Source organism: Metopolophium dirhodum, chromosome 4 (assembly GCF_019925205.1).
Source record: "Metopolophium dirhodum isolate CAU chromosome 4, ASM1992520v1, whole genome shotgun sequence".
NCBI lineage: Eukaryota > Metazoa > Arthropoda > Insecta > Hemiptera > Aphididae > Metopolophium > Metopolophium dirhodum.
Genome location: NC_083563.1, coordinates 6,540,413 through 6,671,716, shown reverse-complemented (window position 1 = coordinate 6,671,716; position 131,304 = coordinate 6,540,413). Strand labels below are relative to the sequence as shown.

The 131,304-nt window shown below is 30.2% G+C and overlaps 4 protein-coding genes across 16 annotated transcripts; 3 read left to right on the top strand and 1 right to left on the bottom strand.

Moving 5' to 3' along the window:
- The first annotated feature begins 15,317 nt into the window (after positions 1-15,317).
- LOC132942305 (F-actin-monooxygenase MICAL3) lies at positions 15,318-58,089 on the top strand. Of its 12 annotated transcripts, none has more exons than XR_009664272.1 (19): positions 15,318-15,636; positions 36,495-37,245; positions 39,515-39,661; positions 40,240-40,338; positions 42,672-42,764; positions 42,910-42,981; positions 46,528-46,620; positions 46,698-46,837; positions 46,909-47,006; positions 47,233-47,304; positions 48,026-48,185; positions 48,637-48,889; positions 49,127-49,352; positions 49,426-49,538; positions 49,827-50,009; positions 51,070-51,408; positions 51,513-51,716; positions 51,821-51,942; positions 54,061-54,889. XR_009664272.1 is itself a non-coding variant. In XM_061010596.1 (19 exons), the coding sequence occupies exons 2-19, from the start codon at positions 36,523-36,525 to the stop codon at positions 57,614-57,616; spliced, it is 3,336 nt and encodes a 1,111-aa protein (XP_060866579.1). In that variant the 5' UTR covers positions 15,319-15,636; positions 36,495-36,522; the 3' UTR covers positions 57,617-58,089. The 12 variants fall into 12 exon arrangements, 9 of the variants coding, with proteins under 9 accessions (XP_060866579.1, XP_060866578.1, XP_060866585.1 ...); XR_009664274.1 differs by having other exon boundaries at positions 51,821-51,989; XR_009664273.1 differs by having other exon boundaries at positions 51,821-52,042.
- A 4,629-nt stretch (positions 58,090-62,718) lies between these two features.
- On the top strand, positions 62,719-65,516 carry LOC132943827 (lathosterol oxidase-like). Of its 2 annotated transcripts, none has more exons than XM_061012946.1 (6): positions 62,719-63,043; positions 63,232-63,413; positions 63,503-63,751; positions 64,266-64,449; positions 64,616-64,788; positions 64,881-65,415. In XM_061012946.1, the coding sequence occupies exons 1-6, from the start codon at positions 63,004-63,006 to the stop codon at positions 65,076-65,078; spliced, it is 1,026 nt and encodes a 341-aa protein (XP_060868929.1). In that variant the 5' UTR covers positions 62,719-63,003; the 3' UTR covers positions 65,079-65,415. The 2 variants fall into 2 exon arrangements, with proteins under 2 accessions (XP_060868929.1, XP_060868930.1); XM_061012947.1 differs by having other exon boundaries at positions 62,720-63,072; positions 64,881-65,516.
- A 15,938-nt stretch (positions 65,517-81,454) lies between these two features.
- Positions 81,455-82,190, top strand: LOC132942488 (uncharacterized). Its single transcript, XM_061010903.1, has 2 exons — positions 81,455-81,912; positions 82,018-82,190. Exons 1-2 carry the CDS (start codon positions 81,471-81,473, stop codon positions 82,188-82,190), a joined length of 615 nt encoding a protein of 204 aa, XP_060866886.1. The 5' UTR covers positions 81,455-81,470.
- An 11,070-nt stretch (positions 82,191-93,260) lies between these two features.
- Positions 93,261-94,195, bottom strand: LOC132942271 (uncharacterized). Its single transcript, XM_061010542.1, is given in 2 exon segments — positions 93,261-93,608; positions 93,610-94,195. Coding segments are annotated over 2 exon segments (726 nt in total). The 5' UTR covers positions 93,999-94,195; the 3' UTR covers positions 93,261-93,271.
- Between the last annotated feature and the right edge of the window lie 37,109 nt (positions 94,196-131,304).

Here is a 131,304-nt window from a genome sequence, read left to right as displayed (position 1 = left end):
ACTTTGAATTTGTATTATTAAATACATTAGTTTTACGTTGTACTAATCGTTTAGTCACTAAACTTTAGTGTATATTTTTAACTAATTTGTACGATACCTAAATTCTATGTACCTAATTTAAATATTTAATAAATATCTATACTTAGTACTTACCCGTCTGCGATATATTATACACGACCACATTGAGTAATGAATTAAATATTTGTTAAGTGTTTTAATTACATTCATGATTCATTACTTCAAGATATTTATTAAATACCCATAAATTAGTTTTGTATTAATTTAACAACGATAGTTTATAGTTTGTATACTGTATATTCTCATTACATTTTAAAAGGTATACATTTTGATTGCATTTGCTGCATTGTTGCCTGTAGCAAATAATATATAATATATTCAATTTAGGGACTTAAAGTATATCCTATAGTAGTTTAACTTTTTTTTACTGATTTTAATTTATATAGTAAGTGGCAATATATAAATATATAATATTCCATTATAGTTAATATTAATGATAAAATTATTAGATTGATTTATGATGTTAATTGTATTAATTATATTCATAACCGATTTGATTTATGTTAGGTAACTAAAAATGTATAGTATAACTATTGGATTATTGGATTGCTGTATTATTTTGTATTATTATTATTGTTATTTCTATATGAAATAACTTTATATAATATAATTTTATATAGAAATAACAATAATAATAATAATAATAATTAATATATCACTTTTGAATTTTCCCATAATATTCATAATAATATTATTATATATTATATGTATAGATAAATACAATAATTAGGTAAGTACTCTTACTTCATATTAGTATATTTGAAATATTTATATTTTATAGTATTTATTATAAATACAATTTTTAAACACTGAACATAGGTAGATATTTAAGATGTACCTATACATACTTTTCGATGTCCCAATATTTTCAAATACAAATTTCGTGCTATTATATATTTATAAAAATCTTTTATAATCAACATAAAAACTAAACAACTGTTAGAATAAATCGTAGTTTAATTTAATGAGAAACCAATGTTATTTTAATCCATACTTGTTATACATATTTATATCATGAGTCATAGTATTCCTACTTTTTATTCTAATTTTGTTTTTGATTTAATTCATATTAATATCACACCTTTGTTGCGTGTTGGAATCTGAGCTGTATTGTGATCAGATCATTTAAATTTCAGTTTTTGGTTAAAAGATTTAGTAGGTAGTACATTAAAAAGTTTAAAACGGCCAGTACGTAACAACAATGAAAAAATTATAAAATATAGAAATGTATTTTAATATTTTATATAGAAAATAATATACATATTTGTGTATTATTGTTTAGAAGCTATTTCAAATTTATAATTATACTTAAAATTATCTTCAATACTCAGTTCACGCATCAATTGCTTGAGGTCATTAAAAAAAAAGAATTAAATAAGTAGAAATAACCTAGAAACAATGTAAAACTTACAAGGTGAGATTATTAAAGGATTTTAAATTACAAACAAATCATAATATAAAAGTTAATTAGAAAATATTATTATTATTGATAATAATAATAATAATTTTTATTTATCGAAATATATTAGGAACCTACATATTAAGAATTTATGGATAATATAAGAAATTAAATTTATTAATATCAAATTCAAATATATCAAGTTAAAATAATAAAATATCATTAAAAATAAATTATTAATAATAAACTGAAAGCATATTATAATAAAATAACGTAAAAGTAGTATATAATATTTACATCATTAAGTATTTCATATTTGTTAAATTAAATAAAGTAGTGTTAGATAAATCTAAATTTTGAATTGAATTCCTCGTGGACAAAAGATATCATATATTTTGACATTTTTGGTTTACGCCGAAATTTAAACGCTCAAGTAGTTCAGAGCTGTAACTAATATTATGTTATAATTTAAACAAAAATATATACACAAAACACTAAATCTTTTATCTAGAGTCACTATTTTAAATAATCTACAATTATTATCAATCATCATATTCAAAATGAGGAATTCTTTCAATGTGACATTTATAATATGATAAATATCATAAGAAGTTATTCTGGACTGAAAATAAACTTTGATTTTGGGTGACATTATCGGTGATCTAAATTAAAGACGCATTATCAAAATGAAACCGAATTATTGAAAAGTATAGAATTGTAAGAGTTTATTCGTTTATTTGTTGTTAAAATCCTTGCATACATATACTTTTAAAAAATCCTAATTTCATAAAAGCTTTATTCCTAATTTAAAAACATACTGATAGGAGGAAATTTTCGAATCAAAACGTGTCGGGACTAAATTCTCACAAGTTTTAATAACCATATATATTATTTTTTTTTAATGAATAAAGTGGGTAGTGACAATTCGCCGCATAATACTTTGAAATGGCAAACAATAAGTACAGTGAATATCTATACTTTTAAGCTGATTCCAGGCGTACCTACTATTTGGTCATACGTATAAGTTTCCATTTTAAAAATAGCTCCATTTTGTATTTTCTATAGATAAAAATAATAAAAGTTTAAAAATACTGTTTCTAAAGTATTAGTTGTGTTACATTTCCAATACAGAAAAGTGCTAAATGTTTGGCTTTAAAATACTAAAAAGTGTTTATCGAAAATAAAGTATACAAGTACCTACGTCCTACATTATTGTAAAATCAATGCATTCATTATCCTCCTCATCGTTCTACTCAAAATCTATATTATGCCAAACTATAGAATTTACGTCAGTTACAGTGTGTGTATTAACTATGCGTCTAATAGCTGTGGCGGCTATATAGTTTAATAATGACGTGGTAATTAAGGAATTAGTTTACTAATAAGCCACGAGGCCATGAGGGAATCAGGAAGTTAAGTACAGAAGTAACAATATAAGAAAGAAGAAATAACCAGAGTTAGTCAAAGAGACTGTCTAGACTGTCAGAGAGTGTGGAGGCAGTCAGAGACTAGATGGATGAACCAGTCAAGTAAAGAATAATGTAATTAGTATTAAGTTAAGTATAAATTGTATTTTTAATATTGATATAAATTAATTTTTTATATAAAAAATATAAATAAATTGTTATGAATGTAGCATGTTTTAAGTTTAATTATTGTCATTTGTTTATTATTATTATCTATTTGAATTATTATATTACATATTATTATGTATGATGTATCCAACTCATATAATATAGAAGCAAAGCAACTGTACCGTATTGAGGCCGACATCCTAGGCGGCTAGGCCTCGCAAACAGTTGGAAACTTTGTACTATGTGTGAGAGAGGAGACGTTACCTTGCATACATTTATAAATAATACACTATAACTATTAAACTATTGGTTTTTACTATGATATGGGTGAATCCGTGTGTAAAATAATTACAAGATTATAGGCTCTAACTCTTAAAAATTGACTTCGAAAGATTAAAAGGCTAACGATAAACATGCATAGTTTAAATGTATTTTGTAGTAGGTATACTATTTAACATAGTATAATTACTAATTACTATTTCTGGCTCAATGATTCAATAATCGTCTGGTGAAATGAAGCAATCGGCGTTAAATGTTTTATAGATGGTAGGCCAACCATACAGTTGTTCCTTGTATAATATTATTTTATTTTTTTAAAAATAAACTATGATTGCACAACACTGTGCGGTTTGCATGAAGTCTTTTGTTACTATTTTAATGACTATTTAATCATTACGTATACTTCCAATATACTAAAATTATTTCACTTTACAAATTATTATAATTTTTAAGCATATATAACTATGAATGTGTAAAATATCGAACTTATGTAGACACCCCATAGGTACTTTTGGCATGTTTGGAAATGTTCTTGGTGTTAAAATGTGTACATAATACCTATTGTGTTATGACAGTAAGATTAAAAAAACGTACTCGAACATACCGTTTGCGTAATGTATACAGTACATATCTACGCTATTATCGGGACAACTCACAAAAAAAAAAATTTCCACAATAGTGAAATTTCAATTTTTATTTGTAGGCACCTAAATATTTTATCATGACAAAATAAGCCTTAACCTTGTTCTTCAGAACACACATTTTCCAAGACCCATCGATGATGTACCTGGCTTACGTTATAAATTATAATATCCATTATTACCTATTCAACAAGTATCGGGTATCACTATCAGTTATCACTGTACATTATATTAGTATAAAATGTACCATTGTTCTAATAATGCTTGTTTAACGTTGTTTCGCAATTAGTTACAACCTTTTCGACAGCTTACAGTCATTTTACCTATACGGCTATACCTACACGTTGTCAAGCTTTAATGTACCTACAACCTACTATGTTTTATCTCATTATTATTATTTATTATCTACAGTATATTATATTCTACATACTACGTTGTTTTTAACCATACACCGGTATTTTACGGGCCCGTAAACATATAAAACAAAAGGGGTTGAATGTTTCGTTCTATAAAAAATACATTTTCATCCAAGTGTAATATAAATTCTTTTTTGTATTTATATTTGCGTTTCTTGTGAAGTTGTGAAGGTATCTAAGCACTTAAGACATGATTATTCACTTACGAAAAAAATAATAATATATTTTATATGTTGCAATCATGTCAGGTGTATCCACCTATATTATACTTGATATACCTACTAAAGCAGAAAGACTCGTTGGATTTCTCGCTGTAATTGATCAACAAAATTATCTCAAATAAAATATAATCTTACTTCATTGTATGATGTTACTATATCGTTTTAAATTTTACATACCTACCTATGTATTGTGTGTATATTATATATCATTCCGTAATACAGCTCTCGTTACCATTGAGCATCATATTGCTGGCCACCCCTGAATCCTATTTCTAAGGTGTAACAAATATATATATATAATCCCAACTCCGAAGAAAAATTCTAATTAAAAATTCTTATACTCGAAAGCAATTAATTTACTAACTTACTTTACATGGAAAAATTATGAACGGTTTGTACGTTAACTAAAGTTGATCACTACATATATATCATTTTAATATTTAGTACAAGAAAGTTATTGTTTAATTATTATACATTTTTTGTCCTTTTAATAAAGTGTTTTTTATGAACATTTTATTCTGTATTAATTATGACCTATCAAATTAAAGTTTTTTTTTACGTTCATTCGTGTACAGCAACCCATGATTATTGCCGGATTATTACCGAGTACTTTTTCTACTCGTTAGTATTCCTATTCACATGGACGCGTATCATACGCGACGTATCGTACGCGCGCGTTTTCAGTTTACATTGATTAAGTTCATACCTTAGGGCTTAGATCATATACTATGTGGATGGAGCCACAGCGTATAACACTTATAACCTACTGTACAGCAGAGCGACATCCACTTACCCACTTTTTTTATGTTAAAACTTGGACGAAATTATATATTTCAGCGAAGAAGAACGGTTTTAGTTTTGTGTTATATTTAAAAATATTATTCATGGGTAGTTGAAACTTCTTAAGTATATTATTATATACAAATATGATAATAATAATTTAACTTAACTGGCTACCCGGCTACCGTAATAACAATATAAAATATATAATATAATATATGCTAGGCTGACAACCCATCTCCGCTCAGAATCTTTTTTTGTATACAATGATATTAAATCATTTAATTCAAATTTAACACCATCCATTACATTGACCCACTTGTAACCTACTGCACAGCAGAGCGACATACATTTACCCGCTTTTTTTGAAATTGTTTTATTATATTACGCTATGTTCTACGTGAACGTAGCAAGTGCGGGTGAATTGTAATCTGACATGTTCCTAACGCGGCAAAATACAAGCTGTTTTGTTTATCTTCGCGTTCACGTAGGACATATCGTTATGTTGGCGCCGTAGTTTTTATAAAATTGCTGTAGAATAATAATAGAATAGAAGTGTAACGCCTGTTAGAGCGGCAAATTAAATTACTGCCGTGTAGACTCTTAGTATGTATTTTGCAATAGCAGGTTCAATCAAATAAACAAATACTATATATTTTGTTTTTTGCTAATAGAATTGTTGACATAATATTATAATCTAACATTTTTCAAAATATATTCAAGATAAGAATAGTTATTGTTCGTTGAGTTTCATAAATAAGTTTATAATATGTACTGTACTCTAGGGATCACCAATTAATATTTTTGGGGGGCCACATTGGGAATTTTAAAAATTGTCGGGGCCATCAAAATTCAAAACAAATATTTTTAACATATTATAATATTATAATGCAAAAGTAATATAGTGGCCTAGTGGCAATAAAATAATAATGAATAAAATAAAATAAAATAAAATAAAATACATGTTTATAATAATTATAAAAGAAATAGAAAATTGGGTTAAAATACTTAAAATTATTGGGAAAAATGGCAAGTGTTTATCTCAACTAACTGCATGGAATTTAGTGTATGATTCATGCACGTTATATTCTTGCACTTGATATTTTATACACATGTTCTCAATTTTTGATTTATGGAGACATGGAGTTTACTACATACTGGACATTTTGATTTAAGTAAATGATTTAAGTGAAGTCATATAATGACATTTAATGTTGAAAACTTTAAAAACAGCTACCTACTATCTGGTGGCAAATCGAACAAACTATTAAGGCCCCTGAGCCTACCTATGTCCTATGCAAGGTTTAAAGCACGGAATACTACATGTAGTAAAATAAATATTGTATAAATACAATTTAATTAATGTTTAATAAATCAGAACACATAACTAAAAAATATAGGTAGGTGATTATATATATATTATTATTATTATATTATAATATTACTGTATTATTTTATTTGTTTATTTTATTTTTTACAATAAATTTTCCTTGCGCTATCTATATCTAGTGATAAATTTATATTAAATAAATATATCCATGTTTTTTTTAGCTTACTACGTGCAAATTTAAGATGACTAATTTAAATTTTAAATAATAATGGAATAGTGAGTAAGTGATTAGTGGCTTAATACTAATGGTCATAACTCATAATTTAAACATGAGGCCGTTATAATATTATTATACATAGTATATGTTATATAGGTACCAATGTACACCATTATAGAAATAAAGCTTTGCTAAGTGATTACATTTAAACTTTTCTGTACTAAAATCAAATATAGTTAAGCAAAACAATTTTTTTCGGTAAATAATTCAATTTTAACCTCAATAAATAAATTAATGTATTTTCAATATTGAAACATAAATATTGGTTTATATAATTTAAAAACGTATGTTTAAAATTAAAATAGAGGAATATAATATGTAACACATTCAATTCTTAATGTGATTTTGTAATTTAACTTTTTTTACTGCTCCTAAATAATAGGTAGGTATTACAAGTACAGTATACTTTAAACATTACTGCATGGTACTTTCCATGGCAGTTTGGAAGATAATAATGCTAAAACAAAAAAAACTGTAAATAGACGTTTTATCAGTTATACACTTATACAGAATATGATAAATAATTAATAATTATTGTGTTACTGTTATTGAGTTATATGTGTGGGTGCCGAGTGTCAATTATTTTATCTTCGGTTTATTATTTTTGTGTTCATTAGTTCATTATATGAATCATTGATTTAATATTTAATAACGTATTAAATATGGTTTGAACTAGGCATTAATAATGTATAATATAATATTATTATTGTAAGCATTATACAGACATTCTTAAACCAATTATTTTGCCCCATGACAGAGTATGTCTAACCTTAGATAATATTATAATGATAATATGACATAAAGATGGCCGATTAGATACCTAGTCTACCAACTTGAAGACTTGATTGTCATTTAATGTGAGCTAAGGCGGCGAGGAAACTTGCAATGTTAAATCTTAAATGTCATCATAATATGCCAAATATATCAAATCAAATATTTACGATTTTCACTTACGGAATATCGTTGTTATAAACTAAAGTCTCAACCTATAGGTATAATAGCGTCATATAGGTTCCTATTTGTCTTGTTATGATTTACGAAGTATAGCAATCGCGATATATATCGAACATATACATGAGTATAGATTATATTGTATATATCACTATAGCTAGTAAAAGTATATTTGACCTGGAGAGTGGATATGTGTGAATAGACTTTAACTCGATATAATAATATATTTACTCACTTTAAAACAATATAACAAGGTAAAATATTTTATAAAACTATTATGGATTTAATTACCTTTTTTTCTTTTGGTATCGAGGACCGGAGAAGGAACCATGTTGCCAGTACTTCTCCTCCGGCCCCCAAGGATTTAATTACCTACTATAATAATAGTATGACTCATTAGTGATTTTAAAATTATATTTTAATTTAAAGTACCTATTTATAAAATTGGTTTGTACTGAAAATATTAATACTTTTTTCGATTAACTGAACAGTGATTATTTATACATTAAAATATATATAGACAACTGTCACCATAAACAGCTCATACTATTTTTACACATTACCTACACTGAACATGCAAAATCTAGGGACTATAGTTATAGTTATAGAATTTTTACAGGAATCCTATAATCACCAAAATATCAAAGCTGCGAATTTATAATGAAAAGGCCATGGCCATTCAATTATTGTAATCCAAAATACAAAAAAAACATGGCATTTTGGACGCATCTATATATTATAAGAATAAAATATAATTAATATTTAAACTAATATCGGTTTGGAAATTTGTTATTAAAAGAAAACTTGTATAACTACAGACGGAAATCAATAGGTATGACACCTATTCTTAGTACCGTAGGTACCCAATCTTTGTATTATATTAATGTGCAAGAGGTATGTATAATGATTAATGACATGTATTTTACTGTGGTGTCCTCGAGTGGCGAGTAACCACTGTATGTGTATTAGGTCTAATCCACATCGTATAGAGAAGAATGGGCGAATTGGTCATTCTGAAATTCTGTGGTTCAGACATAATAAGGGAAACTGTCAATATTTATCTTAATATACTTTTTATAACCAGAATACTGAATAATAATGGTTAAAATAAAAGCGTTGATTTCATAGGCGTAATCTGGGGGAGGCAACTGCACCATTAGATATTTAACCGAGTGCAAAATAGGCTTCACTTAGATGAAGGCCGGAATTCGCATATTGTTCTTTATGCCAGACTCGTATATAATATTATTAATTGTTACCTATCATTTGAAACCAGAAAAAGCGGGTATTCAGTGTCCAACCTGAGTCCTGAATACAAAAAGTTAATTTAAAACAAAATTAATTTGTTCTATACAAATAAAAATAAAATACATATATGTATATAAACATATTCCATCTTTATTGTAAATTAAGTCTATTCTGTGATGATATAATTGCTTTGTGTTATCAGTTTTATGTTTGGCGATGCTTTAATATTTGTCAATCTAATATTTTTTTTATATTATGTACCTAGTCTTAGGTATTTATTGATAATTATCGATCAATGTTTAACTATTATACCTATGTCCAATACATAAGATCCACACCATAAGAATTCAGAATATTGCGATATTTTGTGTACAATCTCAACTAATTCTCAAGGTCCAAGGACGCATTTTCCATAAATTTTATTTCAGAAAACAGAAATTATATACTACATCCATGTAGGCAAAATAAGTAATAAATAACGTGCTGTTATCAGAAAATTATATTAAACATTGTTATTACCCTATGTCCCAATAAACAGAGCAACGGCATGTTAAAGTCAACTTACTGTTGATAGACTTACCCGCGAGGCGTGTTGAATGTAAAAAATAATAACGATCTAAAATAACATGTAGGTAAATTTACATTAGGTACGCTTCTTATAAATTTCTAGTATTTAAAAAAAAAAGCAATTGAATGATGGATGGTGTAATATTGTTTACGGAAAGGCATTAAGCAAAAAATATAGTTTTAGTTTCATATTGATTTATTTTTATATTAAGACGTTTTCAGTTCATAGTTCATACAATATCTCCATGCTTAATATAACGTACGATTGCATGAAGCTATCCACCACATTCCACATATCACATAATATGTATAATAATTATTAATTAGTAATTACTAATACCCGTAATATATTAAAATAATACCGCAAAAACCTACTACCCAGGTCCTAGAATTTAGAATGACAGTAAATTATAAATTATAATTTATAATAGTATTGTAGAAGGTTAATATATAATATCTATCTATAATATACCTCACTATACAGTAAATACTAAACACATTGATTAATTATGCTTGTAATTAATCAATGTTATACATAATTGATAATACACCTTACACGTAGAACTATTATATAATATACATAATACCTACAATTAGAGTGTAATACAGGGTGATTCATCAAGCATGCACACCCCCATTTTTTCTTAAAATATAATAAAATTATTTAAATTCTGATTTTTCGGAATTTTCAAATATACTCGGACTATTTTTAAATTCTTGAATTTTTTTGTAGTACTTAAGGAATAAGGACTAAGGAGTGTCCTGTGGTGACTCAAACTTTTGTTTTTCAAATGAGAACCCTCTTTTCGATTGCAATTTATTTACCATATAATTTCCCTGAACATTTTGACGTATCAGAATAAAATTCAAACAATAGTAGTTTTTAAGTTATTTAACTTTGTGTACCAAGGATGATAGGTCCAGGATAATGGGTTTGGAAGATATGGGGGCTATGGTGATTTAAAAATGTCGGTAATTAATATTAATTCATCAATATTAATAATTTGTAAAAATAGTCCAAGTACAATAAATACTTGATCCAATATTACATCTGATTTATACTAGTAAAACCACTTTTAAAGACTATTATCCTTAGAATAAACATTTTAATAGCTGACTGTTCAATACTTTGAAAAACAGAAGTTTTTATCGCCACAGGACACTCCTTAAGTGGTACAAAAAATGTCAAGAATTTGAAAATATAGTCTTTAAGCAAAAGTATGTATATCGCTGAAAATCCAACGTACTTATTAACAGATGATGTAGTGACAAAATATTTTATTTGGTCAAATATCAATAACTGTTTAATAGTTTCCGACATTTTTGTTTGTGGTTTCAATGAAATGTTACACAATAGTGATACTGATCCCACTTGTGTAACAGAAATATTAAAAAATTCTTTAACTAAACCTACGCAATGTGATACTTATATCACGGAATTTAAAAAAGAATTATGGTACCTATCGTTTTTCAAAAATAATTGGTACTTTGTGTATGAAAAGCCTACAACAATTACAATAATTTGTAATAATCGATCTTTTATTCGTAAAATTACATTGAAAAGTTCTGGCAAATTATTTCTGAAAGCTGGGTGTCAAGCTCATACTTCTAAAGGCGTATTAATAACAGAGCAAACAGTAGAATCGTCTTTTACAACACTACCTTTAGAGTTAAGTATTTTAAATGATTCATGTTGCAATATTACACTTAATCAACGTTATCCAAAACCAATTCATTTAGATGAAATAAAAAATTTTAAATTCGACAAAGAAGCTTTTTTAAAAATCATTTCAAAGTTAAATACACAAGATGAATTACTAAATTCAATATTATTAAACAAGACGTATGAATTTGTATATACAAACAAATATTTAATCATTATAATAGCTGTTATAATATTATACGCGAGTCTAAAATTCGGTATAAAAAAAAAAAAATATTTCAGCTTTAGAAAATATAAATTTAGGCTATTGTCCTGTGCCCATTGCTCCACCAAAACACTAAACTTTACTTTACAATTTATACATGTAAATTTAAATCTCTTATACATTTTTTCATACTAATAGTAGGTAGTTATACTTTATTTTTTAAAAATACAGATTTTATCGTATCCACGCATTTGTTAAATATAAGTCTTAGAAATTTAAATGATTTATGTGTATTTAATATTTTAATATTTATATAATAATTTATAGTTATTTGTACAGTTAATAATTATGTAATTACTTAGTAATTTAAACGATTATAATATGACATTTCGTTAGTAAATAGTAATAATTAAATATTTGTAATTTGTGTACAATACGTTCAATAAATGTTATAACTTATAACATTTGAATTAATTTTGTTTATTTTTTTTTTTACAAAATACTCTCCGATACCATAGTTTATATTTTAATTATTGTAATAATAATTTATTCATTCAAATGATTATAATATAATTATTATATGACATTTAATTTTGATTTTTTAGATTCTGAGCGAAGCGATAAATGTATTGATTTTACAATGATGTGTGTTTTATTTTTAATTTTTTTTTATTATTTTTTTTATTTTTGTGTCTGTCATCACCTTTTAGGACAGTAAAAGTGCTTGGATTTTCTTCAATAGTAACTTTTCTGATAGGAAAGTGAATCTAGTTGGTCCTTTGGGGGATCAAAAGTAAAAATTTCTCAGTAGTTTTCACAAGCGACGTGAAAAACAAAAGAAAAATTAAGGAAAAACGGGAATTTTTACGCAAAATCTGTTTTCGAGAAAATCGATTTTAGTTTTTGGTGTAACTCTAAAACAAATGACCGTAGGGACATGAAATTTTGACTGAATGTTTATATTAGCATTTTCTATACACCATAAAATTTACAAAATATTTTGACTCTTTTTGAGCTGTTTACGGCCATTGTCAGTTTTCAATTTGTTTAGTTTTTTTTTTCTATAAATATCAATAAAATTTTATCTGTTGAGTAAAAAAGCTTGAAAATTTAATAGAAGGCTCCTAGGTTATTGTTTCAAAGGCAGATGAAAAAAATTAAAAATCCTTAGTCACCGTTTTTAATTATAAGCATTTAAAGTTCAAATTTTGACAAAATACGGAAAAATCACGAAAAATAGCAAATTATTTTGATGAGAATTCATAAAAATTTTTCTTTTTAAATCTAAGATTTGAAAATGTAATATAAGATTACTCATAAGTTTGTCTACCTTTACCAAAAAAAAAATGTCTAGAAGAAACTTAAATTAAATTTTTATGAGCGTCTGAAATTTATATTTTTACAACATTTGATATTTACTCGATTTCTCATGTAACAATTTTCTTATTTTATTGTAATTAAAAAACGAATGACTGTAGATACTTGAAAATTTCACTGGATGTTTATATTAGCATATTCTATACACCATAAAATGTTGAAAATATTTTGACTCTTTTTGAGCTGTTTACGGACATTGTCAGTTTTCAATTTTTTTAGTTTTTTTTTTCTATAAATATCAATAAATTTTTATTTGTTGGGTAAAAAAGCGTGAAAATTTAATATAAGGCTCCTGATATATCGTTCTAATAGCAGTTGAAAAATATTAATAATACATAGGCACAATTTTTTTTTTATAAGCATTTAAAGTTCAAATTTTGACAACATTTATGGCTAAGGATTGAAAATTTAAAACAAGGCTCCACGTAAATAGGTTATATATAAATTACTTTATTCACAATAATATCATCAAATATACTTGGTAAAATCATAGGCTGACTGACCGTTTTCGCTCAGAATCGTTTTTCTTATACAATGATATTATATCATTGAATTCAAATTTAACACCATCCATTACAGTGACCCACTTGTAACCTACTGTACAGCAGAGCGACATCCACTTATCCACCTTTTTTTTTATATAATTATTAATTATTCCGATATCGTAATAAATAGTATTTTTATCATACCCAAATAGTTCGATAATTCAAGTAATACGGCTTATTGAAGCGGTTTACAGCAAAACTATCTATTACAAAAATTGTAGAGAAGAACTTTTCTAACAATCGTAAGAAACCCGAATTTCGATATTTTTATAAATTAGTTGAATAATTAATCGATAAAAAGTTAAAAACCGTGTTAATTTACCATGTGATATTGGACGATTGGAATACGATATCAAAAATCGGGTTTCTTACGATTGTTAAAAAAGTTCTCGTCTACAATTTTTATAATAAGTAGTTTTGTTGTAAACCACTTCAATAAGCCGTATTACATGAAGAACAAAAGTATAGTTTTTATTTGTATAAAATTCGAATACGAAGAGGGCGCACTATAGAAGACAAATATGGCATAAAAACATGGTTTCGTAATTCCAGTAATACGGCTTATTGAAGCGTTTTACAGCAAAACTACCTATTACAAAAATTGTAGAGAAGAACATTTTTAACAATCGTATGAAGCTAGAATTTCGATATTTTTGTTAATTAGTTGAATAATTAATTGTTAAAAAACGTTACATATTCGTTACAGAATATATTAATATATATTATATTAGATGCTAGATAGGTATTTATGAGGCCAATGGAGGGTCCGTTTAAAAATATCATTCAACCAATTTAGGTATGTCATTAGCGATTACTATTATGTGTTTTGTTTATTTATTGTAATTTAATATTTTAATACTATCTTATAATGTTTTATATTTTTGAATAAGTATTTACAATTTACTATTTAGTAATAAATAATAATAGAACCATCGAATGAGCTTAGGTAGCTATTAATGTTGGCGTGGTAAAATAGTAAGTGTGCTAAAAATGCAATTTATTACGATCGCAGGTGAAATAAAAAATATTCACACATTAGATATAGCTGGTAGTCTAAAGTACTTTGTGTATGTTGTATACTTATCGTAGGTACGTTATATGAGAACCATTATTAATTCGAATTTCTTTATAATTATTGCACTCATTCTGACATTCTTCTTCCTAGTTAATTACCCGTACCCACGTCATGAAATATACAGGTATGTATTTATATAGTGATGATAATAATATATTATTGTAGAATAACTAGATTCCTAGATATTACACCGAGTATTTAGGTACATAATATCATAGTGGATTACATGCATGTGTCTACGAGAAATTGAGTGTTCGTCATAACAATACGAAATCTCATTTTCCCCGCCCACGAGTTACAGGAAAGCCAAAGAGTTCGAGACGGTTATTTTTTAGGAATACGCGTATCTACGTTACCCGTCGATGCAATACACAGATATTATAATATAGATATCAGATATCTGTGATGCGATATTGCGATATTGCGATGCCGCCATGGTGCCAGTAGTTGCCGCAGTGCCGCCTGCCATTTAATCTATTCTGTGGTGCTACCGCCATCGCCGCCGGTCGGTGGTCACCGTCACCAGAGGGAGCATTGCAGCGGTAGCGGCACTTGTTCTATGGTTGTAACCTGCCGGACGGGTATCGCGTCTATTGACTTTTTCTTTTACCGTACACGCTGGTCACACTGCGCTTCAGTAGTCATTCGTTTTTGGCTCGCAAGGGAATTTTATATTACTATTTGCTATCACTTTTATTGCCCGTCTGTTGCACTGTAAATTCCACTCTGCTGCAGTCTCCAGACCGCGGCCGGTTCGTTAGTCTTGTCATTACTTTCGGGCTGTGGTGTTTGGTGTTTTTGTAGTTTTTTTTCTCGCTTCACACGACTTTTATTAGATTGGTGAATTCGACTCGCAGTATTTATATATTGTTATATTTTTAAAATTAATTAACACATAAATGTCGAGAAGTTGATAAAAAAAAAAAACCAACATTGTATCAAGTGCAGTGTGCGGGCGAGTGTCGGTTTTGCTGAAAATCCGACTTCAAATATTTCAAAGAAGTATTACTGTAAGTGATCGAAAAATATAATATACTTGATATTACTTGATAGGATAATTGGTACTTGATCTTGACGCATAAACTCGACGGGCTTATGTTTTAGACCGGTGTATTTTATATATATAGAAAAAACTCGTTTTTATTTAGTTACACTTAAGGTCTGCTAATAGTCTGGTTAATTTTAACAAATGACGTAACACAATGTGTAACGTATACATTCTTAGCGTTTTAAAAATAAATCGGTTTCATATTTCAACGTGTATACACTTTGAGACGTGTATTCAAACGTAAGTACTTACCTACCCCTACTGGCTTCTTATGATTTTGCGTATTTTCTCGAAAATGGATTTCCGAATACCAAGCAATCCACTTAATATTGTTACTAACTATTATAATTATTCTGTTAGAACGTCTCAATATTCGTGTACAAGCCATAGTAATACGATAGGTAGAATGTAGGCGTAGGTACACACATTTCATTGTTTCATTGTGTACAATGTCAGCGCTAGCAATTGTCAAATGGTATTCTATAATAGTTGCAGGGCATACGTTGGGAGAGTGGCAACAAAGCAATATTTATTTTAGATATATAACTGAACAATGTTTATAACAAAACCTGTTGAATAATATTAATATTACATTCACCTCTGTATATTACCTACTATGCAGAAATGACATTTTATTGTATTTATTATTTGCATTTATTCATATTTTATTATAATTGATAATACATAGGTAGGCACAAGGCACCTATTACATTTTAGTCTAATTGAATATGGTAAGGTTTGTTTTACTGAGCATGACAATATGACATATAGGTATAGCTGATAATAGGTTTTATATTAATACGTATGTGTGGTATTCAAATTTTTAAAAACAATTTTTTTAGTTAATTAGTAAAGCTTTATAGTTTACCTACATTGTACATAATATACTAATAATGTGTGTATGTAATAATACGTAGGTACCTACTACGTAGTATTGATTTATGACTGTTAATGTAAATTATCTATTGAATATTGTTTATTACCTACTTGGGTATACTTAGAGGTATAAGTATCTAATTATTAATTCTTTACTTTGAATATAAATTTATTATATTGAATCAACATTGAAACCAATTAAATCTTTCCAGCATAATTTATTCTGATATTTATCTTGTTTACAATTTAATTGATTGTGATAAACGGGATGATAAATTATGGTGTTTAAACATTATTTTATTTTTAGTTCATCTAATCTGCTTCAATGTCCAAAATGTTGGAATTTTGATATCTAACTGTTTTAACTTGTTAAGGATAGATAAAACCGTATACACAGTATTAGTTTAAAATAAATACATTTTTATCATTTAGTTTAATTAGTTTAAAATTCAAATTTACAGACCAAAATAGTAGGTGAATCAATGAAAAAAATAATTTACAAATTGTAATAAGTACCTATTAATATATTTTTTGTTCTAAAATTAAAAATGTAATGGTTTTTTTAAAAAAAAAAAATTAAAATATGGTACCTACCTTCTGAAGTTCTGAATAATTTTTTTACTCAGAAATATTTGAAAGGCAATAATTATGTAGGTATATTTGCAAAGTTAAATTAGTTTGGTTAAAACGAGGGTTAAAACTACTACAGGTAGTGAATAAAAAACTTTAGTTTAGGTTTGATGTAAAATCTATTGATGAGGAAGATAATGATAATTCTAGGTTGATCTAGTGTACTCACTCACAAGTGTTCCAAAAAAAAGATCTTTGTATATAAGTACAATGGCAGAGGAAAGGTTATTATCGAAGGGTGATGTTCAAAGATTATTAATACATTTGTAAGTATTTGTGTGAAATGTTGTGAATCACAAATTTACAATAACTAACTAATACATTACCTATATTAAAATTTATAAGCAATAACAAGCCAAAAAGTTATGTCTATAGTCTACATCAGTGTTTCTCAACCTGGGGGTTACCAAGTAATTATTTAGGGTCACCAAGGTATGAATTATATCTATCAATACAAAAAATTAGGAATTTCAATAATTAATAAATATATCATCCTAATCATATATCATGTCTAAATTGGTACTTACCTGTTATACAAGACTACGGCTATTGTCGCGACTACCACCCAAGACTACCTCTATTATCACGACTACCCCGAATGTTTTGTGAAGCACTTAGATCATATACTATGGATGGAGCTACAGTGTATGATTTTGTTGCTGATATAGCGACGAGTCACCGAATTTGGTAATCAATGTGCGCAAGCGCAATGCAACTCCTCGCATAATTATCCATAGGTACAATAGGTATCTGTGGATAAATATGCGAGAAGTCGAGTTGCACGTGCACATATCACCCACCTAATTCGGTGACTCGTCGCTATATCGGCAACATTTTTTGTATTGATTTAATACTCTGTGGCTCCATCTATAGTATACTATCTAAGGTGAAACATCACAATCCTAATATCACAGACTACCTTATTTTTATTTATATTAATAATTAATCATATTTAATTTATTGATACCTAGTTTTGGTTTGAATTTTTTTGATATACATGGTTCAATCAGGAACCTGGACCTGGAAAACTTAAGTTTCACGACATAGTCCTCCTTAAATCCATTGTTGCGGAAGTATTCTGTCTGCATTATTTTTACGCTTGGAAAATAAGCATTTATCTATTTCAAACATTTTTCCTTGGTTTCTTGCCTCAATACTGAGAACACGTATTTGCCGCAAATAGTTATTCCAGTCTATGACAGTATTTTGTTTATTTTAAAATGTTGTTCGCACCATTTTATAGCAGTTGACACTTCAGTCCAAGCAAAAATAAATATAATAACAGTAACAAATGGAAGACGATTGTGTTCAAACCAGGTGCTATTTCAGACACTTAAATATTTTTGGCAATTATTAATATTAACAAAATACTTACAAAAAATGAGTTACCTAACCTCTAAATTTTACAATTATGTAAATTAGTTTAACAAAATCTATTAATCCTTTCACTGCTCCAGACATACTATTACATCTAGAATAATTACACCATTCGCTGCTTCAGACGTACTATTATGTTCCAGTATTTTATAATATTATAAATTTCCAGTAACAGTACACTTTTAGTAAACCCTGGCTCGCACTATTTAAACTTAAATAATTAGATCACATAGATTTCAAAATTAAAAATATTTTACTTTATATATTATGTAGCATACATATTACATAGGTTGCAGAGCATAGTGTAGCAGTGATACAATGTATGCAAAATATAATCTCTGAGACGTTACATAGTCATCTCATTAAGCAGCAAGATGTACAAGTAGGGAGCCTACTGAAATAGTTAGGCCAGAGATAGACAGAATGATTTCAGGTCATCAACAACAACATAGCCATTAAGAATCTTAATTTTAAAATGATTATTAATATTTAAATATTTGTTATACTTACACAATTATATTTATGGTAAAACAAAAAAATGGGTTTAACGGTTAAAAAACAGCTTCTGTATCTTATATTTCATAAGTACTTGTTGTATTAACTATTAGATAGATACTATATAGTATTTATTTTTAATCTATACGTCATCTGTGTATATAAATTATATATTTAGGATTAGGTGTTGGTAAAAAATGTAATACTCATTTGGTAGGTTGCCACAATAAAAAGGTTGGGAAACACTAGTCTACACAACCCTAAATAAGATTGCAATAAAGAAGCTGTAGAATAAATGCCTACCAACCTATAGCATTTTGATGTACAATACAATTATTTTCATAAATTTCATATCATCAACAAGTATTGTCTGTGATTTAGTTTTTTTTTTATAATTTTAATAGGTAGGAACAAAAATTTTATTCATCATGAACAATTAGTTGAATTTTAAATATTCTTTAAACAAAAAGTATTTTCCTACTGCCCAAGCTACTACCTTTCTAGACTTCTAGTACAGGTACATTAGTGTACACAAACTAACTTTAAGACCATTGAGGTAGAATGTTACAGTAGAATTAACCACAAGAGTAGGTATTGAGTTCCCAATCAATAAATGTGATAGGTCTACAAACTGTATTACAGGCAATTGTAAATTATGTATTAAATAAATTTAAATGTAGCTGTGAGCCAGTAGATAATATTTTTAATATTAGGCTCAAGTAGGTACCTATTTACAATTTAGTAATAAGCACTACATTTTAATATAATATTCTTTGTAATATTCAATACAAAAGTTATTTAAAATAATTTTGTTTAGTTGACAAATTTAGATAAAGGATTTTGATAGACTTAGTACCTATATATTTTATCTAATTCCTCATCTAATTCTTTGACTTTAGGTACCTATTTTATATAGCATTTAAGTTTATTTAAGTTACTAAAATTATTTTTTTTTTTTTTTTGTTTCAATTTAAAAAATAATAAAATAAATTTAATTAAAATAACTCTCAAACTACTATCAATATTATAGGTACTTGATCTATGAGTTAAATGTAAGTACCTATATAACTCTTTGATTTTGGAAAATTAATGATCCTAGTCAAACTTATATTTAATTTCAAGTAGCTATTTATAACACCACATCTTTGCTAAAAATTATAATTTTTTTTCCATTTTATACCTACCTACCTATTTTTATACATAATTAGTTTTTTTTTAAAATGACAGAATCGTAATTTTTGTTTTATATTTTGACGCAAGACATTTGTATGGATATTACGGTTTATAAGTTAAAAATGCTTTATTGAAATATTAAGTAATTTTTTTTTTAATATGAATTCAAAGTGTAGGTGTGTTGACCACTGGACAGTGTATTACAATTTTGCAGTGTATTTTTCTATATAATTTTTAATAATTCAAAATAAAAAACTAAACAATTTTTCTTATTAGTAATGATTGTAAATAGTATGTATATACCTCCTACTCAAACTTATATCATATATTAATAATCAATGATATTAAGTATGGATAGACTATAGCCTGTAGGTAATAGATAGGTACTTACCTAGTTATGATCGAATAATTTGATGTCATTATAATGTATTCAACAATTTTTATGTATATTATTCTATTACTTGACTATTATTTAACAATTTTTAATAATTTAAACAATTTAATATATTCTGATATTCATACTTGAGTATTATCTATTATCCTTACTTAAACACTAGCAATTAAAATGTATCACACGTTTGATTAATTCATCTGTCGGATATCTTGTCTGTGGAATAAATGAAAGCTTCCAATTTAATTAAAACAATGGCTTGAGTGTTAAGTCCTTTCACGAGTGTGAAATAATATTGTCTAGGTACTGTTGATTACTTTCATGTACATTATTATAACAGTTTAACCTGGTTGAATTGTTAAATTGCAATTCAATTGTGTTGACTAGAAATGTGTTATGTTTTTACATAAAACCAATTAATAGTACATAATATTATCTTCTATAATATTAATACAAAATAAATCATTGAAAACAGTAAGGTATATTATAATTTATAAGTAATATTTGTAACAGTTTACAGTTCTTTTTTAATTCTTGTTACTAAGATATCAGTAATAATTTAATTTAAGGCATTTTCTATTATTATTATTTTTGTAAATTGCTTAGTTTTTATAAATTTGTAAATAATATTTTTGTTTGTAAATGGTACATGAAATTGAAAATATAATACTGCTATAAAAAATGTTTATCGTAGCCCTTAGGGACTTTTTGCATTAGTTAGGTAGGCATATTATTATTTACTAGACAAAATTAAATTTTCAAAATATTTATATCACTTAAGCTATTTATATTTTGTACCACAAACCTATTCACACTATGCGGTTGCTGTACATTGGTATTTCCAATAATATTATTATTATTTATAATGATAAATAATAATTAATAATTATTATAACGTATAACTTTTCATCGACCTTTTTACTGATAGTAAAATGAATAAATTATAAAATATCTTTAGAAGTAGGAATTACATGCTGAGATAGCGTCACTGATCAGAATCGTTTTTCGCCTTTTCGTATACAATGATTTATATGATTCAAATTATACACATCCATTACAGTGATCTGCTCAATTACGAGGTTTACTTGAAACCTACTATACTATACAATGCCTCGGTCTTTTTAAGCAAAAGTTTTAACATTAGGTACTATATTAACCGGGATAACCTAACAACTATCTCTAATATCGCGTTATTTTGCATTTTTTTTAAATGTTATCCCGAAAATTACTTACAATTTAAAATAAAACCTGTTAATAAATTAGATAACTAGGTACTCTTATAAAATAATTCTTATAAATAGGTACATTCGAGGGTACATTATATTTTAACATCCAAAAATGTTTTATTATGATCAGAGTTATATATTCACGTAAACACGTATAGCCGTAAATATAATACTACTGTAGTGTATTTACCTATTAGATTTTGATTACAGTAAAATATTTTATAATTTAATTTTTTAATTAAATACTTGCTTACTTGATCTCGTGAGCTGTTAATAATATATAAATATTAAATACATTTTATATTGAACGTTTTACCATCTGTTAATTTGAATAGTGCAAATTCATAAGTTTTACCATTGTTTGAGAAAAAATTACTCCTCATGTTTCTTCTGCGGCTAACATTGACCCCGAGAAAGGATGAAAGAAAACCGGTTCGCGATGCAGGTTTTGCCTGTGAAGTATTGTGACTCGGGAGTTTCTGGTTGAAAATGTTATCGTGGCACACATTGTTTTGTGTTGCCAAAGATGTAAAACAGTAAAATGCATGAGCCATAAAATATTTCGAAATACGCACATGTAGATTTTATATTTCTTAAATATTTAAAGTTTGTTCTCAAGAAATGTTTTAAAATATTAATTAATTTTTTTACGTATCTGTAGACTTACAAAACGTGCCGAATATTCAAAAAATAAATATATTTTAGTAAAAATTAAAATAATTATTTAACAATCTTAATTTACTATTAAAGACGTTCTTTTCTTTTATACTATTTTATTCCTTGAAATTTAATGACCATATCAATGTCCTTCGATAGAGATTTTGGCACTTGGCCTTGTTAGCCGTTATAGTCATTTTTTAAATATACCTTTAATGTATATTTCAATCAAATTCTACTTGTAGTATATTATTCATTATCTTCCGGCTATGATATAAAGTGTAATATTATTAATTAGGTATTATTTCTTAAAAGTATTTAAGTTAGTATAATGATATATTCATATTGGACACCTACTTGGTATATGACTGCAATTAAATGGAATAGTCTATTTATAGGTAACTATATTTTTCAAGTATTCAATATACCTACCTTTTTTTTTTAAAAAAAATGAAAACCGAGTACTGTAATAATAATTTTAGTCAAAAAAATAATTAGTTTTTAAATTGAGCTCTAGATTATGCCAATCATTTGCTATCGACATAATATTTGTAAACTAATAGCAGAAAATTAGCGTTGTGTATTATTATGTAACGTGTTTTTACAATTATGTTTATTTCTTAAATAATAATTCATGTCAATTTTGTCGAAGATACCAATTTATTTAAAATTGTACGTGAGGCGGTATTACTAAAGTATTTAATTTTTTAATTTTTCTAGTATTTTTAGATTCTTTATAACTATTATAATACTTAATTTTACATGGAAAATATCATATACTTTTATTATATATATGCGAGATTATATGTTTTTAAATGGTATTTAATATTAATGTATAAAATCTAGACAATTGCAATATTGTATGTCCGTATGACTGTACAGCTCCGAGTATAGTATAGTCTTATACGACGTGCCGCTCGGTTGACGTTAACCGTTAATGCTTCTGATGCAGCTGAAGGTCAGTAGTTAGTACTGCTTTCTGCTACCTATAACAATAATAATATATTCTTCCGATTAACTTTAAAAATTGTACTTACAACCATTACATGCGTAATATTGCAAAAAAAAATTAAATTGTATAGATACACAAATGGAGAAGTGTACATATTTTATTTTAGTTTTTTCTATTTCTTACCGTTATTTCATGCTTATTACTTTGGTTACGATCACTTAAAATATATTGAAATATTTTTCTCGTATTTTCCTATGCCATCAGCTATTCAGCTGTCACCTGGTTTGTATTTTTTGTTAATCGTTTAATATATTATTAGTATATTATGAAGAAGCTTATGTTAGATGTTTACAATTTTTGTAAACTGAAAATTAACTTATTTGTTTTTTAAAATTGTATGCACAATATTATAACTATGTGGTTGGTAGAAAATATCTAAACATTCTAGAGAATTAAAAAATTATAAAACTTGGATGTATATTAGTACTCGATATGTAGCTAGTACAATACTTAATATTGCTATTTTAATACTTGGATCACATTACTACTAGATATTGATTATGACCACGAGTGTAATATTTTTGGAATGAAATTAGAAATAAAATGGTATATTTCGTTAAAAGAACACGAAAAATATAACAATCTACCTACCAATATAAAAATATATTTTGGTTCAGTATAATCTAGGTATAGATAAGTTATTTTGTTTCATATGTATTTTTAATATTATGTTCTATGAATATATGATTTATTACCTAATATCTAGTAACTAGTGTAAACTATATTTATAGTTTAAATGATTGTATATATCATGTCTTATGTACATTGTACATACGAGTATACCTACACAATATAATATCATATTATATTATAGTTAGTGACGTACAGTTTCGTGAACATTTTCAAATTGGAAAATTATTAAAATTTTATAATTTCTCATATTAACTTCTTAACAGATAAATACCTCGATATTATGGTATATAGTATAATATTATAGATATTATATACTATATAGCTATAGTACCTATGTTTTAACCTACATAATTATATTTAAAATTGTGTAAGTACTACCATTTGCTCAATTTAATATTATTCTGTTGAACATAATAAAGAAAATCCAAAATCCAAATAAATTTATCGTGGTAATAAATATATATCAAGCTTACATATATATAATATGTGTGTATAGGTGGGGTCCTACGACCGGTAATACATGATATGGCCTAATATTCGTCATTGGTGGACAGTTAATTAATTTATTACAATATCTAGTAGGTATTTATAACCAATTATTATAGTTTAAATAATATTTATTTATGTACAATATATATAATATTATATTTTTCAATTTTATTATGTACCCATTACGTAATTTTCGTACAACCAAAATATCCACAACTATTATGACAACGAATTTCATATGGATCGTGTATATTAATTATTAATATACTTGATATTGTTACTGAATAATTAGTCTATGATGACTGAATTGTAAAATGTATATCTACAGTATAAATTACACCAGTTTATTATTGCCAATAATTTAGAATAAAGTAATTTAAAATTACTTTATTATTCCTAAAATGTATTATACAAAACTGGTCTTTTATGACAACTCGTGTGCCTCATTTAAAATATTGTCTTTTATTTAAGTAAAACTAGCCAGTCAAAATGCACTTAAATTCTGAACTGTTTTACACAAATAACGGTATAATCATTACATTTAGATAATAACTTGAGCAATCGTGTAAAGGTACGTATGTGGTATTAAAACTGGACTAGTAGGTATCTGGTATAGTATATTTTTTCGCGTAAATATAAGAAATACGCAGAATGGTTTAAATAAACTCCGCTTCAAAGAAAAAAACAATTTAGCTATTATATATATTATATTTCACGAGCCGTTCAAACTAATTTTTAGTGTTATACATTATAATATTAAATTATTTTTTTATTTGAAAGAATAGCAATTATTATGTGTTGTGTGGGAGTAAGTACTTGCGTTAATTGACAAAGAGCTAATACGTATTTCATAATTCCCACACTATTATAAAAACAGGTTCATCGTTCTGGAACTACCCCAGCTGTGATGCACAATTATACACATTGGTTACTCCTATTAGGTATATACCAGCTAAACACCAAATTATTCTTCAGCTTGAATATTATAGTATAAAATACGATTTTTGAATTTTGTAGGTACTTATACAAAAATAATTATTTGTAACTAATGGCCTATGATGCCGGGTTGAAATAAATAAATAGATCAATTATTTGTGATGAGCTGACTATCTAATATCAATATTATTTTATACTTTTATAATTCAAATACTGATTTAGGTTACGTAAGAGTATATAATATAATTATACAATTAAAGTAGATAGTGCTTTTGATTAAAATACATATTAAACAGAGGCGTTTGCAGGATTTTTCAATGGTAGGAGGGGGGTATTGGAAATTTATGGATAATTACTCACTAGATAAAGTTTAAAAAATAAAGTAGATGCTTTCTTAATTCTTATTCTGGTTCTTACTAATAGGTATGAAACATAAAATATACTTTGAAAAAAAAACTTAATCATACAAATGGGCAATAAAATACAATTTTATTTTTGACAACTGATCCCGCGCAATTCGTTGCCCGTAAAAAATGACAACTCTTAAAAAAATTGTGATAGTTCAACTCCTTTGTGTAACTCGCTGTAGTAAGTGCAACTCAGCCACCCTGGTCCCTGGTAGGCAATCCGACGACGTCATGGACAACGCCGATGAGCGGCTTTAAGTACCACCTTGGTATGCAATGTGCAAAAATTCGATTTGATGCATGCTTGTTCCTGATCTGCTTGATTAACCAATGGCAACCAATAAAATAATAAATACTAATTTCTACAAATTATTTCTTCTATAACCAATAGCAACCATTTATAAATAAAAATTACGATCGTAAATCTCAAAATCCCTGTTACCAGACGACATTTTAAGTGTTTACTTATCATTATCTAATTATCTATTTTCTTATACGTCCCTACCATGAGCTATATATGTATTTCATTTTATGTATCAGGTTTTCACTAAATATATATTACTCAGTCATAGTTATTAGAACTTGGTTTTTAATACTTTAATTAAAATTGTTTTTATGATGGTGTACCTACAATTTATTCTATAATATGTATTATGTATAGAAATAAACGAGGAAATAAACAAATAAATATTTCTTTCTGGTAAAATAAATGTAAGTAACTTATAAATTGCATTACCATTATTTTTAATAAATATATATTTTAGTAATATTATATATTACTTACATGTTTTTTATTGGTTTTTGTTGTATAATATAAATATAAGTATATTTTGTATCTTTTCGTTCAATGTAAATATCCGCTGTCAAAAGATTTTTGGTCCTTGGCTAGTTCAAGGATTCTTATAAAAATTGTTTTATGTTGGAAGTTATATTTTGAATGGTTCAAAGTATTATACTAAGCATATTAATGCATTTATAATGAAATATATTTCATAAATTGGACCACAATTATCTGAATAATTACGTCTTTTGATGTATTTTTAGGACTATTGACTATAATTGTCTGTGTAATAGAAGATAATTATTAAGACCATTGTAAGCACATTTCATCATTTTTAATGAATATTTTATATTCTTAACAATATGTGGGTTACTTATAGTAAATTGGTTCTGAATGCATATTATTTACTCTCAAAAATAATCAAAATATTTTTTATATTTTTTTTAACGGATGTTTTCCTAATATTATTTTATAGAATTAACTATTGATTAATGCCCGTAGCAGTAAATTCAACTATTACTTTTTAGTTAGTAGGTATTTAATAACTATTAAAATTTACCTACGTACGTAAATTATCGTAAATCATATTTAATGTAATGATTCACAAATCAATTTATTTATCAAATCTAAAATTATTACTCTCATATTTAATAGCATGTACCTAACTCAAAAATTTGATAATATTTAAAATGCATTTAATTTATTTATAGTGTTAATTACTTTAAGCTGTATATTGGAATAATTGATTGCATATTGTCTTATTTTATTGCCCGACTTATTGCTTATGAAAATTATTCATTTTAGATTATATATATATATATATATATATATATTATAACAATAGTTAAATGATCACGCCGTGTACAAGATTATGACATAGGTATTGTTGTAAAAGTTTATTATTATTGGGATTAGAAAAAATTAGATATTTATAATTAAATCATTGCAATGTTATTTCTTATTAAAGTCGTAATACTTTTTATTTATTAATGACTGTTCATCAATAGCTTATAATTTTATATTATATTTAACTCGATAGGTACCTATTGTAGGAATATAAAATTGTATTATAATTCTGAACAATATAGATTATATATTTATAATATTTGAATTATAGCTTTATCTTATATACCTATATTTTTTTAAAGTATTTTTAATTTAAAAATATTAAGAATAATATAATAAATAAACGTGCCTTTTCTTGAAATAATATTTGTGGTTTATATTAATAGAATTTTATAAGTAGAGCTCAAAAATAAAACATAACATATTTTTATAATGAAGCATGAAACTTGGTTGGCATCAATCCACATAACCTTAAATATTTAATTCTTGACCATACTATAAATCGCATATTATTCTTCTCAATATTTCTACTCTAAGAATGATAATAAACACATAATTGGTCACAAACAAAAATGTTAAATAATAATGAAATTTAAGATTTAAATATTGTCCCAGGAAAGTTCCATGTTCTAGTACTTGGCTACTACTGTTAAATAAGATTAAAATAACTAATATTTAAGTTTGCCAACTTAACAGTTTAAGTTTAAAAAAATTGGTTTTGACAGTATTAAAATTACCTACATTTTTTAAAACTTTTAACGCACATTGATCTTTTTAATATTATTTTAGCTAACTTTTTTATGAGCATTTGAAGTTAAATGTTTTTCTATATACAAATTAAATTTATCAATATAATAATTAATTATGGTTTATTAACTAATTTTAAACAGTTATAATTTGAATTCATTTTAGTACTGTTGATTCTAATTATAATTTAGTTCAGTTGCATTTATTTTAAATATTCTAATTTAATATATTAAGTAATTAATATTAGGTAGGTACTCATCTAGTATTTTTTATTTTTTATAAGCACATCTGTTTTACATATTATTATGTTGATGACCATTATATGCGTTTTTATTATTGGGACTTGCTTTAGAATAATGGATATATCACCCGATTAAAGTGTTGACATTTTAGTATTTCAGAACCATCCATGAGTTTATAAGTAATAGGTACATATGATATTATATATTTTATAAATTGATAGTGTTAATTAAATTTTATCTACTAATAAAAATTATAATTTTAGTTTTTATTGTTTATTGACCCATAGAGTCATCGCCTTAGTGCACAGTAATAGGAAATAAATTAATAATGTTATTTTTTATCGAGTTAAGTGTTACTGATGGGTTGCTCCTTTAAAAAAACCTTAATGCCTGTACCATAATATACTATATTAACGCATATACTTATGGAACATTTCGGTGTACCTATATAATATTACTTACCTATTAGTTATTTCAAATAAGAATTTAATACAAAAATGTTATTGTTGTGTATACTGAAAATAACTGTATTTGTTATGCTCTTGTAATCTTATAACAATATGGATAAACATTTATTTAGCAATTTTGGGCTTATCTTCTATCTTATTACAATGTTTACTATTTTATTGTATTGTTAAACGTAGTCGACCTATATGTCATTTTATATTTTATGTCCAGTAGGTAGGTACCATAGTTTATAACTACTATTCATATTATTACATCAGTTAGTTAATTAAAAACATTTTTAAATTTAAATAAAAAAATGAGTGAATTAAATTTTTTGTCTTATGCATTTATATTAATTTATTGTAACCTCTCCCACAGTGAAAAATCTGACTACGTCATTAATAGCATGCGTGTCATTAAAAAGTTAGAGACGAACACGTGATATAATAATTAGAAGATTTTAGACCAGCACAACCTCATATGTATATTTTATAGACTTTATTATTCCAAATTAATTAAATAAATATCTTTGATATTCTAGCTATTATTGAATTAATATTTTGTTGTAATAATAATACTTACGTTTAACACGAGAGCTGAGTGCATAGTATAGGTTGTACTACATTCCCACAGGCTACCACAACACTAATTGCTCACTATAGTGTATTTCGGGTAAGAACTACCTATGCATGTACTATCATAATTTTCCTATACACGCCCAACGGAGGATAATAAATAATTATAAAATATTTTATGGATAACATTGTGGTAATTTTGTAGTAGCTATTGGCTAGGTATTACAATTTGTTCTTAACTGTTTCAGAAATGTTGTATATATACTTATTATAATGCGGTAAGAAATTGTTGACATTCTTTTCTGTGGGAAATTAAGGTATATCTTGAAAACGTATTTTGTATACTACACACTGTATAGTATACGATTGTGTAAGGTCCCTTACACTGTAATACTGTACGACTCCCATGTAAAAGCATGTTTATTCTAAAAATCACGTTCTGTACCAAGAAATTCGATACCACAAAAGAACTGCCCTAAATGTGTGTGTATTTTATAGGTTTCGTTCCTTCAGTTAGTTCGGAATTATGTATTAAAATTATCATTTTTAAATGTTATTTAGAAGTCGCACTATTTTTGTTGAATATAAAAATAAATAAAATATGTTAGTATACTTAAGTAAAAAAGTATTTCTATACGTTTATAGTAACGTAATTACTAACTATTGAATCAGAAAGCATAAAAATTAATCTCTATTTATGCGTATGCACACATTCACGTGTGCATCGTATCAGCTTCTTTCGTCGTTCATTTGAATGTACACATATAAAAGTACAAGAATGTTGTCGGCAGTGCCAAAACGAAAATATCTTTGGTAGAGAATTACATAAAGAAAATGTTCCATGTCTCAGATTCTTGGCCTGTATGTTCATGCATAAAACGCCTAGTACAATTATTATTGTACGCAAGTAGGTATAGGTTCCGGGCTAATAAAATAATATTGTATTAAGCAATTTTCATGTTAATCAGGTGATATCATACCGTTTGAATCTACTCAATATTGTTGTCTACTGTTCGTGTAAAATATTAAAGAAAAAATTGTGCTGGAAAGACTTGAGTTGTTAATTATTAAATTAATAATTTTAAAATAAAAAGTAATATGTTTAATTACCAGTATATTGTGTCTTATAACTTTTTTCTATTGTTAACAAGATGACGGTGGTGGAAATATTTCTCACGAGGCTAAATTGCTCTGTAGGTTAGTGAACTTGATACATTGGTGCTTGTTATTTTGACTCCGTGTACTATATTAAATTCTATTTTTTTCTAAGGATTTGGTTTTATACTATTATTTCCAGTCATAGATTCAATCGTCACAGATAATGTGATCTCATTGTGTACGTTAGCATCCTGTTGATTATGTAGATAGAATATAAATCCTGTATTTTCAAATCGAAATTCGCATATGTTTTATTTTGAAATATGGTATCTTAGTATTGATTAATTGGTTGCTCATAGTACAGTTTAAAAAAATATTAAATTGTCAAATTGTTTTAGTATGTAACAAATAAAAATAGCTTTCTACAGTACTTAATAATTATTGTATAGTTTTAGTTTTAAATTTTTAAATATATCACAACACTATATTATGTTCGAGTGTGTTGTATGAATATAATAAAGCTAGTTTTTAAACCAGATCTTCCAACACCAATCATATTTGCCTTTCTTCAGCAGCCAGGATTAGATAAACTAATATAATTACCGTTATTAATATTATTTTATAAATTCTAAGCATGAACCAAAAAAAATATGTATTTTATACCCTAAAAATGTAATAATACTATTGGTACATAAAAAAAAAATGGCATTGATGCAGAGGGTTATCTTTAATGAAAAGAGCTAAATTATCAAATATTAATTTTAAAAAAAATTGTATTTTTTTATTTTTATTTCTCACACAATTAATTAATTTGTGTTTACCCTATTAAGTATTTGATAAGTCCATTAATGCTTGTACATATACTTTGTCTTTAATTCAACTTTTTTTATTTTACTGATATCATGTATTTTAGCCTGGGAAACTGTTGAATAGGTAATAGGTATACAGTAAAAGTGTAAAACTTCCATATAACGAACTTCCAATATTTTCTGTTTAAGATAACGTAACACGGGAATTTATTGTCTCCGTCTTAGAATTAGTGTAACATACCAAATGTACGCTCAGCAGGCCACGTTTAGCTTCGTTATTTTAAAAATTAGAGTGAATTGACTTATTATGAAACTTGATGGTAAGAACATCTGTGTTTGTATAAGGGCTATTTACAATAGTTCGGTTTTTAAGTGAATTAATTTATGCTATATTATATACGCAAAACTTGCTAAAAAATTACCATAAAAAAACCACATACAAACACAGATAATGTTCTTAAATCATCGCAAGTTTCATCTTTCATAAAAAGTCGATTCACTCTTATTGTTAAACTAACGAAATCAAACGTAATCTGCTGAACGTAAATTTATGTTACAAGTTACGCATTTGTAAGACGGAGACAACAAATGCCAGTGTTACGTCCTCTTAACGAAATATTTTTGAAAACTAAACCAAATTTATTTAATTCTATTTAACGAATGTCTCTACGATACTGTTTTTTTTTTGCTCACGAGACATCGTAAAACGGAAGTTTCACTGTAGTTATTTAAAATAACTTAATAAAAACATTTTAAATTACAATAATAAACAAGTTTTATAGTATCACTAAGCTGAAAATAATTTTTGTATTGTACCTAACTGTATTGTTTAATACAGTTATAGTGATATTAATATTTTTAATGGTAGGTACATATTTTATTTTAATTAAAGTGAAATTGAATGTATTTTTATATACCCATACGAGTAAACAATAGTCAATTTGCATGATGTGTGGTTGTAAATGTTTTATACTTTTATAGTATCATTGATCCAGTTCTATAACTATCTATAGAAAAGTCAATGTCTTCTACTTTTAGTTACGCCCATGGATTATTATACCTAAAACTAAATGACTTCAACTTTTGAATATTTTATTATATACCTACAAGTGATTATAATAATTATATATTATATGCTTCAAATGTTTTTTGGTTGATCATTTTTGATAAAAAATAAATACTGTGTATAATGAATCCACACTGTAGATTGTATTTAATAATTATATTAATAATATTATATTGCTTAATTTTTATAGTATCAATTTCTCATACTAATTTTATTTAACTTTTTTAATAAATATGCTTGCAGGTTATAGATATCTTGAGTATAAGGCATTTTACTTACTTCGGTGCAAAATATTAGATGTTTTGTTAAACAATTTCAAAATGAGTTTATATAATTTATCACGTTAATTAAAAGATTTTGAACGTACTTCGAAAATAATCGTGCTTATACTTGTATTTTTTCAAACATTTTCGATAGTTGGCTGTCGGTAGCTTTTCATTACGCTTAAAGTTAATACTATTATCATAAAACTATTGAACTCTTCAAAGCATCCTAAGACTAGATTTCCGATCTTTAATCTCGATAACTTAATTATTTTCCATGCTAGCGAAGTGACAATATTAAATTTTGTTATATAGTTTTACCAGATTCTATAATACTTGCCATTCCATTCCATTTCTAATTATTGTTACATTCGTGTTATTTTAATAATAAAGCTTCCACATGTCTAGAAACTGGCAATGGACCATGTGATGCATGTGGATTATTCTGTCAGGGGTCATTGAACTTTTATGAAGTGTCCTTAATCCTTCAACAGTGTGATGGATACAATTTATTGATCATATATAAATAACATATAAATAATACTGGCATGGTAGAATTATGACAGTCTAAAATTGTTATTTTGTATTAACTTATAAACATACAAATTCTTGTTAAAAATAACTCTACCCATAATGGACCCCATTAGATTAAAAATAGTTTTGAACTACCTGTAATTTAAATAATAATTGTAATATTATTATTATTTTTAATAACTTAAATTTGCTGTAATATTTATAAATTTATAAATTTAAAATATGTTAGTTAGGTTATACGCGTGTTAATTTAAACTTAAACGTCTTTGTACTCAAAAACTACAAATTCTTGTACCAATATATCTTCAATAATTTACATAATTATATAATGTATTATGTGTTCATTTAATTTTAAATTATTTATATATTGAATATTATTACATGGTAGATACTTATTGGTACAATTTGTTAGCTAAATAGATAATTAAATTAAATGTGTTAAGAAGTAGTCCAAACCTATAGAGTTTGCGCTCGTGAAATATTCGTACAATAGTTTTATATAAAAAAAATGTGATCTATAAGACTATAAATACTGTAACCATTACTAATTCGTTACGGCCAATTAGGTATATTATTTTTCTCAAACTAATACTGATAACGGCTTATTATTATTTTTTTTTTTAAATAATTAATTGAATCAAATATTTACGTTAAATATTGAGTAAGTGACTACTTCGAAAAATTTCAAAAAATCTAATAATCGATGTTAGCTTGATAACAAGGTAGGTATTAACGGGGTATTCTGCATATATGCATGTAATGTCGACAAAAGTCCGCCTTGCCGTTGTGACGCCGTCCGACCGTGCCTTCGGGCTAGGTCGCTAAGAGACTTTCAATCGGACGGACTCCACACTTCTCGGAGGTTGACCGTAGAAACTATCAGCTCGTTTCTCTGTTTCCGCAGCTGTTCTCGGGCGCCGTGAGATTCAATAGGTACGATTCGGCAGATGACCCTGTGTCTTCCGTCCTAAAGGGGCACTAGGGACAAACTACGGCTAGGGCAGTCAGGAGAAGTTGGTTCACGAATATTCGGGACCGACGATTACTAGTTCGACGTTGCTTACGGTTAGTAAGTTTACACTAGTATACGGGAAGTGGTGAAACCCGTGGAATTTCAGGACTTTATCCACCCCGAATAACTGATGACCAACAATTAGCCGGTCTGTGAACTAAAATAATAGCGGAGCTCGCTACCCTTAGCGGAGGGACCAAGTCTCGGGCTGACCCTGCACTGACGTCAACTCATAATAAAATCCTAGTCAGTACCACGGGAAGCGAAGTGCCCATCGCAGTTAGGCTGGGCTTGCCTGGCTAACCTGCGGTGCCCGCCGAAGTTGAGGTGCTTCTTATCTCTAACATGGTGACTATGGGACCGGCGCTATGATGGTGGAGAAATAAATACCGCAGTACCTCGTGAGGGAACGGAAACCTAACTCTGAGATAACTGCAGTCCCGATCAGAAAAATTTACGAATCTTCGGATTTGGTGCTCGTCCTTAGATGAAGCGCGGCCGAATGGATGCCAGGTCAAACCGTTAACCTCTGCGGCTGCGGCTCTTGAGCGCCCATGTAGCCGCAAGGTATCAAACCCCCCCGGGCATCTTCGTATAGGCATGCATGGCAACATAATATGTCATTGGTAGATACTTGATATAATTATTAATTAGTAGGAAAAACCTTATTTAAGTATGAAATTGTTTTATTTTAACCGTATAGTATTAAACATTTAACGCGGCAACTAATTAGGTACCTACAAATTTGATTTAATTTGAATAAATTGGCTATACGCTTATAATATAGCAATATAGCATGACATATAAAGGTGCGTAGCAGTGTAGTCTACACTCTACAATAATATTATTATTATTTGTAGGTTCATAAAAATTATTTTCATAATTGAAATTTACGAATGTATAGTGTATTAATTTATTAATCCTTTTTTGTATAGAATTTAGATAGGTATATATAGACATAAATTAAATGTAAAATTCAACTATAAATTATGTTATTTGTTGTTTGACTTTTATGATAGCTTCTAGTTAGAATACAAAATACAGTGTAACTCACCACTCCCACAAAATAACTTTTCATTGTGTACGTGTATTTTATGTTATAAAATAATAGGTACCTAAATAATATCCCTGAAGCAGTACCTTGTATATAATTTTTATTATTTCACTTACCTACTTACAATTGAAAAATCGTAAAAAATATATTATAACTATTGCTGTTCGGCGTTATTTTACGTAATATAGGTGAGAATTGTATGATATTATGTATTGTCTTAAAACCTTAGTATATTGTTACAACGTGCATTTGTTTAAACCACGGTAGAGACTATAATGTACCATGGTTTAAATATAGAACGAAGAGTTTTTAAATGATTCTGGTCGACACTTTCTTTAAAATTAGACACTAACCTTCCTTCATCTTACGAGTGGTTTAGCCAGTTTTTCAACTTGTCTATATACAGCCGAAGTGATGACTTAAATGCATTATATTGTTCTATATGGTTACACAGATAACGATAAAAACCAGTTTCCCCTATACTAGGGTTCTGTTAGTCGTAAACCCTATAAGAATAATCTTATACTACTATACTATTTCAAATATGTCACTTTTATGTCAACGACTTTTAGCTGTTAATGGATAAAATTATACGATTTGCATTATGGTTTGGAATAATATTAATAATAAGTATTATTATCGCTTATAGGTTTTCATTTATACTTATTGTACCTATATGTGTGTATACCTACTGTACAAAATGTACAATAAATCACAATTTCAATTTAATCAAATCAGAACTAGTTATATAGTATATTATATACCTAAAAAAACTAAATTATTTACCAACCCATAAATAATGGGATTAATGGTTATAGCTTTCATTAGGGTAGTTTAAACTATATAAAATAAGAAATAAAATATTATAATAATCTCAATGTAGGTAGGTCCCTATTATGGTTGTTTTTTTTATTTCCCTATAATATTATGTATTACGATGTTTTTTTATTGAAACAATAACAACATAGTAGGTAATGGTTGTTTAGTTAATTATAAATTTTTTTATATATAACTGTCATTTGAATTGTTATTATATTTTTTCAGAAAAACGTCAGTTCCGTCACCGTTGCATATGGCGGGCGTCAATAACGTAAGTACATATGATAATGCACCAGAAAATTCCAATAACACAGTTGAGCAAACTAACAAGACTGATGATTCTGACGACAAAGATGATTCGTTGCAGAACGTCATCGACAATGAACTGTCCAAACGTTTTAACGAGAGTGAAACTCCTGCCAATCGTGTTAAATACAGTGTAGACATAATGCTAACTGCAGAATCAATTCATAGTGACAGTGTTAGACAGTCCAATGACGTAGAATACGTAGACCTCAAGTCCTTAAAATCGAACGAATACCAAGTCCAAAAAGACACGAGCGAGCTTTTTCTGTTGACAGAAAAACAACATACAGAAGAGTCTAGTGACACTGGTCTCGGATCTGAAATCGTTTTAATACCGGAACAAGTTATTAATAATGATGGTCCATTATCTGATACTATGAGTAGTGGATTCGAAGAAGACGGTATAACGAGGGAGCTTGTGGACCAGGATCCTTCACGTGCAGAATTAGAAGAACCTCGTATTTTTTCTAGACCCTTACCGGTTGACGAGGCAGATAATGTAACTGAATTAGTATTTGATACTTGGACCACGGTTGATGAGATTGTGGGATCAGAAATTAAAAAAACTGAATTAAACGGTTATGAAGAAAAGTCGGCCATTGACATCAGTACTGCTAGCCTTAACCAAGAGTGTTTTGATATTAATACACCAGCCATAACTAACAGTGTTGTGAGTTTTTGTTTGATTAATATTTAATACTTATAGCGTTATAATATATAGTTTTGATTACTATATACATACTTTTTAACTACATTTTAATTTACTGTTTTATTTTTATTTTAACATTATCAAAATATATTGCTATACTTTTGTGTAGGTACCTAATGTAAAAATAGGCTATAAAATAAAATGATTTCGTTCGATTCATAATTCATTAGTGTGTGACGACTGGCGTGTAATCAACCACAATTCCTACTTATGAAATGCTCTGTACGTAGGGCTATGTATAATGGTGTTACATTATTAAACAGTATTTTGTGTATCCATACAAAATCCCAAATACATTTTAGTAATCTATATTTTTGAAAATTATTTAGTTAAAAATATCTTTTTTTTTAAATTATTGATATTTAGAGTGTGTTTATTTGTAGTTACATTTAAAATCAATTTTAATCCAAACATTACGTAGTTTTATTTTAAATTAATTAATTTTATGTAGTCCATCTATATCCTTTTGAGTTTCAAAGGGTATGGTATGTATTATTTTGAAACTTTAAGTGATGGGTATATTTTGATCCTATCTAATATTAGTCCAAACATGAGTTTGTTTATGCACATCGAATACCTGAAACCTTACCAACCTACCGTGAAAAATTGTTCATGATACCGGAAATATGGTCTTGCCAAATATTGTTTGAATTTACTATGTTTTCATACTCATTTCCCAGCTCTTTGTTAGCCGCTTCTAATCAAAATTGTTTTTTGTTTTTATAAAATTACATTTGTTATTTGTATGTAATATATATGAGTATAAAACCCTGACCCCAACTCAAAAACCTAGCTGAAGCTAAAACATTTGTTCTCCGGGATTCTACTATATCTTAGTACCAACATTGTATATTTTAATAGTGCCTATGTAGATAAAGATTATATTTGTGATAATTAAAATAATGATTTTATCGATCTATAAATTTTAATTACATTTTTTATGACTTGAAAAATTTGGCTCGTTGCTAGTGATCTAAGTCGTTGATGATGAAAACACCTGTAAGTTGTGTCCCTGTCTTGAAAAATTGCATTCAGTAGAATATATTTTGGTTGCTAGCATTAATATTACAGTGAGTTTTATCTTTAATCAAACTTAAAGGTAAGAACATTTTTTGTGTTTGTTCTGTTTTTATATTTTTAAAATTTTTTAGGGAGTTTTGAGTATGCATTATTTAAAAATGCTCATAACTCGCTCAATATTTAAAATATCGTAAAAAACTGACCGCCAAACACAGAAAACTTTCTATTCTTTATGTTTGATAGGAGAATATAATAATAATATTTATAATATTAAATAAAAATATAACCCTAGCTTTTGTCTGGTATTTGGACTTTTATGGTTACATAATATAAATATATTTATAGGTACAATATCATGATTTCTTTATAAATTTTGAATTTATACAATATACATATTTAAGTATATAAGGTATTAGGTAATAACTAATAATTAATAAGGTATACATATATGTTGGTTAGGTTAATTTGTTAACTATAAAGACGTATAACTCGTATTATTAATATTTCTTAAATTAAACTGTAAGCAAATAAATATAAAAATAAATAAATTATATGTATCATAGTTTAAAAATTAAAATACAGTTGCAATAATTTTTTGTAAAATATATTTTATGAGCTGAGCTGTGGATGAAATTATCTATGTTCGTAGACATTTTTAGGATGTTACTCAGCTTGGATTATTATCAGATTTGTATTGGTCTTCGTTAATTTTTTTTTTAAATTTAATGTAACATAATGTATGGATGTCAAATTATGGTAAAGGTATTGTTATTTTATTTAACAATGATTACCTATTAACTCGAGTATAATTAGAAAGCTATAATATATTTAAATATTTATGTAAACTAATTTACTTAGATAGATACTAAGATAGATACCACAAAATACACGATATATTAGTATGACTTGAAAATAATAAAAAAAAAAACACACTAGTCGATTGTATATCATACAGACATATGTAAACACTAAGTGGGGATTTGACTAAAAACAGACGACATGATGTATTTGAAGTCCACACATTGCTGTCGGGTTGCCGTCACGGTGTTCTTCCCCTATTGTCCATTATACCATTGTACCGGGGGCAACAATTGACTAGACATTATATTATCTTCTTGTAGTAGAAAATGTATGGCTGTCTTCAATTTATTTTTGTTCTTAAAACTCACAGGAAGTAATAGTTATTTAATGTTTGATTGTGTTTTGGCAGACCGAGGTAGTTTCGGAAACGACGACTGAACGCAGAACAGTAAAGAAAAAGTCGTCTGCAGCCGGTGGTGAGGCGTCTACCACGGTTGTCAAGACCAAAAAGACCAAGAAGTCGAAAAAATCTGACGAAAAAGAAAATATATCTGTTGTAAGTTTTTACGAAAATTCTAAGTTTATCCGCTATATATTTATTTTATCTCCTTAAAAATGTATACTGAGTAGTAAGTATAATATTAATAACATTTCCTTGCTGTGAAACAACAATTATTGTTCTTACTTCTACAAGGTAAAAAAAACATAACCTATTTTTTTGAGCTCACATATATTGTTTTAAAGTTTGTTTGTATTGCATTTAATTAACGATGTGTGAATCACATTTTAGTTCAGAGTTTGTTTTTGGTATTAATTTGAAGCTTTTTATTTTTATTCATCGAGCGTAATTAATGCTATCCTTAGTTTTTAAATTGTTGATTTTTGTTAGACAAATTAATTTTACATATCAATGTTAATGTTTGTGATTTTTCAAAACAAAAAGTCGTATAATTCTAACTTGTAAATATCTTTTATAATTACTAATTAATCAAATAGCAATTTTTCTATTACTTACGCTTTCCAATAGAATATGTTATCCTGCAAAAATGCTCTATATACTATTTCCTACGTCATATCTGCTTTTATATAGATTTAACAGTGTTAAGTTTTGCCTATTATGTGTGGCTTTTGTAGAATTTAAATGGCCATTTGACAAATGAAATGAGAAATGGTCAATACGACGACTATATTGTCGAGGAAGATGACTTATCTAACGTATGCGTTCGAGACCTCGTAAGTATTGGAAATTATCGTTTTACTAAAATTAGTATTTAAAATTTAAATATTATATTATGGTGGTTTCTTGAGTTAAGCCTCCAAGTCCGTAGATATTTGTTTCTCAATTAGTAATTGTAACAGTACAATGAGATTATATTTTCGTTTACAATAGTCCATTTGGGTGCAAGCATTTACATTGTCCAAGAATTAATTGGATGTTGACCTTGGATTTCTCATATATTTTCTTTTGTATCTATAGTATTCTGTCGTGAAATTAGTTTTGAAGTAGTTAGTATCAGATAGGTAGGTGTACATCGGTATCAAAGATTCTTGAGTAACGTTTCATTAGAAAATACCGTTTGCGTAATACAAGAGAAACATTTTCATTTTATATGTAAAATATAATATGATGTACAAGTAGATACATGCTAACATATTAACTGAAAAAACAAAATAATTCCTTATTAATTTATTTTAAAATATTACTTGGTTTAGAAAATGTCATAATACATTACAATGTAGTTAATACTTAAATACCTACTATCTACAGATTACAAGGATATTATGGTATTGATATAATGATATTATGCTTGGAAGGATATTATGCTATTTTTATTTAAAAAATTATTATTTTTACAGCTTTAAGATTTAATATTATTTGTTATTAAAATCTAAAATATCTTTTAAAAAATGTGGAAATCGGGTAGAATATTTGTAAAATGTATTTTTCTTAGGTAAATATTGAATCTTTCGTGATTTGACGACTTGTTCATTTTGCTTTTGAATTATTCATTTGGCTGGATAAACTAATTGGCTCTATGTTTCAAATTATATCCACCTTCACATTAGTTTGACTTCATTTTTTCTAATAATATCTGTGCATCTTAAGTCATTACCTCATATGGTTCGTTCTACTTCTGAGCAAGATTCCTATATTGAGAATGCACTGTGTTGTGTCATCAACACGTTTAGAATAGTAACGAATGAGTTATAAAATATTAGTAATCTTATTTTGCAATTGTAATAAATGAAATGAGTCAGTCTAAATTTCTTCGTTACTAATAATATACATTTTTGTCATCATATTTATTTTTACATGAATCACGTATTAGCGATTTATTTAAAATTATTTTAAATAGAACATAATTAACAGTATTTTATTATTTTTCAAATTATAATACAATAATGAAATAATGTAATTTTGTAATATACAATTTTGCTTCTTAAACATTCAATTAGATATATTTAAAGTAAATTCTTTATTTTTTATTTGTATGCCTTCCATAAAATTAATAAAATTACACAAGTGTAGGGTACTATTTATAATATCGCTTGTAATAATGCTTAGCTATCATATACGTCATCAAAGTGTATGACACATGTTTATTTTCATTTAAAAAAATGTTACTACATTGTTTGTTTGGCTCGATTTTATTTGAAAAATTAAAAAAAAAAATAACACTAGAAATATTGAATTGGGTTTGTATATAAATTATTTGTGGTGGTTCATTAAATTTCCCATGCTTTATTTTTATAAAAACAAACGTTAACATGTGTTTTTTAGAAGGAGAAAAAGTATATGTTGTCTTAAGCATTCTCTGATGATTTTATCCAACCGGAAGTTTGAAATGGAAAATTAAATATATAAATAACACATTGACTGCACCTTCGCCTGAATTCAATAATCGAGATCACCCCCGCTAACTATAGTTTGTTTACACTTCATACTGGCGTACTCCTCCCAAAAAACAAAAAAACTTCAGTGCAATTAAATATTATTAAAATTGATATCGTCCAGAAGCATGCTTGTTGTAAGGTTATCTATTTCTCTTAAAATATAAATTATATGAATAAAAAATAATTGGCCTATAGTATTTTTCATTAGCTGAGATAAATGTGTGAAGTAAACAATGGTTTTATTTAAGGAAAACAATGTTTAAACCGTATAAACGTTCTAAAATACCTGTTTATTTTATTTTAATTAAAATTTAATTTCCCATGTATATTTGACGCTAATGTATTTAAACAATGAGCGACATGGTAAAATTAAGCTTTGTTATAGCTTTATTTTTTATTTAATTTTTTTTATAGAAAACAGTCTAGAGAAAGTTATTAGGTACTTTATAATACTGATGATATAATATAAAGTTTAGTTTCTAAAACAAGTGGTTTAATAATATATTTTATAAAGGTCTACCTATAACTGGGTACTTACTAAAAATCAATTGAATTAATTAATAATTCAGAGTTCGCTTGTTGTGTTAAAAACTATGCATTTTAGTTTTGTTTGAACCTTCAATTGTTTGCTTTGTTATGTTTTTTTTTTATTTTTGTGTGTGCTTTGGTAGAAAAAATCCTACTGCGATGAAGCTAATCGAAAGTCTTCCTCCGTTATTATACCAGAAGAGCCTGTACCTGCTTCTGTTCCCATAGATGAATTGGTGAGTAAAATGTTGTGTTATATTCTCCCTGTTCCCATCCTCGAAACAAATCGATGAGTTGCTTTTCGTGTATGTACGTGCTTTTATGTTTGTTGCATCTATGTAATTTGTGTATGCGTGTTTATTTGCTATTTGTTTTGTAAAGAAGCGAAATTTTGTTGGTGCCATCGAGAAACAACCATCCGGATGTGAAAACGGAATGATAAACGGTTGTTCGGTAAGTTATAGGTTCTTTAAACTGTTAAACATTTATAACTATTATTATTATTAATGTTATACACTTACTATGCTTTAGTATATTTTTGTCATCTTGTTTTAATAATCACTAATCAGTGAGGTCAAGGAATATTATTTTAAAATACCTTTAAATATTGCATGTAATAGATATTAGTTACTAATATGAGGCAGAAAGGTATTATATACTTAATAGATCGAGTGTTAATATTAACGTATTTTCTTCGTAAGCATTTGATTTTAAGAGTAAAAATAATAACAATCAAAATATCAAATATTGGTTTTTGAGGAATTAATCACAAATAGGTATGTACAAAGTGAGTACCTACTGAAAACATATAATATTATATGATTCAGAGTTGCTCAGCCGTATTCTTATTAGTTATTACTCAGACGGTCAGACCATTAACGGAAAGATCGTGGACATATAATATTATGTATATTGTATATCTATAATTATAAATTATTGTAATAGGTATTCAATTTCTAATTTAAATTGTTATCTATACACCCAGCTAATGAACCCCGATGACTCTGAAAAATACTGGCTATCTTGTTGTATGCGCTCTACCTGCGATTACGGGACACTTGTTATAACGTTATATGCGCTCTACTATGCAATTTATATCTTTATTATCGTGGTAATAAAGATTAGAACTCTCTTTTCCTGCATCATATAATTTTTGATCGTATATTTAGTCGTTGATTCTCTAGAAAACGGAGCAAGAAACTGTGGAAGACGGCTTGATGGGCCATGGAGGCTTGTGTGATAATAACGAAGGAAGGTATTTTGTTGTCCAAAAAAAGGGACAAAACGACTTTGCACGAAATTATACAAAGAGAGGTTATTGTTGGGTCTTCAATACATTCCGATAGCTGGTCAGGATATAATGGACTCTCGGAACACGGGTACAATCACTACATATCGAAAATTTCGTAGATCCAATATCAAAGTCAGGCACATACCCAAAAAATTGAAAGTTTATGGTGGCTTCTGAGGCTAAAAATTATGAAAAATATGTGTGGTACAATTCCAGGTTTGCTTCATTGCTCCAGATCTTCATTAAAACCACTTAAACATCATTCCACTTATTATGAGAATATATTGTCTAAAATCTTAATATAATAAATTGTAGAGTGGCAAAACACGGTAAAGCGCATACTCCAGTCGCAATGTTGCCTGTGATTTCGTCATTGTATGATTTAAAATTGGATTTTATAGGAGGCGGAATGTAATTTTTATGTTATTTTATTAATTATTATGAAATATTTTCTCTCGTAATTTTTATAAACCATCAATTTTGTTATGAAATGTTTCTATAGCCCTGTTAATGTTATAACTTATAAGTTTAAACTGTTTGCTGAGCTGAGTTATATAACCGGCTTATATTCTTTTCAATATAAATGTATGACTATTAATTGACGTTTTGTTTGTATGCGTTTAGTGTCAATCTTTTGAAGTTTAGTTCAGCTGTATTTGTCAAACAGTTAATGTTTTTTAGAAGTTTAATCGCGAGCTGGAATAATAACAAAATTGTACATACTAAAACACAGCAATGATCAAAAACGAATAACTGTAGGTACATGAAAATTTCACTGAATGTTTATATATTCATTTTCTATACACCATAAAATTTTGAAAATATTTTTGATCTTTTGAGCTGTTTGCGGACATTCAATATTTTTAGTTTTTTTTCTTTAACTATCAATAACATTTTATTTGTTGGGTAAAAATAGGTGAAAATTTAATACAAATTTGTTACAGTAGCAGTTGAAAAATATTAAAAAAGGCACAGTTTTTTTTTATAAGCATTTTAAGTTTGAATTTTGACAAATATTTAAAAATAATTTTGTGGTTAAAAATGTATAAAATGTTCAACTTTTATATGTAAGGATTGAAAATGTAAAACAAAGTTCCACTTAAATACTAATAGGTTATATATAATAAATTACTTTATTCACAAAAATATCATCAAATATACTTAGTAAAATCATAGGCTGACTGACCGTCTTTGTTCAGAATCGTTTTTCTTATACAATGATATTATATCATTGAATTCAAATTTAACATCATCCATTACAGTGACCCTCTTGTAACCTACTGTACAGCTGAGCGACACTCACTTACCCACCTTTTTTTTGTAACATTAAAGTAAATATTAATTTGTTAGTATACTAATTAAACAATACAAAAAATCGAAAATACATTTCCTACATAACCAGAAAAAATAATAAGGAATTCACATATATTTTCAAAATTAAAATCTGGGTTTTGGTACTGGGTGAATTTTTCTTCTGCCTTTTCAGACTTTCATGGCCATATGGGACTTTTTTTCATCGTTTTTGATTCAACTTTTTTGATCGCAAAATATTGACACTGCGCGTATGTACATTTTACGTTATGGATTTCCAAGAACCTCTTAGCCGTAGTTTACCTTTAATTAAATAAAGCGTTCGGGGAACTCACGTACATTAATGAAAATATTGCTTAAATACGATTGCTTAAAAATGGTTCACTTTTTACAGCCTTATAAACATAATTAAATATATATATAGAACCAACATTTTTTTGAAACGTTAGTGCTAATACTTAATACTCTTTTGAACTTGTTTACTTTGCTTTTATCTACATGTATGTTATAAATTTATAAAATATGTCTAACAATATTATATTAAATATTTATATTGATAAAAAGGAGCAAATACTTATTAAGAAATACATTTGAGAAAATTAGAATGTTTTATTTCTATGTTATAAATATTTAAAAAAAAAGGGTGATTAAGTTCTATGTTTGAGTAGGTACCTAAAATATTTTTGTCCTCATCGTAATTTTCGTTTACAAACATAATATTATATGATTATGTTTAATTATAGGCGCCGAAGTAATCTGAAACACTTCGACAAAATACCAAATATTATCATTTAATATGTGTAATATAATATATATATAATTATAGATCCAATTTAACCTTTAAAGTAGTTAACTTTAAAATTATCTATATTACCTAACCTATTAAACAAAACACATGTCATAGGTAAAACTAATTTTTGGCGCCTTTAATACAATTTATTATGAGTCCAATCAAGCATATTTTATTACCATTTTTTAAATGTTAAAAGTTAAGAAGGGTTATAAGTTATGTTTATTATTTAATATATTTATAAAAGATTCTATCGATCCTATAAATGTACCTAGTATTATACTGTTGTAAAAGTATAATACAGTAAAATTATGGTTTGAAAAAGAAAAGAAAACGATAGATCTATAATCTTTAATTTCCTATTTTATAAAAATCTAATGGAAACCTATCCCATTATTTCTACTCTTTAATATTCTTAATTCTGTTTTACAGTTAAAAAAAATGATTGCATTTTTTAATTTTTCTAATTTCTTCTAACTTGTGTTGATTCTTATAATATATAATTAGTTCACATTTATTGAAGGGTTATGGTATTTTTCAATCTCCTGAAACTGTAGTTAATATTTTATATACGTACAGTTAACATGAAAATAGTAATTTTTTTTAGAAATCAAGTTTTGGGAAATTTGATCAACTGGAAAAAAAAATTATCCTTCAACAAAGATCTCCTACAGAATCTGAAAAAATCGATACTAAACAAGTATTTAACTTAACTAAAACGCAAATATATTATATATAATATATTTTAAATTCTAAACTAATTGAAATTATTGATAGAATGGTGTTATACGTCCAGAAGTTAATTCTGTATGTAAGTCATGTGAGAAGACTGTGTATGCCATGGAACAAATAAAAGCGGAACGTCAAGTTTGGCACAAGAACTGTTTTCGGTGCACAACATGCAATAAACAGTTAACGTAAACTTAAATTTTTTAATTATGTTTTATTAATTGAAGAAAAGTTAATGATTTTTGGCCTTTGATTTTAGACTTGATATTTATAGTAGCCATGAAGGTATATTGTACTGTAAACCACATTTCAAGGAGTTATTTAAGCCTAAAGTAGTAGTTGAGGACGAAGAACCAAGTAAGTTGTTAATATACTGTTATATTTATTTAAAACAAATAGATGGATTGTGATTATGCTATCGAGCCATCGAGGCATATAATAATATAATAATAATTTTAAGTAAATAACAATACTTTAAAATATATTTTATGAGATTTTTCCCGTATAAATTCAATTTGAAAATAATTACAACTGTTTGTATTATGATTTTTTCTATAAAATGTTTGAACTGCTATCATCATAGTTAGACGCAAGAAACCAGAAATGATAATACGTGAAAATCAGCCCTTGGAATTACCACCTGACGTGGTTAGAGGTATATAATTGGACAGTATAAAGTATTATAAAGTATAAACCCATCATAACGTGTGTGGTGTGTGTTGTCTTTATATGGTTTCTCGTATTTGTTTCTGTTTGGTTTTTTAGATTTTAAAATTCCCCTAATATTTAGTCGATCCCCGACTTAAACAAAACATTTAAATTACGTTTTAGTGTTAAAAATGTAAACATATAAAGTTTTACTAACCTCAATACCTTAATCCTCATATTTACGTAAATAAATAATAATACTGTTATATCGCTTATTTTTTACGTAATCATTCTATATCTCAGGAAAAATATATAATATATTTTGTTTTGAAACCCTAAACTACATTTACATTGTATATTTTCATTATTAATGCCCGTCGTACCCTCGTGTTATATCTCCGTCTTACGCATTAATGCATAATAATTTTACTTATAAAAGTACCTATTAAAAATCAAAAGTTGATTCTGATTTAACATTTAAGGGAAGGAGAAAAAATATTTGTAATTGGTTAACTTGTGACGGTAACACATAAAAGAAAATATACAAATACTTTCCAAGATATAGACTGATTCACATAAGAAAAATCACAATGTATTATGTATATGTTGTAAAAAAATCAATTTGTTTCCAATTTATTAAAACATTTAATTTGTCATCCGTCTTGATTTAAAAAAAAATTTACCACTATAGTTTTAATGGCATAGTAATCAATGTTTTATATTTTTAGCCAGTGATAAACCGGATTTGGGTTTAGAAGAATTGAGCTCTTTAAATGTGAAATCTCGTTTTCAAGCTTTTGAAAACGCCACCACCAATGGTAATAGCCACATGGAAAAATCTCCAGTCAGTGTTAAACGTTCACCAAGTATATTGAGTAAATTAGCTAAGTATGTTTTTTTATTTAGCTCTAAAGAGATCACTTTGCCCTCATTTGTTGTCTCCGTCTTACAAGTGCATAATATGGCAAATTTACTCACAGAAGTTGGTTTAAAAATTAGAGTGAATCAATGTTGGTTTTATGAAACTTAATGGTAAGAAAATTATCTGCGTTCGTTGATTGGTATTTTACGTTAATTCAATTTTTAAATAACATTATTTTATGTACGCAAAACTCTAAAAAATTGAATTATCGTAAAACCTGAGTTACGAACATAGATCAGTCTTACTATAAGTAAGTCAATTTGGTTCTAATTTTTTAAATTATGAAGCTGATCGAACATTTGCTATGTTACACACTTGTAAGACAGAGACAACAAATGCGGGTGTAGCATTTTTCTCAACTAACAGTAAATTTGTTTCTCATATATTTATCAAAAACAATTATATTTGTTCTAATAGATTTCAGTCTAAAGGAATGGATGTAGGAGTTGCCAATGATGATTTGAACGGTGCATTCTTTGAGCCCTCATCAAGCAGTGATACTGAAGATGAAGATACCGGGAATGATATGTTAAAAAATAGTATTTCTAAAGAAAAACCAATGAGTTTTGACAAAATGGAGTCTGTTAAACGTAACTGGGAAATGCGCCGAGAAGAAATGAAAGAGGAACATAAACAAGAAATACAAAACATAAGGTCTAAATTATTTGCGGTTAGTCAAAGAAAATTCATTGTATTAAAATACATATTATATTATACAATATTAATTGTGTTCTATTATTGATATAAATAATAGATTGAGTTGGGTTTACAATATTACTAATTTTTTATACTTAATAACTAGTGCTAATATTTGTCTGGGATTATTTTTATTAAAAATTAGAACAAGAAATTTTAGTTTTCATAGTTATTATTAATTAAAAATACCTGTATTTATTTTTTTTTTTAGGGAAAACAAGGAAAAATGAAACAAATGTATGAACAGGCTGTGGCTGAAAGTGAACGTACTGGTGTTAAACGAGATATAAATATAAACAAATCTGACAAAGCCAAAGTAATCAAAGAGAAATTTGAAAGAGGCGAAATAGTAAACACTGAAACTGATGATATAGATGAAAACAATATTAGTGTATCAGTAAATGACGATGAAGATGAAATGAGTGTTTTTGAAGCTGGTATATCATATTTTATATAATATATATGTATATTAATTTTGTTTTTTGTACTATCTATTGCTTTTAATTTTAGGAATCTCTAAGAAATCAAGAAGTCTGTTCATGGAATTGGATGCTAATGCTGTAAAGACTAAACAAGCTGCACCAACTGTGAATACTAAAAAAGAATATATTCCTATAAAACAGGTATATGTAGTTCAAAGTTTATGTTTACCAGTAATTATATTTTAGTTTTAGTGAGAAAAGTTATCTACACTTACTACTTAGTATCTATATTATTATATACTCTGTTCTTATGTTATACATTTTAAATACTCTATGTTTAATTCATGTAATGTTTTCGAAGTATTATAAAAATATTAAGTATTTCATTTATATTATAATATGCCCACTATTTTTTTTATTTTTAATGATCTTAATTATTATAATTGTTATACCCTATTTTATGTATGTGAATATGTATACAAATGACAGGTTACACCAATATACAGTCGTCAAGTGTCTGATGATGTGGTCAAATGCAGTGACCGCATCGAGGACGTTTCTGTGGAAACAGCTGAAGTTTCTTCAAAGTTTAAGTTCTTTGAAACATACAAGCCTCCTGCAGTCGTTAAGAAACAATTCAGAATTACACCCCCACGAGAAGGCCAAATTAAGGTTTTCTATCTGAACTTATCTTATTGGTTATCCTAATTATTCCTAACTAAACCACTAATTATTTAATTAACTTTTGTTATGCCATGTTACACTTACTATGTATTTATTATTTTGTATTTTTGTATTTTTTTTTTAACGTGGTTACTTTTTATCGATTAATCTAACAGAGTTAAAATAATAATTGTGATTCCCTTGTTTTTGTTGTGTTTAACTTAAATAATATTGCTAATTTATTAATAACAGTTTAATTTTTTATCAACTCATTTATTATTTTATGAGTATCTCAGATTCATTAAAAGAGTATAAGTTGCCTAATTAAATTACTGTAAGTAATTTAAAGAGGATAGTTAACTGGATATTAATAAATTCTTCATAATATAAAGAAAACTAATAATTAATATTTTTTACTTTTAATACATAGTATAAGATTATCAGCGCTGTTTGTAGTTGGTATATTAAGATTTAACCTGTAAAATTACTAGTTATGATTATAATTAATAAAAATCTTTAGTAGATTAAATATAATATTTTTGTAATATAAAACCTTTTTTTTGTAAATATAAAATATAGAGATCATGATATATAATTTGTTAGGTACTTACCTATTTCATCTAGTATAATTATATTATAACTTTAAGCAACAATAGGTAACAAATTTTATTTATTTATTATTCATTTAAATTTAATATTTTTCAAATAATATACTTACATGTATGTTTTTACCAAAATTCACAAACAAAAAGATTGATTATAGTTTTCAGTTTTATTCATAATGATAATGATTAATGAATAAACAAATAAAGTTTTTATTTGATCATAGTCTCTATTAAGTAGAATATAATATCAAAACATATATTTATGGTGTAACATTATTTTAATATAATATATTATTGTTTAGAGATAATAGTTTTATACTTCCCAAATCATAGAATACGTAATACTAAATTTATAGCTTTAAAACGTCGGCTTTAATAATATGCATTATCTTTGATAAAAATTATTACATACTGTGCATGAATTATATCATTAAAATAATACTTGTTTAATTTGTTTTAACTAGGGAGAATCTCCAGAACGTGATATTTACCGCGATCCAAATGTGGTTCGCAATGAAGACCCAGTTGATGAGACGGCGGAACTAGTCAAAAGTAATACGACCGCTAAGATGTTATCCTTGTTTAGACAAATGGAGGTTGCCAGACCAGCTGTACCTGAAGGTCTTAAACCACTTAAACGCTTTACTCCTCCACCGCAAGACCTTAAGGAATCAGAGACAGAATCAGAATCTGATGATGATGTGAGTGGGGAAGATGATAGCGATGAAGATTCTTCAAGTAGTGAAACCAATGGTGATGTTGTGAAATCATCTCTAAAAGTTGAAGACGAATTTTTGAAAAATGTAAGATTATCATATATTTGAAATTTTTTTATATTAAACTACTGATTTTAAAATTTATAGTTGTGTAATATACAATGTATATAATTAAAACCCTCCAATTTTAGTCTCAAAGCGCAGTAATGGCCAAATCATTGAAAGACAAATTTGAACACTGGGAACCAGACAAGCATTCTATGAATAATGCTGTTACAATGCTTGATTCTGAACAGGAAAGCATTGAATCGACTAAATCTTTGCGTGCTCGTTTTGAATCTCTGAAAGGTGATCGTCCAGCTGATAAGCCAAAACCAAAAGTTAACAGATTCGTGGTAAATAATTCTAAAAGTCTTAGTTACAGTATAAACGCTTTTGATTAATCTCCTTCTTCCGTTTGGCCTGTCTGTTTTTTCTTCTTGTTTTTTTGTTTTTGTAGGCCAATGATAATATGTCGACAGTCGGACGAAAAAAAGACATTTATTGGGACTTTTTTTACTAACGTCTGACATGGTGACATAGAAACAAAAATTATTATTCTTAATCGATACATTTTATTAGGTAAATGACACGAGAGTTTCTGGATTATTGGAAGTCCAGTTTATGTGGTAAACGTTTGTTAGTTCAATTTATGTGTAATTCATTAACCTTAAACAAAGAGGTAAAGAGACTTTACTTAACTCTTTTTTTTTTTTAAAACATTTGTTGACATTTACCAGTTTGATTATCCTTAATATTACATATACATGTTTGTAATTTCGAGAAGTTTATATGTCGTATAATTGTTTGTCAATTTTATTTGTGTTAGTTGAGGATACATTGTGACAGCTAATAAGTTTTCGGGACTTCTATCCTTAACGTTGATGAAAGTCTTTTAATTCATTCAAATACAATAAAATTATTTTGAAGCGTTTTTAGTTAAATAAATAAATAAAACATAACTGTTTACTAAGTTCCTTGAATACGATTGCAAATTAAATTAAATTAAAATATGTTATCACTTTACACTTACATTTAGTTACATAACTATTATTTTAATAAGTATCTAATACTTTGTCTTTTTAATTTTGTCACAGTAATATTTAAAAAAAGTGGAGGAAACCCATTAATTTAAAATTTTCCTGTAGTTATAATTTTTAATTTTTATTTTCAATCAAGGAATTTATTTATACTTTCATTTTAATTTTTTTCAAGTTTATGTTGATATAATGTTATAACAATGCTTATGGTAATTTGTTACATAAATTATTAAATAACAATAATAATTGTTATTGTTGTCTTTGAAAAATTACGTTTTCTGTGATATTTAATAAATGTTCCTATATCTTTCAGAAAAATTAATATTCTTTTACTTTTGCATTATGCCGTTTGGGAGTAGTTTGTGTGTATGATGCATTGACCTATGCACTTAAAAATTTTACTGTACAAAAAGTTAATAGAAATCAATTTCTAATTAATAATTAAATTTATTATCCAAGTATAATGCCATAAAAGGTGTGTGTAAAATGTTAAAGTTAACAGTGTATATCTGTACAATTAATTATTTGACTATTTAGTTCAGTGGTTTAGTGGTTATCACAGAAAGCGAAATGTAACGTTTAGTTTTTTTAAAATTTAAACTAATTACTATTTAACATTATGTTTGTTGTGTTTATTTAAAATCAAATTAAGTCTTTAAAGAAAAGACAACAACTTAATCGATTTACGTCTCGCGCCGTAGTGAAAAATCGCGTTTAACATTGTAAACATTTTTTATTTGAAACATATTTACCTACCGTTTGTTGTGATTAAAACATTAATAATAATAACGAAATGCTTATACAATACTACGTCTATATAATTATAGTTATATAATTTAATATCCATTAACAACGAGTCCATAAAACGTGTACGAATTTATTAGTAGATTCGTATAGTAACGAGGTGAGTTTGTTTAACAATTTTTTTTTTTTTTAATTATAATTTTAAAATTATTATTATTATTTTTTTTTTTTTTTAAATAATAATCAAATCTAATTTTCAGCTTTATAACAACGTGTAACGGAGTCGCGGTGAAACATTTTTTTTTTTGTAGTGTTATTATTCGTATTGACGGTGGTGGGTGAACCGGACGTTCAAAGTACGCGGTATACGATATGCATAATAGACGAATTGGCTGCGATTCGACGTTTATTATAATGGAATATGAATTCGAATGCGTGGGCGTAAATGACAATTTTTTGCCGCTATCTTGAACACGACTTTACTAAATAATAATACCGACTCCCCCAATGAATAGGGAATAAGAGTATACATATTAGAGTTACTTCCCTATTCATTGGGGGAGTCAATATATAAATAATATGCATTTGTTTTCGTTTTCATTTTTGCGGAAAACATAACACAATACTTTATTTTACGCCATCGTTCATACTATTTTTCATCCTAACAATATAATAATATACGTTATAGTTATACCTAACTTATAATATTTGCTACCAACGAACCGTATGACGTCGTCATGATATTTTATATGTTCGTCAAGTATATTATTATTTATTATTATACGTTTGACGAAAATAAAATCAATACCTTTTATATACCTACGTCATAAATCATAATAATAGTAATTTAATACATAATGATGCATATAACTATTATTTATTTATTTTGTTCTGTTTTTGTTTTTTTTTGTTACAGTAATAACTGAAGCTCCGTACACCCCATGGACTTCGTTAGTGTACATACAAATTTAAATTAAAAAAACTTAATTGAAACTATACATAATAAACATGCGTATATTATCTAACATAAATATAATTTGTTTGGATTTCATTTTATACTTTTCTTCTAAAAAAAAATAACGCAGGCACATAATCAAAAATATTGTATTATCGATTCGAAAATAAAAATTACTTAGCGAAAAAGATTCACGCGATGCTCTTATTTAATTTTATATTGATTTTTACTGTTTTGCAGTGATCTCGAATCAACTTTTAAAATGATATTCAGTATCACATTTTTGTTATGTTTAAAATTAAAAGTTTATTCTAACGTTGGATTATGAACCTATTTAAAGTCTAGTGCGTAAAATTGAATGTTTTTTTTTTATGTATAAATCTTTATTTTCAAGCATCTTTTTAGTTTTATATAAATTACGTTATTGCTTGCCAATATTTTATAGTTAAGTGGAACAGAAACAGTAACGATTTTTCCCGTTTTAAGTATTAGAACGAACGAAAAAAAATGAGTGATAAATCACTAATATTGTTGCGAAATTATTGAATTTTAAATTTTAGAAGGAGAACATAATTTATTATTGACGTTATACTTGTGAGTTTTTTTTTAGTTTTAAACCCATACACATAATATATTATGAACATAATATTATTATTTTTAAATGTAATACTATATATAATGTTATAATACCAATTATGATTGTGATTTGAATTATACACCTATTAATAAACATTTTATCAATATACGCTGTCTTCGTGTAGTTTGTACAATATATAATTATGGTATTTTCTTTTTTTTTGTATTTTATAATATGATATTTTCTTTTTCTTCTGCGTCGTCGTGGGTGATAAGGCGGTGGCATCGTCAGCGGAAGATCGACTACCCGGTGAAAACCGGAACTGCCCCGTGTGTATTTCGTCTTTCGAAACACTTAGGCTGACCCCATTCACCTCGCATACACACAATCCACTCATGTACATTTCCATATGTCGTCACGTCTTAATATAATATTATTATGTCATAACTTATTGGCCATTCCTCTTATCGTATTGTTTCTTTTGGCTAACTATATTTTTATATAATTATTTACGGTTATACACTGCTATAACTTATTTATTTATATTATAATATTTATATACTTATACTATGTTACTATGATGTTGGCGCTGTTAAACTCTTGTTCATTGTACCTATATCTTATCATATTTTTGTATTTGTGTGTGATTAAAATTTGTTTTATATGTTTTACCGTTAAAATTAAAATTTGTTTTACCGTTTTTTAGCAAGATCACGACAGCCACGCTTTCACGCTCTGCGAATCCTGCGAAAAGAAAGTGTATCCCTTGGAAAAGGTCGAGATTGAAGGCAGACCGTTCCACCGGTCGTGCTTCAGGTGCACGCAATGCCAATGCGTCTTGAGGTGGGTGAAATGTTTTTCATATCTTTACTATGTCAGACACTCAGACGTAGACATTTTGTTTGTATATAATTTATAGTCACTTCATGAGTATTTAATACTTGCTCTACACGTATAATATAAAAATAATATTTTTATTTTTTAACACTAAAAATAAAAATAATAAAAATAGCCAATTTGTAAATCGATTATAAGAACAATTAATTATGGTAAAAACATTTACCTAAGTTAGGTAGTTTATTTTTTAGAACTTTTTTAAATAACAATATTTTTTGAGTAAATTAATTTAGAACGTAATATCTTTATTAAAAATATTATTTTTGGTAATTTCTTAAATTATTTATTAACCATTTAATTTTCACAATTTTTGTCATTCGTGAAATGCTTCATTTTTTTTTTTTTTGTTAAGTCTTACAGTTACACAGAGTATTATAAGGTTTCCATTTTTAAACCAATACATATATTGTAGTACCTATTACCGTAGGTATCTTAAAACCAGAAACTACCGTATTTAAGCATAACAGCTCTAGATTAAAAGCAGGATCTGGTCTTTGGACTTTGGTATAGTTGTAGGTGTGTAAGAAATAGTTGTGTACAAATTAGAAATTACTATTTTACTGCAGTTCCTAATTCCTATACGTTGATGGTTGATCAACAATATTGAAAACATTTTGAGTATTCTGGTTAGGGGCCGAGTACCCCAGTACTCTACCTCTAAGAGATGACTGTGGTCTTTATGTACCTATATTATGTTATCTCGCAAATTATTGTATCAATATAGGGTTTAGACGACTAGGATTGAATTAAAAATTGAAAAATACATACTATTTCTTTTTAAATTCTTGCGTTATAACTTGTAAGATGTACCTAGGCTTTATTTATATATATATTATCAATTATATTTCCATACCTATACACAAACCAAAAGTACCAATCCTTTTTGTACAAGCAATCGTCAATTATTAATTACTATTATTATTTATTTATTTATTCATCGTATTTTAATTGTATTGCTACCGAATTACGAATAATTATAAATTATGTAGGAACAGATCTGAGCTTTTATTAACATCTAGAAAACCTAGTGTTGGTACCTTGTAAAGTAACAACAATACAATAGTGTATAATCAAAAATAACTACCTACATACATAATTAAATATATTAGTTTTTTTATTTACAAATCAGTCTTCTTTTTTTTTGTGTGTGTGTCTGTCATCACCTTTTAGGATGCCTAGAGTGCTTAGATTTTCTTCAACAGTATCTTTTCTGATAGGAAAGTGAATCCAGTTGATACTGTGGGGGGATCAAAGTAAAATTAAGGAAAAACGGGAAGACCGATTTTGGTTTTTGGAGTAACTTTAAAACAAATAACCGTAGATACATGAAATTTTGACTTATTTTGAGCTGTTTACGGACATTTTCAGTTTCCATTTTTTTAAGTTTTTTCTTCTATAAATATCAATACAATTTTATTTGTTGGGTAACTAAATAAGCTTGACAATTTAATAGAAGGCTCTTAATTTATTGTTTCAAAGACAAATGAAAAATATTAAAAATCCAGTCACAATTTTTTTTTATAAGCTTTTAAGGTTCAAATGTTGACAAAATTTATCAAATTTAATATTTAATAATTATTTTGTAGTTAAAAATTTATAAAATGTTCAACTTTTATATCTAAGAATTGAAAATTTAAAACAAGGTTCTACGTAAATAGGTTATACAATATTAATTACTTTATTCACAATAATATCATTCCGTCTTCGCTCAAAATCGTTTTTTCTTATGTCATTGAATTCAAATTTAACACCATCTATTACAGTGACCCAATTTTATCCTACTGTACAGCAAAACGACACCCACTCCTACTTGCCCATATTTTTTTTTCATTTAAACTTAATTTATGTACCTATAGAATGGACACGTTTACATGGAATAACAACCGTCTGTACTGTTTGCCGCATTTCAAGCGGCTGTTCATATCCAAAGGAAATTATGACGAGGGATTTGGTGGTGATCAGCACAAAAAGAAATGGGAAAACGGACACATGCAGCAGGCTCTTCAAGTCGCCACCGTCACCGCCGACTCGTCAACTAATTAGTATATTATTATACCAGACGAAGGGAGAAAATTGAATTATATTAATATTAAAAAAAAGTTAACAGTTTAATACCAATGTCAAAAAAATGTGATCTTAAAAAATATTTAATTTGTATTTCTATATTTATATTAAACAATTGAATTTAAATTATTTCTACAATATTTGTGTACTTAACGCCAGAATTTATTTATTTTATTTATATTGGTAATCATTACCGAAATAATTATTTTTATTTATTATATTAGTATTTTTTTATTTGTATAAGCATTGTGAATGACACATTAAAATAATAATAATAAAAAAAATCATTCATTTGTAGGTACTCAATTATATTTTTGAATAGGAAATTCGCAAAATAGTATGTTCTATTTTGCTTCATTAGATACATTTTTTTTTTTTTTTGATTATCTTATAGGTTTTTACACATTTTGCATACCTATACCCATATATAATAAATAAGTCCCCGATTTTTATTTAAATGCGTATTCATTTACACTTAACTTAAGAATGATAATTTCTGATATATTTAATATCAATGTCTTTAGTGTGTAGATTCAAGTTTTAATTTTATTTTGCGGGCAGGTAACAATGTAAGGGGGTCGAGCGGACTACGGCGTTGGTTTGAATCTCGACCACAGGCGTAATATAAATAATAATTATCGACCGCGGACACACACACACAATTATATGCGGCCATGCGGGACATGATCGGTCGGTATCGCCATTCGCTGTATCGTAAATATAAGAACAAGACAACATTTAATTATTCTTAAGTAATCCTTGTCAGTTGTCACTTGTCAATATTGTTCGTAGCAGTCCGTACGACCGTACTATAAATTATAATATCATTTATCGTTAATCCAGAATAGTGAACTTTAAACGGAACAATCTCTGAACAGGTACTTTAAAATTTAATTCTATATCTTACGTTAGATATATTAAAATAACATCGTATTTAAAATTATATCATATATTTGATATACTTATAAATATTTATGTTTACATTATTAGAATAGAAGTAATATTAAATGTCCGGCGATGGGTACAAAAGGACGCACGAAAGTGGTTCTACTAAAAGAAAAAAAGATAGAAAAAGAGATTTATATATGAGTCAACAAATGAGGTCCATGAGTAAATTCGTAATATCTCAAAATCGTTCTAATGCAGGTACAAGTACAAACCAAATTAAGATTTCAAATAAAATTAACAAATATAAAATAAGTTGTTTTTATGGTTTCTGGAAATTTAATTTTAAATAATATATATTTTGAGTAAAATAAAATGTATTTTTAGATGTGTTAAAATTGTTATCAGATAAAGTTATAATTATAAAAGTTAATATTTGATTTTCATGTTGTAAATATTTTTGTTTTTAAAGGCTTAAAATATTGAGATTCAACACTACCTCTCCCAAACATTAGATTTCTTAATCATTTAAATACTGAACACTGCAGGACGGTATTAGCACATGGGTAATAAAGCACTGTGCCTAGGGCCTACGATATTGCTAATCCTGGCCTGTGCATACCCCTTAAGGAGGTATTTGATTAAAACTATTCAAATAGGTACTTTTTAGTTTTTTCCGTATTGAATACTTTTTTTTACTATTGAATGCTTTTTTTTGTTCCTTTAATTCTTAATTTGTTTCCACTTGTAGTTTACCAACAAAATGGTTATCAATCATTATTTATCGTCGACAATGATCTATGACAGTATGGGATATCCAAATACATAATAATATAGCTCTATGTAGTCTGTACTTTTGTAGAGGAAGTGTTCAGTGTTGGTGGTGCAGTGTGAAACCATCACTAAAAAAGAACTGCATGGCTGATCAGAATTTTGGTTATTGAACAAATCATATTTTTGAAATGCATTAAGCAAGTTTTTGATTAAAATGAATTATTTCAGAACAATAGAATTTTTTTTGTACCTACTTGAAAATTATTTCAAATACTTTTAAAATGTATTTGAGTATTATTAGTATTTACTATAGAGTATATTTTACTATGATTATTTACTATTAATAATTGGGCGGTATTTTAAATACTTTATTTCTAACTGTATTTTTTACAACATCGGACTTATAATTATAACTTATATTGGCTGACAGACCGTTTCCCCTCAGGATTTTTTTTCACCGATAGTATATCTGTATATTGTTGAATTCAAATTTAACACATTCTACTCAACACCTACCTAGTACCTACTGTATATCAGAGTGGTATCCACTTGTCCAGATTTTTAGTATTTCGCACAACAATTTCCCTGTGCTCCACCACTATTCAATAAGATATCCAAGTAAGAGTTCGGAAGTAATATCATTGATTATAAATACTAGTATTTATAATCAATAGTAATAAACCTACTATATACAAATTACAAATTAAATGTGAAGGTAACTGTTGATAACTGAGAAGGATATTTTATACAATTTGATAGATCGCCAAATACCAATTACAGCGAAACTTCCATATTATACCGAACTTCCGTTTAACAATTTTCCGTTTAATGAAATATTTTTGAAAACCAAACCAAATTAGAACCAAATTTATTAAATTATATTTAAAGAAATTCTCTATAATACGAATTTTTTTTCATGTCCAATGAGACTTCGTAATATAGAAATTTAAACTTGTGAATTCAGTGAATTCACCGTATATACCTACTATTAAAGTTAAAAGGTAAATCCTCTGGTACACGAATGCCTAATATCGGAACACGTACCTTTGTTGTTTGCGCGATATCCTTGACAAAATTATAGTAGGTGTTTTGTCGTCCGTGTCATAGGTATTCCACGCATGAAACTACCAGTATTGGTAATTACAAACATAATTATTATGTTACCGGTACGGACACCGCTCACGTCGTCGATATTTTATTGCGGTACACCGCGAGGAACAAAAACCAAACAACAAAATTATTATTACTTATCTGGCGATGGCGTGTCGTATTGAAATGTGCTATATGAACATAATATATTAGTTGTGTCGATCATACACAACGCACAATACGTAGGAACACATACACATTGTTGTTGTTCGCGCGATATCGTTGACAAGTTCGTAGGGTTTTGGTCTCCACCCATGAAAATATATGGGATTTGATAATTTTGTTACCGGTACGGACACCGCACACGTTGTTCAAGTGTTATTGCAGTATACCGACAGTGAACAGAAAACCGGAGGACGATCGGCGAAGCGTGCGCGGGGCTGGTATAGTAGAGGTGAACACCGGCATGGGCCAAAACCTACATAATAATGGTAGGCCGTAAGTGCCAAACGGAACTACGGTGGAACAGCGGCTGCTGCATAAGTTTCTTCGACGAAGTGGACTCGAGACCGGCGATCGCTTGACGTCAAACGATGAACTTTATTTCAATAGAAATCGTATTTATATGACCGTCGACGAAACGGGTACAGAGGATCAAAGTAAGACGGATCCGTCGACTTAAATAACTATAGGTATCTAGAATGTGCAGCGCGACAGTGAATTTCGGACGTTTCCACGGAAATTGCCTACAATGATATTATATTATAATGGCCGCACTGTCGTCTTTCGTCTCGTTTCAGCTTGATATATTACGTGGCGTATTAAAATTCGTCTAGAAGACTTAGTTCGGTCAATAAGTTGGCCAAGAATACGACAGCCCGCTGCTGCTCTTATTTAGTGCAGGAATTACGACGGAACTGCTTGCCAGTGCTTGGTGCACGTCGGGGCGGGTGCGGTTCGTGTGCCGGAACACAGACGTCACATACAATATTGTATCGACAACAGAGTCGAATCAACTATAAGACGATATCATTGACATTACCGTTTATTATAAATACCAGATTCATATAATCAATGGCATTACGTACAGCAGCTGCTACAATAGCTGCTATTTATATTGTACCTATATAAAATATGTGTTTTTCATTGTTTTATTTTTCATAACGTCTCGCCCGATTAGCCGACTACTCGTTTCGCGGACGCGTAAACCGGTCTCTGGTAAAAATGGAAAAAGTTCCGATTCGCCGACAATTTGTAGGTTCACAGAATAACTTAAACCCAGAGGGGGAGCAAAGACCATATAAACCACCTTGAGCCAATTTGTATCTTATATTAATTATTTCAATTAATTCAATTTAACTGATACATCGGACATCGGCGCCAGCATGAAATTAAGGCAGGCCAATATGATACGGCGAAAAATAGGGCCGCCAATGTTTACCCTGCGATACCCCAAATGGCGCCCCTGCAATCGGTAGGAGTGTAGGACACAGTCTCTACATGCCAAGTACTGTTAATCGAATACAAAATGTGTCTATATGTTATATTCGGTATTATGAACTCAAAAGTCAAAAGTTTTATGGAGATTGAAAAATGTATATACATATACCTACCATGTAGCAGTCGTGTAACCTAACCTAACCTATATAGGTAAATTGTTATGTTACTAATCCCTCGTCCCCGCACGAACATTATTAATGATATTATTATTACCTACTTCATATTTTTGATTTAGCTGAGATTTGTGGTTCTCAACTTTCACATTAATACATTATACTTCCTCAAACAACATGCTTGGAACTTATTTGTGTGGATAAATTAGTTTAGGTGACATTAATTATCTAGATAAGATCATATTTGATAATAATATTATATTTAGTCGTCTAAATAATGCAAACACTGCTTTGCTTACCTAGTTACCTATATACAGATTCTTTATGCTTTTAATTTTTGTAATGAGTTACACTTCAAGTACCTAATAGCATTGATTAATCATTGACATAATAAACGATAACATATTATCTTTGTGTTATCATAACGTGGGAATGTGCACAACCTTGTTCAAAAATGTGTTCGTGGAAAAATCGTCAATTTCGTTGTGTCTAATTGTGTCAATTTTCTATATTATAAGTGTTTAATAGTGTGATCTAGTGTACCTATATACAATTACGACATTGCAATACATTATGTCTGCGAATTGATATAGCTGAGAGTGCATTTCTTTAGATTTTTTTGTATTCACTGCACTCGAATATTTTATAATCTATAAATTAAAACAATATTATTAATAGACGGTCATAATATGGTTATCATTTGAATAGGTACATACGACATACAAGACCATGTAGTAGGGACTTTGGATCGTGTTTTTTTTATTTTTAGATAACCACTGAATATTTACTCAATTAATGACACGCGGGTATGTACTATACACACGTTTTATCCTACTCGATGAAAAAAATCCCCGATAATTCGTAATTATTTCAATAACGGCATAGGTATAGCGATTATGCTTTTACGTGAATAATATTATTAAATCAAAATATATTATTATTGTACCGCCACGACGAGAATATTTTTTGCTGCCGTTCCGGTGCAGTCCGCATTCGTGTGCCGACATGATCGTTTTGGCGCTGATCGCCGCCGCCTTCATGAACGGTAACCACTTGTACCGAATTATTTGTCCGGTGACATAAAATTTTATAATATTACTATTATGTGACCACTATAATTATCATCATTTTTTTTTCTCTATCGGACGCATTTGCGGCATTCATTTCCAACTCCGTCGTCCACGTGACGTGTGTGAACTATTGAACGATGATCGCGCACTTACACAATATCAGGCGATTGGCTGACGGTGGTGGCGCACACGCAAACGTACCTCGACGGAGGACATCAACCACAGTTGTCGCACCACCGGCCGCGGCTGTCCTGCTCGTCGTTTTTCGATGAATTCAAAGCGCAATTATTCTGGGCCATGGTCGTCGGATACGGTATATACTTTGGCTTTTGCGGGTACTTGGAAGTGAGTGCGTTTTCGCATAATATTATAATTGTATATCCCACGCGACGGTCCGATTGATTTTTCGTTATTCGCGCGACTCTCCGTTGCAGTGGAAATACTATGTAAAGGGACGTGGCAAGGAGGCCCAGTGGAAATGTCAACCGAACCGGCTCTTGCCCAGACACCTTGTCTGGGATCAGATCAAATGGGGCTGTATAGGTCTGATGGTGACGAACGCGGTGTCCGCGGCTGTGGCCACGCACGTCAGTTGCGGCGGTTACAGCAAAGTTTACATCGGATTCGGCCAGTACCCGTTGTGGTGGTGGATACTCCAGTGGCCAGTGATATTCTTCCAGCAGGTCGGTCGTATAGTTTTGAAATACCTAGTTGAACAATATTACACGCACAGTTCGTGCGTGGGAAAATAATCGTTTCTATATATTTGAACCCACAGTTTATATAGTTTTCATTTACAAGTTTTGTGGATATTTTTTCCACCTAAGTGAACCTCAAACTTTTGTGAATGTTTTTTATATACTTATCATATATTTTATCATATTGTCGCATTAAAATTATTTTTTTTTACTTAGATTTTATTTTTATCAGTTTTTATACACAATTGTAGTATACAATATTATATATTAAGTATAGGTGTCTGAAATCGTTGCTGTTAGAACGCCATATTGATAAAGATAAATTATTCGATGGTAGGTACTCGTATTTTTAAGTGAAATATTACATAATAGTATGGGATTTGCTATGACGTTAATAATAAAAACGATACATTTATATTGTTAATGACTATTAACTTCGGTAGTGTGCAGGCATGCAGCAGTGTTTATACAAGTCTAAAATGCGCATTTGCCCGTACAGGATTACGTGACTTATTGGATTCATCGGTCGTTTCACTCAAAGTTTTTGTTCAAACACTTTCACAGCATCCACCATAGGTACTTTCAGCCTACCCCGTGGTCGGTGACCGCCATACATCCGTTGGAGTTGACTACCGTGCAACTGGCCATGGTCGTGCCAATATTTATTTATCCCGTGCATTGGTGTGAGTATCTCTGAAGTACTAGCTGTTGTGTAAAATATAAGTATATTATTATGGTTGTACTCCGACCAGCGTTGGATACATTAATTGTCTATTAATTGGCTACCGCGGTCTTATAAAACCATATATGATACTTCCGAATTAAATTTATTCACATTTTTCTTCACAGTTCCGTTTTACGGATTGGCTCTTTACACGTACTATCACGGTATCGTGCAACACTCGGGAATCACTTTCAAGGCGCAGTGGTGGCAGCCCTGGCAACCGGATTGCATGTTCCACGACAACCACCATCAGTACTGTCACGTCAACTATGGATTTAATTGCTCTATTTGGGATAAGGTCTAGAATATAAAAAAAACTATATGTATAGGAAGGGACTTTAATAATTGAAGAAAAACGTTATTGACGTTTACCGCGTTTTGATTTTTTAGATCCACGGATCCATGAGAAAGATCGATCGATGTTACAGCGAGCACACGGATTCTTGGGGTTCCGGAAGACCATTGGCGGACTTGTCAAGCAAAGAACGGCACCGGGAAATTCAGGAGAGGATCACCGAAAACCCAATTGCTTACCGCGAACAATTTAACCCGTACTTGTTGAAAGATGTCGACGGTGACGTCGAATAATAATTTCAAAGGCTATTATTTGCGTGATCGCTGCAAATGATTTGGGTCGACCTCTCTTCTATATTTATGTTTATATACGATCTATAGACTAATGTTTAAATTCCAGACGGGTTGTGACTCGCATTTAATAAATTCAGTATCACTGACACATTATTAATAATAACAAAAATGTGAGCAGTGTTATTTTTTGTTTCCTCAACTAAACAATATTCAATATAATATGTACCTATGCAATAATATGTGAATAAGAAAATCGACAAATTACTGGAGCTGCAGCGGCTGTGGACCTGAGTGCTGTGCGTATAGGTATAGTAGGTATACTGTAGTATATGTAGGCACTGCATGTAAATTACCATGATCATTTGTATGGAATATAACTATATTATAATTTTACCAATGCAGGTATATTGGCGAAAGCGGGAATTAAACACTTATTAAAATTGGCAGAAACAGAACTTTCCCATTGAAGTATTGTACTGACTATCCTAGTTATCGGATAAAACGTCTGAAAACATATTTTAATTCACCGCAAAGTCTACTTGAAAATTACTTTTTCCTTTTTTTTAAATCGAAATTTTAAGCTTTTCAAAGTTAGATTTTTAAATTTTGAATAGTAAGAATTTAATATTTATAATAATTATAATAATTGAGTAAAAAAAAAATTAATTATGTAAGAAATTCAATTTCAAGTAATCTTCACGACGAATTAAAATGCTAATTTGCTTTCGGACATTTTCTTGGATTATTAGGTTGGTTAATATCTTTAATAATTTTGCATGACATTTGTGAAAATTACTATACCGAACTCTTTGAAAACATTGGGCATCGAGTCCCCTTAATATTAAAAAAGGTGGGTAAGTGGATATCGCTCTGCTGTACAGTAGGTTACAAGTGGGTCACTGTAATGGATGGTGTTAAATTTGAATTCAATGATATAATATCATTGTATAAGAAAAACGATTCTGAGCGAAAACGGTCAGTCTGCTTATGATTTTACCAAGTATATTTAATGATATTATTGTGAATAAAGTAATTTATATATAAGCTATTTACGTGGAGCCTTGTTTTAAATTTTCAATCCTTAGCCATAAAAGTTGAACATTTTATAAACTTTTAACTACAAAATAATTATTACATTTTAAAATTGATAAATTTTGTCAAAATTTGAACTTTAAATGCTTATAAAAAAAAATTGTGCGTATGTATTTTTAATATTTTTCAACTGCTATTGTAACATTATATCAGGAGCCTTGCATTAAATTTTCACGCTTTTTTACCTAACAAATAACATTTTATAGGTATTTATAGAAACAAAAACTAAAAAAAATTGAAAATTGACAATGTCCGTAAACAGCTCAAAATAAGTCAAAATATTTGGAAAATAGTATGGTATATAGAAAATGCTAATATAAACATTCAGTCAAAAATGCATGTACCTACAGTCATTTGTTTTAGAGTTTTAGATTTTCTCAAAAACAGATTTTGCGTAAAAATTCCCGTTTTTCCTTAATTTTTCTTTTATTTTTCACGTCATTTTTTAAACTACTGAGAAATTTTTACTTTTTACACCCCAAATTACCAACTAGATTCACTTTTCTATCAGAAAAGTTACTGTTGAAGAAAATCTAATCATTTTTACTGTCCTAAAAGGTGATGACAGACAAAAAAAAAAATAATAAAAAAGAAACACATAGGTACATCATTGTAAAATCAATACATTTATCGCTTCGCTCAGAATAACTGAGAATCACGCAAATGTAAGACGTAGGTTATGTAGTATATGTAAAATGAGCTGTGTCCATAACTTGTTGCTTTTGTTGAAATTTAAATGTGTATGAGCGTATTTGTATATTACCCACTCTTGTTGTGTAGTCAACCAACTTATGAATTATAATTTTGTATAAATAAGTATTTCAGTAAACGTGAATACAAGGTAAACAGAAAAAAAATTGAATTATCAACGCATAATGAATACTTGAGATATTCACACAGATAGGTAATGTACCTTAGTACCTACCTAATCGATTTAAATGACAGTTAAATTTTAAGTGCTGATATGATTTAGCTTATAAATTTTAATCATTTTTTTATTGTTTAAGTATTATTGTATCATAATGCAAATTATATTAAATATTGTTTTAAACTTCTGAATCATGTAAGATATTATAAAAATGGTGCTAAAAAAATGAATTATACGTTGGGTTTGAGCAGATTGGAATGTAAACTAACTAACTTACTCACTAGTTACTTACCTATTATAACAAAGAACGCATTTTCAATATTACATATTAGAATTTAAAGTTATTGTAAATTTGTAAGTGTCATTGATGAATGACATGAATCAATGAATCACTCATCAATGCTAAAATACATTCATTGTTGAATATTGTTCAATAAAGTTGAATATATAGCGTAAATTTGCTATGTTACGCACTTGTAAGACGGAGACAACAAATATCTGTAAGTGTTTTCTTAACATATTTTAATATTAATATTAAAAAAAAAATTGTTTCGTAACCTTGGTTACCAAAAACTTGGACCATCTTCGTATTATTTGTCATTGATTTCAAAATAATTAGATAACACTTTATCCAGTAAGTGTCTATACTCAATGAGAGGTATACACTCGACTTCTATTGTACAGCACTACTGCAGTACAGCAGAGCGTTTACCCACTTATTTTAGAAATGTAAACTACAGTCAACAATTACAAATAAGTCTTCATTTTAAAGAAAAATGATACATACATTGTTTTCAATATTATTATGATGATTTAAAATAATTCTTATACATATAAAAGATCAGGACTGTAGCAATTTTCTGACAACACTATTGAACTTTTTTCCAATTTTGTTTTACAGAGTTGCTCCAAAACTATCCCCAGTGTCATCACGTTACCCGATTTTTCATTTTTTTTGTCTGTGTGGCAGGAAAGGGGGTGTATATATAATAAATACATTAAAGGTTACGGTTTTTTAGCGTGTCATTTAAATAATTTTGCGATTTTTTTCACAGAGTATTTTTAAAACTCCTCCGTGTGATCTATTATTTACAATTGTATTGTTACTTAAATAAATGCAAATCCTGTTGCTTAAGAAGCCGGATTTTATTTGTCATTTCAGTAACTGAACTGTAATCCTTTTTAGTTTTTAGATTCTGAGCGAAGCAATGAATGTATTGATTTTACAATGTGTGTTTTTTTTTTATTTTATTATATATATTATGTCTGTCATCACCTTTAAGGGCAGTAAAAGTGCTTGGATTTTCTTCAACAGTAACTTTTCTTTGAGGGTCAAAAGTAAAAATTTTCCAGTATTTTTCAAAAACGACGTGAAAAACAAAAGAAAAATTAAGAAAAACGGGAATTTTACGCAAAATCTGTTTTCGAGAAAATCGATTTTGGTTTTTGGTGCAACTCTAAAACAAATGACCGTTAAAACATGAAATTTTGACTGAATGTTTATAATTGCACTTCCTATACACCATAACATTTTCCAAATATTTTGACTTATTTTGAGCTGCTTACGGACATTGTCAATTTCCATTTTTTTTAGTTTTTTTTCTATAAATATCAATAAAATTTTATCTGTTGAGTAAAAAAACTTGAAAATTTAATAGAAAGCTCCTAGGTTATTGTTTCAAAGTCAGATGAAAAAAATTAAAAATCCTTAGTCACAGTTTTTATTTATAAGCATTTAAAGTTCAAATCTTGACAAAATACGTAAAAATCACGAAAATTAGCAAATTATTTTGAGTTGAGAATTCATAAAAATTTTTCTTTTTAAATCTAAGATATGAAAATGTAATACAAGATTATCCATAAGCTTTTCTACCTTTATATAAAAAAAAATGTCTACAAGAAAGTCAAATTAAATTTTTATGAGCGTTTGAAATTCATATTTTTACAACATTTGTATTCACTCGATTTCTCATGTAACGATTTTCTTATTTTGTTGTAATTAAAAAACGTATGACTGTAGATACTTGAAAATATCACTGAATGTTTATATTAGCATTTTCTATACACGATAAAATTTTGAAAATAATTTGACTCTTTTTGTGCTGTTTACGGACATTGTTAGTTTTCAATTTTTTTTTTCTATATATATCGTTCTATAATAACAGTTGAAAAATATTAAAAATACATAGTCACTATTTTTTTTATAAGCATTTAAAGTTCAAATTTTGACAAATTTTATCAAATTTATAATTTAATAATTATTTTGTAGTTAAAAATTTATAAAATGTTCAACTTTTATAGCTAAGGATTGAAAATTGAAAACAAGGCTCCACGTAAATAGGTTATATATAAATTACTTTATTAACAATAATATCATCAAATATACTTGGTAATATCATAGGCTGACTGACCGTTTTCGCTCAGAATCGTTTTTTTATACAATGATATTATATCATTGAATTCAAATTTAACATCATCCATTACAGTGACCCACTTGTAACCTACTGTACAGAAGAGCGACATCCACTTACCCACCTTTTGTTACAAATTATATTACATTTCTATTTGTAGTCGTTTTAAAATTAAATACAAGTTTTGATAAATTGCTTGGGGCGTTTTTTTTACTATTAATGTATAAACATATTTGTTACTGTAAAATGTTTGTTGCTCTAATACAATTATCATTAATATTGTGTTAGTTTTATTTAATATGATTAACGACATCTGTTTTTTTAATGGACTTTATACTTAGTGGTGGCCTGCAGATGGACGTCAAAATTATGTAAAAATAAACAATGGTTAATCTGAATATTATTAAACTCCTCAGAAAAATATCCTATAGGTTTGATTATGCATTATATATACTTATGTACAACAGTTGTACTTGTACACTAATAATACCTACTAGTATACTAGTTTGGATAAATCATACAACCATAGAGGATTTTTAACTTATATTTAGTTTCCATGTCATCTTGTTTCAATTTTTTATTGGATTGGAATAATATTTTTATAATGTTATATATCATGTATGTAAACAAATATACAATAGTTTATTCAAGTACAAAACGCGATCATTATACTAATTCGGTCGGGCTGCGTTCGAATATTCCCCGGCCGCTGTCATATATTACATTATTTATATTATCACTTTACAAGATTTAATATTCCGGCGATATATTATTATGTTTCCGTCGTCGCCATCGCTGGTGTGGGACTGCAGTAATTTTCTGTTTCAATTTAATACAGAGTTCACACACACACACATCAACACCCCACATCTCTGTTATTCCACGTTACATTGCACAGCATATTATAATATTAATATGTATATAGTAATATAGTACCTATTTGTGTATGCCGTATCTGTTGTTATAGTGTTTGTTTTTTTTTTTCCGTAAGTCTCTACACGAGTTAAGGTGAGCACTTTGCTATTAACACGTTAATCATGTTGGCGATATTAATCTACACCGGCGTGTGCGTATCCGCCCTGAACGCACTCGGAACTGCCCCCCAGGCGCCTCATAAATTCGCAAATCCTCCGTAGACCTAAAACGAATATAGTGTACAGGCGTACAACAGCGTACGCGTATAGATAAATATAAGCGTGTGTGAGTGTGTGTGTCTGTACTTATATATATATGTATGTATACGGAGACAGTCAGCGGTGTGGTGTTGGCAAAGAGATGGAAAAAATATTCACGATATGTAGGTACACGTAATGCGGCCATAAATTACGCGGCGATCGCGCCGTGGAAAATAATAATAATAAAAAAAAAGAGATACTTGATGCCGCAGTGGTTCCCAAATGTAGCTAGTGTGTCGTATAGTGTGTGTGTGTGTGTGTGTGTGTGTGTGTGTGTGTGTGTGTGTGTGCAGGCGATCTTTTGGGTGCGGTATAGAGTTCAAGAGTTGTAGTAAAAAAACGCGTTTTCGACAAAAACTGAGGTTATTGCGCGCTCTCGGAATTGAGAAATAACCGGAAGGATAGGGGAAATAGCGTTTTTATTTTTATTTTCTTAATACCCGCACAATTTTCTTTTTCTTACTGGCCTCCCGCGGGTGTATTTCCAATATTTCTTCACCGGAGACATTATACCGATCCCGCTGACCATTCCGACAACCGATTTCCAATTACTTTTGGCCATAACCCTGTATGTATCGCCATATATATATATATATATACGTGTGTGTGTGTGTGTGAGAGTGTATCGTGATCATGTCACTATCCGCACAGGGCTTATAAGACGATAAACCGTTTCAATTGTCTTTATTGCTATTGTTGTTCCTTGTTCACAATCAATAAGGCGCTTTGAAAATGAAATAATACAGCGTCGATTGCTCGTACAAGTGTACCTACCTATTACACACACACACATAAATATATATAAATATAAATCCGTACAGATGTACTGTAAGCAATAGAGTTCGAGATTATCGGAAAACTATTATCTATTGTTGTAGTTCATGTCAAAACTTTAGAACAATAAGAACAAAGTATCGGTAATAGCAACGTATTGGTATTGTATTGTTATTAAATCTATATTAGCAGTTAAAATGCATAATATTTGTTCCTCAATCGTTATATGAAATCAATTTAATGGCAATTTACCATTCAGTGATTACACAAGTGGTTTTTTTTACTAAACAAATAATTTGTTCGCAAAATGCCAACAGTAGATTTACCACAAAAATAGATAGATACATATTTTTAACTATAGTTTATATTTACTTATCTGAAATACAAATTCATAATATTTACATATTTTTAATCGACCAAAAGTATTGAAAAAAATAATATGTGATTTGTAAATATCAATCAATCAGATCATTGTAATTCTACAGTGTATATATTATTGTAACAGTTGTTTTGACTGATACGCTGAATATTAATAAATTGTTGGAAAGTGTTTGACGTTAGAGTCAACTCCAATAAGTAATTAAATTTTAATGGTATATTCATTATTATTCTTCATTGAGTTTGTACGTACACATCGACAAGGAAGGGGTAAAAAATCGGCAAGAATACTTGTAATTGATGCTAAAGATAGGAAAATGGTCAATACATTATAATATTCTTTATACTAACCTTACTATTAGTACTTGTGTAAGACATATAATACTTAATACTTGTATAAACTATAAGCATAATCACTGGTATTGTACTTTTAAATTTGTTTGTATGTATATAATACTGATCAATACTTATATATAAATACAACTTTGTAATTATAATGTTATGACATAATAATATGCGATCCAGAATTGTTGCATCATCGACATTTTATAGGTTCTGTTGCGCGAATGCATACGTATAGATTCATTGGAGGTAGGTGTATTAACTATTTTTAAGAAAAATAAATGCTTTTAAAATAGTAAATTGTTTTACGACTTTATAAAGGTACTAAAGAATAAGTTCAATTGAAAGTCCAAATACATTTTATAAATCATAATATTTAAATAATCAAACAATAAAAGAACTAATCGACGAACTAGTGTATATTGTGGGTGATGGGTAAATTCATATTGATTACTGAATATTCTTAAAAGTCAGAGCTAAAATGTTCATGACTAATCTAGTTTCAAAAATAGTTGGCAAACTAATTACTACACCATACTACTACTACCATAAGTATTTAGGGAAAACGTGTCTTTTACAAATTATGTGATGATCACAACGAGTGGTGGTGATGTAGCTGAACACTAGATCGCGCGAGTAATAGGTATTAAAATTATTTTAACTCTTTACGGCATGGCGTGTTTCAATGTGTCCCACAAATGTTAAGACTCGTTTATTTATGTAGAAAATACAAATAAACGTGTCGGCCGAACGAACTTACTATACAATATATATATATATTTATCTCGTATTTTATATACCTACATATTATGTGGCTAAATTGTCATATTAATAAATAATTCATCATCATTATCTATTGAATGTTTTCTTCAAATTTTTGTATGCATGATGAATACAATTTTTTTACACAAAATAAATAGTTGCCTAACCTAACCTAACCTAACCTATATGGCTATATACTTGAAAGTTTAAACGTAAATATATTATTATATTTAATACACACGCTGACATTTTCAAATGGATTGTTTTCGCCAAAAATAAATTCAACTTACCTACTCTATTACTATTAGTAAAATACTATAATAGTATATATAAATATAAATACATCGTAAAACACACCTAGTAATATAGGGTTAATTTTAAAAAGGCCTTAAGTAAATGTTTATCTTAAATCTTGTATACTACACAAGTTGATTAATAATAATGACTAATTAAATAGTTAACATTTATTTTATTTTTAATGTGATCAACTAAAATGAAAAATAAAATATAATCATGGACAATCTTTCCTTTTAATTAATCTTGCATTATCAATTTTCTTATAATCTGGCTTAAGATAGTTAAAATTATCACTCATTGAATAGATGATTTGAAATGAAAATTCTTTCCTAATAAATTGATAAAACATTTTTCATCAAGTAGTTAAAATATAGTATTTTATTTTGTTGTTTTTAAACAAATTGCGTCAAACAATGCGTTTAATGGGAAGGGCCGCGGAGGAATAATGCGGTTGATTAAGTTCAGACTTCAGAAAGAATATCAAATTAAATCATAATAAAATCTGAGGACTGCAGTCTGCAAGGATCAATGTTTGTTATATTATTGAGTTGAGCGAAAGTTAAGTCAGTTTTTATAATAACAAAGGAAGAGCACTTTCAAAATAACATTGAAAGTTTAAAATTATATATAGCTATCAAAGCAGCAAACAATATTATAGATTTTGAGTGAAGAGAAAGTACCTATATGTAGGAATGATTGGTTTTAAAATTATGTTTTCTGTGAATACATTTTTGGTAGAAGGTGTGCTACAAAAATGATACATAATTATTCATGGTATTGTGATGAGAAAATGTTTTCAATTTTACAAGTTTGAGTATTGATTTTCTGACACAAAAAAAAACAATTGAAACCATTGTAAATACATAATCAAATGCAACTTGCAAGCAATCAGGGTGATAACAACATTTTATGCATAACGATTACATATTAGCATTGAGTATAGATAGTATATTATACTCAATGATATTAGGTAGTATTTATAATCAATGGTAGTAAGTACCAATAAATTGTCAACGTTGATACGACCCAAGCGGGACAAGTGCGGCGCTGCTCGACTAATAGATCCTGTATTTTTGTACGTCTTTTAATTATAATATTTATTATCGTTGTTATATAATAATATAATATTATAGGTGACTACACTGATAATGCATATTGCATTGACGAACGTTTCACGAATAATATTCCTGTAATGTTTAACACGATTATTTTTGCATATTATTAATTATAGGCACATTTGATTTGTGTAATATAATAATATAATATCTACATACTATAGTATTATACAATTTATGTATATAGGTGGAGCTGCGGTGGCGGGTGTAATGTGACGAGTCGATCGAGGAACAAGAAGAAGAAATAATAGTAATTGATGGATACAAATTACACCCCGGGACCGTTTGCGTCTTCTATAATAACGCCGTCAAAGGCCAAGACACGTGAAAACAAATTAACTGACGGTCCCCGAACATTATTTTAACCGTCTCTCGCGCGCGCGTGTTGCAAGTCCCTCTCCGTCCGCCGTTTTCCGAGGTGTTATTTATGTTCGCGATTTGTAACGCCTCCGTGGCGGACAACACGAAAAGTACGGTCGGTGGCAGTAAGTGGAGAACAAGAAGGAGAAGACGAAGAGAAAAAAAAACAGATATATTATAGTAAAAAGGAACGCGAGGAGGAGCGGCGGCGGCTACACGGCCATATATTTCACGACCCGAGCGCGTACAGTCCCCGAGGAATTTTTCATCCTTATTTTTAACACATTTTCGCGCTCTAGATTATTTTTGAAAACACTCCTCCGCCGCGGTTAATTTACTGCCCGTTCCGTTTGTCGTAATGCGCTATCAGTCTCGCTTGGTTATGTGTTTGTTCTTCTCTATGTGTGTGCATGTCCGTGCATAACAGCGTTGTTATATTATATTGCATGGCATATTTTTAAAATGCGTCGAGTTTGTTATTATTCAAAAACATTAATCATACAAGTATTACGATATTTAAAATTAAAACTATACATCGGATATTGTCTATTACACAATAATCTTTTCTGTTATTTTCAATTAGGTATTATTTAAAAAATAAATACATTTTTGTGTATGGTCAACTGCTTGCTATCATTATCAACTGTTTTCCTATATTTTACTGTATAGGTACATAAATAGATGCATTTTTTTTTATTTTGCTTCCAGTTCTTAAAGTATTATACTATTATCGCTCAACATTTAGGTATTAAAGAGAAAAATATATAAGTGAACAAAAGGTTAGGTATAAATATACCATACAATTATGAAGGTAATTTATGACAATTTTATGTAAATATAAAACTTATTTGAAAATAAAACCAAATTTATTAAAATACTAAAATATTATACTCATTTAAAATATTTTACAGTTTTAAATTTCATGAAACTATTCTATTATAATATAGTCTATCATGTACCTGCGCAATATTATAATATGATACAAAATCTATAAAACTATTTGGCTACCTACTACTATATGTATATTGTATAGTATATTATACCTATATGCACGTGGTCATGTGGACATCGTGTGCAGCGAATAATATGTAATAATATATATTTCATAGTAAAATATTCCAATTAGGTACCTCTTTCGTGCGAACCGCCAGCATGCCAGCATTCGCTCCTGGAGCCTGCTGCCTCGCGCCTGCCTGAAATTTCAACCACCGACTGTAATACATACATAAACGTATTGACAGCCCACAGGTATATAAGATATAACTAGATCGCGGATTTCTATGCAATTGCATATTTTTTTCCTTTTAATATTTTTGGATTTTTTGTCAGTTATCTCCACGAATCATCATAATTTGAAGCTAAAGGTTATTGCATATTTTTGCATATTTTGGCAAAATTCAAAATTTATTGCATATTGAAGCGAAAATTTAAAAAAATGTATAAAATAATATTTTGTCAAGTAGAAAAATTAAAACTAAATTTCATAGTCACTAAATAATAATGTATATATATATTTATTTAAACCTTTATAAGATAAATAATCGATTACGACGTAAACTTAATCGCTCTTGCTGTGTCAGTCGGTTATCGACATACCGCGAAAACGTTCAGCTCGAAGATCTTTATGAAGACCCGACAATACTAAGTTGCTTCAAATATTCCCCAATAACTTCGGTTGACGTCGAACGTTCGTTCTCAGTTTTTAAAAATATGTTAACCGATAAACGATACAGCTTCACAGAAGAAAAACTTGAAATGCACATGATTATTCATTTTAATAATAAATAAAATTTTAAAAAAAAATTATGTTTTTCAGAAAATTCCCTAAATTTTTTTTTATGAAGTACCTATTTAAGTAATTAATTATTATAAGTTGTATTGTAAATTTTAAATAAATAAAAAATGTTTGCATATTTTTTACATATTTTTATGATTTTGACTCCATAATTTTTGCATATTTTCATGATTTTTACTGCATATTTTTTGCATATTTTCATGATTTTTACTGCATATTATATGGCATATTTCAATACTTTTAAGTGCATACAAATCCGCGCTCTAGATATAACAAACGGAAGCATCGGTGTTTGACTTTAGGTTTCTCAGGTTTCTGGCCTCGTTTCATACGGGTCGCGAGATCGGAGGGAAATGCAGTAACGATATGTTTAGCAGGCGCCGAAAAATGTGTTATTTAAATAAGTAACCACGTCGACGCGACGTTCGAGATGAAAAAAAAGGCCGTAAAAATAACAAAAACGTCGAGGGGTGAAAAAAACGGAGAGAAAGCGGTGATGGGAGGAAAAAAAAACGAAAAACGGGGAAACTGGTCGGAATTAACGAAAGTGTTTCATATAGCTGTCCATAAAACAACGCAGTCGTGACACGGCTGCCGCCGGGGAAGATATTGCAGTGCAGCAGAAGCGTATATACATAAGTATTATATATATATATATATGTATATGTATATGTGCACACAAATATATATACAAGTACGGGACCGGGCCGGTTGCGCGGCGGTTGGAAAACCTCGCAGTAAGTTATAGCCGATCGTAAATAATTCCGGTGTCAAGAGTGGCGATATATTTTTCGTGTTTTCCCCCTTGTTGTCGTACGGCGAAGATTTAATTTATGTGCCGCTCCTCGGCAGTGGCACTGGCGGTGGAGGCGCCCCCCTCCCCTCCCCCGAAAGGGATGAAAATACAGAGGTTTTTATTGAAAGCCGGGATTGACCTTTCGGAGGCCGGTACATAAATCCCGAACGGGAGCGCGCTCACAGCACGCCGTATATAGTACATTTATATATATCTATCTATATCTATATGTATAGTAAAAATATAGTGTTTTCGAGCCAATTCGTTTTTGTCTCGGTCTCCTATAATATAAGAGCAGTCGACCCGTACGACTTTTCATCGACGCTTTACGGCACGCCGTTTTATATTATAAAATATTGTAACACCGCAATGAATCCCATACACCTATAGTCTATGCCTCCTGATACGTCCCCCGCAGTGTCATATATTGTTACGGTGTTGTTATACATTATGGTTGTTGGCATATTTTGTAAACTGTTTTCTCGCCAGTTTGTGTATAGGTATAGGAACCGAAAAACCAATGACGACTGAGCGATAACGTATCGAATCTAAATAGATGGTTTATAATATGGCCACGGGTTGGAACCGGTTCCTGTTTAAGTGGATTTCAAAATTTAATATTTTGGGTTCTGATTTCAGATTTGGTTCTTAAAACTACAGAAAAAATGTTCAAGTTCCAGTAAATAGGTACAATACTATACAAGTGTTTACACAGTTAGTTTTCAAAGTGTAAAATACCATAAGAAAACATTGTGATGGACGTGTTCAGTGTTAGATTTAAATCTAATGATAAATATTATCGCATATTAAAATCAATTTTATACTCAATAGGTTTATGTTAAAAAAAATTAATAAACGTAGCACGCGCTACTCGATATTTTCCACTTCAAAGAAAATTTATGAATCACGAATGTGTATTAATAAGTAACCTAACCCAACCATTAATTGTAATTAATTAATACCTATACCTAGTGGGAAACAGGTAATTTTTACATTTTATTTGTTTCTATGGTGACATACGTTATGCAAAATCGGTAAGAAAATAAAAATATCTGTACCCAGCCCAAAAACATATTTATGTTAATATACGCAATTTATTTAAAGAAAAAATATAGGTTGACAACCATTATGGTAAAAAAAACAAAACAAATTCGAAAATGTTAAGTAAGTAACCTATAAATAACTCAAAGTTATCCAGATATTTAATTGTGTATAGAATATGAGAATTTGAACTATAGTGAATAATGTTTCAAGTTTCAATAGTTAATATTTTTTAAATTAAAGCAGAATAAAAAAAATAGTTGAAGGATAGGTAATCGTTATTTTACGGTGAACATCCAACTAGGTGCCTCATAATTTGAACTTCAAACGAACATAATAAATAGAGTATGGCCATTTATCCATTTCTCAAATCACTTCCCCGTCCATAAAATAAATATTTGTATAATAGTTATGAGCTATTATATGTGTATGCCACATGGCTTGGAACCGTGATTAAAAATTATCAGTTATGCAATAGGAATCTTTAGAAAATCTTCGGTCTGGAATGTGGAAATCGTAATCTTCATTCGTGTCTGACGTCACCTTTAGGGACAGTAAAAATGCTTCAATCTTCTATTTCGAGGACGGTTGCGGTTAGCGAATTGATAATATTCTGAGGGTCAAAAACTAATAACTATATATTATACAATGTATATAGTGCAGGCCATATATGTAACACACGTAGGTATATACTCGTTCAACGCACATTAAAAGCGCTGACTGTATAAATGAACTTAATAACGATAAAAAGTAGAGATGGTAAATCCGACTGAATTAACCGCGCAGTTCGGAATTATGGGTCTCGCGAGGTCGTGTGTACAGATTTTTAATTTAATTAAACCTCGCTCGGAGGATTTTCCGGTGGCGCTGCAACGTATATATCTGGAACAGAGCCAACCTGTGCGGTTTTCGGATCTTTTTTTCCACCGACGCAATAATATTCAGCGGAAATGAAAATTATAGGTAGGTATATAATATATTATATTATATTTATCGTGAAAAATACGAAAGCGGGTTGAGCTGTTAAAATTAAATTAAACCGACCGCATAATATGACCGTGTGTGATTTACAATACGATGATATTTAATTTTTTTTTTTCACATTTAACATTATAATATATATATGTATATGTATATAAATAATAATTTAATAATGATAATAAAAATACCCCATACATACGAACAAAGGATTCGACCGGAGGGAAAAAAATCTGCGCTTATTGTCGGCGCCGAGAACAAAAGGAATCTCACCGTTCACCCGGCGAGTGGTTTTGACGTGTTGGCGGAAATTTAATATACCTATCCTGCGCAAGGTGTACACCGTGTGCTTATGTACACACACACACACACACACACACACACACATATATATTGAATATTAAAACGTCGGTATATAATAGTATATATTATGTATAGCGTGTATATATATATATATAAATAACATACGATGCAAAGGACTTCTCGCGCGCGGTTTTGGCGGAAGAAGAGCCGTTTTTAATTGGGGAGGCGGACACTCGAACGGATTTTAATACCCCACTCACCTCTCACCGGCACTTATATAAACGCGATGCGAGTGCACCATTTCTTCCGGGCTGTCGAACCGCGATATCATTCTTTTTATTATTATTATTTCAAAGGATTTTTTTTTTTTTAAATGTTTTCAACGTTCGGCTTTATACCCAATGAAAGAGGCTGCTCTGCTGCAATATTTCTGTGGAGACCGCCGCGCCGCTGCCACCGTCACCCCCGCGGATGGTGGATATGGAGGCGAAATATTATTATTTTTCCGCGATTGCATTACCGTGGCCGACAGTACTCGAGGACGTCGAAAATGCTTAATTTGTTTGTTCGCCGTCACTACACAACGTCGGTTGACAAACTTAATTACCACCAGAATAACGTGCAGGGGAAACAGCGTGCGTGATTGCCAAAGTCTGCACGAGAGGTTTGACAAATGCGTTCGATAATATTGCAGTGAGAGTCCAACACAATTATTATGTACGCGTGTCTTACACGTTAACACGTAATACATATTTTACCCTCTTGAAAAACCAATTTCTTTCTAATTAGTATGTACCTAATAGGAAATACTAAATGAATAGTGTCAGATACTTCCGATCAAATGATTTTGTATTACACAACAATTACAACATTTAACTGGTATGTAACATTATTTAATTGATAACTTAATTAAAATTAACACCTACACCGTCACAATGTTTATTTATTAGCCTTTGCCTGAACCAGGGCCGTCCCTAGGGCAGGGCGAGCGGGGCCCAAGCCCCGGGCCCGCGCTCTCACCACAATTGGACAGGCCCCGCTTTCATAGATACAATAAAAGGTCAAGTTGATGAGCAAAAAAAAAAGTGCATATCATATTTTTTTTTCATGTACAATATTGTTGAATAGAACAATAAAATGATATTTATAGTATTTATGTTTTATAATATTATTTAATTTTTTTTTATTTAATACATTAGACCCGTATACGCTGGTATGGTATTTGTATACAATAATATTAATATGTTATTCACTTGCATTCTATTTTTGGCGGTGGTGTAGTTCCCTGAAAAATTAACGATGTCGCCTCGTCGCTCCGGCCGGCTCGCCCGCCTGTGAAATCCCCTCTACACAGTCGCTAACTATCGACAATTATTACCGATAATACCATTTTCAGTCGATACTCGATGCCGTAGTTAGTAATAGACTAAGTTATGTTCCATTGGGTATTTTATTATAAAGGTGTTTTATGCCCATTACCCATACATTTATTTACCAAATGTAAATTCCACTGCACACTGGTATCCACAATATAAAATAAATACATTAAAAGTACCTACACATAGTTCGTCAAAAATAGTAACAATATTGTAATATTTTCATACAAGTGACATATTAAATAAATTATACAAATATTCTACATTTTTTGCCCCAACTTGAGGTATAATATTATTATATCAATAATGGTTTTTAGAAAAATTAACGCACTCGAAATTCTAATGCTGCGGGCCGACGAGAACGATAAACATATTACTGGCCGGCTAGTAGTTATACACGTCGTCGTCGTCGTCTGGGAGATTTTCTCGGAGATTGGTCTCTGGGTTGGACGATTTGTATTAGCTCATTAGCAATTCTCGATTAAATCCCAACGTACACGTATACATATTATCTTCGCTCAAACAAAAGATGGCAACTAACTATTATAACATCGACGCTGTAAACGTCATATTGCTTGAAATCTTAGAAGACATTGTTGTCAACATTATGGATGGCACTTACGCTGACGAAACAGACGAATATCTCGTGGGTTTAGTTACCCTTCTTCTGTCTGCCATTGATTCGGGCGCTACTACTGCGAGTGGCGACGATCAGACCCCGGAGTCGGAGCCTGAAGGACAAAATCCGATTCTTGGAGGCGCAGATGGACAGGAGTTCGACGAAGACGCCGAGGAGTCCGTCTCCTTGCACAGTGATGGATTGCCGAGCGGCGATGCGCTGTCATCTGCAGCAGAGTCGGAGCTTGCTCCGATCCCAGAGGCAGCACCGCTCGTCCACAACAACACTGTCCAGGAAGACGACAATTCGAAAATTTCGGAAGCAGAAGAGGTCCATTCCGTTTTGTTGGCGAGCAGCTGTACGTCGTCGTGTGGGGACGCGCCGTCCTCGGAGTCGGGGCCTGTCGATCCCACTCCGACTCCTGAGGGCGGACTGCTCGACGACGTTTTGCGTACAGACGACGTGCTGGATGAGAAAATTGAGCCGGCCAGGGGTATAGTTGTAAAAAATAGTCTTGGTGAGCTGGTCGGTTGGCTGGACCCGGCGGCAGCACCCGGAAAAATCGATCCACCTCGTACGGGGTGGAAAAGCGTGAGACGCTTTTTCCGGGCTCTGTGCTGCTGCCGATGAGAACCCGTCCGCAGCTCACCCCTTGGCCGTAGACGACGGGCAAGATGACGGCGACACAGAGGAGGGGAGGATGTGAGAAAGAGCACGGACGGTGCGCGGCGGTAAGTCACCCACGCACGTTCTCCGGTCACCCGCGGCGCGACGGGTTGTTCGCGGGCGTAGCGCGCTCGGTTGTCTTTAACGCGCGAGACCCTCTGGCGGCTCGGCGAGCGCCCGACTGCAGTTACGGTCACGTGGAGCGGCGGCGGCGACGGACGACGGTGACGACACGGCGGCTAGTAGTAGAGGTACCGGCGTGGGCAACGATTCCGCCCCGACGGTACACCGACGATGACGACGGCGATGGCGACTCGGTACGACGGCAGCGGCGGAGACCTTGGCACGGGGTGAGTGGTATGGAGATTTGCGTGCTAGGAACACGGGGACGTCAGCGGCGCCGGATCCAAGGAAACCTAACGGTTTCAGGGTCTGGCGGCGCGCGACTTCACCACCACGGCGGCGGAACGAAGAAGCGGCCGAAGGGACAACGCCAGGGCGAAAATTACCGAGAGTTGAGGATCGCGCTGCGGTCCGCTGATTCTCGCCTTTTCGCCCCGCGGTAATCCCGCATTGGCCGCTTCGCTCGTCCCCGCCGGTTCCGCAGCACAAAATCTCGATTCGCTCGCTCCGTGTCTTCTTGGTCTTCGCCGTCCGTCGGCAGAGTTGTCGCGCCGTCGACCATCAACGCGCACAACATCGCGCACTATAGCCGCCGTTCGTCGCCGACATCCGTGGTCGCTCCGCGGCTGTATCGGTTTGGCCTCGCCGGCTGGGCAAGGTCGTCAAGCGTCCGAGCAAACGCGCCCGCGACATACTCGGCAACCCGCGGGACAGGTCGTGAGAACGTGTAGAGGTGACCAGTGGCCAATAACATTGCATATATCCGCACCAAATTTCGCCATCTTGCATCCTCTCCCCCTTGTTGATTGTGTCCTGACCTCCTGCCCGACGTATTTTTTTTTCCTTTTATTTCTTTAAATTATTTCAAACTGTCTAATTGTTCATAAATTGTAAATTTCGATTTTTTTTTTCTTATTCTCGGCCCTTTTTTAATATATTATTGATAGCCAATGTGCTAATTTTTTTCAACCAAAACACTATTTCTGTTTTGTAAAATATTTTTTCTACATTTTTGTATTATTTTTTGTTTTTGTTGTTAATAAATAAATTTTGTGAAAACAAAAAAATATTTTTTTTTCGTTTTGTCGAGTGTATATCTAATCATTTGTTACAGATTTAACGACTAAAAAATCGTTAGAATATATAACTTAAATAAAAAAATTCGTTAGTTAATTATACAGAGTATAAACGTACTATAAACGCTACACGGATATTATAATATGTACCAAGAAATATTTAAGCCATCAAACACTAAAGGTGACGAAAACTGTTGAATAAATCAAAAATAACGCATTACACCGCGGCGGGAACGACATGGACAGTTGTATAAACTATACTATACGAGGGTTCTAAATAACAATATGTATTTAATAGTATATAGTTAATACAAAATGATTTTAAAAAAGGTGGATACGTGGATGTTGCTCTGCTGTACAGTAGGTTACAAGTGGGTCACTGTAAAAGATGGTGTTAAATTCGAATTTTTTTAAATATGTTTCAGGTGAATCGTGAATAGCATTAACTTAATGCAAATGTAAATTCAAATTCAATCAACATTTTTATTATTTTTTTTTTTTTTTTAAATAAACACTTTTTTATACTAATGTTTAATATCTTATATTTATTTTTTATATATGTTTATAAAAATTAAATTAAAAACCATTTTTAGTAAATTTTATACTATAATTTTTGGCATTTTATATTCCTTTTTTTTGCATTTTAAGTTCATATTTTGCATTTTAAGTGCATATTTTATTGCATATTTTTGACATTTTTAATGCATTTTTTAAGGTTTTTTAGTGCATTAAATTCACAGCCCTAGTAATAGTAATAATAGCAATAGGTAATCTACTGGTTACTGGCTACTGCATACCACAATCATTATATTCTATTGAACTTTTGAACTGGTAAATAATATAATAATATTAAATATAAAATCAAAAATGTCAAGGCCACGAGACAAGTTCCGAAAATATTTATCTGGTAGTGAAAAATTAAAAAAAAAAAATACAAATTGAAGAAAACATAAACTCCATTCGTGGTTCGTTAGTAAAGTTTTTGAATAAACCGAAAATTTTATCCGATGATTCCGATGTTACGACACAATTACATGTAAGTAGTACTTATAAATTTATAATAACACTACCTATTATATTTATATTTTATACATTTAATTGGTGTAATTTTTACTACCTACCAATATTAGCTGAATACTATGCCCGTAACTACTGCTTCAGCAGAACGATCGTTTTCAAAGCTGAAATTAATAAAAAAACTATCTCCGAAGCACGTTGTCACAAGTAAAAATGACCAATTATTAAAATATGATGATATTATTGATCAATTTGCGGATATAAAGAGCAGAAAAGTTAATTTTTAATATATTTTTATATTGTACCTATTGCTATATTTTATATTTGTTGTCTTATTTTGTCAATATTTTTTTGATAATTTTTATTTATTAGGTACATTAAGTTTGATTATATGACATGGTGCGTTATTAGTTAATTTACTTATTCATGTTGTTGTAGGTGCAAGGTACTATATTTGTTAAGATTATTTGCGCACATTTGAGTTTCAAATTTGGGGAGTATAGCTCCCATATGCGATATGCAACTGACGTGCGATAATGACATTTTAGGCATTTTAGGCCCCGCCATTTTACTCTGCCCCGGGCCCCGCAAATCGTTGGGACGGCCCTGGCCTGAACGCCTTTATATCGTCATTGTGTTAATATTCAATAAATGTCAAAAGATTTTGTATTTTTTTTATAAAGTTAGTTATTATTATAGAATAGAAATTCCAATTGGTATACTTAAACAATATAATATTATACAAGATTAGCTTTGGACTGTGTGTTCGTTTTTGGATAACACTGTAACAGAATGCGAAAAATATCGCTTAGCTCGAAAACATAACTGTCTCAAAGGGTGATCACAATATATACTATAGTGCCATAATGGTGACATATTACAATACAATTTCGGAGGGTTGTCGTTATTTTGGAAAGTTAACACAATATAGTATGTTGTACGTACCTATAATAAAATATAATTTATACATGTGTGTATGATTTAGGGTGTTCACAAAACGCATTCGGTTAATATATTATACATAGATATCCATTTGAAAAATGAAAATAAAATTCACAAATATTTTATGTATTATTATCGTCCCCATCTCTAAATGCACATTAAACTCTATAGTTTTTATAACATTATTTTTTTCTTTGATGGAGGGTAGCGTTTTCAGAATTAATCTCAGGATTTATTTTATCATCACCATGAAACATTATTTTTATCACAATATTATAATTTATAATGTAAAAAAATGTCGTCAGTTGCGTTTGTTATTAATTATAGCTTTAAACATAAGTTAATTATCTGATTATTTAATTACAATACTTATATACTTGTGTGCTGTACATTGGTGGAAACTGGGAGCTTATAGCTTCCCCCCCCCCAAAAAAAAAAGTCCGTAAATCACCTACTTGTTTAGTTCTGTGGGATCTAATAACCCCTCCCCCCCTCTGCTCACATTGATGAATTTTCGCCTATGGTGTTGTTTCATGACGTGTCGTATATTGTAGAGACTGGAGGTAGACCCGAGGTAAAACCCGAGTTGAATATTATTTCAGTCGTTTTTACATTCTTACCTTTTATAGGAACTATTCCGGGATATATGCGTACTATGGTGTCAATGGACAATGATGTTTTGTTAAACTAAAAGTGCCACGGTACCTATATGTAATCTTTGAGTCATTCCAACTTGGAAGGAACGGACGTAGAATCGGCGAGCGTATACCATCGTATCAGGTACCTCATCACTAGTTAATAGTGCCATTCTAATTTATTTTAGGGTGTCATTAGCTAGAGAGTACGAGGGTAAGGCGTAGTATCATTCTATACGGGTGATACCACGCGTGTTATTCTTTCTTCTGCTACCTAGAGTAATTCGACGGGTTTCCACTTTCCAGTACACCATGTTCGCGTTCCGTACAATAATAATACGCAATGAGCGCGTAGGTAAAATAATGTTACACGTTATAGTAACAAGTTATCTAAAAGTTTCATATTCAACTGTATATTGTGAAAACCCGTCGGTCTGAAGCTCGTTTTCTCATACATTTGGATTTTGGACACTTGGCTCGGTATCATTCGATATCATAGCTACGTTAGTTTTAACTCATGTAACTATAGTCTCTCAGGTTAGCAAAAAACGACCATCACAGATATCTTATAAAATAAAATAGATTAATTAACTAGATCGCTAACTCGCCATAATGGTTACCGGTATTATTCCCAAATCGAAATACCCGAATGAACTTTTTCCCAAATGGTATTTTGCCCGAAAATCTGAAAACCCGAAACCTTTTTTCCCAAACGCCTTTTTCCCGAATCGAAATTCCCAAATGAACTTTTTCCAAAAGTCCGTATAACCTAAATCTATTTTCCCGAACACTTTTTATCCGAATCGAATAATAATATTAATATTATAATAAATGCTGTAGTGTAATAATTAAATATTTAAAAATCGATCATTTATAATACGTATAAAGTGGCCAATTGCCTATGTTGTATAATAAAAATAAAAACATATAAAAAGCGGGTAAGTGGATTTCGCTCTAGTGTACATAGGTTACAAGTGGGACAATGTACAATGGAATGTATTAAACTTGAATAAAATGATATAATATCATTGTGTAAGGAAAACGATTCTGAGCAGAGACGGTTTATCAGTCTGGAATTTTTAAATTTTTATTATTTATTATAGCCTTTAAGTAGAATTACTATTATAATATTATAATTTATATTCATTGCTACGGTGAAAACAAATCGTTAGAAATTAAAATCCCATTTTAAGCGGTTTTTCGTAATTTGTCAGTAGTTTTTCTAGTGGCATTAAATAACTATTGAGAAAATCGAAAAATGACCTCTCTAAAGTACCACCTTGATCCAATTTGCTAAAAGATAAGATATTATATGTTGAAATCAAAGCACTCTATCTGGTAGAAATTTTGTATACAGGATATAAAAATAAAAAAAACACCATTGTAAAACCACTAGCTTTCTCGTTCCGCTCATAATCTAAAATAAAATAAACAATATAATATTTATTACAAACAAAATAGTATTATGCACGATCGCCCTCAGAAATTGTAGCTCCTGGTATGCATTAAAATCAGCAGTAATAAACCGTGACAATATACTATTAATTAAATTTTGAAATTTTGAAATTTATTATTTCGGAAACAACAACCGTCGGGAAAAGCACATTCAGGAAAAAAGATTTCGGGTTTTCGGATTTGTGGGCAAAATACCATTCGGTAAAAAGTTCATTCGGGAAAAACGGCGGGTACCCACCTATTATGATAGGTATAATATGTAGAAATTATGAATTTTGTTTCAGAACATTCTGAACATTCCGTGCCATTGCTTATTATTAAGCCATCAAGGTATTATACATGTATACATATTATATCTGCATACCTTTATATGTATATATTTATTTGTATATACATTCCTAATTCATAATACGAATCAAATTCCCACAAAGACGGTAGAAAATGACGTCTTAATGAACTTCAATGGCAAACATATAGCCGCAGTCGCTATAGTTACTAGTTAGCAATCTGGTTTACTATCAATATATATATTTGTGATGGCCATAAAACTATAAAGGAGCGATTAGTTAGACAAATAAATTTGCGTTGGTGTCCAAGGTCGCGCTAGATATTATTATCAGATTTATTTTTTACAGACTATAACATGACGTATTGTATATGTATAGTTATTTATTTTTTTAGCGATTATAATGGAGATAATGTTTTATTCAATAAATTCTTGGTAAAATTATCAGATCATTTCTTACATAAACGATAAACCCTATTCATAAATTATAATTTAAAAAGAACTTAAATTTTTTTCGCAAATATTAATCTAATATTATTAAAATTAAAAATTGTTTTACCCAAATTAAATTTGTTATTGAATTGAAATTGGTGAACAAATTAAAACAATATAGCTGGAATCAACTTAAGTTTATAGAACTGAATAGTGAATTTATTATAGTATTGGGAAATTTTAATTCAGGGTACCTATCAGAATATTAGGTATATTATCTGTTGGAATATAGATACCTATATATTTAGTATTTTTTGAGTGATAAAACATTGATATTTGGTAAATAAAGTTTCATTTAATTTACTTAATATGGAATATAAATATTGAAATTTATAAACTGTAATGCGGAACAATTTTTCAAAAGCAAATTCAGAATTTTCAATATAAAAAGAGCGAAATGTATAATTTTGAACATAAAACTTGACGATCAATACAAACAGCGTATATGCTTTTGGGCACATATTATTAGAAAAAAACATTTTCTTAAAAGATATATTATATTGATAAATACAATCTGTTTTACAGTCTTCAGGGGAACAATAAGAATATGTGATAACTGATAAGCGATAAGTGAATATAATCATGACAGTGATTTGCTTTGCAGTGACACTTCCTATTTGTTTTATTATTATTATTATTACTTATTAGTGTAATAAGTCTATTCATCACTTCCATACTTCAGTCGTCTTGGGTGGGATTAGTGTGAGTGCCAAGGCAAACGCGAAACGTCTTATTGAAAAGTTTTTCTTCTTCCTGAACAGTTTTTATAATATGTAAATCAGTGTGAACTGTGAACGGTGTGAATGTATGATTTAGATATGTATGGCAGGGAATTCGTTATTTTTCTTTGGGCATTAAAAAAATATTATTTTTTTTTAAACTTTAGTATAACATTTTATGGTGCACAGAAATAATGACAACGTACTATATCATAATATGCGTGTATAGTAAATAATAATAATAACATAAATATAAGTCAATAATCGAGTATAGATCTATAGTAGTATTAGTACCCAACTGCAGTCTATATTTTAAACAAGTCAAATGACTGCTATATGGTTCATGACAGCCTCGGCGGTGTGACTCGAGCAATGAGCAATGCCTGACGGGTTATATTACTAATTAGTAATTAGCGACGCGTGTCTTCGGATGTCGACCGGAATCAAATTAATTATTAATACAATATTATTAATCAAATATTTAACACCCACAGTCACAACGGGCGCCATGCCACCGCGCAGAACCGATCACAATCATGAAGTGGTTGTGGCGTGAGAGTTAATGATCAAAATACGGAAATTGAAATGTATTTCACATATCTACGGTATATAATATAATATGTACCGTAGTGTATCGTAGGTACCTACACCGTCCGCAGTAAAATATTAATTATTTCTATCTCGACAGTTCAGAATGTGTATTATTCATGCACTTATATATTATATTGACATTCCCATATTTAACGTGCGTGACGTTTTGCCTACGTGTATAACTGTCGCATGTCATCCCGTGACGATCCTTTTCGTGATGCCTACAATAATATTGTTTTTGTTTTTTTTCGTTGTTGCAGTATGATCGGCGATTGCGAGCACGGCTACAACTGCGACTAACGAATGACGATATGATAACAACATAGGTACTCCTCGTGGCCGCAGGGCTTACTATATAGTAAAATATCTCATGGTAGATCTCGACCACACACACAGTTATAAATTATAATAATCTTATTGGCCTACGTTCATGCTATATTATAATTGACCAAAGAATGCGCATACGTCAGACGACCAGCAGTGCACTGCGGTATTTGTTGAAGATATTAATATGTACACAAACATTGCAATGTCTATTAAACTAATATCGTGTGCATGTGCGCACTTATGACCGGCAGGTATTAATTGTTTGGTGATTTACACAGGACGTATTTTGAGGGGTGGGCGGTTGGCGACTTATTATTTAGGGGGTATCGACGGTGAGGCCCAGTGGCGTATATACAAATTATTTTCACTATGGGCCAATTTATCACTAGTCAAGCATAGTACGACTAATGTAGCCATAACTTATCATATTTTAGAGAGCTGGGTATAATTATGACATATACAATACAAATAAAAATTGCACAATTTAATTTTATAATTATTAATGTAAAATTATTTTTTTAATTTTTTTAAAAAAAATATTAACAATGTAATATATATATATTTTAATGTTATCTTACTGTGAATTTAACATCAAAGTCATCAAAGCAAGTCCTGACAATCTAACATTTCCTGGTTGATTCCCCAAAAACGATTTTAATCCACCAGCTAAATTAATCACGGTAAAAAACTGTAAACAGTGTAAATAATACATGAAATACTTTAATTGAACTTGCAATTTCACTATGGGCTCTGGCCTAGGGGGCCTCCCCCCTATATACGCCACTGGACTGGGGCCCCTGGTAGCCAATATTATAGGGATTTAAGGGCGACACCATTACAACTGCTGCAGCGTCCTCAACCTACAATACATCGTCCGTCGTCTTTTGTCAGTTAAGACACATCGTGGATCTTTTTTTTTATCGTATAATGCAATTTTATGTAAAAATCGACGTTATTTATACCAATTATTTTTTTAATTAATTAATTTTGCTATCAAGCTTGGTAAAATATTATTGATTTGGACATTTGTTATTTTGGTCACGGATAATATGAAATTATTTTATTTAATCTATTAATCCGTCACATTACTACAGTAGTACAGTCTACAGAACAACATGCTGCTGCCGTATTGATCGAATGTCGAAATCACCTATTTTATGTAAGGTAAATAAAACTCCATGAAACTTAAATAATTAAGTTTCAAGTGCAAACGAAACTTAAAAAAGTAGGTACTTACCTCAACTATTGACTTTAATAATGAAGCATTAAATTTAAATTAAATTAATTTGAGTCCTATACAACAATATAATTGAATAATTGTGGAAGAAATATTTGTTTTGACCAAACCTGACGCTAAGAAGAAAGACAATAGAAGTCAAATAAAATTACTGTTTGCTGTTACGGAAATTAAGTGGAAGGGTATAATGCAAGTAAAGAAAAGGAAAACTAAGAAAAGAAGATGAAGTTACACAGAAACAAAACGTAGAGATGAAATGAACAGAGAAAAGTATCTTAAAGTTGCTAGAAAGCCCAAAAATATCCTGAGAAATCAAAAACATGAACCAAAAAAAGTTTACCTACTAATTTGTTTGTACTTATTATTACCTTTCGATTATCTAATTATCTCTGTAAGTAGTCTTATACTCTTTTCTAATGTTTTCAAGATTATGGCCTGAGAGAGTAAAATATTACTTTGTGTTACGGAGTGGTATGAGTGTATGTGACTTATGACGGAATAATCTACCATATCTTCTACAAAAATAAAAATTATATTTTGTTAAATATTATAGACCCTATACTTTTTCTACTGCTGATAGATTATTATGCATAAGTGCATTACAATTTACAAATGTATTGAGTAACAATTTTTAAAACAATTTTATTGATACCTACTTAATTTAGTTTAAACTAAAACTCTTTTTTCCCTGACACCTGATTGTATTCCGTGTATTAATCATTGTTCATACAATAATATGGTTTCGAGAAAAGTATAGTATAATAACATTATGTCATACAATAGGTATATTATAACGTAAATGTATAGGTATTGAACATGCCACATGGCAAATAGTGTAAAGTATACCTATACAGTATACAATATATAATATGTAATATTATGTTTATGGTATCGGATAGATATTTATGTGTATTTTAATCGGGTGGTCGTCATCATCCCGACAACGGACATGATATTATTTATATGTAAGTGAACCAATAATATTTGCGATTATCGCTATAGTCTCATTTAAATCTAATATATAAAATTCTCGTGTCACAATGTTAGTTATCATACTCCTCCGAAACGGATTAACCGATTTTTATGAAATTTTATATGCATATTCAGTAGGTTTGAGAATCGGCTACTATCTATTTTTCATACCCCTAAGTGATAAGGGTTGTCCATAAAAAAATAAAAATAATAATAGTGTATTATATTATATTGGTTGCTATTGGTTAATCGGACATGTTTGTTGATTTGTATTATTATTTTTTGTCAATATATATATCATATGAATGTTTGTGTGTAGATTAGACCTCTGGGAAGAAGATAGGCTAATTTGAAAAGGGTTAAATTTGGTTTTTTTAATTTCGGATTTTAGTACGGTTATGTTAGGTTAGGATTTTGTATTAATTGATTATATTAATCCACCGTAAGTGGAATTAAGTAAAAACGACAAACTTGGTATAACTTTGATACTCTAGAGTTAAATCATACACTTACGTACAAACAGCACGGGGTCCGCGATATACCGCAGGTAGATTGCCTACCTGATAATATACCGCTGCGAATCAGAATTTTTATTCCGGGCAACAGAAAAATTAAGATAAATCTAGAACATCGTAAACCTAATTTTAAATGACGCATTGAACAAAGTTTGAGTCATTTACAGTTTGTACATTTAACGGGTAACGAAGTAAGTGCACGGGATCAGCTAGTAATAACACAGATTATATGAAAACAGATTGTGCACTTCCTATGCTGCAATGTAAAAAATGAATAAGGTGTTCTGATTGGTTGTCTCCCAAATCAGTGTGACCACAAATACCAATGCTAATTTATTGTATATACTTACATACCATAATATTGAAATTTGAATTATTGAATTAAGCTAAGTGAACTTTTCAATTGCAACTCAATGCTCATAATATTGTACTTTGGTAAAAGTAATAGAAAAGTAAAAAATGCAAATCGTTGTCTCCAAAAATATATTAATTTAAATTTATCACAATATCAAACAATATTTTTACAATTAAAAAAAATTAGAATGTAGGTAAATTACAAATACCTTATACTTTTTACTATAAACAATTAAATATATTATAAATTATAAAAATAATTAAGTACAAAATTTTATTACAAATGGCTTTCTTTCTAATTTATTTATAAATTATTTAATATACACAATTTTCTATTTTTTTTTTGTTTTTCTGATATTAAATTCCTATTTAAAAATTTAATAGCAGCATGAATCCTAAATCTTATAAAATAATTAATTAAATACTCTTTATTAAATAGTGGACACGGATGTCGAAATACAACATTAGTCATGCTTAACTTTAACTTAATACCTACTTCATTTTCAATAGATAATTGTGGAAACCTATTTATAAAAATGTTTTCTAACTCATCTATAAAAACATAAAATTCATGTTGTGGCATCATTAAATTGCCAAACATTGATTTTTCTGAATTTTCATATGCTTTGAAATAACAAAGTAAAAGAGTCATCCAATTTTTTTTATGATTTTGCATAATGAATACAAACTTCGCAACTATGTTTTTCAAAACATTTTTTCATCAAAAACCCACAGACATATATAAAAGCATTTTTCTCAGGCATCGATAAGTTCCTATAATCTGGGGTATCTATTTTAAGTGTATTTTTAAATTTAAATGGATTTTTATCTTGAAATATTATTCTTATGGTTTCGTCATTAAAAGAATCAGTATTTATTTTAGATAAAATTTCATCCAAGTCTGCTATGCAATTGGCATTGTCTGAGTGAGTAAAATAATTAAGACAAACATTTTGTTTAAATGACCAGATGAATTGTATGGGAGTTGGATTAACATTATTTCCATTATGTACCAAATAAATTTTTGTCATATACTCTGTTATCACTATCAGGTGAGCCTATTGATTAAGATTATCAATTATAATTTCTTATCACGGGACCCAACTGTCCCCATCCCAGCCACCAGTATATGACAAGTTTCAAATATTTTTAGTTCGTTGAAATGGTCACATTGATTCTGGCGGTGATCATATCAGGCCGTTTTTTGTTTACATTTAAGTGCACAATCTGTTTTCATATAATCTGTGGTAATAATATATTATACTTGATACCGGGTAATAACAATATGCAGCGGGGAATACCACATTTCAATCTTGTGCGATCCCCACCAATTCTGTCACTCGAAAGTCGAAAATATACGAATGATCATGTATTCATGTACAACACATCGTCATGGCGTAATTCAACTACACTGTACATAATATTATTATCTTGTCCGTCACATTTGGGCACAGTTGTAGTGGTAGTCCATACACACACACACACACACACACACACACACACACACACACACACGCACACGATATCATTAATATTATAATAAATATCCCGCCGTAATATACGATACGCGGGATACACAAGTACACAACACCGGTGCCGACGACGCGTATATCATCGTGATCCGTGTGCGTTCGAAAATAATAATTTACACAGTGCCGCCGATGTGATGCAGAGCGATTATTATTATTATTATAATATATTATAATATGTATAATATAATTTATAATGTTATTTACGCAGCGGCAAAAACACACAGCGTCGACGTCGTCGTCGTCGTCGGGTGCGTTGATTTAGAAACGTGCCGGATGTTTTAAATACACACACGCACGCCCAAAACCAAACTCACCGGGCGTTGTGATTTATCTAGAGGCGGAGGACGATTTATGTCGACAACCAGCTCATTAACGGCTCGGCACGACCCATAAAGCTATCTGCATCGTTCACGGGTTTAAACACGACGTGTTAAAACGTTTACGGTTTCCGTGAATATCGCGAGCGCGCGTCTGCCGTTCCGCTCCCTCGTCGCCTCCGCAGCCGCTCTACCACCGCCGCCGCCGCCGCCGCTGGTTCAAACGCTGCCATTATTGTAATAATAATGATAACATTTCGCCAGCGGGCCGCGGCGGCACACTATTCGTATATCGTATTATTATTACTGTTATTAATGTTATACTCGCGCCGTACGGAGACGTTTTCGGATATAGGAGTAAAAAAAAAATAAAAAAAAAATTGCAGTCGTAATAATAATATTGCCTGCGCCCGTTTCTCCGCCGGTGAACAACAACCTACGTCTATATAATATATTATATAATATTATAATATCATTGTCTATTATAATTTATAGTATATTATGTACGTGTTCATATAATATACCTAATATATTATTATCCCGGAACAGCGTGCCGCGTACACTATGCAAAACGCACTTAAATCACGTCTTGCGCGCGACCATTATAAGAATAATACCTAATATTGTAATAATAAAATTCAAAATGAAAATTCAAAATTACGTCAAAGCTCGTATATATACACAGTTATCTATAGACTATGCAAGATAGCTCAGGGTGCGTCGTTTCACTGTTTCAGAATATATTTTGTGCGTGGAATGTAAAAATGTACCAATAGCTAACCATAATAAGAGTTAATCAATATTCAGAAGTGCTCAAAATAGGTTCTCTCAAGTTTAAAAATTATTATTTAACTTAATCGTTAAAAATGTATGAAACTGTAAAACCATCAAAATTATATTATTTGTATTAAAAAAGCGTCTGTGAATTATTGCAATAATTAATCTGCAAAACATTAAGAACATTTCCATACGGGATGCAGATGTACACTGTTGTCGCGTAACCCTTAATAATATTGTTGTTTTAATTAAAAAAAAAAAACGTTTTATTAAGTACTTACTCCGATCTATATTCTTTAATATTTATGTAACAAAATAGTGATAAAACTGATAACAGCTCAGCGGTAATTTATATATTGTGATACCATTATTATTGTTAATTGATTTGTTCTACATCGGTCGTAGCCGCGTAGGTATTATGTATATTAGGTGTTATTTCTGCAGCCGCAATTGCCTCCTTGTATTTTCGACGGCATGGTGTCAACAATAATTATTGATATTTTATTCATAACCGCATCGTATTATGACATAATATTATATTATGATGTATTAATATCCCATACACTCGGTTGCCCGGTTGTTAGTGGTTTGTAGTCGTCAGTGGCGGCGTGAGTGAGAAGGGCCAACAGGTATAAAATAGTGGTGGCGTACGCGTCAAGGGGACTGTCAACGGAGCTTGCGGGAAACTTGCCGGCTGTGATGTCGAGTCGGACGATATAATATTTGAGCGCTGTCAGGCCAATCGCGACCATTCCAACAAGGCAACAACACGCCGCTCGTCTGCACGTCACGCCACTAACCGGACGTGACAAAGTCGTTCCGGAAGCAACCCGGAAACGTGGTCGACGCGCACCATATAACGCGGTGTATATACAATACAGCGCCTTGTGCGTTATCAGTACTACAAAATTAGTAATAAATATTTTTGAAGCTCTCTTCAGGAGCGTCTCACGCTGACGTGAATTCGCGTGTACGAAGAAAATGATTGCGTGCTGTCCGATAAACCCTCCTCGTGTACGTATAGGTTAGGTTAAGCATTTTGAACCGATAAAATGAAAAATCGACAATAGGAATTAGGTACGCGAATCTACATAAATTAATAATTTTTTCAATGATCTTAAGAGGAATTCCCCGTCGCACTCGCTGTCTCTGTCTTACACACGTACGACATGGCAAATTTTCGTTCACTCGTTTCAATAGGGTGCTGTCAGTTTTGATATTAGAGTGAATTTACCTATCATCAAACTTTTAAGTAACAACATTATCTATGTTCTCTCGTCGGTTTTTTACGATATTTTAATTTTTAAGTGAATTATGAGCATTTTAAAATATTAATGTTTTACATACTCATGCTCATTTAAAAATTAAATATCGTAAAAAACTAACGAGAGAACACAGATAATGTTGTTACTTAAGAGTTTGATAATAGGTCAATATTCACTCTAATATCAAAACTGACATCACCCTATTGAAGCTATATAGCGAACGAAAATTTGCCATGTCGTACGTGTATAAGACTAAGACAACAAATGCTGCACAGGTAGCGTCATCTTAAGAAGGTATATGCAAAGGTATATATAAATTATAAATATTTATAATTTTGTTGACATTGACTTACTGGCTTATTGGTTATTGCGTCAATGTACAGCTTCGTATGAAATGTAAATATTAGATGCATAGTGTAAGTGCACACTGACACCAATTCACAATGCCCATTGCACACTTAATTGCAGATATTATATATTATAGATACATATACAGGTAAGTAGGTTTATGTATGTTATTCTAAACTATTATACTTTTTATTCGTGTACAAATTGTTGTCTTAAGTAACGCAATTATTTTACTTAAGTGCAGCTCATTTTACTTAAGAATTTTTACCGAACATTTTCCCGCCATGAATAAAGTTTGATAGAAGAGTGGATATGAAGGGGAATAATAATAATAATAATAATTTACTGTTGTAAAATTAACCAATATAATCATTAAATTCGTACTACCTAGGTACAACTTACAACTATTGTTAGGATAATTATTAATTTATTAACTAATGCCGCAATAGAATTATTTAAGAGCACAAAATTGATCTTTTTGAGTTTAAATAATAGCATGCCTATTATACCTATTAATATCTAACAATTTTTTCAACTTTTTTTTTGTACAAAACCATCTGTTGAAGATATCACATCATCAGCTGATGACTATGGAGCATAATCAAACAAACTAAATCACTCACTGAACAGTATAAAACGTTATAAACACTTTAACGACTAACGGTCTGTACACGATCAACGCTATTCGTTCTATTTCCACACGCTACACAAACGACGACCTATATACTTTTCAGACAGTTTTAATACGTGATCAACTATGTCTGCGCCTTGTTCGTGTCAAACTCGGCCAACTCTTCCAAAACTTTTCCAATTCAATTAACATGATAATAATAATAATAATAATAATAATAATAATAATAATAATAATATAATATGTTGTGATATATCGTTATGCCATCAACGCCCGGAACGAAACAATAATAATAAGTACCTCCTACCGTATTATTTGATCGGATTCTCGAAACTGCACGTCCGATTACCGTCCCTACACGATACTATATAATATTATACAACAACTGTCGAATGCAGTGTCATATTTCCCGGACGTAAACGATCTCGGATGGTCTGATGACATTGACAGGGTCTCCGAGGACCAAAGTAATTGCATATATTATTATTATTTACTGTAGGTATAGGTACATACAATTCATATTCACACCGTACAATGTGTAATGTATATATATAATAATATATAAACATAATATTATATACATATGCGGTGTACGATTTCAAGTCCAATGTGTGTGTGTGTGTGTGTGTGTGTGTGTGTGTGTGTGTGTGTGCCCTATAGACTTTAGTTGAAATCGAATACTCGCCGCACTGTGAAACTTTCTATATAAAAATATATACAAACACATTATTTATCCGTATAATATTATCTGTATGGTATATTGCGGATCATCGCGTTTTGATGCGCATTTTATACACGCGGACGGGGATGCTTTTCACGATTTTTCCACGTCGTATCATATTATTCTGTTATTTTCGAGTAAATGTCTTTCTTTTTTTTTTCTTACTATTTCGCTGTTCAGTGCCGTCGCAGCTTCGGTGTAACAATAAAACAACGTGTTTGACTTTGAATAATATGTTTTTATTAAATTTTTTTTTTTTTTTTGGCACCGCGTGACGTTGAAAGTAAATCGAAATAAATATTGAGTCGAGGTGCTCGTAAAAAGCTTTTTACACGTGTCGGCTTGTTTTAGTGTTACGCTGAAAGAAATAAATGTCATAAGTCTTTTTGCTCGACGTCAATAGCGATTTGACGTGCGTATAAAGTAAAGTTATATATAAGACAGTATAAAATAACAATAAAAAAAAAAAAACTCGGGCTTATATTTCTTTGGCTTGAGGGCGTCTCGAGGCAGCAAAAAAAAAAGAAAAGAACAAAATAATAACAATATAATATATAATCCCTCTATATATTTTTAAATTATCGGGGACCGGATATTTCCGGGAAATATTTATCCAAACCGTAAAACTTGAAGACAATAAAAATCATTCATATAGCGCAATAGTTTTTTCACCCCCTTCTTGCAGCAAAGTTTACGCGTTTGTCATGCGGATTGTGGTTATATTTAATCAAATGTCACGGAGTAGACTTCGTAAGTCAGTTGGAATATACTTCTCAAAGTTAATGGCTATAAAGTTGTCAATGTGTAAATAAATTACTGCGTGGTGTACACGGGCGATGTGAGAGAATTTAGTACGTAAGAAAATGGCAATAACCGTGAATTTCATATATAGCGCGCTTACTCATAATAGTGGAAATAAACACACTCTATGCAATTTATGTGAAAATAGATTGCCGGCTCCTTAAAAGCTTTTACTAAAATACGGAATTTTCCCGAATGTTTTTATTTTATTACGTTGCCGTGCTCTCTTGTTTTAGGAGTACTTAAGTAATATGAATATAACTAAAATTTAAATTTAACATGCGCGCGTTTTATTACCACACAATATAATTTTTGTCTGCAGTATTATTTTCGGCTGAAGCTTGTACATTCTTCTCGCCGCAGGGCCTTTAAAGTGTTGAAATTGATTATGTTCCTGCAATTTGTATTAAAAACTTTGATATTCGTCCACATAAATCATCGGTTTTATGTACAAACTTTTTTTGCAAATATAACATTACGATATTAACGCACATTCTCGTTATTATTCATGTTGATACTTATTTTAATCGCTGAAAATTAATTTTCCAGTGGACATTTATTTTATCAAAACCTAACTTAACCTCACCATACTTGACCGCATTTATAAACCCTTAACAGAAGAGCATCTACAGGGAGCAATATAATACATTAAGTTGGCCGGGTGTTTTTATTTAATATTACAGCCATTACGGGGATTAACTAAAATTTATTAAAGGTCGTTTAAACATATTTTTTCATAGTATAACTATATTAAAAATAATACAAGCAACGTCACGTAGGGTGGTTTATACAATATACCTTCTAATTAATAGGTATAAATAACATTATATTAATTAATATTTATAACAGTTATACCTATAGTCAGCGTACGATTTATAATAATAATAATAACAATAATAATTTGTCTTCATTTTGAAAAATAATTGTTCATTGTCAGTGAACGCGTTATGCACATTATAATGTTTTAACAAGTAAATGCGAACACTATAATATATTCCATTATAATGACGTCTTATTATGCGTAGTATGCCACAATATTTACGATCAAATACGAATGTCTGTAATATAATTTACAACTGTTGCTAATTTATCGCGATTGATAGCCAATCATTGTTAGTGCAGTGTTATTGGACGTGCAAATTTAAAAACATATCTATTCATAACATCGTAATAATATATATGGACTAGAATATTAAAATCTCCATTATTATACCCAGTCCGGAACGGGTACAATGGGGTCTAAAATACGGATAAAACGATTGTGCTATAATAATGGCTCCAACTCTTCCTGTCTCTCGCCCACCCCCGCATAGCATCTAATTTGTTGTCGTGTAAGGTATGTTCAATTTTTCAACCATATTTATAATTATATTTTCTATACCTCTATACATATATTATCATATGAGAATTGCAGTATAACTTATTTACCTAAACTCTAAAGGTACCTGTGACATAATTGTAATAAATTATGATCCCCGCTGACTTCATTCTCATTCACCACCGTATATACGCATTATATATATATATTAAATCTACCCAAAATTATTGTAATAATAATATTATTATCGATACGAGTTATCGTTACGCCAGCGTTCGGCGTTTTATGTATTAATTCGTGGGGCGACCGACCGACGGCGGTAAATTCATTAGTCTGCCTCTGCACGTCACGATAATAATATTATTGGGTATATTATAATTATTTATATGCATCATAGCATCACAGTCGATGGTAATTTAAAAAAAAGGTTCGGCACGGGGCCTCTTTACACGATTTTCTGATGTCTATCTCTCAGCTCATAATATCTATTATTAATTTCAATCGTGTGTTAACAGCAGTCGGTGAGAACGCAATTCAACCACATGTATGTATAACATAATATATTTTACATACTACACATTTTTGTGTGCATAATGTATAATAGGTATCATAGTAGTCGACACGAGACTTTTTAACAGCATTATGCATTTATGCATTACAGAACATAAATATAACGAGAACGTAAAAATAAAAACACAATAGAAAACAAGATAAATACTTTATACAATCCTCATCATTCTGCAGTAGTGCAGTATATTATAGTAATATTGTGCATTTGTGCGTGGCGTATACTGTCGTATTGAATAGCCGATAACTCGATTTGCCGACACACTGTTTATGGTTGAAAATGAATTGTTCTGGCCCGATCTGCCGTCACCCAATTAGCTTGTTTCGCCGACGCGTAAACCGGTATCCGGTAATAATGGAAAAGTTCCAATTCACGGACAGATTGTAATTTTACAAAATGCAAAAATAATTTTATGTGCATATCTATACCTTATAATACTATCTACAGTAAAAAATATTGATAAAACTACATTGTGATATTAGTGTCAGCAAGAACCATAAACCACCTTGAGGTATGAGTGAATGACGTGTCTTAAAAATTTGAAATTCAACCACTCATAAACAATGTAAGCGACTTTACGTTAAACTTTTTGTGAAATTCCATTAAAACATATTTATGAGGAACCTTTTATTATATTTTCAAACTTAAGGTATGAATATTAAAAGTTACATGATTATGAATTTTTAACTACAAAATAGGTAATTTGAAATTTTTCACAATTTTGATAAATGTCAACATTTCAACTTCAAACACTCATAAAAAATTATAGCGGAGTACTTTGACGCAAAAGTGTTTTATTTTCGTCTTGAAAACAGAAGCACGACAGAAGATAAAAACAGTATAATGTATATACATAGATAGTTGACTAAAACAATGTTCGTCTGACCTTAATTCGTTTAAGAAAGACCTGAATTATTGCCATCAGGAGTCAGAACCAACAGATCAGCACCCCTCAAACCCAGCAAGCTACGATGGACATTATCAACAGAAAAAATGACGTCAGAATATTCTGTATAATAACGACGTAGATAATAATTAATATAAATTACAATATGTATTAATGTATTATATAATATTATATAGGTATACCGATACGTCGCGTATTTACGTTTTATTTGTTCACATATTGTGTGCAGGAAAAGCAATGAAGAATTGTTCACACATAATTGAAATAGATCACTCGAATTTGATTTTGAAGCTATAGTGTGGAAAAATTTCGAGACTACGGCAACATGTACGCCCGTTTCAATCAACCAGCTGCATTCGCGCGGCACCGTCAACGTTGGTCTTTAATCCGGTACACTTAGCTCAACCAGGGCCAGTGGCTCAACAGGTAAGCTTGGCTCCCTGTGTTACCCCCTCCCCCCCTTCACACTCTATCACTAGAGCGGCGCCATCATTGACGGCGACGCCTGCACCTCCACCACCGCCTTCAACACCAATGTACTATGACGTATGTGTCACTTAAGACATCGCCATCGAGAAGCTCTTCATCAGTGTACACGGAAAATATTTATTCTTATATGCAGATAACGACAGCAATCCTCAAATCAGTCGTCATCAAGCTACCCGGGTAAAGGAAGATAAAAAAACCCGGTTTCGGCGCCGGAGTAAAATTTGATAGAATAAGTAGTAAACACGGCACGGAGAATTTACCAATGCATTTAACAGTTTCACGTTGATAATATTTAAAACTCGATAAATATTATACAAATTCATATTGGAATCATTTTAATAACACAAATAAAATATAATAATTATAACTATTTGTATTTATAAAAATATTGTCATCTAGCTCCCCCCTACTACCACAAGAAATTTTTAATTTTACGTAAAATCTAAAAGCGTGAAAATTATGAAAACAGTCGTGCAAATGCATGCTAATTAATTTCATAAGAAATTTTTAAATATTTTGAATCTGGAAAGCTGGTCAGAGAGTTGTACGTCAAATTATTATATTGATAAAATAATTTTATTAATATTATAATTATCCGTCAAATAATCCATTAAAAACGATAATAACTAATAAGGATATTTTAATGTTTATCGATTACGCGTCGTTCATATTTTGTTTACTCATTCATAATAGTAGCCATCTGCCCATCTCGCACTCTATCCCCCGAGAACGCGCATCTATTATAGCATCAGCTTCGTAGAGTAATTATAATAATATGATATCGGAGAGAAAGGGAGAAAACGTATTTGATACAACAGCCCCCGAGGAGGAAAACCCGCCGAATAAAGCACAATATGTTATTAAGTCGGCAACGCTCCGGCGATAATAACACCGTATCAGAAATAAAAAAGAACCAAACAAAACAAAAACCTATAATAATAACCCCGCGACGACGCCATAATACGATTGGAAAATAATATGTCTTGCGGTTTTGTACTCGAGCTTTGAGTGAGGACATGATTACACCACCGCATCGGTGGGCGCGCATGCGTGCCACTTACAGCGTGCGCGTATTATATTATACCGGGGAGTATAACATTGTATGATAATGCTATTGTAATCGTACACACAGCTTGGTGCGTTTTATATAATTATAATATTATTATTATGTATATACGATCGCACGGGATGTTGACATAGATAATCGTTAAGGTATAATAACGTTATTTAGCGGCGCTGCGGTTTCATCGATATTATGACTGCGCCAGGCAACGTGAAATGGTGTGTAACCGCATACTAAAACTTACAAATATCAAAATATCAAATGAGAGGAAATGGCTCGGTTTTCCACAGTTCGGTACCTATGTGATGTATTGTAGTACCTACTAATAATAGCAGATTAATGTGGGGTTTAACTTGTTTTACATTTTAGCAAAATTAACAAAATTAAATTAGCTTACAATTTAAATAGGTACCGTTAAGTTTAATTAATAGTTAGTTACTTCGATTATATTGAATAATAAATTCTGAATAGGTACTCTTCACATTCAGATAAGTACCTCCTACAACTGATATAACTAATATAAATAGACATACCTACATAATATTTTATTATTGTACTTACATTAAAATTTATAATTACTTAATATGAAATAAACAATCGGCCAAAAACACATTTATAAACGCACCAGGAAAACTAAGCTACAAAAATAACCACTGCTGCACGTTCTTGATGGCTCTCCCTGAAATTATAATTATTTTATATTATGCGATTACGTAAAGTCTTATGCCGTGCGACGACATCTCGAAGATAATATTATAAGTTTTGAATAATGTATATTGTATATACTATATACCTTGCCCGCGTACGTTTGCGAGTTGCGACTACCTATCGACGTTTACGGCCAGTGTTCGGATTAGATAAGTATTTTTTTTATCTAGATAAAGATAAATAAATATTTATCTATGTAAAAAAAGATACAATTTTTTTTAAATGGGTTTTAAATTTAAGTATATTTTAGTTGGGCACTAGGAACAAAATAATAATAATGATATAAATAAAAATAATTACATTATTTATAAACCATAAACTTTGTTTGAGAATTTGTATAAATATTTAAAATGCATTTGTAAAATTTCGCGATTTCTATCAATAAAAAATGTATCTAGATGAATTTATTTAGATTAATTAAAAAAATTATCTAAGATGAACGTTTAGATACCTTGTAACTATTTATCTAGATAAGATAAAATTTTAACAAATAATTATCTAGATATTCATCTAGATAAGTCCGAACACTGTTTACGACCAGATGAAACATTTCAATAATTTTCCGAGGGAGGCGCTTCAATTTAATATTCGGTTATCGGTCACCCATATTATTAAAATCAGTGTCCAGATTTTTATAAGTTAAAATATGATGCTGATATTATTAAAAAAAAAAATTAGAATTATTAGTGAATTATTATTTATAATTCACATGTTCCTTACTCGCACTAGGACGCTTCTAAGACCGTTATTTACAATCATTATAAATTGTATAGTTGAACGTGTAATATTGCAATACGCAGATAAGCATAATACGGTGCGGTGTGGTGTTTAAAACTTAAAAATATGGATTTGCGAAATCCGAGCTCACCATTGAATAGTGGTGCAGATCAAGCTGAGGTGCGTTACCCTGGCACCCCAAGGTCAAATTTTCGACTTGAAAACTGTTGGGTATTATGTTATTTGTTATGTAACAATTTGTAACCACAAAAAAAAATTTTGTAATCACACCGGTACCCCCGAAAAACCACTTTACAAGTTCCGGGTGCCAGGGTAACGTTACCCCGGCACCCCGTACAACAAAAAATGAAAATGTCGTTACCCTGGCACCCGGAACTTGTAAAGTGGTTTTTCGGGGGTACCGGTGTGATTACAAAATTTTTTTTTGTGGCTACAAATTGTTACATAACAAATAACATAATACCCAACAGTTTTCAAGTCGAAAATTTGACCTTGGGGTGCCAGGGTAACGCACCTATCAAGCTGCCGTACGAAGTTGGAATAAATATTATTACCCATATTAATTATTATCATATGCTGTATACGAAATGTATTATTATAGTGTAATATTTAAATTACTTATTTTATTATTATTACCGGTGGGTGATTAAGTGATTTCCTCATCGCGTCATGTCCGAGTATGATCCATCGATTTATCAAATTTTCTTACAGTCAAATTATTATAATGGTTCTCATTGTAAATTATATTGTTTTAAATAATAACAATAAAAATGACTATACAATTTATTATTGCTGTAGCGTATTTTTTTTATCATGAAATAAGACAAATGCTGACAAATGCTGATTTGAAAAACGATTGCTATAGGTACATTTATATATTTATATCGTGTAAACAACTGAATTGTACAGGTATTCGTTAAATCAATATTTAAACCTGTGCAAATAGTAAATATTTAATTGACAAAAAGTGTTATAATAGTTTAACACATTTCATTTTTTGACAATCCTACCTAATCAGCTATAGTTATCGATACCAGATTTTCTATCAACGAAACACGACGAGACAGAAGTTATAATAACGTTTACATTTTTATAAATTTACTTATGTTAATTACAAATAATTTAGTTTGAATGCCTGTAAAAGTTTGTATACCTACAAATTACGTATACATTTGGGTATCAAAATTACATAAATAGGTACTTGAACTAGGTATTGATGATTAATAATATAAAATAGGTACACAATCATGGAGTATAACTTTACGTCTATATATACCTATGTATCTATTTTATAATATGATGATATAGAATTGTGGTTGAATCAACAATTTATTGTACGTGGTCGTGAATAAAATTATTTTATTAAAGGCAGCCCGATGAATAATTAAAAGGAATTAAAAAAACACGAAAAAGAAAACGTACAAAGTTTTTAGTAGATAACTTATATATCATATCTTTTAGTTTTATAACATCAACTTCAATTTATACGTACAATATTATGAAGTCCTTCATGATGTTTGACTTTTTTTATTTCTGCCTCTGACATGGTCAACAATTGTGATTGCGTTATTTTTTTTCATCTGATGAAAAACAATAAAATGCGGTAATAAAAGATTTCGAGAGTACCGAAGTGCAAATAAAAAATGTAAAATTGTAAACCATATTCTGCGTAGACGGCTTTTAAGCACATGAAATGTTCAACTCACCTGTAAATGTATAAATAAAAAAAAATTGTTTTTGTCTTAGGCATCTTTATACAATAATATATAATAGCAATTAGCAACAAAAGACATTCCAATCAACTTCAATATTTTTTACGCTTTCAAAAGCGTATATTATTATCATTTTAATTTTTATGATATACTTATTATAAGAAAAAAGTTACCGATTGTTTTCCCATAATAGCTGTTGTAAAAAAATAATGGATAATTACATCACGTAATCCAATGAAAAAATAAAGTCAGTAACTCGTCGTTAAAACTTCACTACCTACGCATACAAATGCTAAAATGTTTTTTTTTTCTCATCATTACTTTTGTTATTGCCATTCGGTATTCCGAACGCTTTAATATAATCAGTAGAACATTTCAAGTCTATTAAATAAAATCTAATATTCATTAAATAAACGGAACTAAAATGTCCGTCTTGAAGTGTGTACAGCACATTGATTGATTGATTGACGTGGTGTTTTGGTTCCATCAGTAAGTTGTCCGCCTTGTGTGCTTTCTATTTGCGAACTTCTATTATTATTTCTTTTGACTCGTCCGAATGTTTGTAGGGTTTTCCATTCAATTATATTCATTCATTATTGATATTATGCATATATATATATATATACGTACACGTCTGTTTATTTTGTTGTTGTTTGTGGACAAGACTCGAGTTGACACCATTGTTCATTCAAAGAGATGTTAATTTATTCGTATACAATAATATCGCCATAAATAAAGTCAAATAGCATTACGTTTGTACAAGCAAGTAGAATTTATTGCTTTCCGAGTTTTATGTTTAGCTACCAAGGCTTTCAAACAAACACAATACTTACGTCCCATAAAAGTAAATTGGTTGTCATGTTGTCTAATAATTCAAAAAAACTTGATTGCGTGCGCCCACCTCGAGTTCTCGGTTAGTTTTACATGTTGACGTTTATGTCAAAAGTATCTGTATTGTACATTTAAAAAAAAAAAAATAACAACAACACGCTACTCGGATATAATATGCGCGTAGGACGTTATAATAATATATTATTATTATGTTTGTACGATATTGATAATCGATAATGTTTTCGAGACACATAATATTACGTCTTATAATACTACTACGTTACGCCGACAACCCGCGATTATATTATTATCATTAATATTATTGGACATAAGAAATACGGACTGCGGTGGCGAGTAATATCATTATAAATAATCGTGTATGGTACCTATATAATGTCGAACCGTTTGAAGATTTCTCATGGTAATAATATATTATTTCAAACTTAACTACGGTATATTATAATGATATATACACGTCAGTACGTCACGGTCACATACCATACATATCAAAAATGTATATAATTGTAAATAAATAATATACAATAAATAATACATATTATGCATACGAACCTGCGTTCGACAGAAATAGGTACTATTATTATAACGTGTGTTGATATCATATACATATAGTACAATATATTATACATTACATAGTGATTCTTTTAAAATTAAACACTCACAATTTAAATTTATTTTTATTCAAGCCAGGTTCATACTATTCTTAAATAATTTATTGTATGTTGTATTATCTTAACCCAAAGTGAAATCATTTTCAAATTTTGATTTATTTAAAGGCAACTATATTATATTTTTCAAATTTCATAATCTGAAATAGAATATTTTTCTAAAATTTTTATGCATATAAATATACATATAAATATTAAACCGATATGAATTTATAGTTTTTTACTATTGAGTAATACTTATAAAAATCATCAAAATATTAGTAGAATAGTGTGGTATATACAACGTTAGGTGATGCATATTCTGCGGACTAGCCAGCTGTCTCATAACATTTTATTAACGAATGTATTTAAACTTTAATGTGGGTATAGAAAAAGACATTAATTAAATTTTTTGTAGTTAGTACTTATTCAATTGTAGGAAAGTATTCTGGTTCAGTTATGGAATTATAAACATTATTGGTTGGCATTTAGAAACCAAAAGTTTATGGTGAAGATTGCAGAACAAAAAAAGGGAAATGTAATTAATGCTAATACACAACATTATAAGAATTGAATGTTTCTTAAAATTGAATTCACAAAATAATTAGTGTTTATTGTTAAACAAATCAATGTGTGTACCTATCATATTATATTCTTACTATTTATATTACCTATACATAATATAATATAATACTTCTATCATATATAAATTGTATTGTATATTGGAGAAGCAGATTAACAAAACGCGCTCTAGTGGAAACAATTTGTACTTTCCGATTCGGGATATAGTTTTATATTGGTTATTTTAATTTTTATAATAAATTAATTTTGTTATTGAAACTTTATACGCTTTTGTAGCTAACTGATAAGTATACGTTGATCAGTACAATTTCTACTAATAATATTATCAAATACATTCAAATACACTTCACTTAAAGCAAAATGTATGCGAAATGTCGGGAAAATACATACAATCTCCTGACTCGAAACCCGACTCCACGTAGGGGGGAACCCGCCTAACCATCAGTACGATAGGCGTCGACAGCGCTCCCAGTGTTAATCTGTCTTCCCAATAGATACTCAACTTTTGAACTGAAGAACTATCTTATTTGCTGACGATTGCTGTCTAATGTCCATATTATAATGGATATCTGTGATAAAACTTGTTAAAAGCCTAAAAACGTACGTATCGTATTATTCCAGTCAAACGGCAAAAACATTTCCGAACTACAAACGCACATTACTTCGATAATATTAGATATTTATTTACATGTCTTTGGCTTTTACGATTTTCCAAGATCACTGTTCGTACTTTTCGTCCGTCCACTGCCATTGGAAAATGGTGCTACTAGAACTAAACTTTTAATCCAGATATCGGACAGGTGTACGAATGAATGACTGACACTGTAGCAGCGCTTGAGTGCTCTGTATGGTTCTTAAGGGATGTATATTGTCTTTTATAGACTTCGGGATGTTATGCCTCATTCTATAACCACACCTTACATCAACATAACAATCGCATTAATAACATGCACGATATTCGAAAATATTAGTTTTTAATTTTAAATACGTAATATACGTCATAATGTGTAATGTTCGGTTGTCACGAGTATAGGTGCCTATATTAGTATATGTCTGTGCATACAATATTACATAATAAAATTATAATGATTTTTTATAGTCCAATCTGCATGAGAGCGTAACAAGTTGTGTATGCAATTACGGGTCCTGCCCCTGCAAGACAATGAGACATTTAGAGTGAGCCAAGGCCCACCCCTGGCGCCGTCACTACTTACTCAATAAACGTACGTTTCTACCGTCGAGAGTGCGTGGCAGACGTGTACACACTATATACTGGGTACGCTATATATATATATTATAATATGAAACAGTTTTAGAATTTGTAGGAGGGTAATATTCCCGGAACCACCGTGTTATAATACATATATATATATATAGGTAGCGTATGTATATATATACACACCCAACAAATAAAACTATATTTATAATATGTGAGCCCATAGGCAGCTATTATGACATGTATATATACGGACATAATATCGTGTACACGCGATAAATCGTACGCGTAATATTATTATTATTATTATTACGAAACGGCCGACGACGACGTCGTAAAAAAAAAAAAAAATGAAAAAAGGGTCGAACATTTAAGAATATTATACGAACGTGGGGGGTAGGGGGAGTGGCGGACACGTAATGGGGTATACGGCGATCCGGGGGCGAGACGACGACGGCGGCGGCGGCGGCGGCGGCGGCGGCGGTTAACGAGGATATTTACGACGCGGATCCGGAATTTAGATACCTCGCATTAAGTTTAACGGTTAAAAATCGGACGGGGTGGGCTGGGAGCCGAAACGTTTATGGCGAACAGACACGTTTGTCAACACGACGACAACGGCGGCGGCACACGGGGGAGAAACGGTCCGGATAATAACGCGGGACGGAGGGTGACGACGGGGATGGATGGGGGGGGGGGTCGGTGCTTGGTTCGGGCGGGCGGTGGTGTCACGGGATGGGCTTTATGAGCGTCAAAATGAGATTATAAATTTCCGTTTATTATGGCCATGTTATGTATGCGCGCGCTTGTGAGTGTGGAACTGTTCCGGAGATAATGCGCCTATAGTACAGAAAGTTTCATACGTTAACGCTATATAACGCACCCATACACGTGTGTGCTGCGTATGTGTGTGCTTAAAACGATAAAAACTTGTACGAGGGGACGACTCAAATACAATACATGTATGTATCATATATGCGTTTGTGTGTGTGTGTGTGTGTGTATATTATTATATAATATAATAGGTACCTACAAGTATACGCGCGGGGTTATACGTCTGGACCTGGGCCAGGCCTACTATAACATGTACGTGCGGTATACGCGATAACAGACATATTATATTATACAGTGCCATATAATATTTTATAATAATATGGACCTTAAGCGTCTCGGGCTATTTGTTTTTAGTGCGCCAATGCAGAGGACGGCAACGGCGACCACGACGTCCGTGTGTAGCGTACATGCGTTGGTTTGTCATACTATATAGCTGTAGTGTCGCAGTCGCGTGTATTTTATTGAATTGTGAAATCGGTACCGATATATAGGAGTAATAGAGAATAAAAGAACTGAGAACATATTATAATGTACACATTTTTTTCTATTAGTCGGATTTTCGAGTAACTCATCATAATTTAATGTCTAATGCGCATTCGTTTTGTCATTTTTAAATTTTGGCGTATATCTTTTAGAAGTCCGCTGCAGTATTACAGTTAGAACGTAACGCTGATATAGTACATCGATAATGCTGATGACTATATAGGATTGTACTCGGGTCTCGGAGGGATATAGTAGAAATACTATGGAAATTATCCTGGTAAACTGTAAATGTTTCTATAAAATTCGTATTTAAATGCCGTATTTATAACAGACTTTAATGCATTACAGAAGCTCATTGGTGGTCAAACGAGGAGTTTTTTCAATGTTTATATAATAATACAAGATAAATTATAAATTATATTTTTATTGATCAAACAGTGCATGTTAAAAAAAGCAGCCACCCACTATCCACACATAACAAAAATCATTTGACGGCCACTCCACTATCTGCTCAACCAACGAAAACATCAGATTTCAGCACTATAAGAACCGAACTTAATGACTGGAATGTCACAATTGTTGTTGTGCTTATCTGTGACTTAATGTCTGTTTTAGCCAATGATTTTAGCGCGCTAATAATCGATGCTGCATGGCGATACTAGACCTAGTATCTGTAAACCCACCCATAATTTTGATCTTACAGATGCATAAATTGACACTCAAATTTAGGAAACAGTTAAGCAAATTCATAACAAAAAAAAATGTTATGTTTTTGAAATTGGAATCGCTCATTCTGAACCGCTCGTGCTTGCGAGACTAGTCCCTCCTCCGGTAAATCAGCCAGGGTTGTTGTTGTTGTGGTTACCAGCTCATTTAATTTGAAATATTAACGGTATCTATAAAAAGGTAAAACATGGTGACGGTATGAGAAAAGGGCTACTTATGCTATTAATTTCCTCACTAGCTGTAGTAAAAATCGTTAATAGATATTTTGATGTACCTATATAATATAATAATATACATTAATATTATACAATATCACATAATATAGTTGGCTAAATTAAATTACACATATTAGCGGTACAGACGTACAGTAAAATGGTTTTTCACAGCAGTGGTCCAATAAAAAAAAAAATGCTACACATTTTGGCAACATAACGAATCAATTAATTTCATTCGTCCACTCACTCTGCGAAAGCGAAACAATGATTTTCGAAATGAAACATATTGTCCGCATATGGCGAAGTGCGCTCTCCATAACATATATAAGCGTTCTTTTGAACTACCCCGGGTAAATGATTGCATCGTTAATAATGTGCCCTTTGACAGTTTAAATAAACAAAAATTAAAACGTCCAGAATTTCGTACAATATATTTCAGTTTAATGTGTATGTATACAAAATTATTATATCGTTGTGCATACAAGTTGCACTCTTCAAATTAAATCCAATTAATTTTTATTACAAACACGAAAGTTTTAATGTTCTACACATTACATGTATTGAACACAGCGATAAAAAACGATTCGTCGCCATTGGTTACATATTAAATTACTATTGTAATTAGTAGAAATATCCGAATATGGCATGTAAAAATATATACAAATATATTTAAAAAATAAATAAAATACTTATGAACACAGTTATAATGATTAGTTTTATGATTTATTTTCTTAATTTTGGACATAATTTTTAAGACGGATATTAATCTTAACGATAATATACAGTTTAAGGCATTTAAGCACTCGTTGAATATATGTCTCAAGTGTATTGTGTTTATATCAAATACCTATGTCTAGAATTAAGTAGTAGAAAATAGTAAAATTAACCGTTGTAAATGTGTTCATAAAATTTGGGTAAATAGTTTCAGCATGATTCGTAGAGTGATCAGTAGTTCCGTTCAGTTTTCATTAAACGAAGATTAAGATGGAGTGAATACACTTACATTTAATTGCAACGCTGTGCAGGATCATCTAATAGAATATATAATGAATTTTTAAATATACGTATTTTTTATGAGCACTTGTAAGCACTTATAAATAATTTTGTAAGTATAATTATTTGTATAAATCGTGGTTCACTCAAAATGATTTTACAATGGGTAGTTCTAATATTGGTTTGTAATAAATATTAAGTAGGTACCTAATATAATTGATCAGATCAGGTGGAATAAGAGTTTACTTAAGGAGATTATTAATAGGTATATTGAAGACATTTCAGTAAAAAGCCTTTTCTCCCATGTCCTCGATAGTAGAAGTTGAAGTTCCAATATAAATATATTCACAAAATAATTTTAACCATTATGACCACATTACACATTATTTATCAACACAAATCTAAACAAACATTTAGCTATAACCTTCAAAAGTTTTTGTTATTTTAAAATCAATGCATGTACCTAAGTACAATTTTATTAATAAACAAAATCGTTCATACGACAATGGAAACTTACTACTTTGTAATACAAAAATATTCTTGACATGATGGTTTAAAAAAAACACACACAAAAATGAATTTCCTTGTGACATAAGACGATTTGGAAAAATGACACGGTATTTTTGCAAACATCAAATCTGAACGATATTTCCCAGAACTGACCCTTGAAAAATGCATGTGGGTAACGATAAATCATTCAAGAATCCGTTTGAGAGAATATTACTGCTCATATATGTGCAGATGTTTGCACTAAATCATTTTCCGAATTATTGGTTTATCTATACTGCAGTATACCTACACTCTATCCATTGACTGGGCCAGTATGGAAGAGAGAAAATATTTTCATATATATGGCATCGTCGTTTGCAATGACATTTTTTTTTTTTTTACAAACCCGTTTGTTTTTAAATCGACAGTTCACTGGTGAAATCCCGTCGGTATAATAATATGTGATATTTGAATATTTTCTATAAAGGTGACAATTTATCCAAGAACCGCACGGATATTATATTCCTGCGGATAAGCTAAAACGATTTATTCATACAGCACTCGGTCGTAAGGGAGAAGTAACAAGATGTTTGTGGAAAAATTAGAGGAGGAAAAAAAGTTGGTGACAAGCGACACGGTAAGTATTTTCATTCAAGTTTTAATTTATACTCAAATGCTGCATGGACGCACAAAAGTTTAACAGGACGAAGGCGCGCCCCCGGAGGAGAACACAGTTTTTTTTTCAAACGTTCATGTCCGTTTTTTATTGTTGTAGTTCTTATTATGTTCGCTTTAAAATATATATGCACACAACTTTGCCCAATTACAACATAGTATACAACTATATACACCAGATGAGTTATTTGTGTAATTGCTACTTCGTTATCATCATTAAAAGTACCTACCTAATAAATATAACAGCTAAAGTTAATATTTAAGAAACAAAAAGGAAATTATTGTTTTTTAATAATGATAGAGAATATTGGTGTTTCATTAATACGTACTAATTATTATTAGCATTAAAGTTTAAGTTGATTCAATTATAAATATGAATTGCTGTGTGCAACTTCTACTATAGGAATGAACGTAATGACTAACAGTTAAAAGACTTTGGTAGTTTGGTCCATACATTCGATTTGGGAAAACATTTAGAAAAGCTAAAAATATTTCCTTTACCTAGGTCCTCTACTCGTATTTTTGCAAACTCTTTTTGTTTAATACTACGTTACGTAAGTACTAATGATTACTGAAGTGTGTCTGAAGGAAAATACATTTATGATATGTTTATGAACCGTCAGAATTTAATTTTTAATTTTTTCCTCCAACCATAATAATATGTACATTCGTACAATGCGTACCAATAAGACTGAATGAATGAAGTTTCAATTAAACAAATTTAATCACGAAACTGCTTTTGGATAATTGTATTTTCGGTTATAACTACCCGCATTTAATCATATATAGTATGACCGACAAATGGTTTTTTAATATAGCTGTCAGCGGAAGAGTGAAACTGACAAAGAGAGAACTTTAATAATAATTAATAATAATAATACGATGTATAATAATTAGATATACGTGAACTAAATAATAGTGAAGTTTACCATTGGCGATACTAAAGTCCGGTTTTGTTTTTTAAACGGTGTATATGTCTTATATTATTTTATATATGACTATTGAAATTTAAACGTTTTCATACGTTTTAAGAAATAGCACTCATTCGATTGTGTGGTATATTTAAAAATTTTAAATCATTCCTTGCCTGAGCTTTAAATTTGTTTATGACGACGACGTTACAGTTTGTGTACACTAATTTATTAATAATGTCATATACTATATAGTATATACAATAACTTTGTATATAACATGTAGATATATACATGATGTGTTGATGTGTGCAGTACATACGTATACACGCTAGCTTCTCATCAAAATGAGTCCGTATTGTATAGCACCGAGAATGCCGTCTAGTTGTAGTGTCGTATGCAATCATAGATGTTTTAGTTTTTATTTATCGATGAAAATTACGAAAAAAATTCTCCACGAACGATATATATAAATATCAATTGTGCCATAAATAATGATGAAATGGCTATGAAATAAAAATTATATAGTTCCGAGAACGAACCGTCGACGTTTGATCTCCTACCGCCAGGTAACCCGCCTACCATGTTTGGTATATAAAATGCACAATAATCTACGTGCGGGGCAATTTTGATCGATCCATCGATTGAACGACGACGATCAATAAGTTATAAGCCACTCAACTGCGGGACGTGGAATGAATTGCTCGGTGGCGGCAATTCGAAACGCCTTTGCGTTAAATTTTTTTTTCTGCTTTATGTATATATACCAGGTTAATGTAATGCCTATTATATTGTCGGCGGCGGCGGCGGCGGCACTCTTTGTCAGTTACAAAAAAAAACTTAACTATAATCACTGTTTATATATATATATTTATAACTATTTACACGACCGTCGTGATACACTTCAATGCATTTAATAACATATGTATACAAATGTTAAACGCGCAGTGCCGTTGTCGTTATACATCCTTTTCGTATATAATATACGCGAACGCGCCGACCGGACAGATAGATATGGACTGCATTCCCTTGCAATTAAGACGTCATCGGTCTCGGTTTGGAAAAACGTTTTATAGATATATTTATGTGGGTAATAAACTTATCGGACGGACTCGACGGTGCAATTAATAAAAATATTAGATATGATATTCAATTAAAAAAAAAAAAGTAATAATAATAATAATATAACGATATATTATTGTATTACTACTGCCGAGCTTATTATGATCGAGAATAATGTGGTTTTTCGAGTGGCCAAATTGGGTACCGACAGTGGCGGTGGCGGCGGTATTTAACAACTGTCAATCGCCGGTTATTGATAACTCCTTGTCGGCCACCGCCACCGATTAATGAATCCGTCGTCGTTGTCATTTCAGCAGGCTGCTAGACTGCAGCAGAATCCGGTTACATATTTCATACGGACGAAAGCAAAAAAATACATAAAATTGTTGTATACGAATCATAATTGGCCATCTCGGCCAGTCTAGACGTGAGTTTTTTCTTCTGAGGAAATTTTCGGGAATTTTATTATTGCAGTTATCCTGCGGCCGATGCAGTCACAACTCACAATAGTATAACATATTGTTAAGTATATGGATGGCAACAATGAGTCAATTTATTTAGATAATATGGAACCCAATAACTCTGCATTTAATGATAGTTTATTTTAAATTTCGTCAGTGATTGTTGATTTCATTTGTTTCTATTGCATTCATGTATACTAACCCTACATAATGTAAATTTAACTTAGTAAGCACTAAATAATACAATTATAGTAATGCAAATAAACAGATTAAAAAAAAAATAAAAAATGTAAAACAAATAAAAAACAAAGTGTATAACATTATAGCTAGGTGCTCGTTTGTCAATTTTTTCACTCTGGCGTTTTACATCATTGGATAATTTTTTCCGTTCTTCATAGATCTATGTTTTACGTAATGATCAAAGCAGTTCCACCCCCGGTTCCCGGTACCAGACACACACACACACAAAGGTTTAGAAGAAAACAATTTATTTTAATAGTAAAATTATGATTACACGGCGTTTTGGATAAGCGATTTTACGCTTCAACTGTTGTTTGTTCATTTTGCTGGTATTCTATAACTACCTACCTATTATAAATACAAAAATGTCGAATTATAAAGATACAATTTTATCTCATTAGTCGAAAAAAATCAGCACCAGTTTGTGATATTAATTATTAGCAACGAAATACTCACAATAGAGCATATATAGGTAATATAGTGAACTACGCCATGCCCACAGCGAGGTAACACTGGTGCAATATGTACATGTAAATTGTAATAGAAATATATGTATTAGAACAAAATGTATAGGTACCTCTATCTGGCTGTCTATTAATATTTATTTCTAGTTTTTAAGTTCGTGTGGACCAAAAACCTTTATAGGTAGATGAAACTTTATTTACCATTTAGGTATATAAAATAAATAAAGGTGAAATTTCAAATAAGTATATAATATATCACCTATATTATCTGTAATGATTGAAAGAAATTTTTATCACTTAAAAAATGTATTTAAGTTTGTTCAGCTTAAAAAATAAACAAATTGATAATAATGACAAATTATTATTTAAATTATTTGCGTAAACGACATTTGACAAGAAAAAAATATAAATGTATATTATTATCAATTACAAGTTTAAAGCACACTAATTTATAAGCTTGGCTGAAATTACGTCGGTTACGCAAAAACACGTCTTAAATGATTAATATATGACAGTATTAAAATTATTGTATATCATTAATCTGATATTTTATATCATATTTTACTACCTATATATTATACATTTATACATCATACTAATATACTATACATGTAAATTTAATAATTAGTCACTCGTCACTCTGTCTGCGATGTATTTTTATTCGCACTGCTCGGTTTCATTCATCATCCGTTGCTACAACCTATCAACAATTATCGTTTTCCCTCCGACCCCTGAACAATAAAGCGCGGGGTAACTTAAATATCTCTATACATGATCTATATAATAATATAACAAGCTTGTACAAAATACATATATATTTTATTTCTATGGGCACAGTGTAATGTATTTTCGAACCGGCTGAGAAGCGTGTATTATATTTCGATCAAGATATGCTTAAGGATTGTTTCTCTGCCTTTAAATTGATGTCCCGTGGGTGCGTTGTTTCGGTTTTCAGTTTCGTATTATGTTTTATGTATAAGAAAATGCTTGGATAAATTCATTACGGGGTTTGAGCAAATAAATGATGGACGACGATCGCGTAGTACGCTGCAGTATCTTAGCTACAACATCTCGGCCGAATCAAATAAATTACTCCTTACCAGAACTCTCAACCATATAGCTACGTGATATCGCGAGATTTTTCGTTTAGATATTTATTCCCACGTTATTTATTACGATTTAATAGCAAACAGTCGTTTGCTAATCGAGATTCCCTCGATGATTATCAGCTGCAGTTATACAATAATAAATAGTACACTTTTAGTGTATTGTATAGGTACATTAATATTGGTTACGTATATATTAAAATATATTTGGTTGCAAGTCAGTTAGGTTAGGTTAGGTTAGGTTAGGGAAACCTAACCTAACCTAACCTAACATAAATGGAATGTTATAGAAAAATTTACAAAAATTACCTATAAGTATAGGCGCGTGTATAGGTTGGTAACTGAAGGTATGATTTAATAAATTGCCTTGTAAAATATCAATGAACAAAATATTATAGTTATTTAGTATAAAGTTTTGTTTAATATATAGTAATGTTCAATTAGTAGCGTAGCTCGCGGGGGACTAGATGGCCATGCCCCCCTCTCCATTGGCCGTATAAAAACATTGAAACAACATAAAAATAAATTATTGTTGTTAATATTGTGGAGTATTTTTTTTAAAGAATATTTTGACTCCCCCCCCCCAATTTTAAAATCCTGTGTACGCACTGTGTCCAATGTGAATGTATAATATAGAAACAATAATAGGTACCTACTCAAACGTTGAATACTGAGTCTAGACCACGATTATTAAGAATCGTAAACAATTATAATCTGGGTAGTCTGTATACCCAATCACTATTCACTACACATTTGAATGTAACTACCATCAAACCATATCGATTTAAACGGATAGGTAGGTACTTATATTTATATATATTATGCTTAAATAATTTACACAAATACCTTTTCTATATTAATATTTATAAATATACTATAGCTTTTATTTATTCGTATGGCAAAAACAGAAAACAAGTAATAATATTTATGATAATAAATTATAACAATTAATAGAATAGAACATTAATCAAGGCTATATGCCTATATACTAGCTGATCAGGCGCACTTTGTCCTGTAAAAAAATGTGATTGTTCAACTCCTTTTGGGTGTAACTTGCTGTAGTAAGTTGAACTCAGTCACCCTGGTAGGGTATGTAAGCTTATGTAATTATAAAAATCATATGTATTCCTCCTTAGGTTGTACAGTCAATTTTGTATGGATAATATATTAATATAGCTATTCAAAATGACGTCAAGTTTTTGTTTTTGTTCTCTATTAGTTTACATCATGTAGATTGACATACATATATATGATACATGGTGTGTCGGTGTCCACTGTCCAGTCTAGTCTTTGATTAATTATAGTTATAATAATATTATGCTGACAGTATTCGAATAGGGTCAACTCAATAATATTATTTAGACAAGCGAAGGGAAGTCGCGAAGATTAAGCCTATATATTTAATTATTTAATAGTTTATATTTATGAATCCTTAATAATTATAAATGTATCGATACTAAAATAAAATTGTTCACCGATTTATTATTACTGTATACAATTAAATACAGCAAACTCAAATGAAAAAAAATTCCGTACATATACTGCTACAGTATAAGGTGCAGTGACAACTTCACCGTAGTTCGTGGACATATGGTCATAATATCGCACGCGTAAAAGAAATCGAAAACGATTATTTAACAACCTATATCAGCAGTTAAGCTGGCATGTGGCGTGGTGGCGGAGGTGATTAACACCACTCGTGTGGTAATTTTGAGGGCGGTATTGCAACGATTACGGCAATCGAGCGACTGGCTGCGGTATGAGGAATTCGCGAGCGGTTTTTGGTCGTCGGTGGCAGCCTTGTACAATATCGTTACCCATATATAATATAGGTAGTTGTATATTAATATATTATATTATTATGTGCAGCGCGGCACCGGCAAAAACGTTTCGGACCGATGTTTTTGTTGTGTTCAAGTGCGCACGTAAAGTACGTAAGGCAGGTAGGGGCGCTGAAACATGGCGCGCGGGAGAGATAAATAATCGATTTCTGGCGGTGTGGCGGGACATAGAGAAATATGTTGCGCGGACAGCATCCGAATGAAGAAATGGAAGCGGAGGTGTATGTGGATGTGGAGATGGTAAAGAGGAAGAAGAAGAAGAAGAAGAAGAAGACGTACGACGACGACGACGTACACGATGGGCTAAATAAATCTGGTCAGGACGGTGCGCGAGCGGCGGCATGCCGACGGGTGTGCGGTTGTTTGTTAAAATGTTTTGTCGACGGGCCCGAACGAGCAAATAAATCGGCGGCGGCGGCGTAATGGATGGGTAGAAGGTTGCTGCGGCGCGGGCGGAAGAGGCGAGCACAATTTGTGGTCGGTCCGTTCCGGTTCCGGTGAGAAACAGAGAAAAAGATAAAGAGCGACTGTATACGAGCACGACTACGGGATAATATATATTATATATGTATCTGTAGTAGTGGCACAAAGGTCGTAATTCACTGCAGCCACCGCCGCCGCCGCGGACACTGCCGATTCTCCCTTCAGGAAAAGGTTAACTACGCTCCGGCGACCGTTCGGTTATTTATGGTATACTTATATTTTTGTACACACATATTTTATGCGCACATAAAAAAAGAAACGGACGTCCGCTTGCCACGTTTCGCCACTGCATAGCCGCATGTATAGATGGTTGTTACACGATGAATGCGGAATTTCGTGTTACGCGGGCCGAAACGACCGCGAGCGCATGCGCGACAAAAGGACTCGTGTAACATTTAGAATTTATAAATATAATTTGACTTACTGTACTATATACTTATATTATTATTGTGTAAGTTTCCATGTTTATTCGACAGACGTCGTACGAGTCATACGTTACTCGTCGCCGTTGACACGAACATTGTGCCTCGTATAATATGTGTCAAATTTACGTTTTCGTGGTTTTTGTGGTTTTGGTGTCCCTGGATTCAGAAAAAATAAAGCTACAATTTGGTAATGACGATAGAACTTAAATTATTGTATGGCTTTTAAATGCTCATGTTACTTCTCCATACATTTTATCTTTATTGAATTCAAAAGTTCCTTTCAGACTTACCAAGTAATATACTCATTCTTCATTTCGACCTGCACCACCAACTATCTTTCCCACGAACTAATGAGTATCATGTTATGCCAATGCGAACCCACTTTGAATTTTCTTAAATTATTCTTAGTTGTCATTCTGTTTTATTTTTTATTGAAAATGTTGCACTATTATTTTTTTTTTAAATTAAAGTGTTTTGTTACTTAAAATATTTAAAAGAGTAATACCCGTTAAATTATAAATAAATAATATCTTCTATGTGCTATCTCCATAGTACAATATTAATGATAACCAATGAATAAAACCTCAACTGTGTTACACTGTCATCTACTACAAATCGATTACGAAACAACAACTTCTGCGTGTGATTAAAAATACGTAATATAATATGACACCATTTTTCATTCGAAAAACATCCTAATAACATTGGCAAAAAACACAATCTAATAGGTAAATCTCAAATGTGACAAAACATTAACAATTTATACAATATTTTCACAAAATACATATATTGAATTTTGACTCCAATTTTTTTCAATATAATATTTGATATATCTAGCTTAAAAGTTCTAAAATTTGTTTTTGTAGATCATTGGCAATTTTATTTTTTCAAACGTTTTTTGTGCGCCCTGAAAAAAATGGTCCCAGCATAATATACTGGAGGTTTTTTCGTGTCAACGACAAACTATATATGTATTATATAGATCTGCTGCGGCGGGTTTGACGGATTTTTCTTTATTGTGACGATGCCCTTCGCCTTTCCATATTATAATAATTTAATATAATACCTATATATAATATAATATTTTATTGTTGTATTGTACGATATTCAAACGAAAACGTGTCGGTCTTTTGCGTGGTTGAAAGGTACGTTTTTCCGACGTCAAGTGCGTTTGTGCACGCCAATTCGGATAATACAATATTATAATAATATTACACTCCGGCGTGGTCGAGACGTTTTTGATTACTTTGCGCGGGCTCTCCACCCGCCTACTCGCCATGACGATGACGGCGAACTGTTCTCAATCGTTTTATTTCATTCCCGATTCAATATACAGCCGCCGGGTCGTACTTACGGTAGGTACCCTATATACCTATATATATATATATATATAAATATACGCCTGAAATTGACGTCGACAAGTCCATGGTGGTTCACTCAAAGGACCGCTTTTTAATCTCTTTATAACAACTTGCCGTTATCGTTGAAAATACATGGTCGCCGGCAAAGTCCGGAGTCAGAGATTTTCTAAACATATACCTGCCTAGAATCGTATTATATTATTACTATAATATACTGAACGTGTTATCTTGCCTATATATAATATATATATAAAAAAAAATACAAAATAGGCTATTAGTATCGATCAGCGATACCTATATAGATAGATATATTCGCGACCAAACGCTAAACCGTATCTTGTGTATTGTATATGATATTGCGTTATAATATATCTACCCACTTCAGTCTCATAATAAATGTGCACACGTACAATATAATCGTACGGCACGGTAACGCGTGTATATATTATATACGTAGGTATGTCATTAGTAAAGGTTAAGGTTAGTAAAAAAAAAAAAAACCTAACCTTACCTATTCTCGCTTTTGGATGCCTATCGTATGTACGATCTCACGACTTTGCTAGTGATTTAAACACTTTTGCACATTACACTGTAGAAATAATATAATGTACGCATAAGGTACAAACAGTATTTTACTTAGAAAAAAAATGAATAAAAGCTGTAATGCAATGTTATTACCTAACTAGCTATGTACCTTTTAATGGAAAAAGTTAAATTTATTCATAGACATATTCTACTATATAAAAATAAAGAAAGAGCTTCAATGAATATAATATAAATTCATTCTTTGAAATATAATAAAGATTCTGTTATGAAAAAATTCATCAAATATATTATACGAGAGTAAAAATATTTATCTTTATAATAAAAACATAACAATATAATGGTTAACGTGTTATTTTTTTTAGCAATAAAGGATTATTAATATCATTTCCTAGAATGGTTTATATCAAAGCTAGCCATATTATTATTGATACTCAAAGACCGAAAATAATTGTCTTTATGTATATTTTTATTTATTTATAATATATTAACACACAGGAGATACAATAATAATTATTGTATGTTAAATTCTCAATTTAAATATTTAATAATATATTTTATTAATTCATTTAATTAATAACACACAATCCATAATTACATAAACATGAAATATTATGTAGAATACAAATAATAAATTAAGGAATACTGTAATCTATAAATTACTATTTTTTTACCATGTGTTTATCTATTATTATGAACACTAATTATTCAATATACATTGTTACTTTTATAATAACATACTGTGACATAAATATATTATAAAATGTTTTTATATAAATCTTTTTTTTCACTGAATGTTGAAAATAGGTGTCGAAATGCTGTTGTCAGAACTCAGAACTCTGTCAACAGTTGAACATACATAGTATTATATGTATTATTATATACATTTTCATTTTCAACGATTTACGATTAATAAAACCACGTTCGTATTAAAAACTGTAAAGTTGGAACTAAAAGTGTTATAATACCATGATGCATAACATGAAGTATACAAAACCTACAAAATAGTAAACACTAAAATAAATATAGAAATACCACAGTGTGTAATAAATGCTATTATATGGTTATGATGAACTCTACATGAGGAATTGCTATATCTGTTTGAATTTTAATGCGGGTACAAAAGTGAAAAACAGAAATTTTCTGTTTCAAAAATCGATATCGTTTTGTTATTATTTTTAATGCATAGCTTACAGTTGTTGTACATGTTGAAAATGAGATGTGGATCTTACTGATTGGATGACATTGTGTAACACATATTATGTGTCCAAATCTGTTCTTTGCTAAATAAAATTAAGGAGTTCTATTTGTTCGATCTTTTAATTGTAATGTGAGATACTGGTAAGTGATAAGTGCATAGGCGTGCGCACGGGTGCAGCGAATGCTGCTTTCGCTGCACCTGACAATTTATTTTGGATTTAGTGGGCTGGTAGATATTTATTTGAAAGGTATACATAGAATGAATAATTTTAAACATATTGAGTTTGTAATTAAATTAAAATATAAATGTTCAATGTTATTCAAATGAAAAATTATAATACTATTTTATCAATACAAGTCTAAAAATAGATGGGTATTATTGGAGAAATTGGACGTACACACTAGAATGCTAGATTATAGTCTACAGATACAGACACAACCCAAATGACAATAGCACATTAACCATTTGTGTTTACTGTTTATATATAGCTTATATGGATTATATGAACTTATAAAATATTAAATGTTTACACAGTGGTGCTAAACAGAATTCGGGGGGGGAGGCTATATAAAGGAAATAACTGGGCTGCTTATTGTTCTTTAGGGCCGATTAAAAAAGTATGCTACACCCGACACAAAACCCTGCGCACGCCTATGGATAAGTGTGTAAATAGGTAACATTACAATGTTAATTTAATTTGGTGATTTCTTGTAAAATATTACCAGCATTTCGTAACTATATAGTGAAATGCACTCTCTAACATAGTCTTTTTAAGGCTACTGATTTAACACATTATCACTTGAATCTTGAAGAACATTAATATAAATAAATAAATATAACCTAATCAAAACAATTTGAATAATTATCTTGTTTTTAGAGTCCTGCATAACAGTAATATGAGTCGTGTCATTAAAACTATTATGTACCTATTTATTTTTATAATATTATTAATTATGGGTTGCAACTTAAAACTTACAACACTTCCGAGTTACAACAATCAACGTTAATCTGTACCTACCTCTTATACCTAATAATAAAGATTAATATTAAAAATTTAACATAACGGTACGCGATACATATATTTTTTATAGTCATATCATGCAAATTTTATTTTATACTGTCAATTATTTTAATGATATTGATATCACCTTATACAAGATTCAACCTCAAATTCAGGAAACCTATAAAAGCCTGCTGAACAATCTTACCCCTCGAAAGTCGGAAATCGTCTCGATCAACTCTACTATACACGAAGAAACCCGTTTTCCATAACTGTTGCTTTGAGGTACAGTGCGATATCTGCAGCATAATTTGAGAACCTTTTTCGTGGATATATTCACTTAGCCATCGAGTTAAATAATGATATTTTTACGGTTATTAGTTATTGTTATTACTAATGTAGATTAGCTTATGTGCTACGCTATTTAAATATAAGTACTCGAACAATTATCAGCATTATATATATGCTATATTCTAAGAAGCAGCTCGACAACGCCCACATTTCTAAATTCTAATTGATGGATCTGAGTGGGCTATATATTTACACGAAGTTGCTGGAATACTGGATACCATAATATATGATAATGGTACTCCGATATAGATGAATTCGAAAGCTTGGTAGAAATTGTAGTCAATTTAACTAAGTGCTTAACTTTTTGTTAGTTAAATTGTGTTAAATAGTGTTTGTTAAACGTCGCGTGATTAATCAGTATACAATTATAAAATCAAATCACATTAACTATTAAGCAATTTTTGTAAAAATAAAAGGAAATATGCATTATTGATTAACTTAAATGAATAAAGACCTTATAGGTTATCACATATCATTGTTCAATATTTTACTATTACAATAAAAACTTATAATATTGACAAGTAGTGATTTCGTTAAAATTTTTATACCTACCACTTATGCACATTGTCTATAACCTGCAGTAACTATTCAGAATAAATCAGAATATAACATAATTATTCATAAACAATAGTAATAGTGACTAGTTTTGTATTTTTTTCAATCGTCTTATCTCTTAATTTATGTTTATAGTTATTAAGTAATTAAAGTTTATTTTAACCCAATTATTTATACATATATTTATTATAATATTAAAGTAGTACATAAAGTAACGATAGACCATCTTTTTCATGGTTTCAAGTTTGGATTAATTGATATTGTAAACGTATAATATATTGAAACACTTGGATATTAAAAATGTTGAGTACCTATCGTAACTAAAATGTCAAACATAACTTTCAGCTTGTACCTATTATATGTTTAAAGTATTATTACTATATATAGGTACTACCTACACATGGATACTTTTGGATTTAGAGTTGGTAATGAAATTAAGACACACAACTTACCAAAGTCGTTTCTTTTACTGTCTTGGTGTAATCGAATTGGATACAATACCATCAAAGTATCCCATTATATTGTCTGCTTCTGCCATCTGTTGTACACGCAAGTCGGTAATTTGCGCAAGATACGTGCCAATGTAATTGTGCTTTTACAAACAATATCGTTGCTATAAACGATAATGTGGCCTGGCCCCGGCGTGTCTGCAAAAGCATATATTTTTAAAATCTTTACTTAATGTAGTTTATAGTTATTCCTCACTGAGTATTTAAAATAAGCATTAATCGCAGCTTTATTGTATACGTTTTATCGTGAGTCACAGAGAAAATTCCGTTTGATCGTTTCAGATTTGTAAGCAATATTTAAACACGCAAATATTTTATTCTCAACAAGAGAGATAAGGTCTCAAATATTGGTCATATACGATTATAATAATATGAATACATCGATCATATTAATATGAAAAATACGGGTAATAATACTTTTTTATCGATTCGTGGTTTTCTTTTTTTCTTTGAAATTCGTCAAACTATTATAGGTACCTTATGGCTTATTCGATGGTTAATAGGTACGTTTATTTATGTTCGTTTATGAGATCACGATAATACGATTTTACATATGGACATGAAATAGAATATATTATAAAATTGTATACTATGTTTATAATACCATATAACCTTATAGGCTTAATTTTTATATTTAGAATAGTGTATAAGGTTTAGGTATTTTGAAAAGCTGAACTTCGCGTCATGTCAATACGAAACGTAGGTACAGCTGACAACTGCAGTACAAGCAATCACTCATCATGTCCATATTATAATATTATACTGCATTATATTATGCTGTAGGTTAGTAAAGTTAGACCAAATTAATAATTATTAAAGCTACATATCTGTTATAGTCGATAATTATAATAATGTATTAATGTATGTATTATACACCTCAACACATTCTTGTAACAATTCTAAAATGGAAATACTATGATGTCCCTATACAATTAAAATAACGTAATCGATTTCCGTCCGTCGCCGAATAATGTATAGTAATCGTGTTAGGTACATATTATGCTAACACAGCTCATCCAAAGTGCATTGAAGTTTTCGGGATTACTTTGGACATTTTTTCAGACGACGTGTGCGTATGGAACCGTGGTCGAACGCAAGACCAATTTTCGGGAGGGGAGATGAACCCTTAACCACCTCCCAAAGGCATGGCCTTGTGTGAAACAGGCCACATGTTTAAATACACCGTTTGCCTTTAGATTAATATAATAATATAATATATTTAAAATGTATACATATTGTCTAGATATAACCCGAATGTATGAATCGGAGTATCGGATTTAAACAGTTTTTTTTAAGAGATAGCTGTAAGTATACCTACTGTTGTGTCATCAACTGTTAAAATATTAACACTTATGTATAATAATACGTCTTTTATTGTACGCATTGCATACGAATCGTATGATGCGATCCACGGTGCTTATATATTATATATTATGTCATACGTCGTATAGGACATAAATACTAAATATTACAAAGTGTCCGGACACGAAACACGTGATTCAGCCGAGAAATTTCGTCGGCACCTCTTAATGGCGTGCAGGGGATGAAGAAGGGGTCACGCGTTTTAAGACGATATTCATATTAACCGACCCATTAGATTTGGCAGCGGATACGCCGCACGCGTAAAGTGTTTGGTCGGCCGCCAACGGAACGTGTCACTCGTCGTCGTCGTCATTGTCGCCGTCGTCGTCGCATTATTCGTCTGCTCAGCCGCAAAACGAAATTGCACCGTAGCCAATAAATTACTATTTACACGACCGTACCCCGTCATAATACCGGGCAGTGGCAAACGGAGTGGGATCCAGATCGCGTCTCCCGCCGAAATGCCAATTTATAAATGGACCGTATAAGCGTCACCGGGGTTTGATGTTCGGTACGCGGTTGCAGATGTCGAGTCCTCAGAATGGGCTGCAGCACTGCAACCACGGTGCCGTACTATATTAAATAATAATAATAATAATAGTATACTTTTGTGGGGTGGGGAGAGGGACAGAGGTCCACGACGGGCCTACCAAACTCTTGCACGTGATTTTTTAGACGACTTATGGTCACGAATTAAGATACACTACAGGATACGGAACGACATCTCTCTATCAATGTTATAATTTGAAGTCGGAATGTTCTCGATTTCCACAATGACTAGGTACCAGCGCTCTCGCAGTTTTCTATTGGTCTATAGTAACCAGCCAATTTTAAAACTCTAAGAATTTATTTACGTACCTATATATCCAACCCAATTCATGAATAGTATGATAGTACAAACTACAAAAACTATCTAACGTCGATTTTAATCGCTACGAGTCAAATTTAAAACCAGAAAGTTTTGTCATCAACCGATAAGGTTTTGTTCGATATCCTGTATATCTTAATTCGTGATTATGAAATAGAAAATCTATATGGAATGTTATTTATAACGAGGATTTATTTATAGATTTGACTTTATTATTTTATAACAGCCCTGTACTGCGGTCACTCAGCTTTCGAAGTTACTCGTGGTTAGGACAAAAAGGTGCGTACCTGTAGCAGAACATCAACAGTCAACACGCATGTTAAATTAATATGCATATACTTTACAGTGGACGTAAAAAAACACTTAAGAGTTAAGACTCACGTAAGCCGGTTCGGAAAACCGAAAAGCAGCGTATGTGAGGCTTAATATTACAATATTACTTATGATGATGATGTTGAGAGAGTGTTTTAGCGTTAGCGAATATGAATGAACTCTAAAACAATATTGTTTTGTATTTTAATTTTTAACCAAAGATGAATGCCTGCACTTCGAAAAGTAAACGAAAACATATTGTTCGTAGAATTATTTTTACTACGAAAATAGTAGGTACATAAACATTTGAATTATTATTTATTAAGTACCCAATAGGTAAAATTGTAAGTATTGCAATATTTGGAAATCAGTATATTTAAAAGAGGATAGTAAAAAATGTTTTTCTCCAATAATTTGTAATTTATTCTATTATTTGTGTAGGTATTCATTCTAAAGGATGGATGTGAATTGATCAACTTTTACTCTAAATGTAATACAAATTTCATAACAAGTATATTTAATTGTATGTATAATTAAATAGGAGCATGTATATAATGATTGGTGAGACGAATCAGAACGAAATAATATATTATAATATAAAATATATAACAAAATTGACTGTATAAGGTTATAATGAATATTATACAGCCACTTATCGCGTGACACGTCTTATCAAAGAATAATTCAAATCATCTAGAAAAAAATAAAACGTCCATGTCAAACTATAGCCAGATAGGTATTCAACCCTTTGACTGTCAATCAAACGTTGGCTCGGATAGTTAGTGTCAATCACTGTATGACCTCACGGTCATTAAAATGAGACAATATTCAGGGTGTTCTATTACCTTTAAACAATTTTTTGTTACCGATGATGATGTATACAGCTCGTTCAAATCACAACATGACATGTACCTACAACGGTGTCTGTATAAACTGCTTTGTACTATTATTTACCGACTTGAAGATAAAAAAATGTGGTTTGGCTTGACAAAGACATGAAATGAGGATTCGTTTAATGCTGGAATTATAAATAAATACGTAAAAGACGTTATTATAATATACTTATGGGTATAGAACGATAATCATATAAGTATTTATATTACAATTTGGTCAGCGGTCATCTATGTACGACCTATATTATTTGAGAGACGAATACAATATAATATTAATATAAACTCAAGTAGGCCAAAATCTATGGAGCGAATAGGATAAGTCAATAAAATCGCCATTGACATTTATAGAGAATAACTATAATAGTGCGGTGTACGGGGTTTGTTCGGTCGTGAGTCGTGGGTCCGGTATAATATAGGCCTTCGGAAAAATATATTATTATTATTATGCAGGTCTAGACGTCTGAGTTCATAAGAGCGTGTGCAATGACTCGGAAATAGAGAGAGTTTTATGTTTTATTAATATATAAAAGCGTTTCGGACAAGTAATGGCTTTCTAATTTTAGGTTCTTCTGCGTCCAATATTAACGGTGGTCACAATATTTCTAAGACTATTCCGCACTGGTTATCTTGGAGGTCGTCTAGTTTGTGTGCGTGTGTATGTGTATGTGTGTATTCTTATGCAAGTGTATCCAGAACTTTACTCGACGTATAATATGCATTTAAAACCATCCCGTAATAGCTGTTATCTTGGCCGTTCAGTTTGACGGTAGCTACATCTAGATGTA

Excerpts from the sequence above, each read along its gene's own strand:
- LOC132942305 (XM_061010595.1), top strand. The coding sequence starts at position 36,523 with ATGGCGGGCGTCAATAACGTAAGTACATATGATAATGCACCAGAAAAT. Across the intron at positions 47,007-47,232 it reads AGTTGAGGACGAAGAACCAA|TTAGACGCAAGAAACCAGAA; the intron begins GTAAGTTGTTAA and ends CTATCATCATAG. Across the intron at positions 49,353-49,425 it reads AATGAGTGTTTTTGAAGCTG|GAATCTCTAAGAAATCAAGA; the intron begins GTATATCATATT and ends TTTTAATTTTAG.
- LOC132943827 (XM_061012946.1), top strand. The coding sequence starts at position 63,004 with ATGATCGTTTTGGCGCTGATCGCCGCCGCCTTCATGAACG. Across the intron at positions 63,414-63,502 it reads GCTTTTGCGGGTACTTGGAA|TGGAAATACTATGTAAAGGG; the intron begins GTGAGTGCGTTT and ends TCTCCGTTGCAG. Across the intron at positions 64,789-64,880 it reads ATTGCTCTATTTGGGATAAG|ATCCACGGATCCATGAGAAA; the intron begins GTCTAGAATATA and ends TTGATTTTTTAG.
- LOC132942488 (XM_061010903.1), top strand. The coding sequence starts at position 81,471 with ATGGCAACTAACTATTATAACATCGACGCTGTAAACGTCATATTGCTT. Across the intron at positions 81,913-82,017 it reads CCATTCCGTTTTGTTGGCGA|ACGACGTGCTGGATGAGAAA; the intron begins GCAGCTGTACGT and ends TTTTGCGTACAG.